General features: G+C 40.8%; 2 protein-coding genes across 7 annotated transcripts; one reads left to right on the forward strand and one right to left on the reverse strand.

The window, feature by feature from the left end:
• Positions 1-38,885: 38,885 nt before the first annotated feature.
• LOC120232541 (intraflagellar transport associated protein) lies at positions 38,886-104,550 on the reverse strand. 6 transcript variants are annotated; one of them, XM_039233322.1, is made up of 7 exons: positions 104,419-104,550; positions 86,714-86,869; positions 63,191-63,264; positions 61,636-61,707; positions 60,210-60,276; positions 48,073-48,212; positions 38,886-39,129 (listed from the first exon to the last, which is right to left on the reverse strand). In XM_039233322.1, exons 2-7 carry the CDS (start codon positions 86,844-86,846, stop codon positions 38,965-38,967), a joined length of 651 nt encoding a protein of 216 aa, XP_039089253.1. In that variant the 5' UTR covers positions 86,847-86,869; positions 104,419-104,550; the 3' UTR covers positions 38,886-38,964. The 6 variants fall into 6 exon arrangements, with proteins under 6 accessions (XP_039089253.1, XP_039089258.1, XP_039089255.1 ...); XM_039233327.1 differs by lacking the exon at positions 104,419-104,550 and adding an exon at positions 104,301-104,319; XM_039233324.1 differs by lacking the exon at positions 104,419-104,550 and adding an exon at positions 103,771-103,842.
• Positions 104,551-104,895: 345 nt separating this feature from the next.
• RAG2 (recombination activating 2) lies at positions 104,896-106,479 on the forward strand. Its single transcript, XM_039233329.1, has one exon. It carries the CDS (start codon positions 104,896-104,898, stop codon positions 106,477-106,479), a length of 1,584 nt encoding a protein of 527 aa, XP_039089260.1.
• Positions 106,480-116,865: the final 10,386 nt, after the last annotated feature.

Raw genomic sequence — 116,865 nt, forward strand, 5'->3', positions numbered from 1 at the left:
ACTGACCTCAGAACTCAAGTGCGATGGCAAGAATCTGCGAGGCCCTGTACTTCCTGCAAAGCAAATCACTTTGTCTTCACCTGAGTTTAAATAAATTGAAGAAACCATTCTCATTCGTTCCAATTAGTAAAAAAAAATAATCATTTTCCCATGTAAAATTAAAGCTTAGCAGGCACCTCTCTTTGGGAAGACATGAAGCTGAACACTTTTAATTTAAGCCAAACAAGAGCATTAAGAAGATGTATTTCTCTAGAGCTGTACTCCTTCAGGGTCCTTGAATGCCAGTTATTGGCTTACTTTTTAGCCAAAGTAAAAGAGCTTTTTGCTGCTGTCTTTAAGGATCACCATTAAGAAAAGCAGCAACAGTTAGCCCGGTATTGGGTTCTCTTTGCGGGAGGAAGAGGAAGCAGGAATTACAGTCTCACATCTTGGATTGTAGTTGTAGTAATTCCCTAGGGTGGTCCTAACACAGCAGCACAGATTGAGTGCCTTAAACAACAAAAGTTTATTTTCTCACAGTTCTGGAGGCTAGAAGTTCAAGACCAACATATCAGAAGATTTCATTTCTCTGGACACCCTCCTACACTGTTGGTGGGAATGTAAACTGGTGCAGCCCCTCTGGAAAACAGCGTGGAGGTTCCTCAGGAAACTAACAATAGAACTCCCCTAGGACCCAGCAATAGCACTGCTAGGAATTTACCCAAGGGATACAGAAATCCTGAAGCATAGGAGCACATGTACCCCAATGTTCATAGCAGCACTCTCCACAATAGCTAAAACATGGAAAGAGCCTAAGTGTCCATCAACAGATGAATGGATCAAGAAGATGTGGTTTATCTATACCATGGAATACTACATGGCAATGAGAAACAATGNGTGTAGCAACGTGGATGGACCTTGAGGGTGTTATGCTGAGCGAAATAAGTCAGGCAGAGAAGGACAAATATCATATGTTTGCACGTATAGGAGGATTAGGAGGAACTTAACGGAGGACCGTGGGGGAGAAGAAGGGGGAAATGGTGGGGGAAAGGGAGAGAGGCAAACCATGAGAGACTCTTGAATGCTGACAAAAACTGAGGACTGATGGATGTGGGGGAGAGGGGGGATGGGCATGGAGGAGGGCACTTGTGGGGATGAGCACTGGGTGTTATGTGGAACTAATTTGACAATAAACTATTTGTAAAATAAAGAAATAAATAAAATTTTAAAAATAAAAAATAAAGAAGATTTCGTTTCTCATGAGGGCTTTTCTCTTTGATTTGTAGACAGCTGCCTTTTTCCCTGGTCTTCACAGGGTTTTTCCTCTGTGACATCTGGGTCCTAATTCCTTCTACCTACAAGGACACCAGACATACTGGAGTAGCACTCACCCAAATGAATTCATTTTAACCTAATTATTTCTTTAAAGACCCTATATCCTGTCACACTGGGATACTGAGTATTAGGACTTTAACATATGAATTAGGGAATTCAGCCCACAGTGGTGATCTTGAGGATAACCTATGTGAGAGCAGATTATAAGTGTTTAGTGACAATCGAAACTGATTTCTGCCAGTAAGTGAAAAGCAGCCCCAGCAAAAGAAAGAAAGAAAAATTCAAAGGCAATAAAATAATCATGACTCAAAAAGGGACAGGGACAAAGAACTGAAAAACTCCCCAAACCTTCTCCCTGTCTACTGCTTATGCTAACAGGCTTCTTCTGTATCCACATGCTTCCTTTTTCTTCTCCTCATTCCACAGGAGAGAAAATGGTCCCTACGCTTCCAAGTCTATGCAGGACAGGTTTTACCATTTATCCACACAGATTGGCTGGGAAAACTTCAGCCCCAATCTCCAGGGGAGAGCATCTAATGGCATCAGGCTTGGGTCACGTGTTCACCATGGTCCAATTACAACCAGCCAATGTGGTTACCTGCTTCAAACATGGCTTCAAACAGAAAAGGGGAGGGAGAGATGCATGATGATGGGCCTGGGAATAGGCCAGATGCTCCAACACGTCTCCCCATGGGGGTAAGGATATTTTTCAGTATGTCCCACTCTTTTTTGTCAGACCCCAGTGCATATTTCTCTCCTGCTAACTAGCTTAGCTAGATATTTCTCCTCTTGAAGTGTAGACAATAGGTAACTATAGCAACTGGTTGTACAGGTAATTGCTATAAAACATTGCCCAGGGGTTAGAAAGCCATAGAGAGACTGAGCCCCACATTCGACCAGGGCATTAGTTCACAGCTAAGGTGAGTTTCTTGTCTCCAGAACAATCAATGTTTTCCCTTTTATAAATAAAGAAAAGCGTGTGTGCCACAATTCTGTCTGAAAGCTTGGGCATTGAAGTGGACCCGGGAGAGGCAATTTCAAACAAGACTCACCTTTTCATCTTCCAGGTCTGTGACTTGGTTAGGTCTCAGTTGCCTCTAATCTTCTTTGTTATGTTGGCTTCACTGCCCACCATTTCCAGAAGCAGGCTGACGGGAAATGACCCAGGTTTAATAACATCACTCTTGAATCTAAAAAGACAACATTCCTTCAAATGTGGTCAGTTTATCTCCCAAAGGACCAGCCAGCTAGTGAGGCATCCCAGAACCTGGGATAATGGCCTCTTCATTAATTGGCTATCACCTGGAATTCACAGACACAAGGACAATATCCTTCCCCGTCTTTCTCTATTCTAACCTAAATATAGAATTGGAAAAGCTCCCTTTGGAATCATTGAGATGAGGAAACAGACATAACCTAGGGTTTTTAAGAGCTCAGGTTCTCTCTTACCAATGGTTTGGGAGACAGCTAAGCCCAGCTCTACTACTTATTAGCCCAACCTTAGATGAGTCATTGACCTCTCTGAGCTTCCCTTTCCTCACAGAGTGGCTGTGGTCATTAAATGAGCTATTATACCTAAAATGTTTAGAGTTATGTAATTTATTGCCATCATTATTATTATTGTTATAATACGAAATCTGGCCTAAAGGGCTAACTAGGGTTGGTCTCTGACAAAACATAGAGCTGCTCATCTCCAGTCCCCATTCACGGTGCTCTTCTCTCCTGCCTCCTTTTTTTAATGTTGCATCGTCCCCAGCACCCAAGCATCTGGAAGCCTCCTGCAAATTTTCCCTCATCAGTACCCACCCAGAACTCACTCCAAGGTAGCTGCACTGTCTGAGAGTGCTACCTGAGAGGCCATTCCATTTTCTCTGAAGAGAGAAAAAAAAAAAAACTTCACTATCTTCTGTTTCCATTTTTTTATTTTTTAAATGTTTTTTCATTTATTTCTGAGAGAGAGAGAGACAGTGTGAGCAGGGGAGGGTCAGAGAGAGAGGGAGACACAGAATCCGAAGCAGGTTCCAGGCTCTGAGCTGGCTGTCAGCACAGAGCCTGATGCGGGGCTCAAACCCACGAACCGCGAGATCATGACCTGAGCCAAAGTCGGATGCTTAACCGACTGAGCAACCCAGGCACCCCCGTTTCTCCCATAGCATGCACAAATCTATAGCCAATGGAGTATGTCAGTTGTACTAAGGAGTAGTAAGATGCCAGTCTCCTAAAGCTGTCGCTGCCCTCTACACTCACTGCAATTGGACTCCCTCATCTCCCCCTGGACCATGACATCAGCCTTCCTCCTTGGTTACACAATCAGTACTTTATCCAATATCCAACCTCCTGCCCAGAGTGCTGATATAGGCTCTTTCTAAATATTTAATTTAATCACAAATTGAACATTTTTCCAGAAAAAAAAATATTTAGAGAATTCCTATTATGTAACAGGTGTATTCTAAAATTCTTGGCATGGCCCAGAAAACCCACTTCTAGCCCCTACCTACATTTTCAGTCTCATCTCCTACCATTCCGCTTACCCACCACCCTACACTCAAGCCACAGAATATCAGGAGCCATTGCCATTCTCTGTATTGTATGTTTCCTCCAACAGGAATGTTCCAACTTTCCATTCCTCCACCTTGCTAACTCTTACCCATTTTTCAAGCTCAGCAGACATGTCCTCTAAAAGCCTTCTAGGGGTCCTCCCAGAAATAGTCAATTACACCCTCCTCTCTATTCCCTTAACACAATATATATGACAAAGTGTTCTAAATATTATAGACTTTCTCCCACCTTTTAAAAAAAACCACTCTATTGAAATGACTGACATATAAAAATTGTAAAGAATTCCTACAACTCAATAGCAAAAACAAAAAAAACAAAAAAAAACACACAAAACAAAAAACAAAAACAAAAAAGTACAAAGAACCCATCTAAAAAAAAATCAGCAAAGGACCTGAATAGATGTTTCTTCAAGGAAGACATAAAAATGGCCAACAGGTACAAGAAAAGATACTCAGCATCACTAACCATCAGGAAAATGCACATCAAAACCACAATGAGCTACCACTTCACACCTATTAGGATGCTTGTTATGGGAAACAACCAGAGGTAACAGGTGTTGATGAGGATGTGGAAAAAAGGGAGGCCTGGTACTGCATTAGTGAAAATGAAAATTGGTACATCCATTATGGGAAACAGTATGGAGTTTCCTCCCTGACTTTACCGTAAGCTCTTTGAGGTCAGGAATCATGTTTTAACCATCTTTGCACTTCTCTCAGCATCAAGCCCAGAGGAAAATATGAACTGAAAGAAACATTTGATGAATGAGTGAATGAGGGAGAAAGAAGGTGTTCTTCTTTACATACAAAGATTACATCACTACAACCCTACCAACAGATTTCACTTTTGTATGCTTCCCAACATACAAAATCCATCTCCATATGGATTATATGGGAATATCCATATTCCCCCATCCTTGTTACCCTAGGCCCAATGATTACAGAATGGCTGAGTGAGAGCCCTCAGCAGTATTGGCTTCGAGACAAAGCCAACTGTCTCTACCCTTGAAGAAAATTCTGATTTTGGCCCCCTCATCAGCATCACTCCCTCCCCAGCTGAACCCAAGCTCCTTAGCCTACAGCAGAGTCTGGCAGTGGGGCTGAGAAATGTAAGGACAAGTCTTCCCCAACCTGCAATAAAATTACAAAAATGTGCTGTATGTCAATGGATGGAAGCCTCCCTCCCTGCATACCTTTCTGCCTTCCTTCCTTCAATACAGAATAGCAAATGTGCTGGTACAAACTTGAACATAACAATTCTGGTGGTTGATTAAACTCTTCATCTTCGCTCCCTTGCTAATCAACTACAAAAGCTCTTGATACACACACACCAACCTCAGAAAGGTTTTATCACTTAATTACTATAAAACAACCCCACAGGTTAATGCATGCTTGATCTGAAAGGAGTGGCAGTAACCATTATGTTATTAATATCAATGGCATAGTTAGAAATGAATACAGAGAATTCAGGCCTGGAAATACAGCACAAAGTTTGATTTAATGGGATGCTGCTTGCCTCACTACCGCTCCCCAAAACTCAACATACCATTTTGCTATGGTCTGAAATTCTAGAACCAGAAATGTATTCCTTTAGGGTTTTTTTTTCTGTTAAAATGCAAATACCATATAGATAGATGGCATATCAAACCATGGCCAATCATTTATGTCTTAGATAAATCTGAATAAATCTAGCCATTTTTCTAGGGCACCGGAAAGAATACATGAAGGCAGTAACCTGAGTAGTTGGGGCAAGTCCATCAGTACATGTCAAAAACAAGGCTAAAGAGGAATGAGGGTCCGAGAGAGCAAGCCTCACTTGTTTGATGTATGTACTTCCTGCTTGGCCTTGATAAAATTGTATGTAGACAAATGTATGGAAAAAAGAGATGGAGGAGTCGGACTATAGCTTGCATCCTATTCTGCAAGATTGAGTTACTGAAATCTTCTGCCTCTAATATTGCATCACTAGCATCCAAAGAATGAGGTGTATGGATTCCAGCTTAGTGTTTCACTTTTTACAGTGTGTATATTTCTAACAAGCTCTGGGTAAATAATTTCTCATAAGTCAAATCACAGTACAGGTACTCCAGGAGACCATTTGTGAGACCATCTTGAATAGTGAAAATGTCTTGACTATTTTGGATAAGTACATGCTTTTATACATGAGGTTTGCTTACTAAGAGTTACTCTTACAGTGTGGGCTGTATCGCTCTCTGGAAGGCAGAATGTTTAGAACTCTATGACAACTGTTGATTTAATTTACAAAATGCCTACTTGGATGGGCAAGGTTCTGCACTGAGTCCCGATGATCTCAGATCCCTGTATGGAATGCATAGGATAAATATGATCATCCCCAAACTGGTAAGAAATTTGCTCACCTAACAAGTCATAGAGGACCTAGCAGTCAGACTCTTAGGAAACACAGAGGATGCCAGGAACAAGATAAGAGACTTCTAATGGCTATAGGCTCTTCTCATAAGAATAACTGATAAAAAGGTTTTTGAACAAAAGCCCCAGGTTCATTGAAATAGTTAATGGAAACTCAAGAGTAATGATATTTATCATTGTGTTACATAAGGTTAGACACTCAAGTTTCTTCCAACACAAGTCAACAACCTAAAGAGTGCTGTGAATACAAAGCATACCTTATATCTTATCAGCTGAACTGGGTTTGCATATGATGATCCTTAAGAATACTTTCAATAACAAAAATAATCAGCAGGGCACCTGGGTGGCTCAGTTGGTTAAGCATCCTACTTCATCTCGGGTCATGATCTTATGGTGGTTCATGGGCTCAAGCCCAGCCTCAGGCTCTGTGCTGACAGCTCAGAGCCTGGAGCCTGCTTCAAATTCTGTGTCTTCCTCTCACTCTGTCCCTCCAACTCTCACACTCTAACTCTATCTCAAAAATAAACAAACATTAAAAAAAATTTATTAAATAATCAGCTTAAGGCAGTACCTGTGAGCAAGGGAATTATGCCCCCAATGAACCTGGAAACAAAATGTCTACTGACAGACAAACCAAATGAACTTATCACTGAATAGGAGGAGGCAAAATGTCTACCAGGCTTTTTCTGAAACATAATCAATGATGTTGGCACATTGGGACCTCAACCTGACCCCAAATAAATATTCCTTAAAAAGGAATCTGCATCCTCGTGCTTTGAATCTTTACTCAACCATCTACTGACTAATAATACAGCTCACTGCCTAGAACAGGGGCCACCCAGGCACATGCAGGGGTCCTCTACTATTGTAAACAATCCCATTGGCCTTCTAGTTTGTCCATTAATCTCATGTGAATTGACTAGCGAGTATTTACTGCTTTGAATGTGATCAATTCTAAGTACACGGATAAAGCCCAGTTTCTATAGTTCATGGACAGTGGTACATTTACAAAGCTGCTGCTGTATTTTACCAGGGAGACTTTCTATGACTCTATCCTTTCCTTTGCCATTGATCTTTTTCCATTCTCGCACTGTTGTTTAAAGGGCGAATTTCCTTTAATGGTGGGACTCACATGCAGTATCTCTACAACACCACAGAGCTAGTTGATCCCTTTTAATTGTGTGATTAAAAGCCCATTCAAAATGCTTATTTAAGCACAGTCAGAGATACAAGACTAGACTTCATGATTTGCAATAATACCAAAGCTTAAACTTTTTCGGTGCCATAGACTCCTTTGAGAATCTGAGAAAAGCTATGGGCCCTCTCTCCGCTCAATTGTGCAATCACAAGTTTTGGAGTTTGGGGTGGTCCACTCATCCCATCTATAGACGGCTACTTAAGAAGGCTGATCTCATACAAATCCCTCTTTTTGTAGATGGGGAAACTGAGGCCTGGTGAGGGGAAACGACCCACTCAAGGATTATACTTTTAGTTTAAGCAGAAACAGAATGAGGTCTTAACATCTTCAAATCAACGTTCCTATGACCAACTATTTTTTCACATTATAACAAGTCATGTTGACATCTAATAGACACATCTTTCTGCCAGCAGCAGAAACCAGTCAGCACATTCTGCTTGGGCACCAGCCTATCCTAGAACCCGGAAAAGGGATCTGGAAAAGTCTCTTCACCCAGCCAACCCCCATTCTCTAAGCCATGCTGCATTTAGTCATCTAATTCTTGAGTCTTCATTCTTAATTTTATTTTTGTAATGTTTATTTATTTTTGAGAGAGACAGTGTGTGAGCAGGGGAGAGGCAAAGAGAGGGAGACACAGAATCCGAAGCAGGCTCCAGGCTCTGAGCTGTCAGCACAGCTGATACAGGGTTCAAACCCACAAACTATGAGATCATGACCTGAGCTGAAGTCGGACACTTAACCATCTGAGCCACTCAGGTGCCCCTCATTCCTATTTTTAAAAATGGGAGCTGAAGGAGGGAAGCAGAGCTGCCCAACCCAATCTGGAGAAGAATCCAGGAATTATCAGGGCTTCCTCCTGCAACATGCAAACTTTTAGTTTGCTCTGCAGCTTCAGTCAAATAAATATGAGATTAGGGAAAGAAAATAGCAAACTCTTCTGAACTGACTAGTCTGGGCCATGAAAACTGACCATCTAAAGGACCCAGAAAGGCTTCTCTTAAAGTAAGATATTAACTAATGTGTCTATGAGGTTTTATATATCATAAAGAGCTTTCAGGTACACAAACCAACTGAGGAAGGAAAAATAGAAGGAAGGAGCAGCAAATCCTGAACATTAAATGTTTTATTTTGAAAATAACTCTGTATAACTCTTTTTAACCCATGAGGAATCAGACTCTGCGTAGTTAAGTAATCTGTACAAGGCCACAGAGTAATTAGCAGAGCCAGGATTCAAATCCTGGTATCTGAATAAAACCCTATTTGGCAGATGACAGATGGAAGTTCTAGAAAGTTAATTTACTGCCCTCATTCATCAGCTCCTGAATTATGGAGGCTATATTTGAACTCACATCTTTATATCCTACAGTAAGTGGTTACTTCCATGGAGTCCATGTTTCTCGACATAGCATGCAGAGCACCTACGTAAGACTCACCTAGCTGCCCATTAAGAAAAACAGTTCTTGAGTACGGATTCTCCAAGAGACCAACAGCATTCACTACACCTGGGAATTTGTTAGACACCAACGAAATCAGCAACCGTAGCTAGGGGTGTGGGATCCAGCACACTTTTAACAAGTCCACCAGGTTGACTTGAGAACCACTGATCTAGCACCATACTTTCCCTTCACACACCGCCCCCCCATAAAAGAAACTTATTTATACTTCATCATTTTCTAGAACAATTCCAACACCTGTAACCTCACCTCTGGAATCATCAGAAGGTGTTCAGCATTCACTCCAACTCCCTCAGTCTTTGCAGGATTCCAAACTCTGTGGCAGTTGATTTAGGCCCTCCTCCCCCTTCCCCTCCAAACATAGTCAGAAATCAGAGGACTCAAGACTTGCTCAAAGAACCCAGCCCCAGACATGTCCTGAGAGGTTGCTTCCCAGCAGAGAGGAGAAAGATTTCCAACAATATCATTTGCTTAGAAACATTTCACAACTCTGCACTTTTTTTTATGGAGAAGTTTATATTAGAAATTAGAGTTTTCTCCAAGAGAACCACAGGGCAGGTTGTAAGGCTTCGTTTCAGAGCTGAGCTTGGCAACATGATGCTGGTATGTGGGCCTTTCACCGCCTCCTTATCTCTTGGTGGGTGGTTTGTTTTATGACACTGAATGTTCTCAAACAGGTGTGGACTGGATAGAACAAAACTAATTAGTTTGATCTTGGGGGAAACGCAGCCTAGAAGCCTGGAATTCGGACTGTTGTCTGCCTTTCTTATTGGCTTGAATTACAGGACTGTTCTAACAAGGGGTGAAAATGTATTACTTTTCCCAGAATATGCTATATTTTGTCATGGAAAACACAATCATTGGTACCAAATACAAGCATAATGTTCGCTGGTTAAACCAACAGTGTCCTGCATCTCCCAATTTATTGCTTAGCAATGGAATTTACCTGGAGTCGGGCTGTGGGGTAAGGTTTCCCAAGGAATGATGCAACATTGCCACCATGTGGTCCCCAGCTAAAAATGGCTTAGGCAGAAATAATATCCACCCCCACTAAAACAGGCGCGCTGCTTTCCCAGGCCTCCCTACTCGCTTCACCTTTGCGTGTTCAGCTCAAAAATCAGCTAGGAGAGGAGAGACCTATTTCCAGATGGACACAAGGCATCGTCAGACAGCGCAACAATACTGGGTAATCAGCTTCCCCTTAGGAATTCCAGTTTTCACCTCTTGTTCAGTATAGTCTGCACTCTCCCTACCCTGTTCCTTTTCAGTTAGTAGCTATTCTAGGAATCCAGCTTAATGAACCTCCATGCCATTCCTGAATCTCCGCTGCTGGTTATTTAAGGTTCCCCTTCCCAACCTTAAATCATAAACCCCACAACCATTCTGATCTTCCAGTTTTCACAAGACTAAGTCCTGCCCAGTCATTAGGAGACAAATCTCACCCTGGTCTGTAAGAAGGAAAAGAGGAGGAGGAGGGGAAAGGCAGGGGAACTCGAAACTTTCACAGCGATTCCTCCAGCAGATGACCTGCCTGGTCTTTGATATTTCTTACCTCTTTATGACTCCTGTAGGACTTTTGATTTAGTATAAATATCAAAGAATCTCACCAGCCACCTATAACTTTAGGAGAACAAGAACTGTTTTTGCTAAATGAATCAAAGGCGTAGATCTGTAAGCTTATTTATCCGCAAAGGATAATCCTCCGAATTTGCATTAGTGTACCTTTAGGGCTCCAATATCCTATGATTACTTAGAGTCAGCCAGTGAAACTTGGGCACGTACTACGTGCCAAGCACATGTGTGTTCTAGTAAGCGAAACAGACATGGCCCCAGGTCTCACATTACTCACCATCCGGCAGGGAAGACAGATATTTAATTTTAAAAAAGTATCCATGAGGTCTGTTCTACAAAGGAGAAGCACAGAATATGACAGTCCAATCCCTCTGGGTGATTTTCTCCTCCCTCCCAAGAGGAGGCAGTATAGGATAGCAAAAGAGCATGTCTTTACATTCAGACTGAGATTTGAATTCAAACCTTCCCACCCATCAGCAGGAGATCTGGGCAGGTCATTTAAACTACTGAAGCCTGTTTTCTTATGAAGAGAATCAGTACCTAAATCTCTACTTCATGGTATTAAGAGGATTAAATGTGATATTGCATGAAAACATGCACAAACTCTTGGCCCAGGACAATAAATCGTAGCCCCTTCCCTTCAGCCAGCACCCTTCTGTGGGCCAGAGTCACTTGATAGCCCTCTCTCTTCCTTCGCCTTGCAGCTGGTGTGAACTTAAAGACTGAAGGCTAACTGAATATCCACTCAAGAAAATTCTGGTCACCTCATATTTTTATAGTTATCTCCGTATTATTAATTACCTCATTGCATGCCAAGGTCTGTCTAGTTCCAACAAGTCCATGCTGTGTCTAATTCTCAACACACTTGGCTTTTTTATGCCACTGTCACACACATGCACGCAAACATGCCCATCCACCCTAGTATCTGGAAAGATGCATTATTTGCAGCGGGAGGTGGAGAATCTCTCACTCCCATAGAGTGGCTGACAGCTGTATTGTTTCCTAGTTTAAAAAGTTAAATTCAAAGTGGTTTTTATCTTTATCCCTGGAGACAAGTTAGCACTGAATGGAAATTGAGACCTTTGGGCTCACCGGGAGAAGGGAGGGTAGAGGATTGCTCTAGGAGAATAACCATATTTGCTTGCTTGCTGGAATCTGCTTGCTAGAAGCTTGGGCCCACTTAGGTCAGTTGTCCCAGGCTCCCAGACCCTCGGAAGCAGCCGGGAAGCTTTTGTCCCATGTTCCCTCCACCTTGGAGGGAGGGACATCCTGCTGATGCCTTTATAAACAGAGACCTAGCTTGGGAGCTTACAGAGAAAGCTGGGAAATATTCATTCCTCCAGAATTTTAAGAAACATAAAACACACTGAAGCAGGATCAATATTCACTTACACCATACTCAGATGTACAAAAACAAATAGGCTTTTTATTCCTCTGTAATTGATCTGGTTTCCCTCACAGGCCTTCACCCAGTTGATGGCAGGAGGAAAAAATGAAATGTTTGTCCAGACTAGTAATTTAGTGTTGGTTGGTATCACGTCTCTGTTTGGATAACGCTCAGCGTTTCAGAGTCTGACCCGCTTTGCCTCCTAGGATGGCACCTTGGAGGACAGGAAGACCAATGTGACTTCTGTGACCTCGCAGGGACAGGGGGAGATGGCTGGGGTCCTTAGGATGTCAGCTGACCTCTGCTGCAGGGGTTGGGGCTGGGCTGACCCCTGAACTGGAGGCCACAGTGGCAGGAAGACCCTGTGCCCTGGACATTCTGCTGGTGTCTCTGAAGTCTCCTGTGGCCTCAAGCCAAGTCTAGAGACTAGCTTGCCTCAGTTCTTACGGGCACAAGGACACGCCTCTGAGGCGTGGCCAGGGACCGCCCCCCCCACCTGCTATCCTGGGCAACACCACCTCCCCCACCCCCTGAAGCAACCCCTTTCTGCCAAGCTCTCCAGTCAGGCTCTGCAATTGGGGGTCAACTCAGTGGCTGTCCCTGGGGTCATGAGGAACATCTTAGCCCCCTTTCAGTCCCTTGAGAATTCAGGCTGGGTTAGAAAAGCCCGGCCCCCCTCCACCTAAGCGGACTTTGCGGCGCAGCCTTCTCTAATGAAGATGCCCACAGGTTACTGCAAAGGCAGCCTGTGAAACAAATCCACACCCAGCATCCCAACTTATTGCGGGCATATCACACTCTCACACACACACACACACACATACACACACACACACACTCCCTGTCTCTACAAATTTATCCTCCTTCCGGAGATCAAGTCTTTGCCCTACCTATCCTAGGCACCGGAAGGAGCCTCTGCACATGGAAATCTTTGTGCATCAACCCACTAAGAACTTCTCTTCCCATGGTGGGGGGAAGGGCAGTAAGAGAGGCTCTGGAAATTTCATCCTCTCTTGACAAAGGCCTTAACTTACTGCAGAATCAAAAAACATAGCTTTAAATACCAAGCCCAGAATATTAACTTTGTCCCTTTGCATGCCTCTGGTAACCAGTCTACAAGGGAGGAAGATGCCTCAGTAATCTAGGGGGGAAATTATGCACAAAGGAATGCAAGATGCAGTGAAGACAAATTTCAGAGTATCATCCTGTTATGCTACCCCAGCTCTTCAGTTAAATTCTCCAGATCGTTCCTGAGTAACTTCCCCAACATTAAAAAAAAAAAGTACTACAGGGGGTACAGAAGAAACAGGGGACGTGGCCACAACCCCAAGGAAATTACTATCTAGTAGTAAGAAAGCCTCTTGAATAATGGAAGGGAAGACCTCACTTCTTTGAATGAGTGAAGTCAATAAAAGCTCCAACTGGCAGTTCAAAAGGCACTCTCCCAACCCCTGATTTCCCCTCCTTTTCTGCCATTGTGAAGTTCTTTATTTTTTTTTAGTCTCTCGGCTGCTTCAAAGCAAAGCATTGAAGCAAAGAGAAAGCGTGCAACTTTCTGCAGACAACACTATTGTCAGCAGCCAGCAACTCCCTGGGGTATTCGCAGAGTGGATGCGGACGCCTAAGGGGTCTCAATTTTGCGTATGCAGTTGGGGCCCGTAATTATTTTGATTACTTCAAGGGTCACAGGCTCTTCCAAGCACACAGCCACTAATTAAATACTATGCAAAATGTCTCATTCCTGTGCAGTCTCCTATATGTGGAATACAGTCCACTCAAAGTTGAGTCTTACATCAATTGATTTTTACCTGGCTGCTTTAATTTTAGCGAGACTCCTTACAAGAATGGTAGAGGTCGTTTTTTTTTTTTTTGTTTTGTTTTGTTTTTAAGTCAACTTTCATGGAGAGAAGACTTAAAAGGACAGAACTAAATATTGCCAGGAGTTACTCTGGATCGTGTGTGTTTTCTCCCCTTTGTGCCTTTTTTAAGATTAGCATCAACACGTGACAAGCCAAATAGAGCATGAAAAGTAACATTCACAAGTCAAATTATCTTATACTGAAATTTCTATAGCTTTTTTGAGAATCACTTAGATTTCCACCAGAAGAAAAAAAATGACAAGAACACTCCTGTCAGCTCACAGGGTCACATGGACAGATCGGAGAAAGAGAAGGTCACTAATCAGGGACTTCCACAGAAGGCTTTCTACCCCAGAACTCAGGTCATCAGAGAATCTCCTGGTTTTCTATATCCTTCTTGATGACCTTCTCCAGCAAGCAGATCCTGTAATGATCTGAATGTCTGTGTCCCTACCCATCATGTCATGGTTTTAGGAAGGAGGACATTTGGGAGGTGAGAGGATTAGATGTAGTCATGAAGTTGAGGTCCCTGGGGCCGGGGCCCTTGGTAAAAGTCACAGGAGACTTGCTTCCTCTTCCCGCCCCACACCAACCCCCACTCCCATGAGGCTACAATGGGAGGTGGGCAGTCTGCAACTGAGAAAGAGGGGTCTCTCCAGAACTGGGCCTTGCTGGTGCCCTGACCTCGGACTTCCGGTCTCCAGGACTGTGAGACATACATTTCTTTTGTTTACAAGCCCCCCACCCCCACCCCAGTCTGTGGTACTTTGTCCTAGCAGCCCAAACTGAGAGCTACAGCTGCTCCTTTACCAGGCTCACCTGGAAGGCCAAAGCCTCCATTCAGGCCTCCCTGGAGGCCTGAGTGATTGCCTTGCATGCTGTGAGCAGTTTGGAACGTCCTCACTCAAGATGGCTGCCCCTCTGGGAAGGCCTCAGGAGTCGGTGTCTCCTGATTCTTTTAGATTCCTTTTAGATTCTTAATATGTAACCCTCAACACACTGCTTTAATGATTCTTCGTCACGGGATTGTTTTTAATCACCTCATTTCTCAAATTCCTTTAAAAAAGATTCGAGACAGAGGAGCCTGGGTGGCTCAGTTGCTGAAGCACAGGACTTCGGCTCAGGTGGTGATATCATGGCTTCTGGGTTCGGGCCCCACATCGGGTTCTGTGCTTTCAGCTCAAAGCCTGGAGCCTGCTTGGGATTCTGTGTCTCCCTCCCTCTCTGCCCTAGCTCCACTCATGCTTTATCTCAAAAATAAAACTTTTTAAAATGTTCAAAGACAGATTAATCCCTGGAGTTCACATCTGTAGGAAGCGGACCTTTTTCTTTCAGAACCCCGGAATTTGCTTTGTCCAGCTCCCTCTGCTCTGCTGCCGCCTCCTGCACGTGGGTTAGGGTCCCTTCCAACCCCCCTGTGATTTCCCCCATCACCAGGTTTCTCCCAGCACCGCTCGCACTTGCCTTTATTCCAAGCCCTCCCTTTGCGGGGCTTTACCCTGAGCGTCCAGGTCCTCTGGCTGTCCGACACCCCGTCCTTGTGCGCGGGCCGCTGGCCAGAGCCGGACACCGGCCTGGGGGCTCACAGATCTGGTCCACCACAGGGGCAACTTCAGCTCCTCAGAAATCAAGTTACCAGCATCACCTCAAGCAGACCCCCAGTGGGAAGGCCCATTTGCGTCCTGAAGGTTATTTGTCTCAGTGGCCCCAGGAGTCAAGGTATTAGGGCTGTCTTTCAGGAACGGGGCAAATTTGAGGTATAAAATAGGTTTGCTCGGGGCACACTCTTTAAAACGAGACAGTTCCCAACTGCTCCAAACAACCCTCCTCCGTCCTGCACCTACAATGTCAACACATCTCCGAAGTTCTTGTCCTGGAGGTCCAAGAAGGCTCTGGCCCTTGCGGAGAGGTAAGGAGCACTCTCACTGCCCGCCCACCCCCCACGCACTGCTCTTCTGGCCTCTGCTGCTGTTATGGCTTTAAATATATTCTCAGGTGATTCTACTTTGCATCCAAAATTGTGAAGACTAATGAAGCCTAGATTTGGTCCCCAGGGGAGAGCCAGGTGACTTTAAGAAGGGGTGTATGTGAAGAAATTACACAGTTGTCTCATTTCTATTGAGTTTGGTTTTTATGGCTTTGCTTAATTTAAGTATTTTGTGATTTGCTAGAAAATCAGGCAACTCTTCAAATTAGAGAATGCACTCCACAGACAAAAGAACATAAGCATTGGTCATTGCTGTTTTTTAATAATGTTTTGCTTTTTGTCCTCCTCTATTACCCAAGTCATTAAGAGTTGGTGATCTTGATTGAAGTCCACCTAATATCTTTAAGTCAGATATCTTAAATTTTTGCCAATTGATTGAGGGTAACGTGCTAGACAAACAGATGACTGTCTAATGCCAAATCCAGCTACCTCTTAATTCAAGTAAAATACAGTCCTTCACCATGCCCACATCCTTTCCACATGACCTGCTGTCAGCACTTCTCAGGGAAGATTCTCAGGCTTCAGGGCACACCAGGAGCTTAAGGAAACAGATTTCTGGGCCCATCCCCAGAGTTCCTGGTTCAGTAGGTCTAGGTTGGGATCTGAGAATTTGCATCTCTAAAGTTCCCAGGTGATGCAGATGCTTTTGTTATAAGGCTCAATATGAATTAGAAATTAAAAAAATTAATTCTCCTTGAGAGAATTCTCCCCCACCGACTTGTTCTTTGAGATTTTACCTTTAAAAAGTTATCATTAGGGGCACCTGGGTGGCTCAGTCAGTTAAGTGTCTGATTTCGGCTCAGGGCATGATCTCAGAGTTCATGGGTTCAAGCCCCACGTTGGGCTCTGTGCTAACAGCTCAGAGCCTGGAGCCTGCTAAGGATTCTGTCTCCCTCTGTCTCTTAAAGATGAATAAATGTTAAAAAAAAAAATTTTTTTTTAAAGTAGTCATTATAGGCTCTTTGCCTCTTTGAAATATATGTAAATTTTTTTGGTAAGTTTTTAAATTTATTTTGAGAGAGAGCACCAGTGGCAGGGAGGGGGCAGAGAGAGATAGAGAGAAAAAAAGAGAAGAAGAGAGAGAGAGGGAGGGAGAGAATCGTAAGCAGGCTCCACACTCAGCACAGAGCTTGCCTCTGGGCTTGCACTCAGAAGCGTGGGATCATGACCTAAGCTGAGATTAAGAGTCAGATGCTTAACCAACAGAGCCACCCAGGCGCCCCTGTAAATCTTTTTAAAAGCTAAGTAAAGCTCTTGCCAATTTTACAATCTAGAAATGTTTCCTCAAGGACCAAGGAGTCATTTCTCTGAAATGTAATCATCAAGAAAGATGGGCTGCATCTCAGCTTCCTGGAAGGATAGGAGCCTCACTTCCTGAATCCATATTACAAACCTACCTCCTGTCATAAAGATATTAGAAACCATGCTCTTCCTTTGGATAAAGTCACCTTGCAAACACAGATGGCCATCCCAATTATCAGGTGAACTTGGGATGAACTATGTGTGGCAAATAGTGCTGTCATGTCCCCTAACTTGAGGACTAGTTATCATTTATCTTGAGAACATGTATGAAATGGGTTGTATCTGCTTGGCTACATTAAAGCGTGAAATTTCTTTCTGTCTTTGTAATCTATTGGCAGATTGTCTGTGATGCCCATCACATTCTAGTTTAATATTTATTAAAAAAAAACAAACCTGTTTTCTTTCTCGTCTACTTTTTTGGAGAGGTTTTCTGAGTTGCCAGGAAGTTTTGTTTTTCTTGGGGGGGGGCTGGGGGGGGGAGTTTTATGCTCCAAACTTTCTATATTAGATACTTATCCTGCCTGTGATTTTAAAAATATTTTAATATTATACCATGGAATTAACATAAAAATTAAACACATCTGAATGCTATTTGGTTGTCTTAGATTAACAAATAGGAATTAAATATCAGGAAGGAGGGATAATTCATGAGTATTCTGGATAATCTTCAACATGATTAACTATTATAGACCTTGGTCTCTCCATCAGAAAGATGAAGATTATGTAACTCACATTAATCAATTACAAGTTTTAATAATTTTTTCAATTTTATTGTTTATTTATTTTTGAGAGAGAGACAGAGATAGAGAGAGAGAGCACAAGCAGGGGAGGGGCAGAGAGAGAGGGAGACAGAATCTGAGGCAGGTTTCAGGCTCTGAGCTGTCAGCACAGAGCCTGATGCAGGGCTCAAACACACAAACCATGAGATCATGACCTAAGCTGAAGTTGTATACTTAACCAACTGAGCCACCCAGGTGCCCCTGTCAATTACAGGTTTTAGAAGATGTTTAAACATCTTCTCAATATGTCCCAAAGTACAGTAAACATCTGGCTTAATCACACACCAGCTATAAAGTTTTCTCCAATGGAAGACATTTTCTTTTGAAACTATGACTCTTCTGTTAAAGGGAAACAAACAAAAACCAAAAAAAAAAAAAAAGGCAAGAAATATCCAGTGATTAATAAATAGTCAGGATACAAAAAGTAAAGAAATGGGTCACTTTGACATTGGTATAAGATACACTCTATCTCATCACATTATCTATCCTATTTTTATCAGCAAAATATTCAGAGATATGCTCATTGGGAATATTCAGTATATTTTTTTGATTACACAATATACTTTAAATTCTAGAAATAAATACTTCTTATACTTTACTTATATTTAAGGAATGCCACAGCAATGAATAATGGCCTCGTAATAAGGATCAATAATACTTTCTATTACATTAAACCTTTTATCAACCCTAAATTCAAACACGGTCATGCTAAGATAACTGTGAGTAAAAGAAACAATAGGCTATCTGGTTTCTAAGTCCCTACATTGAAAGGCATGGATACATTACTTGACCTACCATCAGATACACTTTACAAGCTATATTTTGTTATTTATACCCGTTTAAATCGAGATTAATTTTAGCAATTTAGTATCTACCAGTAATCAGACAAGAAGCCCCCAGATTCCTAACATCCTAAGGCCTGAACAATTAAGACCATAAACTTGACCATAAGGTACAAAAAAAGAGAGGTAAACCAACAGACTCTTAACTGTAGAGAACAAACTGACGGTTCCTGGAAGGGGAAGGGGTGGGGAGATGAGTTAAACGCATGATGAGAATTCAGGAGTGCACTTGTGATGAGCACCGGGTGCTGTATGAAGTGCTGAATTACTATATTGTACACCTGAAACTAATAATACACTGTGCATTAATTAAATGGAATTTAAATAAAAACTTGAAAAATAATAAAATAATAAATAAGATTAAATAAATAAAATAAAAGACAATAGATTTGTAATCAAACATCCTATTTTAAAACCAGGGTTAACTATTGGCTAACAGTGGGAACTTGGCCAGGCTATTTAATCTTGCTTCGGAATATCCTCAGATAAAAGTGAGTTAAAATCAAACGAGATAATACCCTCAATAAAGAGTAGCCACTATGTACTTCATCTAATCACCCCACCAGCTCTGTCACTCAAACATATCAGAGTCCTTCGCTCTATAGTTGCTGGTGTCTCGGCTTATGACCTCAGTAATTTGTTGTTGTTTGAAAGAAAGAAAGCAGAAGTTGCCAAAACGCTCTCACAAGTTATCGTGCAACCAAAGCCAATAAAACTCAGCCTGGCTTCCAAATAAGAAACAGATCCTTTGCTTTTTCCCTTTAAGAAATCAGAACTCTGGATCTACCACTCAGCCAAAAATAAGATAAAAACTGCAGCTCATTCCTATCAGACAGACGTATTGCTTTCAACCCAATTTATCATTCTGCGGTACAAATCAGCATCACGATAGCGTGTTCCAAATTAATTAAAAGACATTCCATTCCAAGGTATAATCAAGGCAATTTCCTTCCAAACATAATCAAGAAATTATGTAAAGGAAGATTAACCCTCTGAAGAATTTTTTCATCTGTGAAGTTAATTGATTTTCGTATTTTTTTAATGTTTCAAATAAGGATTCTGAAAGACTGGGTTTTTTTAAATATCTCAGCTCAGCAGAGGTTTGAAATACTTCTTCAAAGGAGATCACCCTTTCCACCAAAAAAGAGCTCCCGGGCTGTGGGGGACCCAGGGACACTTGGTGAATCTGTCACACGCCTGCAGGAGCTGAATTCAGGGGTCCTGGAACTCTGGGTCAGAACGCCTTCTGAATACTTCGAAAGGGGCAGAAAGAATGACAAAAACATGTCCTTTCAGGAAAGTCTGAAGCTACTGATTTTAACAGTCCAGGTCGGGGCAAAACCATTAGCACCATTAGCAGCTTTAGGGAGAGTGGGGGGTGGGGGGGTGGGGGGAGGCACTGCTAGCCTAGCCGTGTTTGTTCATCTCTGATTCTCTGGGGGCAGAAACAAAACAAAACAAAACAAAAACAAACAAACCAAAGACTGTTTCCCTGTAATATTCATGCCCTCTGTTGAGAGCCTTATTTAGATAGTAGACACAGCCATCTCCACTGCAAATGGATGTGTATCTAAAACGTTTCCCTGGTCCCAAATCTCTATGCTAGCATTTCCACGGCCCCTTAAATGTACTCCTGAGTCACTCCAGCAAAACCCCCTCTGACACAGAAATGTTGCAGGAGGGCAGCATGATGGCCCCATGAGCAGTCATCATGCACGTTTGCCCAATATCTTCACCGTTAAGGATCGTTTTTATCATAGCCTTCTACCTTCCTCCACGGAGTCAATGTCTTGAAATATACTGCCAATCAAACTAATAGTATTGACTAACATTCCTTTGTTCCCCATGTTTTTAGTTAATGAAGGACAAAGAAAATAACCATGTAAGCTGTAGTCAGCACAGAGCTACCAACATCACTAAAGTGAGTTGACATAATCCTAACCGAAATCTAGTAAGAGTAGTTCAGAGCCAGAGCAACCCAGTTAGAATCCCAGCTCTGCTACCTGTCAGCTGTGTGACTTTGGGCAAGTTACACAACCTCTCTGTGCCTCAATTTCTCATCTGTAAGCTGCTAGTAATAATAGCACCAATCAACAGGGTTGTCAGAGAGACTAAATGTGTTAATGGAAAGAACTTATAATACTGAAAGATGATAAATGCTAATTTGTACAAGCTCTAATTTTTTTAATAACTTTGTTTCTAGAAATATCTCCAGGAAATAGTCCTAGAAACTTGAGTTCCTGGATGTTTGAACCTAAGTGAAGAACTTTACAGTAAGGCCTTTTAAAAATTAATATTGTTTTCATGTGACTCTCACCACTGTAATTAATCACAGCTTTAATACCATTGTTCTGCCCCAAGTGAGGTGAAAATAAATAAAAATTATCCATAACAGACTGTGTCGGTAACACTGTGAATCATTTAAATCCTAGATATTTTTAAAATAACTATTTCTTCTTTCATAAAGTGTTACTAGGATGTACCCATTCTTTGTATTTCCCCTGTTTTACTTGGAAATTCAAGGTGTCCAACATCAGCTCAGGTCATGATCTCGTGGGAAGTGGGTTCGAGCCCTGCATCAGGCTCTGTGCTCACAGCTCAGAGCCTGGAGCATGTTTCAGATTCTGTGTCTGCCTCACTCTCTACCCCTCCCCCACTCATGCTCTGTTTCTCTCTGTCTCAATAATAAATTTTAAAAAATCTTTAAAAAACCTCAAGTTATGAGCTTTTGTCTAGTAGAACACAACACAAGCAGTCAGAAGAGGGGGCAGTAAAAGGCAGGAAAAGTCAGTTGCTTCTATCAAATTTCTGGGAGAAATCGTCAAAATGCCCTAAATAATAAACTATGTTACTATGCCCAGATGAAATGAAGATACCAGTAACTTTGGCATAAAGAATAACTTTGAAAATGACAGTGGTTCCTTCTTTCCAAGCGCTGAAATGGATAGCTACCCAGAGGGTGAGACAGCTCGGCGATGCAGTCCCCGTAGCAGCCATACTCAGGGTCCCCCGCACGTGGGAACAGATTCTGTAGACAGACACCCCCTGCCCCCATCAGTTTCCAATGCTGGCTCTGTAATCTTAAGAAACCAATAGAGGTAATACCTGTACCTACCTTATAGAGGCCAGGATTGAACGAGTTAATGGATATAAAACCTCTAGAACAGCACCTGACACAGATTAAGTGTTACAGAAATCTAAACTGTTACATTTATTTTTTTATTTTTTTAAATACGGATTCCTAAACTTCTCCCCAGTTCTAGTGAATCTGAATCTGCAAATCTCCCCAGGTTGATTCTGATGTGCAGCAGCTTTGGGAACTACAGATGGGCAACTGTATTTTTTTTTTAATGTTTAATGTTTATTTAATTTTTGAGAAAGACAGAGACAGACACCGAGTGCAAGCAGGGGAGGGACAGAGAGAGAGAGGGAGACACAGAATCTGAAGCAGGCTCCAGGCTCTGAGTTGTCAGCACAGAGCCTGACACGGGGTTCAAACCCACAAACTGCGAGATCATGACCTGAGCCAAAGTCAGATGTTTAACAGGATGAACCACCAGGCACCCCATTTTAAATGAAATTATCATTTGGTTACGTCATCTCCAAATGGGTCGAAAGTTACAAACTTCGTAAGATAAATAAATCCTGGGGATGTCATGTATAGCATGGTGACTATAGTTAAATAATACTATGTTACATATTTGAAAGTTGTGGAGATCTTAATCACAAGAAAAAAAACTGTAACTCTGTATAGTGATGCATGTTAATTAGACTTACTGTGTTATTTCACAGTATATACAAATATCAAATCCTTATGTTGTACACCTGAAACTAATGATATATGTCAATTATACCTCAATTCAAACAAAAAAAAAATTAAGAAACAAGGCACTTCACAGGAAGAAGAAACAAATATCTCCAAATGGCCCAGAAACAGAAATATGAGACAGTTTGATGGATCTAGACCAGCAGTTCTCAACTGGGATTAAGTTTGCAACCACCCCTCCCCTGCCCCCCCCCCAAAAAGAAAAACTAGGGCAATCTTGTCAATTTCTGGAGGAATTTTGCTTGTCATAATTGGAAGGGTAGCACTATTGGCATCTAGTAGGTAGAAGCCAGAGATGCTGCTAGACATCCTACAATGTACAAGACAGCCCCAAAATGTCACTAGAGCTAAGATTTGAGAAGCCCTGATCTAGACCAATGCTTCTCAAACTTTTCTGTGCATATGAATTACCTGGAGATCTCATTAAAGTATATATTTTGACTCTGGAGATCTAGGGTACAGCCTGAGAGTCTGCTTTTCTAGCAAGCGTCACCAGAGAGCTTGTTAGAATAATCTCAAGTTCCACCTCAGATCTGCTGGATCAGCATCTGTATTGTGACAGTTTCTCTGGGGAACTTGGATGTACAAGAGAGTTTGAGAAACATTCCTCCAAAAAGTCCAATCAGTTTCATGGTAATCCACAAAAGAGAAAGTAATTTCTCAGGCATATTGGCAAAGAGTAAGATTGAACACTCTAGGCATTTTCTTTTTTTTCATCTAAATATGATGGAAAACTGTAGGGATTTCACTAGGTGAGTCCCTGTGTTGGGTTATTCAGACATTCATAGTAGGTCTTAGTCAAAGCTCCCCCAGATTGTAGGCGTGTCCTGGGAAATTGGGAGGGGAGGGAAGGAGAGAAAGAGGCAGGGAAGAGAAGAAGGGGAAAAAAGAAAGGGAGGAAAGAGAAAATAAAGGAAAGAAGGAGAGAGGACGAGGAGAAAAAGAAAGACAAAGAGAAAAGGTAGGCATAGAGAAAGGAAGAAAGAAAGGAGGAAGGAAAAAGAAAAAGAGACCTCAGTGTTCGGGAAATGCTCCACACAAGATTAAACAAAAAGAGTTTTCTTTATGGACTTCACTGTGCCTTTAATGTTCTAATGTGCAATTTGAAATTCAAATGAATACATTCTCAACATTTGACCATAGGAGCTTTTTATTATAGAGTATCTCAAGGCCAAGAGGAATTCACCTTTGGAAAATGCTGGTCTAAGCCACCCATTCTATTTACTGGAGCTTGGAAAGAACCACCACACCACGGACCACTCAACTCCTAGGGACTCTGTGCCCCTTAGGAACCAGAAGAGGCACTAGTAGCAGCTACCATTTTTATCAAGCACATACCTGACACTGTGCTAGGCACCTAATACACATTTTCTCTGGTCCTCACAGCAACCCAGCAAAGCAGAAATTAACTCCATTTACACCATAGGAAAAAGGAGACATGGAGACACTGAGAAAATTGCTCAGATCCACACGCCTTAGTGAAGCCTGATGTGCTCCCCTAGCTCCGTTTGCTAGAACATTCTGTTCTGTGGCATGGGGGTAAAAATCAAGAGCCGCCCACCAGATTCAAATCCTAGGTATAGACATCTGTTCTCCTTGAAGACCTGACTTCCTCTTTGCTAACAAATGGCCTGACCTCGGTCTGAATTTCTAACCCACATCTCCCTTACCCTTTCACAGGCTCGCCCGTCTCCCTCTTTCCCTCAGGTGAGTCCCTGGGATGGGGCTCAGGCTCACTCTCAGATTTCCCAGGTGGATTATGTCGCCACTTCAATGTTCTGTTTGGAAGGACAGCGACCTGGCAGAGGAAGGCATTGGCAGATGGACAGTTCCTGTCTGGCGTGTGTCCCCTCACCCCATTCAGTACCTAGTAAACTCTGGAGATTTGACCTCCGTTGTCCCATTTGAGTAACAGGTGGCCCTCACACTGGACTTAAGTGGGCAGCTTACCTTGTCACTCGATCCTCTGCATTCAGTACCCCTCCCCTCATCAGATACATCTGCCCACAACATCGCACTTCTGAGTGATTATTCTGTGCTAGGCAGCGTGCTAAGTGCTTACACCTACCATCCCTTTGAACCCTAACAGCCTTGTGAAGTAAATAACATTACCCCCTTCGAAGATGAGTAAATTAAGCCCATCATTGGTACATTATTCACACAATCATCTAACTAATATGTGCTGAATTCAGACTCTGCTATTCCTGATCCCAAAACTCATCCTCTTGAACCACTAAGCCCTGAAGACCCTCCATAAAACAGTTAAATGCTTGGAGAATCCTTCTGGAAGTGGACGAAAGAGGAGGGGCAGACAGATTGGGTGTGTCGCTTGCTTTCCTCGTGAAAGGCACCTCGTGAAGTTTTCTTGGCAAACATTTCCAACCACAGATGTGCAAACCGAAGAAGGCTGCTGTAGCACGCGATTGTGTTTTGCCAGCCCGAATGTACAACTAAACAAAACTTTGGTTTTTGTCAAAACAAGAAGCTAAATATGGGTGCACATGCTCCAATTTCACAGAGATGTGGACTTGTAAAGAAAGCTCATCAAATCACAACATTGAGAAATGAGGATGGTGAAAAACCATGCACAGCCTCCGCCCAGTTTGTGATGAAAAAGACCAGCAAGGGTCTTTCATCCCGGACTTCTGGACCCTACGGACCTTTTTCCTCTCAAAAGATAATCTTAGGCTATCAGTTACTTCATCTGTAAAATGAGAAAATGGAACTGAACAGTCCTCAAGTGCCTTCCAATTCCAGATTTTACATCTCTCTGAAATGGCAACGCCAATTTCAAATCACTCCCTGGGAGCAGCTGATAGAACCTTTCAGGAAAGGAGACATAGATAAAATCGGTCCAGTCCACAGATGGGTTCAAATTCAGTTTCATGCTTCCCTATAACGTGGACTCCTGGAATTCCCAGTCATTTCTTGTTTCTGCTTTTCAAGTACCCACAGGGGTGACACATGTCATAAGAATCGTAGACTCCCCACAACCCACGTGTGATTGGAGCAAGCAAGAACCACCTTGTTTCCCATGATGCCTTCCACCTGTCATGTCGCGTGGCCACCTGCCCTTTACTTTTCTCTCCTGGAGATACAATGATGCTATCTATTGGCCTCAACCAGTGCTTCTTAGACTATCGGGGGGGGGGGGGGGGAGACAGTTTTGTTTGTTTAATTTCCAATCCGTCTCAGATGGATATTTTATAAAATAGAATAAAAGTAAATTACTGAGGGAAAAAAAAAGCCGAAGTGTTGCTTGGATGTCACAGCAGCTTCAAATGGCAATAAAAGTTTCTAAATGTTCACTCTTCATTTCCGAGTCTGTCTTGCCACGGACCTGTAGCAAACTGCTCATAACAAACAGCTCACAGAACCACGCAGGATGGCAGACCGCACCGAGTGGGATTGCCCTAAATCCCTTTCCAATTCAATTCCAGACATTTAGTAGGCAATTTCTATGTCTGTGCTAGGTGCTGTGGGCACCAATGATGTTTAGACGGCTGGCTTAAAACCTCTTTCAGATGCCGAGATGAATCCGAATGAGGCCGGGCCAATTGAAAGTGAGAGTATTATTAAATAATCCATAGGTTTTAACTTGAAAAGAGGGAAGACTGCATGGGGCTGGGGATATAGCGCATCCAAGTCAGGAAAGATGATTTTTAATAGAGAATGAAACCTCCTATTTCATCATGCAGTGCTATGATCGGAAGTTCTACACAAACCTCAACCCCCTGTCAACATGTGTTTCTTGATCCTGGCTTTAACCCTCAGAGGTTGAGAAAGAAGCCTGTGAGGCAAAACTTAGGAGGCAGCCTCAGCCCCTCACCTCCGCTCAGCCTGTCCATACCTAACCCCTCACTAAGCTCTCATCAACTCTACCTGTGGAACAGGTCATGAATCCATCTACCTGGCCCCACCTCCACCATTAACACCCCTGTCACCATCATCTCCCACCTGAATTCCTACAACGCTAGCTGGTCTCTCTCCCTCTTCTCCCCACCCCACACGACCCCATTAAGCAGAACTGAGGTCTCAAACTGTAGAGCACATCAAAGGCTGAGCAAGCAAGCCAATGGCTTCACGTGGCACTCCCGCATGATCTATCGTCTCTGGGAGAGACTTGTCTGACCTCATCTCCCACAACCTCTGTTTTCCCTCATTACCCTCCAGCTGCACAGGCTTTCCTCATTCTCCTCTAGCCACCAAGTTTGTCCCCACTTTAGGGTTTTAGCTCAACTATTGGCTCAGCCAGGAAGCTGGCTCTTGCCAGGTCACTGTAAACTCCATCTTCCCATCCCACTCCCCGCTTACCTGAAACCTCTTTCATAAGGTTTCCCACCTAAATGCTCTCTAGCACGTCACCCAGACTGATGGGCATCCCGGCACTTGTCAGTAATGTGCGTTCCGTCTTGTTCCCCGCCTTAACTCCAGAGTGAAGTGCCTAGCATATAATGAGCATTCGATAAATATTTATTGTCTGAGTTGCTATTTAGTATGAGAAATAACTAATTCGCTTTTTTAAAAAAAGTGCAGTAAAAGAAGCTGAGGGATTTGTTTGCTGACTTACTTGAGATTTAATTACTTGGAGGATTTTGATGAAAAGAAGGAAAAATATTGTAGCACATTCTGGTGCTAATGCGTGGGAGTTTTCATTGTTTACCCCCCCGTCTCCTTCTTAGGGTTTTATTAATGAGCCACTATCTTGTATGTGATAATGTATTACAATGAGTTCCATTGGCTTGTGGGTCAAGATAAAATAGCACAGTGTAATTTAAACGAAATGATGTTTGCTTGGTGAATGGCAGACTCATTTAACATTTGCTTCCTTCCTAATGCATGTTAGCCGTGCACTCCCCAAGTCGAACAGACTGGCCTCTCTCCCATCTACTTACGGGAGGAGGTAGATGAGCCAGCGGTTTGAGCAAGCCAATTTGACCTCTGAAAAATGCAAGCATCAAGGTGGCCCCTCAAACAGCCACTTGTCAAAGTCTCACCACTCTGCCTGACAGCCTTTGAACGATAATGGGTCTGACAGCCACCTGTGCTTTTCTGAAAAGCCAGGCAGGTATTCACCACCTGGTTACTTCTCAGAAGCAGCTCCATGTGCCAAAGCAGGGCACCGATCCCCAAGACGTGGCATTCCTTTCAACAGACAACCTTCAAAAGACGGGCAGCACCTTACGCCCACCTGTGTTAACTGTCAGCCGCCCACAAGAGAGGGTGCAGTGGTGGGAATGCCCCCGCTATCTTGGGGTTTCATCACTGTGGTAGAGAGAAGCTGCTCTTGTGGGCTGAGAGGGATGGATTTCAAGGGTTCATTTGCCTTTGATGTCAACCCTGTGCTACCACAGGATCGGCATGTGCGAGCTGTGGTAGAGCGAAGTGTCAAACAGGGGAGCGAGACAGGCTAAGAAAATACAATCTCACAATTTCTGCACAATACATAACATAAATGGAATTTGCCTTTGATGCTACATGGTCTAAATGAGCCATCTCTGCCCAAAAGGACACTGAGCTCAACTTCTAGAAAGCTATAAAGAAAGTCAATTTACTTTTCCTCTTAACTACAAAAAGTCAATATTGGAAGCAATGAGTCTAGCTAGCATGGCACTGGCTCACCACTGGATTTCCTGGGATATTGCATGGACTTCTCTTTTCTGGGTCAAAATGTGCCACTCTGTCATGTTATAAAGCATACATTCACTCTTTTTTCCTTCTCCCACATCTCACCTAAGATGATGCTGGACGTGCGGTAGACACTCAACTGATACCGAGTGTGTTCTTAACATTTTCTCTTTTGATTAATTATTGTGTTAAATGTCATAACTGTCAAATTTGGAGGAAAAGAACATATAAGCACACTTTTGGCAAAATGTATTTCATTTCTCATTCTGAACTATTGTGATGGCATTGGACTGGTGATGTATTTGATAAATGGCATATTAGAGTTTAATTTCAGCACGATGAGAAGTGATCACTTCGGGTGCCCTCTGTGTGAAACTCTCTGTGATCCTTGTAAATTGAAGACAATGACTAAATAAGATATAATAGACTTGTTTAGGCTGACAAGTATGGAAGTCATTATGTAAGTGAACAAATGTTCCAGAAATACAATGACCAGTACTTTACACAGTCACTGACATGTAAGAAACTCACATGTCCTTAGTGTTTTTGAACACAGAAGCATCTCAAGTCCAATACCCCAGACCCCAGCTGCACCTTGCATATATTCTTCTGCTTGTTTGTCTTAAATTAAAACCCTTTCTCCAGAGTTCTGCACACCTGCACATAGGCAGCCAGGTGCTCAGCTGTTTAAATACAAAACAACAACCAACATGCATCTCTCTCTGTTATGCTTACACTTGATGCATTGGGGGAAGCAGATACAGATGCTATAGGCAAAGCCACAGGCCAAAACAATAAAAAGGAATAGAGTTGAATAAAGACAAATGCTGCTCATTTTTTCTTGAAAAAGGTTAATAAAATCAATTTCAGCAAAACAAAACAGCACGACAAATGAACTAATCTGCGGAATTTACTGGCATGTGGAAGTAAGTTGGATTCACTGTAAAATAATATTTTTTTACATGTACATATAAAATATATATCATATACATATAAAATGCATTAATTATAGGATGACACTATAGCCAAATCAGGAATCAGTTGACCTTTATTTTCCAAAGCTAAGTCCTCTGCAAGTCCAAGACACCAACCTTCTTAAACCCAAGGACTTTGAATTTTTTTTAATGTTTTCATTTATTTCTGAGAGAGAGAGAGAGAGAGAGACAGCGTGAGCAGGGGAGGGTCAGAGTGAGAGGGAGACACAGAATTTGAAACAGGCTCCAGGCTCTGAGCTGGCTGTCAGCACAGAGCCCCGCACGGGGCTTGAACCCATGAACCGTGAGATCATGACCTGAGCTGAAGTCAGACGCTTAACCGACTGAGCCACCCAGGTGCCCCATAAACCCAAGGAATTTGGAAATCATTTTTGCAAAGGCATCTGATATCATGGTTTAAAATAAAAGTGCCCCGGGGCGCCTGGGTGGCTTAGTCGGTTGAGCGTCTGACTTTCGCTTAGGTCATGATCTCGCGGTTCGTGGGTTTGAGCCCCGCATCGGGCTCTGTGCTGACTGCCAGCTCGGAGCCTGGAGCCTGTTTCGGAGTCTGTGACTCCCTCTCTCTCTGACCCTCCCCTGCTCACACTGTCTCTCTCTCTCTCTCTCCTAGAAAAAAATAAAATATTAAAAAAAAAAAAAATAAAATAAAATAAAAGTGCCCCAATCTGCATATGATTGAAATCCTTTCCAGGTTTCCTCATCCTTGTGGGGGTGGGGCTGGATGGGGAAGAAGAGGAGAATAATTAGTGGTTTTTTTCTGCCTGGTTGTTAAACACCCTAATTACTTCAAGCGTCATTACCGCCACTTGCACATAAGCCGTCCTCTGAAAATACTTTTCAATCTAAACTAAAATTGATGCTAATTTCTTCTGAGAATATAGCCAATATTAACACAATTTGGAGAGTTATTGGATTTACTTTTTTAATCTTAACAGGGATGTCAATATTCTAAGTGCATGAAATGAAGATAATCTACTGCCATCTGAAGTGGAACCAGCAACCACAAAACTCTTTGGAAAGAATGCACATTTTTATAGACATGAAAAATTATAATTGTATATCATGTGCCGTAACCATGATTACTGACTTGCCATTATTTTGATACCGAATTGTCCTCCTATATTCGTTCATGCAAAATTTACTTACATTGGAATCACATTGCTGCTTTTTTCCCCTTCCAACTTTTTCTAATTGTTATCTCAATACATCAACATTCTGGTATAATTTGTCTAGATATTTTGCATTACTTTCTTTACCATAAGTTCAATGAGTTAATAAATCAAAACATGATTTGTTTCTATAGCAAACTCTAACAAAGGAAGCAGACACTAGATAAGTATTAGTTGAATGAATAAATCTTAATTGATCCATTTTTATAGCACTCAACCTGGATTTTCTAAGTAAATGACACCAGTGATGAGGACCATGATGTTCACAAGACAGTGCTTATTCAAAATGCAAGAATGGATGAAGTTTGGTTCTTGCCCTTAGGACTGGGAGGAAAGCATGTGCACAGATAATACAAGGCAGAATGTGACAAGTATTAACAGAGTGACAAGTGATATCAAGGTTCTGGGCGAGATGGAATTAAACCTGGGTGGGAGAATGAGAAAGTCTTTGCGAAGGAGGTGACCTCTGGGGAACATCTCAAAGGCAGAGTAGAAATTCACTGGGCAGGAATGAAGGGTGACCACCCAGAAAGAAAGAACAATAAGAAGGAAAGCGTGAAGATGGAAGGAAACATCTGGAAGCTCCGGGTAATCCGTTTCATCCATATCACGGGAGACATAGGTATACGACCTTGAGTGCTAGATTGAGGCGCTCTGAATAAGTAGACAATGAGCAGCTAGTGGTAGTTTTGAAACAAGATAAGCGGCATGAAGATTAATATGAAGGCAATGTGGAAATAAGCCAGAATTGAGAGAACAGAGGCATTTAGAGTCTAATTGGGAAGTAGGAAGGCTTCTGGGAGAAGTAAAAAATGAAGGCTTGGGTAACAACAAGGGGGACACAGGAAAGGGAATGGAATCAAAAGGTAGTGTAGAGGCAAAAACTACGAACTCTGGCAACTGATGTGGTGTCACAAACAGGAACAGGAGCATCAGGAAGAGAAAAAGGAGCTGCTTTCGAGGCTGGGGTGCCTACCGCATGAATGCCTGGGTCACACTGAAGGTAAGCAGCTGAAGACCCACCACCCTAACGCATCTCTCCCCTCCATAGGCATCGAGGATCCTAGAACAGGGGTCCAGGCCGGCACATGCTCCCGCCTGAGGCTTTCTACCACGCGCGGGGATATCTGAGACCCTCTTGACGTCTGGCTCCATTTCCCATTGCTCAGTCATTCCAACAGAGCAAACACAAGTGCTTCCCATCAAGAGGCACCTTTCTCACCACGGCCGAGTACAAGACATCCTACCTTCACCTCCACAGCTCTGCCAGTCTCGTCCCGATGCTGCACTTGGCAGAGCAGAATGTGTGTTCTTGCTGTTTGTCTTTTGCTGTTCATGGAAATGGTTTTCCTGTTTTATGGATTTTAAAGTAATATAAAATTCAAAAAATAAAACAATACACATATTGCAATAAAAAATGTGGATGACAGAGGTGCCTGGGTGGCTCAGTTGGTTAAGCGTCCAACTTGGGTGCAGGCCATGATCTCACAGTTTGTGGGTTCGAACCCTGCATTGGGCTCTGCACTGACAGTGCGGGGGCTGCTTGGGATTCTCTCTCTTCCTCTCTCTCTCAAATAAACAAATAAACTTTTTTAAAAGTCCTTATTTGGGGCACCAAATTGGTGGTTCCAGTTGGTTGAGTGTCCAACTTCGGCTCAGGTCACAATCTCACGGCTCCTGAGTTTGAGCCCCACATCAGGCTCCGTGCTGACAGCTCAGAGCCTGGGGCCTGGTTTGGATTCTGTGTCTTGTTCTCTCTCTGCCCCTCCTATGATCATACTTTGCCTCTTAAAAGTGAATAAACGTTAAAACAAAAACTTTTAAGCCCTTATTTAAAACAAATGTGGATGATGAAGTTGAAAACAACCTCAGAAAATAGAGCAAAAAGAGAGGAAAACAGGAGAGAAGTTAGTACAAAATAGGAGAGAAGGGGCTAGCGATCAAAGAAGTCCAATATCTGAAAAGTAGACATTCTAGGAAGAAAGAAAAGAGGAAGAGAATTGAAGGAAGAGAATGATCAAAAAATAATTCAAGAACGTTTTTCAGAACTCTGGACATAGTTTTCCAAATTAAAAGGTTACTGAATTCTCCAGTATCAAAGGACAAAAATGGACCTGTGTCCACAGACATCAGCCTACATTTCCAGAATGCTGAGGAAGACAGGCTTGCATACACTTCATTCACAATCCAGTCCTGCATACCCACCCCCACCCCTCCAGGGTCACCTCTCCCCAGGAAAATCCAGCCCGGCCTCCTTCCCACCCATCTCCCCCCAAATGTAAGTCAGATCAGGTCCCTCCTCTGTTTAAAACCTTCCATGGCCTACCCTGCTCTCAGAGTTAGAAAAATATATATAAAGAAAAGAGGGGAATAGGACTTTAAGACTACCTCTAAAATTGGATGACTCTCATGAGCATTAACATTTTGAATGAATGGGTAAGGGATTCTGCTCTACAGCTACGAAAATGAAACTTTTGCTTCTTCCTACCTCTCTCTTCGAGGCTTGTGTTCTTTTCCCTTCTGGTTTGGCTTCAGTCTTCAATGCACAGCTTTGAATGCACATTGTTGGTCATATCAGGACTGTATTAATGGCTCTTGAATGGGATCTTTCATGGAAGAAGTCCTAACAAAATTTCAAAAGAGCAGTTGAGAAGTAGGTGAAGTTCCCATGTGAATCAAGAATCTCTCAACTCTCTATGGAGCTATGGTGAGAAAAAGAAGGCAACGTGGAATGTGGAACCCTTCTATTTGGTCAGGTTAGGTGTTCCAAATTTGCACTGGCCATCAGACTATATCATGAGTCTAGGAGGTAAGAACTTACATATTCCTATACAGAAGTTGATAAGGTAAATACAAAAAGTGCTCAATATATGTCTAACCAAACTGACTTGATGAAATGGACCTTCAGGTTATTCAAACGGATAAGCTTAGACTTTCAGGTTTGGTCTATTCAGTAAATACTGACTGAACACCTACTTTACTCGGACATTTTTCGTTAATAAAAAGCTAGAATAAGCCCATGCTCTCTTGCAGCTTATGTTCTCATGGGAGTGTCTGATAATAAATGAGGCAAGGTAGGGTAGGGATGCAGAGTGACAGGGTGAAGGTTGTGAGAAAGGAATTACTTTATTTAATGTTTATTTTTGAGAGAGAGATAGAAACAGAGCGTGAGTGGGGGAGGGGCAGAATCCGAAGCAGGCTCCAGGCTCTGAGCTGTCAGCACAGAGCCCCACGCAGGACTCTACCTCACCTCGTGAGATCATGACCTCAGCCAAAGTCAAACACTTAACCTACCGAACCACCCAGGCGCCCCAAGGGAATTACTTTAGATAGCGTGGTCATAGAGTCACTTTGGGGAGATAGATTCCATCTGAGACCTGAATAGTGAGAGGATCCAGCCATACAAAGACCAGGGAAGACCAGGCAGGAAAAAGAACAAGAGTAAAGGCTTGGAAGTGGAAACAAGGTAGTGTGTTAAAAAATAAAAAAGAGGGGCACCTGGGTGGCTTAGTCGGTGCCTGGGGGGCTCAGCCAATTGAGCATCTGACTTCAGCTCAGGTCATGATCTCACGGTTTGTGGGTTCAAGCCCCGCGTCAGGCTCTGTGCTGACAGCCAGCTTAGAGCCTGGAGCCTGTCTTTGAATTCTGTGTCTCCTTCCCCCTGACCCTCCCCTGCTCATGCTGTCTCTATCTCTCTCTCAAAAATAAATTAAAAGAACATTAAAATTTTTTTAATAAAAATAAATAAGTAAATAAATAAATAAGAACAAGAGGCGCCTGGGTGGCTCAGCCTGTTAAGCATCTGACTTTCGCTCAGGCCATGATCTTGTGGTTCATGAGTTCAAGCCCTGCATTGGGCTCTGTGCTGACAGCTCAGAGCCTGGAGCCTGCTTTGGATTCTGTGTCTTTCTCTCTTTCTCTCTTTCTCTCCCTCTCTCTCTCTCTCTCTCCCTCTCTCTCTCTCAAAAATAAATGTTTAAAAAAAAGAAAAAGGAATAGGAACTGGTTAGAACATAATAAAAAAATGAGGAAGACAGTTCAAGATGAGATTGGAGAGGTAAGCAAGGCCAAAAATATGTAAGGGCTGGGTAGGCCGTGGTCAAGGGTATGGATTTCTCTTCACATATGGAGAAATATTTTTCCAGAAAATTCTAAATAAGACTGCATATACTATTGTATTTACTCACCATCAACTGCCAAGAAACAAGAAATGAAATGAAATTTTTTTCAACTATTCTTTTATTTTAATTCAACTGTACAGTTGCTGAGCACATAAGGAAATTTTCTTTTATTTTTCTTGTTTAAAATATTTTTTTAATTTTTAAAAATTTATTTATACATTTATTTTTAAATTTATATCCAAGTTAGTTAGCATATGGTGCAATAATGATTTCAGGAGTAGAGCCCAGTGACTTATCCCGTACGTATAACACCCAGTACTCATCCCAACAAGTGTCCTCCCTAAACCCCTCACCCATTTAGCCCATCCCCCTACCCACAACCTCTCCAGCAACGCTCAGTTTGTTCTCTGTATTTAAGACTCTCTTATGTTTTGTCCCCCTCTCTGTTTTTATATTATTTTTGCTTCCCTTCCCTTATGTTCATCTGTTTTGTATCTTAAATTCCTTATATGAGTGTAGTCAGATGATATTTGCCTTTCTCTGACTGGCTAAGGAAATTTCTTTCCTTCCTTCCTTCCTTCCTCCCTCCCTCCCTCCCTCCGTCCCTTCCTTATTTTTAAATGAGGATACAGTTCCACCACGTTCATGGCAAAAGAAAAGAGAATTCTTGATGAAGGAAGCATCAGATGTGAAGATCTTTTTCTCCTCCTCGGGCTGATCCACGTGAGTTGGGTCCTGAAAGCACACGATCGCTCCGCGTGCCCCCACAGGGCACGGCCAGCAGGGGCGCTGCAGGCTTCAGGAGAAATCGGCTCTATTCAAGCCAGCTGGTGTTGCAACCCCTGCGTTATTTCAAGATGCTTTTAAATTGTTCATGTTCTATTTACCCAAGGGATACATAAATGCTGAGGCATAGGAGCACATGTACCCCAATGTTCATAGCAGCACTCTCCACAATAGCTAAAACATGGAAAGAGCCTAAGTGTCCATCAACAGACGAATGGCTCAAGAAGATGTGGTTTATCTATACCATGGAATACTACATGGCAATGAGAAACAATGAAATCTGGCCATGTGTAGCCACATGGATGGACCTTGAGGGTGTTATGCTGAGCGAAATAAGTCAGGCAGAGAAGGACAAATATCATATGTTTGCACGTATAGGAGGATTAGGAGGAACTTGACGGAGGAACAAGGGGGAGAAGAAGGGCGGAAATGGTGGGGGAAAGGGAGAGAGGCAAACCATGAGAGACTCTTGAATGCTGACAAAAACTGAGGACTGATGGATGTGGGGGGGAGGGGGGATGGGCATGGAGGAGGGCACTTTGGGGATGAGCACTGAGTGTTATGTGGAAACTAATTTGACAATAAACTATTTGTAAAAAATAAAAATAAAAAAAATAAAAATAAATTGTTCATGTTCTTCCCTCCCACTTTGGTATATATGCAGGTGCTTCTTTTTATCTTTTGCTCTTTATCAATCTTACCTCTGATGCCTCTACCTAATTGAGGTGAGTGTTATCCATCAATGTAAGTGCAGGCTTCTTGTAAAAGCACTTGGTTAGGGCTTTGCCAGCCGACGTAAACCAAACCATTTACATTGATTTAAGGGATACATAAAGCTCAAAGTCATGGAGGAGCGTTTGCTAGTTAGGGCAAGGGTAATGGTACAACTGAGACGCAACTATTTCACTCAGAGGCTTTAAGGAACCCATTTTCCAGTGTCCCTTTTGCTGTAATGCACAATTGCCCCACATAATGCAGGAATCAAAAATTGCCAAAAGGAATAAAGCCAAAACCGAGTATACTGGCTATCCAGATAGAATGCTCGGCGGTAATATCCACCTGCCATTTAGCCTGGCTGCTTAATAAAATACTCCACTAAAATGCAATTCTTCTTAAACACATACCAGTTAAGTCCATAAAATTGAGATGTCTTAAAAATGGTGAAGTCTTTTTTTTTAATTCACAATACCAAAATGCTGCATGTATTCTGAGTCAAGAGAGTCTCTGGTCTTGTGAACAATTCTATCACAATGTGTTTCCTCCTCAAGTCAGTGTGTAGACAGATCGTGTGCTAAAATCTTGTCTTAACCTCACAGTTGTTCTCTCTTTCCCACACTGGATCGATCAATAATCCGTGCTTGCTATTGCTTGTTCTACCTCCAAATCTCTAATCAAATCCATGCCTTCCACCTCCACCGCCTTAATTCGAGCCCTTATCTCCCATACAAACTATTCCAAGAGCCTCCAACCAAAAACTCCTCCTGATTGCCCTGAGCAAGTTCAAAAGTCACCTCCCCTAGGAAGATTCCCCAGCTCTCCATTCATGATTGAATACTCCACTTGCTTTGCCCCAATAACCTCTAGTACACGCCGCTCTTACCACACGGACTACCCCCTACTGCAGTGCCGTCAAAGATATGCACGCCACGGGTGTCGATTTAAATGTTCTAATAGCCTCATTAAAAAGGTAAAAAGAAATTGATGAATTTTCATAATACATTTTATTTAACCTGGTATATCCAAAATATTATCATTTCCACATGTAGTCCATATAAAACATACAATATTCTACAATTTTTCATTTTAATTCTTCAAAATCCAATGTGTATTTTACACTTAGAGCATTTTTAAATTAGGTACTAAGTTGTCATCAGAAATAACTGATCTGTATTTACCTGTCATAAAATTTACAGATGAAAAAATACAGCCCTATACCCACATTGTTCCAAACCTACTTGAAAGTTTTATCATAACTGCATCAAGCATCAGCTTTTTCAAAAAAGACTTGTGGGGTCCCTGGGTGGCTCAGTCGGTTAGGCATCCAATTCTTGATTTCAGCTCAGGTCAAAATTTGCAGTCGTGAGATCAAGACCCCGTCAGCGTCTGTGCTGAGCATGGAGTCTGCTTAAGATTCTCTCTCTCTGCCTCTCTCCTCTGCTTGCGTACTTTCTCTGTCTCAAATTTAAAAAAAAAAAAAAAAAAAAAAAAGACTTGTGCCCTTTTTTTTTTCTTTGTCCCTGGCATACAGTAGATTCATTTCCAGCGTACAAAATAAGGATGGGTATTCGTATACACGGTGAAATGATTACCACTGTGAGTCTAATTACCTATCATTTGTCACCTTACAAAGTTAATACAATGTTATTGACTATATGCCCCATGCTGTACCTGACATCAACTTTTTAATTTCAAGTAAAATTAACATTTCAAAGTCAGTTCCTCAGTCAATCGGTCCCCAGTAAATCGGACCGTGTCTAATTTACTACGTCATCCCCATTACCTAGTTTGAGGTTTGGCATGTAAATGGTGCTTTATGAAAGTTTGTTGACTAGATAAAGAAAAATACATGTGGGAATCACTTGACTCTATCACAATGTTAAATCAAGAACACTCTCTGTGAGGAATGGAAACAGCACACACAAGCACAGGCCTGCGCGAAAACTTATCAAGCCTTTGTATATTTGATTGGTCACTGATCCCTTTAATAGTAACGATTACTTCAGACCTACTAATCCCCCTTTTTGTGCACTCACTGTGCTTTCCTCCTTCCCTTGATACATGTACGGGTTTGCCTCACAATTAGCTGTTCATAAGACATTCTCCAGTTCCTTCTCTATCTGGGTCTTGCCTTCTGAAATGGTATCTTAAGCTTCCGGAGATAGACATCATTCCTTGTACTCTGTAACCATCATCACACGTGGCCTAATGGCAATAAGAAAGTACAAGAATTAAATAGATGACACATCATCGATTCTCAGATGCCTTCTTTTTCAGCGAAGCCTTTCCTGATCGATCCTAGAAGCCCAGCCTCTCTGCACTCACATTTGCACCACGGTCTCTACGTAGCTGGGACCAGGGACCTCCCGGCACCACCGGTTCCTCTCCGTGTGCCACACTGTGTTCTGCTCTCTGCACTCTGCACCTGTCCCCCGGCAGGGCGGCTGGGGCTGAGGTCGTGGGCAGGCCAGGGGGTCCCCGAGCGCCGGGAGCAGAGGGTGCCCACGTGGGACGGCTGAAACCCAAGCAGTTGCCAGAGGAGAGGGGCCAGAGGGATGGGAAAAATAGGTGAAGGAGGCTGGGAGATACAGGCTTCTGGTGACAGCAATGAGAGGCACAGCATAGGGAACACAGTCAGTGTAGACAGTGTAGTAGGATTGTACTGTGACACATGGTAACTACACTTGTCATGAGCGGAGCGTAATGTACAAACTCTCGAATCACTATGTTGTACACCTAAAACTAACATCACATTGTGTGCCAACTACACTCAAATTAAAAAAAAATTTTTTTTTAATTAAAAAAACAAAAAAATGGGCCCTTCTGTAGGTGTCACTTCCTGTCCCCCTCTGCCACCTCCATCTCTCCCACTTGCCACGGGATTCAGCACACTGTGACAGAAGAGAACACTGTAAGTGCAGAGATCTCTTTGGTCTTCTTGGTTACATCTCCCTACAGACCAACACCCTGATCGATCAACACACAAGTACATTTCCACAAAGGGAATTCTAGCAGGTCCACCTTTTATTCCAATGTTGTTTGAATAACAACACGATAAACAACAACACAAAGGTGTCTTGGTGACTCAGTCGTGGGGTTCCTCTAAGTCTGTGTTGGTGACCTGCCTCTGCTGCTTGGACAGCTGTGTGAGCACGTCTATCTCCGCAGGAGTGAACTTGGGGGTTAGCATCACAGCATCATAATCAAATTCTTCATCAAGTGAGAAGGGCTGAACTTCATCTCCAAGTACCTGTAAGAGGTCATAAAGGAGAAAAATCCTACAATCACTGGAAAAAGTTGAAAACATAAACTCCCTATTAATATTTAATTCAATTTTTTTTTAACTTCAGCACTCTCCGCTGATTAAGCTGTTTTTAAGTAAAGGAATAAATTCAATTATTCAATCTGACCTAATTTAAGTTTCTTAATATGCCCCATTTGTACCATCCTGCATCTGAATGCATATCATTAACTAATTCCGCCTATGGCAAGAATCAGAAAGCCTCTCTTGCACACAGTCATTACATTTTTACCACTTGTACTGTTAGGGCTAGAAGCACATGGAAAAACTAAGAGTTACACTAGAGAAGATATACCTTAAGATTTTGATCAACCTTAAATATACCTTTACCATTTACTAAAAAAAACATTTTTTTAAATTAAAAAAAAACTTGTATCAGTAAAATAATTTTCAAGTTTATTTATTTATTTTTGAGAGACACAGAGACAGCATGAGCAGAAGAGGAGCAGAGAGAGGGAGAATCCCAAGCAGGCTCCTCACTGTCAGTACAGAGCCTGACACGAGGCTTGAACTCACGAAACCATGAGATCCATGACCTGAGCCGAAACTGCAAGTCAGGTGCTTAACCAAATGAGCCACCCAGGCATCCCTCAAAAAAATTATTTTCAAAGATAAAAATATTCTACACTCAATAAACTTATTTCCTCAGAAAACACCTATAACTCTTGGGCCAATAACATTGGGAATTAAAGCACATATTATCGCTTAAAAAGTCCAGGATCCCTTTTTCCTACCAAAAATGTTTTTTAAATTGTTTTAATTTTTATTTATTTTCAAGAGAGAGAGTGAGAAGGAGGGAGGGAGGGAGAAACAGAATCCAAAGTAGGCTCTAGGCTCTAAGCTGTCAGCACAGAGCCCAATGTGGGACTCAAACCCACAAACCTCGAGATCATGACCTGAGCCGAAGTTGGGCACTTAATCAACTGAGTCACCCAGGCACCCAATTTCCTACCAAGAATTTTTAAGCTTTTACAGAATTTATCTACAAGTCAGAGTAGCTGGAAAGCAATGTAATAATTTTGTATCTATTTATGCATAATCTGTGAGTTTTAAAGACTTCCTAAAGGAAGGTAGATAAAGAAGCATATTCTCCAATAAACAAAAAGAGAATTAATATCTTAAATCACATTGTATCACCCCTTAAATAGACTCTCCCAAAGCAAATGGTGTGTGATACAATGAAATTATCCAGCACCTCTCTGTAGCTCTGTAATCCATATGGTGATGCTAAAATAATTGAAAACCATGGTTTATGGAAGAATGAGGGGGAAAAAATGCCCTGAAGCTATAATCAGCTTTAAATATTCTTGCATTCAAAATTATCTCATTGAGTGGATTTTGCAATGTTCTTGAAAATCAAGCGTGTAGCTTAGACACTATGTGTGCTGTTATTAAAGGTGGAACAACAAACACGAAAGGTGGGTATCTCCTATCTTTTTGGCAAGCTGCATCCTGCAGTGAGGAGCGCAGTGCCAGCAGCAATCACACAGCCATCCACCGTCCTTTCTCTGTAAAACCAGCAAGAGAACACATTTCAGAGACGTGCTCATTTCCTCTTTATGTGAAAGTGTCTGCATGCTTTCCTGACAAAAGTAATGATGGGAGCTGCTGCAGGCTGAGTTCCCACCGTGTGCCAGCCCCAGAACCAGGGACAGTGTGGGCATTAGCAGTCATCTTCAAATAGGCCATCTACTGAAGCTCTAAAAGACGAGGGCACTTGCCCAAGGCTACACAATTAGTAAGGGAGAGAAGCAAGATTTGAATCCAGGGCAATCTGCTTGAGAACAAACTTTACCTTTTCAACAAAAATACCAGTAGGAATCAACCTGGAGCTTTTCACTAAGCCAAGTCATGGCTCCTTGGAAGAAAAGACCTTTTCTAAACAAGCTACGCAATTCTCATAGCTTCTCATCAGAAACGCATTCCAGGCTCCATGTAATAGCATGATTGTCCTGAAGGAGCTGCTGTACACAGGATGTCCATCAGTCTGCAGGGTAACTGATCTGTCCATTTTGGTCTCTTTCTAAGATTAAATTTACCATCACAATTAACATGACAGAGGGATAATACTGTTAACAGCTCGAATGAGGAAACGTATCAACAATGACACAATATGTTCATTTCTGAACATCAGCAGCCTGGTCATTTCCACCTAGATCAGTAGTAAGCACCGGGGCTGGCGGGCCTGGCCACACCGTGTCCTGAGCTGATTCCAACAGATCCTGGGAGAGGATGAGGAGGAGCCCCATCTCTACCAATGCATCCAGCCTGATGGGATTCTTGCTGCCCTCTCATGCCCGGTTAAAGTCCTGGCATCTACTTGTCGACCAAGTTTCAGGCTGCAAGTACCCCTATGTGCCCGCTGCTCTAGGAATTTGAATGCCCCTGCCCTCCGCTGGTCTCTAAAGCCTACCTAAACCTTACAAGCCATTCTCACTACGTTAGCAGTCACTTTGCCTTCACCCGCCTCCCTGGAAGGCAGTTGCAAAGGAGACAAATCCCTTTGCTGTGCTAAAACCCCAGTAGTGTCAGACCACGCGTCTCACATTCCCCCTACATAACATGAACAACTCTCACGTTCCCATCCCCCCTTTAGTTGCTCCCTCCACGAACACTTACTGAATGTGTAATATGTATTAAAGATGGGGAATGCAAGGATGAAAACAGCAAAATCTGTGTCCACAAACACTGTGTCTTCCCAACTTCAGGGAGAAGACACAAGCGAATGATTTCAACATCATGTGCCATGCTCTCCAATAGAGAAATGCAAACCAGGTTACAGAAGCACAGAGGGGAAGCGCTGAAGCCCACCTTCCCTTCACTGAGTCTTGCCACTCTCCGGAAAATCCTACTTGCCTCCCCGCTCATCACTTCACTCATGACCCACCTTGTATTAGACAGAGGAAGGCTTGCATGGTGGGTTTCACTCCCATAGCTAACTTAGCTCTACATATGGCCCAACCCATCACTTCCTTATTCCCTAAGGTCCCAACATATCTTGCAGCCATAATATCCAACATTATGGTACTAGAGATGTAGAAGCTTATCCTTGAGTGGAAAAATCTTATTCTCCTTTAAGGTTTTTTTTTTTTAAATACACTTAAATTTTTCTCTGTTGTGGAGCATAATTCTCTTCATCAATCATTTGGTATTAACCAAAACAATAGCAAGGAATAACGTTTTTAGCTAGTCAATAAATTTGATGCCAACAGCAGAGTTATTCATTTATAATACACTTAAAGTTATAAAAGCATACTTAAAAACATAAATTTCTTCACCTAGAAACTAAGTTATTAATGGTAGCTGTTGTTGGATTAATTCCCCAGGCAATCAGTTAAATGCTGAAATATAAAGGCAAGAAACCAAGAATAGCAGTAACTGTTTTAAAAAAAGAATGGACTAATTTCATTTTGCAATGCCATAATGTGATGGTACTCAAGACATTTTAAACCATTTGAGGGTATCACTGTAATGTGGCCAGTACATCCCTGATTCAAAAATGTCAGAGGAAGAGCCTTCCATTCTTTCCACAAACACTATGTTCCTATTAAATTCTAGGGATTGTGCTTGGTGCTGAGGATGCAAAGATGAAGACTTGTATGAAATCACAGAAAAAGGAGATAGACATTTAAACAAGTTATATAGTAAAATACCGTAAGTACAAATCACACAGTTAGGGGGTACTGGGGACAAAGAAGTGATACCTAGCCCAGCCCAGACTGGAAGGCAACGGGGAGGAATCAGAGACGGCTTCCTGGCATAGGAGATATCTAAGCAGAATCTTAAAGGGTAACGTTAGTTAACAAGGTTGAGGGAAGAAGAACTTTGCAGATAAGGAGAGTTCTAGAGAGCAGGCCAAGGAAATAAGACACAAAGTTTCACATGTGAGGCTCTGCAAATAGTTCAGTGTCAAGGCAGAAGCAAGAGACAAAGATGGTGCCCGATCATGCTGGTGGAATATGTTGTTTATCCTAGAGATGATGAAGTCACTGAAGGAGTTTTTCTGAAAGCAAAGTAGATACTTGGCCATCGGTGCATGTCAGGTAAATTCCTTCATTCATTCACATTTTCACTGAGCACCTACAATGAGACAATGCTGGACAGACAGGTTTGCACAAGACAGAAAGATGCCCGGCCCTCTTGGGAGATTATGTCTAGATCGAGGATTACAGAGGGTAGATTTGGAGTCAGGGAGGCCAGGTAGGAGCCTGCTGTAACAGTCTAATGAGAACAGAAGGTGAGAACAGGAAGCTGAGGGCAGAGATGTGAAAATATCAGAAAGTAAAACTGGCAGCACTTGATGGCTGATACGGATATGGAAAGGGAAGGAGGGGATGAACGCTTGAAGGCGAGCAGGTAAAGAAAGATACGCTGTTTTTAGCATGCTGACTTGAAGGGACCGAAAGGAATCCAGACAGAGACAACAACCGGCGCCTGAAAACAGGAAGCTGAAGCTTGGGAGAAGGTCTGAGGCTGGAGATAGATTTGGAGACGCAAGCGCAGAAGGCAGCGGCCTAGAGATGAAAATGGATGCGTGTATGTAAGTGGGAAGAGGTCTGGCACAGAACCCTGAGCAACACGGACTCATCAGGGATGGACAGAGGGAACCCCCCAACGGAGGTGGGGAAAGAACACACAGAAACGCACAGAGAATCTGTGGGGAGCACTGAGGTGAGGCCGATAGGACCAGGACCCAGCACGGTGGGGAGAACAGGGTAGAGGGATCTGTTAAAATAAAGACCCAGAAGTGTCCATTGGGATCTGGCAGTTGGAGAGTAACCGGGACCTTGATTCTGTGTACATCCAGCCAGGGGACTGGAGCTGAGGACACTGTGCAGGGTACTGAATGAGGGAGGACGGGGAAGGAAGCAGCTAGTCTAATAGTTTCTAAGTCTAGTTGAGAACAGAAGGAGATTAGAGGCAAAGGCCTGAGGTAAGGAGAAGGCTGTTTTCCCTTTCCCTTTGTTTCATTTCATTCCATCAAGGATGCAAGAGACTTGAGCACATTTACACGTTGAGGAGAATGAACCACTAGAGAAGAAAAGGGAGAGGGGCCCTACCATGTTATTACACCAGAAAAAAACACTCTCAGGAGGTAATGAGGTGTTTTGTTTCTTTATTTGTAAATTCAATACTTACTGCGTGTCTACCATATGCATAGCACTGAACTCGGCACTACTTCCTACCTTTCTGCTCGTTCATGAAAAGTAAGCTTATGAAGACACACATCAGCGAGTTCAAAGTCCTCACGGACAAGTGGCTCATAGGTAATTCAAAGCAGATGTACACTGCAGTTCAGAAGACATCGCTGTGATCTTCTAAATGGAAGCTTTTAAACTACAGTAAAAGTTGCAATTCCACGCATTTCAGTGGCAAACACTGGAAATCTCTTCCTTCGGGTTAGGTTCATTTCAGGGGTCTAAGCTATACGACTCCAAGGTTTGGGGATTACAAACTGAAATTCTGATTTATTTCAAAGAGAAGAATTTGTGCAATGGAAAACCAAATCCCCTGCTACAAAAAAGAAAACAACTGTGAATTAAGTTATTAACTTGTTATTTTTGCCTAAGGAGCTGAGAGGAAATACGTGGATTTGAGGGGTCTCATTTCAAATCTAATTGAAATCTTTTCGTAGCCTCTCGGGGAATAGAATTTGCACACTGTTAGAAAACAGCCCGTTTCCTTAAAATTGCTCGTGTGACTTATTCTAAGAGAGACCCTGTTACAGGAGGAATCATTTTCATTCATAGTACCACACAGGCAAATTAAAGAAAACAGAACTAATGCTCAAATCAATAAGAGCAGCATTTAGCGGTAGGCTATCTTACAAACTAATATAGTAAATAAACCGTCTTTATAGGTGAAAAAATTTAGAGTCCCATTATGCATTAGAAAAACAGGAGACCTCCCGTGGAAATACTACAAAAGTTTCTTCTATGAGGAGCAACACACAATTTTTCGTCTTCCTAATATGGATTTTTTTTTCTCTATAAAGCTGTCTAAAATTCATCAAAACAGAATAACTAAGGCAAGAGGGTATTCACAAATAGAAAATGGAAGGTTCTTGGAAAACATTTGACTCTAAGGGGGAGAGGCGTATGTATAAAACCCAGCAATAAAATTCAGAAAAAATTAAATTGTTCTAATCTGTATCAGGAAGTTGTGGCCTCTTCTTAGGCAATTAAGAGGAAGTCAAGACATTTTCATCTTTTGACACTGAAGTCACAGAACTCAGCTATCATTTCGGGCCCCCAGAAGTCCCTTGGTAGATCCTTACAAGACATATTTGCTAGAAATTGATTACTGGATCTTTTCCTGGCAGTGGGTGCCTTAAATATGATTAAGGCTGTTAAACCAAGGCAGAGTTGGTGCACTATTATGATTCTAGACATTTCTGAAAAGTTTCTCTTACAGATAGTGGTTAGAAATAAAAATGCCAACCAAAATATTCTAGATATTCGAAAAAACAGCAAAAGTCCTTCATCTCTGTTTCAGAAGTTCGCCAACACAAAAATTGTTCACATCATTTTGATTCCAACATTTTAAAAGTGTTCACATTTTCTGGGAAGAAATCGATACCTTTTAAAGATACCATCATATACAAGGTTTTAACTTGCATTTTTACTGGCTATTTGATAGATTCTAAGAATCGTTCAGTTTCTGTAACAATTTTATAACAATTTTATAACAATCCCTATAGTGGCACTAGGTACCATGGCCACTGGCTGGTCCATCCATTTGTATGGTCACAACTGAAGTCAAGAGTGTGAACAAGTCTTTAAAGGAAACTGATTCCTGTGAGAAATAACACTGCAATTTTATTTCTTATTACTCAGAGAAAGCAATCTGTAATTCAAAAAGCACATTGAAAAGTGGTTGTCCCAACCAGTTTATCTGGTAACCAATTCGGGGGGCTAATATAAGCCTGCAAGCATCCTAGACCTACTTTTGTGCAGTCAGTAAACAAAAGTTCCATGAGAAAGAAGCAATTTAAAATCAAAATGTGTGGACTACCTTTGACTGAACGACTGCTTCCATAACAGAATATCTTCAAGTGACAACACTAGTAGTAATTGGATGATCAAATAATCATTCCCTGGGGGTTTTATTACGAAGCAATAATAAAGAGCCCTTCACAGCTTCTTGTGGCTGATACTCTTTGATGCTGGAGTAAACAGGGCGATAAAGGTCCTTACCCAACACCACCGGTAGCCTGGGCTATGCGTGTTTATAAAGTATATGTAGAAGAGTTGCAAAGGACTGCAAAAGGCAACTTTCTAGATGTGCAAGTGGGAGAGCTATGTGGCAGGGACGCCATTCTCCCTGATAGTGAAGCACACAACTGGATGACCCTTCCTAACACCCCCCTGTGCTCGATGGGAACATGCCAGTCTGTGGAGGCCAGGGGAATATAAGCAGAAATGAAGAGTCTTAGGGGAACAGCTGTTCCCATGCTCGCCTCCGCTGCCACTCCAGGTAGGGCACTCGCCTGATCTCGAACATACATGGGAGGACAATGTCCGAAGGCATAGTACGGATCCAGAGAGAAGGAATCTGGGCCTCTGATGACCCCAGAGAATGGTGCCAAATGCTCACTTTAAAGGTTTTCCATAAACAGTATGGAGGTTCCTCAAAAAATTAACAATAGAACTGCCCTATGACCCAGCAAGAGCACTGCTAGCAATTTACCCAAGGGATACAGCAGTGCTGATGCATAGGGGCACATGTACCCCAATGTTCATAGCAGCACTCTCAACAATAGCCAAAACATGGAAAGAGCCTAAGTGTCCATCAACTGATGAATGGATCAAGAAGATGTGGTTTATCTATATGATGGAATACTACATGGCAATGAGAGAGAATGAAATCTGGCCATTTGTAGCAACATAGATGGAACTTGAGGGTTTTATGCTAAGTGAAATAAGTCAGGCAGAGAAGGAGAGATACCATATGTTTTCCCTTATAAGTGGAATGGGAGAAAGTTAACAGAGAACCATGAGGGAGGGGAAGGGGAAAAAAATAGTTGGGGAGAAAGAGGGAGGCAAACCATGAGAGACTCTTGAATGCCGAGAAAAAACTGAGGGCTGACGGGCGGTGGGGAGGGGAAGGGGGGTGATGGGCATGGAGGAGGGCACTTGTTGGGATGAGCACTGGGTGTTATGTGGAAACCAACTTGACAATAAACTATAAAAGGAAAAAAAAAAAGGTTTCCCGTAGACTGTTGTATGAGAGACATAAAGTTCTATCTCTTTTCAGCCACTGAACTAATTGTTGGGATTCTCTGCAACAACAGCTTGGCCTTACCTTAATGACCACAAGATGTTTATAGGACCTTGGAAACAAGAGTAAAAAGAAAATGGCCAGTCCAGACCAAAAAAGAGAGAATCTATTGCATAAGACCCCAGGCAACACTGTCCTGTAACATGGCATATATCATGAATTAAAAATAGTTTCCACATAAAAACATAATAGCTCTCCGTATTTTTAAAATTTTTTTCTAATGTTTATTTTTGAGAGAGAGAGACAGAATGCAAGCTCGGGAGGGGCAGAGAGAGAGGAAGACAAAGAATCCGAAGCAGGCTCCAGGCTCTGAGCTGTCAGCACAGAGCCCAACACAGTACTTGAACCCAAGAACCTCGAGATCATGACCTCACCTGAAGTCAGGCACTCAACCGTCTGAGCCACCCAGGTGCCCTGCTCTCTATGTTTAAAAGGAAGTATACCCATTAGAGATAGATGGCAGTCAGAGTGATGCAATTAAGCAACCTGAATTTAAAATTTTCCCCAATCTAAGAAAAATTAAAAAGCACATGGATATAGTAGCATTTCTCTGAAAAGACGAGTTACAAAATCAAGGCAATTTCAAAACCAATTGAACTCCCCGTGGAGTACCTCTTCCATTTGTTTGTGTGCTCCTCTCCCAATGGGCGCCAGCTCGACCCCGGAGGTGATGGGCTGGGCTCCGGAAGGAATGTAAGAAGGAACATGCATGCAGATGTCTTCCTCCACTTCTCCTGGAAGCAGCAGCAAATCTGTCGGAAACAAAATATTTCACTTGATCCTTTCACCAAGTTCACAATTGACTAAATCACCTAGAAGCCTACAATAGCCAAAAGAATGAAGCAAAAATGCTCAAGTAAAGTAGGTTCCTTTCACAATGCTTGTCCTCATTTGGGGACTGGTCCAAGGGATTCCTTTTTATTAAATAGAAGTCATCGGTGCATTTATTTTTATCTTATTGTCCCAAGGTTACATTCCATCTAAAAGGTCTGGGAGAAGTATTGTTTAGGGAGTGACTTGCTCATGCCTCTCACCCCCAACCCAGTTTCTACCTCTGCAGGAAAGTAAGCCAAGAAGATGCCTACTTTTGCCTCATCTCCCCATATTTTCCTAAGGGATGGAGAGACAGGAAATGGGAGGGCTGATTTCATCCCATAACACTCTGGCAATATTTCAAAATCTGTGTGTATTAAAAAAATAATGATGCCAGAAGGAAAGGACTTTATCTTTCAGCAGAAAAAATGAAACGCTCTGTCACAGACAAGATCCATGGTCTGATTTTTGACATTGCAAACAATTTGTTTGTTTCCAGCTTGTTCAGTACCATGACAAGAATTCAATAACCAACCTGGGTTTTTTGATCTATCCACTGTAAGTAGATATGTTGCCTTATTTTTGCATGTGTGAAATAACATGGATGCATCACGGTCAGATCTTCCCCAACTTTATTTTTTTTAATGTTTATTCACCTTTGAGAGAGAGAGAGAGAGAAAGCAGGTAAGGAGGTAAGGGGCAGAGAGAGAGGGAGATACAGAATCTGAAGCAGGCTCCAGGCTCCGAGCTGTCAGCACAGAGCCGGATGCAGGGCTCCAACCCACTAACAGTGGGATCTTGACTTGAGCCGAAGTCGGATGCTTAACTGACTGAGCCATCACGGCGCCCCTTCCATAACTTTCTTTTAGGAGGATAAAACAAAAAAAGAAAGGAAGCACACCAGGCTTCCTCGTCAGTGTAAGCTTTCATAAGTCTAGACGGGCTGCTGGAGCCAGCCAATAACTTACAGCTGGCTCAGGATGACGCTGCCTGCCACTCCATGATGATCCTAATGAAGACACTAATTAAGCTCTCAGTGGAAGTGATTAATTAACAACAGGCACGACTTGGCTGTTGCCAATGGCAGCACGTAAAGGGAGATAATTAAGCAGGTATTAATATTCCAAAACCGAAACTTATTTGAAATACATCTCTCAGCACTGCAGATATCACCTTCACAGAACGTGTAATTACAAAGTTCTCAGGACTCCAGCAACAGAACACAGTCAGCCTAGAAACAGCATGTGCAGGTAGGGGTGTGGGGAAGAAGGTAGTTCTGCTATGATGAATTACTGGAACCTGAAAATGGGATCTAATTAATTAGCAGAAATAAAAATAATAATATCCAAAACTTATATGAATTGACATTTTAGATGCATTAATTGAGCTGATCTTCCCAACAGCACTATTATTTCCTGTTTCCCGGGCAATGAGCTCTAAGCACTGAGAGTAACCTCATTCAAGGTGCCACAGCTAGAAACTGTCAGGGCTGGGCTACATGGCAGCACAGCCCAGACTGTGAGCCCATGATGCCACATGATGAACTCCTTCTAGACAAGCATTTTCATTACATAAATCATTTAACTCTATCAGATTATACATCCGAACTCAGAGCCAAGAAATGTCACTACTATAGCACATTAGCATGGTTTCATTTAAACAAAACATTGAGTTTTAAACTCAGTAAGGTTGATGGGAAGATTGGCTTTCTAATATACCCGCTTATGAGCTCAAAGCCAGCTGTCCCATTGATCTCCCCAGTGGCACTGCCTAGGACTGATACAAGCCTGGTCAGGGGCCGGCCAACAACAAACCTAAGCAGAGAAAGGTCCGGGCCTCTTAGTGTGAAAACCAGTACCTACCAGACCCGCTGGCTGCCAGCACAAACATCAGTTCAAATGTGAATCAAAATCAATTCTGCTTTCGGAGCTATTTAAAATCTGATTGACAGTATTATGCACCGAGCAAGACAACTCTCTAATTCCTATGCTGAAACTCTTTGCCTTCCTAATATGTTTGCAGACGACGGAGGATTTTCAATAAAAATGGTTTCTTTCATAAAGATTCTACTGCCATGGAAATAATTCTCTCAAAACAATAAGATTCCGTTTCTTCCACACTTTAAATTCTTGTCATTTGTTTCTTCAATATAAAAGCAAAATGCACAAATGCATATTCACAGATGCCTAACACAGCACCTTACACATAGCAAATTCTCAACAAATACTTGAGATAGGAAATGAATTCCCTGCATCCCAACTTTTGTTTTTAATGTTTATTTATTTTTGAAAGAGAGACAGAGTGCAAGTGGGAGACAGGAAGAGAGACACAGAATCTCAAGCAGGCTCCAGGCTCTGAGCTGTCAGCACAGAGCCCGATGCGGGGCTCATACCCATGAACCGTGAGATCATGACCTGAGCCAAAGATGGATGCTTAACTGACTGAGCCACCCACACAGGTGCCCCCCTTCATCTCAACTTTTAAACTGAACCAAAAATATCAACAGTTTGCCTACCAATAGAACATTGTGGATGATGTAAACTATGTATAATCCTTATCCACTAAAACTAAATTTTGTCACAGGGATAAGATTTTCATATGTAAAATCAATCTGAGAATAATTGAGGACAAAACTGAAGAGCTTTACCCCTAAAGAGGACAGATTTATAGAAGAATGAAACTAATACATACAGGAATAGTCTGGTAAAGCATATTTTATGAAGAAGGCTATCTCATCTTTCAGCCATTTTAAAATCATATGTGAGTTACTCACATCCTCTGGCGGGGGGGGGGGGGAATGATTGTATTCATTGATGGGAGGAAACGCAATTTCTGAAGTTCTCGCTCTCTAAAACTGAAATGCTGCGTGAAACTTAATCTGATCTTATTAATGGTTGTTTCTGAAACAACCAAAGGCCTTTTTCTCATCTTAACTAAATACCACCAACGACGTGTTTCCAGCTGTCCCGCTTGGATCATGTGCACTGTGGAGTCAAGGCATCGCTCAAAAGTGAATCTCAACATTTCAAGGGCAAGACTGGTTGAAAACATTCCAATGTCTTCTTTCTCGACTAATGGTAAGAAGTTCAACATTTACAAACTATGTGTTGATGCCGTGTGTCCTCCATATTAAGTCAATAATCATAATTCAAAAACTATCATCACATAGTCGAATACACCACTAAAAAGTAAGCAATCTAGGGACACTTGGGTGGCTCAATTAGTTAAGCATCTGACTCTTGATTTCAGCTCAGATCATGATCTCACAGTTCGTGGGTTCAAGCCCCTCACTGAGCTCTGTGCTGTGTCAGCGCAGAGCCTGCTTAGAATTCTCTCTCCCTCTCTCTCTGCTCCTACCCCACTCATGCTCTTTCTCTCAAAATAAATAACCTTAAAAAAATTTTTAAGTAAGCAATTTACCTGATATCTGATCATTTAGATAATAATTTTTAATCTGCCTGGCATTTTTATAAGTTTATTTATTTATTTTCAGAGAGAAAGTTGGATCCTTAACTGACTCAGCCTTCCAGGCGCCCCTGCCTGGCATATTCATAAAAATTAATCAGTTTGTTCCTTTGTTGCTAGGTAAAATGGCCAAAATATTCTGAAAATTTGGGCAACACCCAGATCAAAGAGAATATAGATAAGAACTACTTTCGGCACATAGTTTTTCAGCTATGAGAGTCCATCTCACTGGTTCTTGTTCTTAAATATTTTTGAAGACCCCAAAGAGCTTTTTGTTTATGAGGTTATAGCTATCAATATTCACCATATTAGAAATTAAAACTGAGAAATTTATAAATACTTATTGAATTAGTAACAATAATACCATTATATAGTAAAATAAGTATTTTTATGAAAAATCTCTTTTCCAAAAACAAAGAAAATAGTGGGGCAGAAAGCACTGTTTTACATTTTTAAAATCTGTAAATGTCTTCCTTAAGAGGAAAAAAGCTAGATTTTATATTCGCTTCTGCATTCAATTTTGGAATATGCTGCTTCTGTTGAAGTAAATTAAGAAAATCTAGTCTCACGCAGATATGTAGTTGGGAAAGAGAGGAGCACTTTAATAGTCTTTTTATATAATTGTGGATATTCTTCTTTGATGCTATACCAGATCTTGACAAATGATAAAGTTTTAAAAAATAGTTTCAATGTGCAATCTGAAACCATTTCAGTGAATTTTTCATACTGCTACATTAAAATTCATTGGTCTATCTTACACATTGAATGGATCTTTCTCCTATGCATAATTTTGTAACATCATAAATTGGTCATTTGGAAAATATTGGTTCACTGTTTGATGTAGATATTCCAAATGTTGACACATTTCATTATACAGTATAAAAGTCACATTAGCTAGCATTACGAATTTTATCAGAAAAGCCTTTAGATATTGGGAAGCTGTCAAGCTCACAGTACTAGCTACAAGTTTTCCAAAAATGAATTTTCACTGGGTCCATTGCCAATTTTATCATTGGCCATGAACACTACTAGTTGTTTTTCTTGAAGAGATGGGCTCACTTCATTCATTTTTGAGAACTATAGTTTGTCTGTCAGTCATTCTTTCAAGTAAAAATGTTGTTCCACTCATATTGTTACATTAAAAAATGTTACATGTCCATGAAAGAAAAAAAAAACCTAGTTCAGAATACCATTCAATCACACAAGCATTTTTCCATGAGACAACCACTGTATTTCGGAATGTACCAGAAGTGCTTTATGCATACTTACTATTCTAGCACACAAGATGCTAAAAAAAAAAAAAAAGTGTACTCAAGAATCAAGATGTAGCAAAATGCATCATTTTTACCACTTCATCAAGAACATTTTCAATGGAAACTGGCATTTATTTGAAATACAGATCCATGACAGTGAAGATTACAATGACTACTAGTATAGTTTTGTGCCACTACCTTGACTTGCACTAAGCTACCAGCATCTTTACCTACATCAATGCAAACATCAACACATTTGACCTTCAATCCTTGGGGTTTCCATAGGAGTCTCTAGACCACATCCCAAGGGGTCTGCTGGTCTAGCTAATATCAGTCCAACCCCCCACCGATAACTCTAGAAAAGCTGGATAAGCTACCAAAAAAATCAACTACTTAAAGACATTCGTAAGCTACCAGGGCAGCCCGGGACTTGAGGTGCCAAGATCCCAAAGAGATGGAAAGTACTGAGAAATGAGTCCAAGAGTCTAAAATGCTTTTCAACTGATAACATTTACTGATTTGCAACCAGAAGCTGAGAAGCTGAAAAGCAAAGAGAGGGGCTAAGATGCTGAGAGGCTTAGCAGAATTACCAACAGAGTTATAGTGCTATGAAGATAAAAATTAGAGTTTAGGGCCTCCAAGAAGGAGGGACTACAATTTACCTTGAAGGGCTACACCCTGGGAATAAGCAAGAACTAGAAGTAAAGCAGCCCCCACAAGGCCTTCAACCCAATCCTAAATCAGTCTATCCCCAGACTGGATTAAGGTGATCTATTACCACTATAATTGCCAGCAAAATGTTGAGGAAAAGCTACACTAGAAAAAGATAACATCATCCAGATCCTACATCATATTTTATATACACTGTTCAGCATTCAAACAAAAATTGCCAGGTTTACAAAGACACCAGATCAAAAGGGAAAATGAATAAAATAAATACACTCACAGGAGGTCCCAGGCATTGGCATTATAAGACATGAACTTTAAAAGAACTGATTATGTTCCCCCAAATACATTACAAAAATGGCGAATTTCAGTACAAAACTGAAATCTATAAAAATAGATTATTCCAGATCTCTTTTAAAATCTAAAACAACCGAGGGGCACCTGGGAGGCTCAGTTGGTTAAACCTCTAACTCTTGGTTTTGGCTCAGGTCATGATCTCATGGTTCATGAGTTCAAGCCCTGCATCAGGCTCTGCACTGATGGTGTGGAGCTGGCTTGGGATTCTCTCTCTCCCCCCTCTCTCTGCCTTCCCCCATGCTCTCTCACTCCCTCTCTCTCTCTCTCAAAACAAATAAATTAAAAAAAATTTTTTAACTAAAATCACTGAAATATTGATGGCTTTAACAAAATATAGACACAATTTGTAAAAGAATTCATGAACTAGAATATATATAGTAGGAAATATTCTGACTGAAGCAAGAAAGAAAATTAAAAAGGCTAGAAAATGCAGAAAAAAACATATAAGATAGATATATGGGACACAGTGAAAAGGTCAAGGCATAAATAATATTTGAAGAGACAAGAGCTGAGAATTTCCCAGTACTTAACAAAAATCTCTAGAAATCCCAAGTAAGATAAATTCAACTAAAACAATGCCAAGTCATAGTGAAATTACTGAAAAACAAAAAGAAAGAATTACAAAAGCAGCTAAATGAGGGGAAAAACATAATCTTCCCAGGAACAACAGTAAGATTGGCATCTGGATTTCAACAATTTCAACGATTAACACCAGAAAAGAATAGAATATCTTCTGTAAAATAATGAAAGAAAAGAATTACAAACCTAGAATTCTCAACCCAGCCAAGTGAGCGGGCACTGAAATGTTACAGTAATAGTTGATTAATCCAAAATAGGCCAGAAATGAGAGGAGGAAGATGCATTAAACTGGCAGGACAAATAGAAAATAAAGTAGTAAGATACTAGATTTAAAGCCACACATATCAGCTACTACATTAAGTATAAACGAACTAAACACTCCAGTTAAAATACAGAATTATAATATGTATGTCGATGCATACATAAAAAGTATATGCTGCTTTCAGGAGACACATTAACACTTGCTTTGAGAAAAAAGAAAATCGCAGAATATATAAAATGGAAGTGCAAAAGGAGGAAGATGACTGACCATCCGAGGAGATGGTGGGGACAATGAAGGCTCATTTCATTGTGTGGAGTTGGGATTGGACAGAGATAATAAGTCATATCCCTCTATCTTTAAGTACAGAAACAAAAGAGAAATATGTACAGAAGTCAGAAGGATATGGATGAAAATACGAGCTTTCCAACCAATAAAACCAAATTTGAAAATAGAGCTTGTCCTGTAGTCACAGATTGGGCTTCTATGTATCAAGCTTCCCTACAAGTCTAGATGTTGGGCTATTCCACCTGACAGAAAGTCCACACGGGGAAACATATCTCTCCAGGTATAAGAAGTGCTTCACATCCCTAAAGCCCTTCAAGTAGAGCCTCAGAGAGCAGTGCTCCAGAGGTCTGTCTAGAGATGTACAGGAGAATCTCAATTGTGAGCCTCAGTTGCACAGGAGAATCACTGAGAAGCTTTAAAATGGACATACACCAGACCATGAAAAGGAATCTGCAAAGGTAGGAACCAGGCTTATTTATTTATTTATTTATTTATTTATTTATTTATTTATTTATTTTAAGCTATTCCATTGTGTCTCTAAGGTTGAAAATCACTGGAGAAGGTAGGCACGGGCCCCAACTAAATTAGTGTGTCTATTATAAGAAAGATGGCAAAGACACAGGTGAGAAGACATACATCTTCCAAATAGCATGAGCCCAAAAGACGAAACAAAGGGACTGAACCATATACACAGACTTTGTTTTCCCAATCTCGGTAAATAGAGACAGTTTTACATTTCCCTTGGGGAGAAAAAGGCATAGGATGTTAAATGGCAGAAACATCTGCCCAGTTTTGTTCTCTTCTTGGGAATGGAGTGGAAGTTTCTTCATATAATCATGAGGATAGGGTGGCAGGTCTGCCCTGTGGCTGATGTGGCTTTCAGTCTGGGCCTTCATAGATAGGTAAGTTTGCACATATAAAAATTGAAAGAACAGGAAAAAAAAACTGGAGGAACAGAGATGGGGGAACATTTTGAAGCAAGGATTTTTCTTTCTCAATATTTTTAGTAATCTTCTAGGCAATAAAAGAATGATTATTAACTGTTCCAAGTATAAATAAACAAAATGCGTAAGCTGTAAGTTGGCTGAAATATGTCTTTCTGAGCTCTGGACCTTTACAGGTGTTGTTCCTTATGCTGTTCCTGGACTCTTCCAGCCTCCCCTCATCCTGAGCCTCACCCCTCTCACCTACAAATCCTTAGATCTCAGGCTCTGGCAGAGCTTTCTCTGATCCCACATACAAATTTAAGTTCCCCTGCCATATGTTCTCATGAGATCTAAAACAACTTACAATCCTACATTTGTGAATATCTGGGTAATGTCAAGTTAATGAACTGCATGAGGACAGACCTCAACCTGCTTATTTGTCATTATATTCCAGGCTCCAGTCACAGATGCTACGTGTCTGTGAATAAGAGTCCCAGGCCATTCACAGGCTGTAAAAGCGCTTGAAGTTGCCAAGAAGGAAAGAATTTTTTTTTTAAGTTTATTTTGAGAGAGAGAGAGCAAGAGCAGGGGAGGGGCAGAGAGAGAGAGAGAGAGAGAGAGAGAGACAGGGAGAGAGAGAATCCCAAGCAGGCTCCACACTGTCAGCACAGAGCCCAAGGTAGGGCTGGACCCCACAAACTGTGAGATCATGACCTGAGCTGAGATCAAGAGTTGTCCCTTTAACCGGCTGAGCCACCTCGGCACCTCAATGAGAGAGTTTTTTTTTTTTAATGTTTTTTTTTTTAATGTTTTATTTATTTCTAGGAGAGAGAGAAAGAGAGAGAGAGAGAGAGAGAGAGACAGGGTGAGCAGGGGAGGGTCAGAGAGAGAGGGAGCCACGGACTCTGAAACAGGCTCCAGGCTCTGAGCTGGCAGTCAGCACAGAGCCCGACGCGGGGCTCGAACCCACGAACCGCGAGATCATGACCTAAGCGAAAGTCGGACGCTTAACCGACTAAGCCACCCAGGCGCCCCGAGAGAATTTTTTTAAAAAGAGGTGACAGATGCCTTCACTGGAATTGGGAGTACTGGAGAGCTTGAAAATGAAAAATCAGGGGCGCCTGGGTGGCTTAGTCGGTTAAGCGTCCGACTTTCGCTTAGGTCATGATCTCGCGGTTCGTGGGTTCGAGCCCCGCGTCGGNCCTGGGTGGCTTAGTCGGTTAAGCGTCCGACTTTCGCTTAGGTCATGATCTCGCGGTTCGTGGGTTCGAGCCCCGCGTCGGGCTCTGTGGAGAGGGCCAGCTCACGCTGTCTCTCTCTCTCTCTCTCTCTCTCTCTCTCTCTCCTAGAAATAAATAAAACATTAAAAAAAAAAAAAGAAAATGAAAATCAAATAAGGCTGCCAACACTTGAGCGAGAGTCAGTTGCCCTTTTTCACCCAGCACAACCACAGCACAAGAACAGCTACCGGTCGGGAGGCCCGTGAAAGACAGCTGATGCTGAGTAGGCCTCAAAGAACTCTCTTCAGTCACCCTGCACTCAGCCAGAGCACTGGCTGGACTGAATGGGGGGGGTGGGGGGGCAGTGGGAGGGGATGACTAAAGACCAAAAGATTCTTCCTGCTCTGAGGCTTCAGCACAGTAACTAAGACCTGTTCCAAGGAACAATTTTTCTGGATAAGAGTCGGCTGTGACAGTTAACCGTCAGGTTAAATTCAAAGGAGGCAAAAGTGGTTAATTTGATGTCCAAGAAACACAGGGCACCAAACTTGGTGGCACACGTTTCCCTCGGACAACAGCTCGAGAGCGCCGCCCCGAGCTGGCTCCTCGGAAAACCTGTCTCCTCCCGAGCTGCCAAAGTGATAAGCCGCATCCCAGGAGAGAACCGTGCTCCTGAATCTTGGAGACGATTTATGAAAGCAAATAAGGTGAACAAATAAAATCGATGATAGAAAAACAATACGCAACTCTTCCTTGTTGCCCTGGGCAAATCTGTTGCTTAAACAATAACAACAGAATCTAATCAGTAAACCTCTTAGCTGCCAGAATTATACAAGCAACTTGCCTATTTCAAATGTCACATTTCCCATCTGATATAAATATCCGCCTTCTGCTCACATTCCTGAAGTGTAATACAAATTGAGCCCAAACGAAAATTCACCTTGGCACAAACTAATTATTTTTTCCCTTTCAAATGACCCAGACTGTGCATTATGAAAATTGCAAAGCCCCGGTCTTTTCAGTAATTGGAGTAGATTGTGGAAGCCGGGAGTTGCTGCTCAGCCAGGCCTTTTTACCCTGCTGTCCACATGGCATGGGGGTGACTAGCTCCTTCAAGTCCACCGAGACCTGGTTCAGCCTCGGCAGCCTTTTATACACAAAGGCAACGCTGCGTGTTCTCTGATTTCTGGAAAAATCTGCCATAGCAGTAAGATGTGTGCATACTATTTTCTTAAACTAAAGAAATAGATCTGGTAGTAAAAAAAAAAAAAAAAACACCACTTGAAAAAATGTTTAAAGAAAACGATGTGAAAATAGTGGGAAAGGTAAAAAGGCTAATCTGAAAGACTGCTATAACCAAAATCATGTGTGTCACCTCTGTGAGTTTATGCCAGAATACACACTTTCTTGCTAATGGCAGGAAGCAAGAGATTTGAGCCATAGAGGAAATGCTCATCCCGTCTACTTTGGGGGCCTTCCTAGAATATTAAATGTATGTTGCAAATGTAGCACTTGCAGACTCAAACCATTTGTCTCCACAGACAACTGTATGGGCATCCCCTGGGGTAGTGGTTAAAAACGTTGAGCACTAGCTCTCACCAAAGATCTTCTGAGTCAGCCTCTGTCTCGGGAATAGAACCCAGGAATCTGCATTTTTAACATCTCCACTTCCCCAAAACAGTGTGTTTGCTCTACAAACTCGGCTTCCTGATCAGTCCTTAGCCACCCCTTCTGATCCTATCAGACCCCTTAAGTTGCTCATACAGAGAAATTCAGAGCTGCCTGGGGTATTAAAGTTAAAAGAGCCTCTCTCTGGAGCACGATTCCTTTAGATCTCTGATCTCACTTGAACCAAGTAAGTAAGGAAAAAATCTGCGAAGTTTATAGGTTAACAGAGTGCATGAGAAACAATCCCTTCAGTGCAGTAGTGTGATGTTTCTGAGCAGAGTAAAAGTGTTCATCGCTTCCAATTCCCAAAGCCTCTCAATTTCAGGCAACCAGAGAAGCCAGAGTAGGGACTTTCCTGCAAACAGTTTACAGAGTCACCCTCTGCGAACCAACGACACCCGCACTGGAACGTCCGTGTGATTATAAATAAACCACCCTCCCAACAATACTCATCGTCGTCCATGGTTATAATTACCTAAAGACTGTACACAATTCAACACCAGCAAACAAAGCCCCAGAGAAACTGCCCCTTCCCTATCATTCAACATTAACTTTGAGATATTCTTGCCTATTAAATTAGGAATGAGAATTTTCAAACCAAACAACTCTAATTTTGAACATATTTCGAAGGTGTTTTGAGCCACAAAGGAGGCCTATGTTTACACAGTAATGTTAAGCAGGAAAGGAAAAAGGTCTCATCTACATAAATATCAATGGACCAGCATTAAGCCTCTCCCAGCCCAGCCTAAGTAGGAAAATGCCCTAAAAGAAACATTATCGATATATCTTTAGTCTTAGGTGTTTGGCTTACATATTTGATAAATATTTATAAAAGTGCAGATTTTGATTTGATTTTATGTTTTTGTTTTACGATGAATTCTATTTTTGTGGTTTTTATGATCAATTGATATTTTATGGATCACTCGGAAATCATTCAATTTACACGATGCTTCTAAGAAATAAGATTTGAACTCAAATGGCTTAAGAAAATTATCCAAAATTCAACCACATGGGGTGGGGTCAGGAAGGGGCATCTTTATTTCATTTTAGACCAAAGACTTTACAACCTTCAATAGGCTTTGACCTTTCAGCTGAAATCTTTGTTATTGAAAAAGAAATTACAGGACTATAGTTCTCCCTACATCAGGGGAGGTGCAGGTAGGGATTGCCAAAAGAAAAAGAAAAAAGCTGTCTAAAGTGTTATTTGTAGTTTCTGGAAAGAGGTCAAGCAGCAGAGAGAGGAAACAAAGCATACCCTTGCTCATTTGGGGCTGAGTCTCCTCATCTTTGTCCAAATCTTCTAAATCAAGGAAATTGTCCACCTAAAAAGAGATGAACATCATTGTTATGTATATGAGGCCTACTGAAAAAATTTCAATTAACAATCAATGAACCCACTTCCACAGAATTCAAAGTGAGCCACTGAATCTACTTTTCTCATTAACTTGAGTCCCAGCTAACGGCCTTTGTGTTCACTGCTTTCCCAAAAACATCTGAAAGGAGCAGTCAATTTGGAAGCTGGCCTGGATTTTGTAGGCACCATAGTAAGATCTCTACACTGAGAGGAAAGGATGGTCTGAGGAGTTTTTGAAAAGAGACTTTGTTCCCAGATTCTCTGCCAGGATATACCTTATTCCCAAGACAGTCTGAAACAGTGACTCTGGTTTTTCTGTTGGTTGGTTTTTGTTTTATTGCTTTTGCCTCTCCACCAAATGATGGTGGTGGGTCTGGCTGTTACCATAATGGGCTTTTCACTCTAGGGTCAGAGAGAAGAAACTAAAGAAAGCAGAAGAGAAAGGTCCATTTGAAACAAAATCATCCTGCCCCAGGTAAATCACAAGAGAGGTGAGCAGGGCCGAAAATCAAGTGTTCTCTCTTCCGAGCAAATAAAACTGAAAATTACTTCAAAGGTAAAAAGCAGAGCAGATGACCTTTACAGGCACAATAGCAGCATTTCAATGAAAGACTAGTCCACGTGGAATCCTGCTCTCCGCAGCAAGCTGACAACGAGACATTTTAGATTAACAAAATGGTAACATTTCAGACACGAACTAATTCATCTCCGGTGAATATCAAAGAGTGTAAATAAGAAAATGATTTCACCACTGGCGTAAAGGAGACCTAGTCGAGTAAAGGCATAATGTCGAAATGCTCATCGTGACCTAAAACGTGCTCCTAACAAAGTATCATAAAGTTACAGATTCAGATCTCGTAAATGGAATTCAAAACAGAGCCTGGATTTTTCATCCCTCAGCTCTACTTCCCAGACCGTGGGCTCTGGCATATGAATTCAAAATGGAAGCTTCCATTGCTTGTAAGTACATCACTGTAGTTATTTCCTAGCATCCAAGTGACAGCAAAAATGGATCTTCACCATGACGGTCTCGGTCCTAACTCCGTTATTTTGCCATTTCTTTTAGCGGTGTATGTTCAGGGTGAGTAGAGTCATGTCTCTCTACTGAGGAACCCCTTCCATTTGCTAAGCTTTCAGGGAAAAAGACCTGGAACCCCACCGACCGACCAAGCATACTTTCAAGATATTTAAACACCAATAAAATCTGCTGAATTCTCCAATTTTGTATGAGAGATAGCAAATGAGTCCTGTGGGGGGAATTTGTTTTGATCTGACTTTTTTTTGTTTTTGTTTCTGTACCACAGAAGAAAATTGAATCATGCCTTACCTTCACCTGTCCTGCCCGATTCAGATCACCTTGAAAGGTACTGCCCACTTTTTGGCCTTCATCTATCACTATCTGAAACAGAAACAAAACAAAACAGTGAGGACACATTGATGGAAAAATGAAACAGCCAAAAATAAAGGAGCTGACATTGTAGCCCTTCAGGCCATAAAACTCCCCTTCCAACTTGTGTTAATTAGCTATGCATGATGGACCAGATCCACCAAGTCATAGTAGCGGTCAGGGAATAGTTTTCAGGAGGTCTGACTTCTACTTCTGCCTCTACACTCATCTACAGTATAACCTAGAGTAAATTACTTAACCTCAATTTTCTCATGTGTAAAATAGGAACACTCCCCACCTCATTACCCCACCTCCCATCCCATCCCATTGAACCTCTGAAGGACAAGGCAGAGAATGCTAATGCAACATTTTCAAGTTATTAGGAAACAATATCATTGAACAATTCTTTGCCTCTCACATGCTAGTTAAAGACTCAATAGGAAATATAATACCAATTGCCAGTGACTGCCAGTCGAAAGTGAATCCTTTACAGGAATAAAAAAGGTCAGGTCCCGTAATCATCTCATTTGGAAGCAAATTCTGGAATTAAAGAATTGTAGGCCTCCGCTATGTATAAACACTTTCCTAACACAGAGACCTTTGTTCCCTTGTATGAAACCACAATCTCATGTACACTTTTGTCCACAATATCACAAGGTAGACAGGATAAGCTAGAAGGTAGAAACTCAAATGATGTTAAAAGTAGAACATGAGCTTCCACTGGGATTCCTTGATAATTAAAAAACCATAGCTAAGGAGAACATGAATATAGTCTATTAAGTCTTTAAGATTAGGAACAGAGCATACAACATTTATTGACCAAATCTTGGAAAAACCAAGATAACAGATTTCACTTTAAGAGATAAACCCAGGGGCACCTGGGTGGCTCAGTCATTTAAGCAATCAACTTCGGCTCAGGTCATGATCTCATGGTTTGTGAGTTCGAGCTCCACTTTGGGCTCTGTGCTGACAGCTCAGAGCCTGGAGCCTGCTATGGATTCTGTGTCTCCCTCTCTCTCTGCCTGCCCCTGCTTGCCATCTGTCTCTGTCTCTGTCTCTCTGTCTCTCTCTCAAAAATAAATAAACATTAAAAAAATTAAAAATCAATAAAAAAGAGATGAATCCAGAGCAGGTAAAAAAATCTCCCATTTTACACAGAGAATTATACACAGAGAATTATAAAAATGAACTATTTTTTCCCAAATAGAGGACAAGCTAAAATACGGGAACAATTTCAAGAATTTTTAGATGGCAGTTTCTTAAGGAAACATAAAAATTTGGGGATAACCATGTTACCATCATAAACTTTGACTGCTGAAATCATGAAATATAATGATGATTTTCAATGAAGTATCCCAATGCTATGCCTAGAATCAAGAGTCTGAGTTACTGATCCAATACTGTCCAATGTTTCGTATGTTCTTACAGTCTCTCTCTTTTTTAATTCATAAAAAATGGGTTTTTTCCTGTTTCTATAAATGTGCTATGATATTACCTGTTCCTCTTCTGAAGGAAATATATTTTCTGAAGAATCAGCTCCAAATGCTCCTCTTTTGGTCATATTATTCTCTGAAATGATAAGTTACATATTATAAAACATCCACCACATGGAGTCTAGTTAACGTTACATTTACTGAGAATCTTTCTTCCAAACAACAACCAAAAAAATGCTTTTCAAAGAAATCTACAAGCTGAATGCTTGAGGCATTGAGCACTCTTAACTTTACAAAATTACTTCTGGGGTGCCTAGGTGGCTCGGTTGAGCATCTGACTCTTGATTTCAGCTTAAGTCATGATCTCATGGTCATGGGATCGAGTCCCACGTTGGGCTCCATGCTGAGTGTAAAGCCTGCTTGGGATTCTGTCTCTCTCCCTCTCTCTCTCCCTCACCCCAACTCAAAAATAAATAAGTAGGCTTTTTTAAAAAGAACTTACAAAATTGTTTCTAAATATGCATAGAAAGATAACACAATTTCACTCACTTTTCAATAATACTTAAGTGCTTACTATAAATCTAACACTGTTCTCAGCCACCATTACAAGGTGAGGAAAGTACAATACTTGCAAAACTCTTAGATATTATATTTCTCTTTTTTTTTCTAAAATCGAGGGTAGGTTTTCCTTATGTGGTAGCAATGTGTGGATGATTGTGGAAAACTTGCAAGAGAAAAAAATTAGAATTAGAAAATCAATCCTAATCCTACAAAACAGAAAAGCTGTAACAAATTTTCTTTTCCAATGGCTATGTTTCTCATATTTTATCTGTGTATCCACATATGTAAATTCTAAAGAGCAATGTTTGACTATTCTTGACTATTTATAAGTATAATACCTTTGCACTAAATCTGTTCACATTCATGATCATCTTCTTAGGATAAGGAAAGGGTCTAAGATTAATCCTAAATTAAGAGATTGAGAAGATTATGATAACATGATGCCATTAACAGAAATGTGGGAAATAAATTCAGATGCGTGGTAATGAGTTAAGCTGTAATCGTGCTCACTAGAGGTATCAGTAGAAATAGTGAGGGAAACAACCAAGAGGCTTCTGAAGATGTAGGCTATATCATAGCTACAGGTAAATATCTGGTAAAAATTACACTGGGATAAGGGTTTAAACCATCAAATTATTTTCAATATTAAAACTAATGATGAGGGTTAACATGGATTAAATGTCAGATCCTCTTTTACGAGGACCTCATACAGCTCATGTAAGACACACGGAAACCCTAGAGGTAGACACTGTTAGTATTCCCATTTTACAGATGAGGAAACCAAGACCTACTAGAGAGATCAAGTAACCTGTTCAAAGTCACACAGCTGGTAAGTCACAGCATGAGGATTTGAACCCAGGCCTTTTGACTCAGAATCCACACTCTCGATCACACTGCTATGCCCCTTAGAGTGAGAAAGCAAATGAAGCGAACGGGTATTTAGAGTACAGAAGAATGAAGCAAAACAAAACAAAACAAAAAAACAAATCCCAGAAAGGAGACAAAGAAGAAAAGTTTACAACAGCACAAGTACCAGGGGTGCACAGTAGAGCTACGAGAATTGTTTGATCTGAGTGCTTTGTAGGCAGGTATCTAACCAAAGGGATATGAGAGGGTCTAACCCAGCACAGTGGCCATGTTTGTTTCTCTTGAGCTGTTACTTGCATGGCATCAAAAGCAGTGAGAGTCTTGTTGTTTACAGCCTGGTGCAAGTTCAGTCAGAGTCCTTTGTTTGCTTCTGTCTACCCATCATTGGCAGAATTAAGACTTGTAGGGGTATCTACAGGACATTAATGCTGGAATAGTGTTAGGGTGCAGAGGTAAGGTAACCTAATCTGTAATACGTTATTAATACTCAATAAACAAGAGAGGGAGAATGCAAATACTGAATGCATCACTTTTTCCTTAAAAGGGTTGTATTAATAAAGAACACAAGCTCAGGCCAGTTCTCTCTCCTGACTCCCATACCAACATGCATGACTCCTAAATAGCTTCCACCGGGAGAGCAGAAACTCTGATGGAAAGCACAAGCCTTGGCAGTTGGCATGGAGCGGTGAGGGCCAGGGGGTGGGGGGCTGAGTAAGTAAGGCAATGGGAGCCTTGCCAAGAATACTGCTGGAATAACCAACCAGCGCTAGAAAAGATCAGATAAGTGAGGAAGTTGTGGTTTTAGGACTTATCTCCCTGACTTCTTCCCCTTTTACAGTCAGAGCTGTCCTAAATCAGTTCTGGGGAAAAGATAAGCAATGAAGACAGGAGAATTTACCGGAGGCATGGAAGGGTTTCTCAAATTTCCTCAGAGTTAGAGACAAGAAGACTTCCCGTGGCTACCTGTCATTCCTCCATGCACTGTTTTTTTTTATGTCTACTTATTTTTAAGAGAAAAACAGAGTACAAAAGAGGGAGGGGCAGAGAAAGTGGGAGACACAAAATCTGAAGCAGGCTCTAGGCTCTGAGCTGTCAGCACAGAGCCTGACATGGGACTCAAACCCACGGACTGTGAGATTATGACCTGAGCTGAAGTCGGACACTTAACTGACCAAGCCACCCAGGCAGTGCCCTCAGGGCCCTGTTCTAATAGGAGATGGAATAGTTTTCTGTTCCCCTGCTTATCCTTTAAATCCAGCAGAACCTAAATCTAGTATTTACTGAGAAAATACTACATCCCAGCACACTATTGTAATAGTCTACTGGCTTTAATACCTGAGAAACACAGTGATGTCTGAGAAGAACAGATACTCTGGAAGGACAAGTTCTGTTTGTTCTCAGAATCACTCAGTGCACTCCTCTGCCATTTCCAACGTGACGCTCAGGGTATTTGACAGATAACCAAATGAAACTCCTTCCAAATAAAGAGCAATATATAACAGAGTCCCAGCTTCTGACGCTGATGTTGAGCTATTGTTGGGATCTCAGATCTAACAAAAACATTCTAGTTCTTTTGTAAACATAAAGTTTTCGTGTAAAAGATACCAGGAGAGGAGCGCCTGGGTGGCTCGGTCGTTTAAGCATCGGCTCTTAATCTCAGCTCAGGTCATGATCTCACGGTTTGTGGTTTTGAGCCCTGCATCGGGCTCTGTGCTGATAGCACCAAGCCTGCTTGGGATTCTCTCTCTGCCTCCCTCTCTGTGCCCCACCCCCTGTTTAAATAAATAAACTTAAAGGAAAAGAAAAGAAAAAGAAAAAAGACCAGAAGATGCAGAAAAGAACTTGTTCTCTCTGTGACAGATCCCTCAGTTTAAGCCTCCTTCTGGGACCCTGAAAGTAGTTTCACAAGAATGTATATTCTCTCACTCCAAAGACCCAGAATGCTTCTTATAAAAGCTTTTTATCACTTTTTGAAAAAACAGCAAATAATAAATCTCTTGGCAGAATAAGATAGGAAAAAAGGGATTTTTTTTTCAATATGATAATGTCATAATGGCAGATGTTGGCACAGCCCAGAATCCAAAGTGGCCCTAAGCCTGATCAGAGGGCCAGCTGCTGCCTCCTAGAGTTCTGCTGGTGGCAGTCCAAACGCGCCACCCAAGCGTCCATCTCATCTTCTGCTTCTGTGCTCCATCAGAGTCCTCTTCCCCCCTTTCATCTTATGTCTAATGTTTCTTGCTTTGAAATAAGTGTCAGACAGAATACACTTTAGAAAGCTAGCATCTCTATTTCAGAGTGCAAGTAGGTTACTGAGATCCGAAAGACAGTTTCTTTGGGCATTTCTGAGTCAACACTTCAATATGAATGAAACAAAGGGTTTTCATGTTTGTTTGTTTGTTAGTTCCTAAAGGTTTTTAAAGGTTTCGTTATCTGAAGCAATGGAATTTCGATTTTCTTTTGATACCAAACAGACAAGCTTCTAATAGATGTCCCATACATGATCGCCAACTACACCTACCATGTCTAATTTCAGGCCAAGGAAAGAGATTCCGCTCCTCAAAAAGGTGGAAACCACAGATGCCTTGATAAGTTAAACACAAATCACATATTGATTATGTATCTTCCCGATGAAAGGGATCGCTTTCAGAGAGCTCAATTCTGGGGGGGAAAGAAAGCTTTTTAAAAATTCAAATTCTAGGGGCACCTGGGTGGCTCAGTTGGTTAAGTGTCCAACTTCGGCTCAGGTCATGATCTCACGGTTCATGGGTTTGAGCCCAGCATCGGGTTCTATGCTGACAGCTCAGAGCCTGGAGCCTGTCTTCGGACTCTGTGTTGCCCTCTCTCTCTGACCCTCCCCTATTCATGCTGTCTCTATCTCTCTCTCAAAAATAAATAAAACATTAAAAAATTTTTTAAAAATTCAAATTCTGTCCATACAAAAACCACACTAGACTAGACCCCATGTGCTGAGAACAGCATCACCTTGCTTGTGGGAGAGTTTTCACAGATCAACAGTCAGCATCAGAATTCACGACCGATTCCTGACAGCAACCTCAAGAGTCTGTTCTTCTGCACCATGGTCAACGGCAATATAAATCAAGAGCATGTGCTCAGTCGCAAAGAGATATTGGCTATGTTGCTAGAAGGAAAGAAAAATACATGGGGGGGGGGAGGGGATTCTGTGCAAAACTGGGTAGTTGCAAAAAGCCTTTTGCAAAGAGAATTGGGGATAAGCAATCATGCCTATAACAAGGCTGGGTACTTTGAAAGTCAGGGGGTGATTTTCACATTATATTCCTAGCCTAGAGCAATGTTTCTCTGGACAATAATATTTGCTCTTGATTTGTCCAGCCAGACGACTTCACTCCACTGCTTCTTGATCACATGCTCCTTCGTATCTGGCCTCCCCTGGAGCGATAGTCGTTAGGATTAAATAAGCAATTTAAAAACCAATCAATCATAAATCAGAATAAATCCAAAGAAGCTAAATTCAGCAGACAAATGTTTTGTCTAAATTCCCTTTGCAGTGCTCTGAATTCCAACTGTTTTATGTTCTTCATTTGAAAGGGCACAGGGAGGAGAGGATTACCTCAGCCGGGCCAGTCAGGAATAATTGTGCTTTCCCCGAGGCTGGATGATAATTGACTCATTATTCACAGTCAGCTCTCAAGCTGCCAAGACACAAATGTACAACCCTGGCCCGGAAAACGTGTGTCAGAAGTCCAAGACGAGGGACACAACAGCAGTAAGTTGAAATTTTTGAAATGTCCAGTATCAGGTACTTCCTGAGAGAAAAATGTGAAGGGAGGGGCACCTGGGTGGCTCAGTTGGTTGAATGTCCGACTTCGGCTCAGGTCATGATCTCACAGTTTGTGGGTTCAAGCCCCGCATCGGGCTCTGTGCTGACAGCTGAGTCTGGAGCCTGCTTCTGATTCTGCGTCTCCCTCTCTCTCTGCCCCTCCCCTGCTCATGCGCTGTCTCTCTCTCAAAAATGAATAAATATTTTTAAAAAATATGTGAAGGGAGCGTAAAGTAGCTGAAAGGTGATTTACAGGAAGGAAACCCAAGTGGAAGCTGGGCCGTGCAACTCATTCGATCTGAAAGTTATATTGTGGGCAGCAGCTAAATGCAGGGTGACAGAGATGGGCAAGACACCGTCCCCACCCTTACAGGGTTTCCAAGGAAGTTAAGCCAGATATGCCAGCGACCAAAATAGAACAGAACTATGGCGGACAATGTAAGGGAGTAGAAAGTGAGAGAATGGCGAAATTTACACCGGGTTTGGGAGAATCACAAAAGGCCTCACATAGGCATGGAGCATCTGAGCTGGGCTTTGAAAGACTATGGCTGCAATTTCAACAGGGGACCACTGCTGAGGTTATCCCACAGAAAGGGAAAACTGCGTGAGCAGAGCCCCCAAGGTGGGAAAGCAGAGGGCTTGAGGAAGAATCACAGAGGATTCCAGGAAGATGGGAGAGCACCTTCAGTGACGCGTGAAAGGCATCGGACAAACACTCTGTAGTTTAACCTAGGCCCTTGGACGTCACAATCAGAGCTGTGCTCTAAGGAGACGAAATGGATAGAATGGAGCAGAGGAGATCAGACACTGGAGCTAGAAGTAGTAAGTACAGGTAGTAATCCAGGTAAGAATGAAAGGGGCTCTCAGCAAAGGATTTAAGAAAGGAAAAAAGAGGGGTGCCTGGGTGGCTGGGTCAGTTAAGTGTTCGACTTTGGCTCAGGTCATGATCTCGCAGTTCATGAGTTCGAGCCCCATGTTAGGCTCTGTGCTGACAGCTCAGAACCTGGAGCCTGCTTTGGATTCTGTGTCTGTTTTTTAAACCATTTTTAAAACATTTTTTAAAAAAAGGAAAATAGAGCTCACAAAGGGAGGGTTTTTTTTGTTTTGTTTTGTTTTTTTGTCTCTAAAACAGAAATGAAGACACTATCTCCAAGTGGTTATATTTCCTCCCTCTAGATATCTCTGAATACTCACCTTATCTCTCCACTGCAACCTGGACTATTCTTTTAATTTCATCTGGTACACCCTAAGTAACTGCTTTTTTTCTTAACCAGCTCTGTGAAGATGGAAGTAGATAATACGGCATGCTTGCAACCTGTGAAATGATTACACTTTGGCCCAGAGAGGCCACACATATCATCCCATAAGATAAGCTCACCTTCCCAACTGATTTAGCCAAGGCCACAGAAGGGAGGTGGCCTGCCTTAGCAGCAGATACCTCATGTATGAGCACAGCCTCCCGTAGCTCCCAGAGTCCCTAACAGGGCAACAGTCACTGCTGACATTGTCTACACAAGCCAGGATCTTGCTGCATCCGAAAGTTCCTTTCTTTTTGTATCACACGTTTACCTACTTAGAACTTTCAAGTCTATGCACAAACAACTCATTTTCTTAATAGGAAATACAGACAAATGGGATGCTCCTCATTCTTGAGCCAAACCCAGAGTCACAAGGCCATACGGTCATCCAGTGAAGGACTCACAGTAAGGACCTAAGTACCCGGAAATAGTAGCTCCACCTCTCCATAGCTTTATTGAGGCATAATTTACAAAATTCACTTATTCTAAATGTAGAATTCAATGATTTTTGGTAAACACCGAGTTGTGCAACCATGACCCCAATTAAATTTTTATGTCATTTCCATCACCCCAAAAAGGACTCTGGTGCTCATCTGGAGTCCTTCTCTGTTCCTACTTCCAACGTCAGGCAACCACTAATCTGCTTTTTTATAACTATAGCTTTGCCTTTTTTAGACAATATAAATGTGATCAAACAATACGTAACCTTTGTGCCTGACTTCTCTACTCAGCGTATCTTTGAGGTTCATCCATGTTGTAGCATGTATTGGCTCTGTGCTCCTTTTCATCTATTGTGTGGATAGATCACATTTTGTTTTGTCCATTCACCAGTGAATGGACATTGGGGTAGTTCCCACATTTTGCTCCCCCTTGATTCCGATGTTGCATTTGATCCTAGGAACACCATCACTAACCCCAATTCCATGCAGTGCCACAACGTGAAGAAACCAAAACAGAAGACAAGCAGAGAGTTTCAACTTCCCTCCACACCCAGACAATGAGAGGAATGCACGTAGTCACTGGAGCTAAAACTCTCTGATCATCTTCCCTCCTCACATGGTCCAGCCTTAGCACTATTAATGTGTTCCTGTTTTCTTCAAATATATCTGAAATCATCTCAAATTACCTTTCTTAATTGTTCATGGTCTATCTCTTGCCACTAAACTGTAAGCCTAAAGAAAGCAGGGACCTCTCTGTCAGGAACTTACTTACAGTTCCCGAAAGGGAAAACATTCATTCTCCACTCCAAAGGACATGTAACATTTACGACTGAATGTAGATTGATACTCAACCCTTCAACCAGTGAGTTCACTGAGTGTTAAGCTAGAAGCCTGGAGAAGGAGTTAAGAAAGTTATTAAGACCTGGTCTCTGCCTGTGAGACACATATAATTTATTCTCTTAAAACATCTACTCACTCAAAGACATAACATTTTGCATATCTTTCAGCCAGCATTTCCATGTCTAAGAATTTATCCAAAAGAAATAATTAAGTTTGTGGGCAAAGATTTCACTACAAAGCCAAAAATGTCTAATCTATTCCCTTGAAAATTTTTACTTAGTCAAGGCCTTAAATTTCTGCATGTCTTTGAACCAGCATTTCCATGGGTAAAAATTTATCCAAAGGCCATGAACGAGAAGGGTGCAAAGATGGGACTACCAGAAAAATAAATAATGACCGAGGCATTACTAGGACGAAGAAGGCTATCCATGCCCACCACCTCCATACCCTCTGACCTCAGTGCCCTCGTTCACCTTTGCTCGTGCCATTCTGGCCACAGTGACCTCTTCATTGCTCCTCAACCAGGCAGGGGCGCTGCTCTCACCAGGCCTCCACACTGGTTGTTCCCTTGGGCTCAAATGCCTTTCCTTCAAGAATCCATAGGCTTTACTCCATCACCTCCTTCCAAACTTCATTCACAGATTACTTTCCCAAGGAGGCCTAACCAGACCGCTCTACACAAAAATGCAACCCTATACCCTCCACCAGCACTCATAATCCCATATCTTGCTCTGTATATTTTTTTCTTTACCAGAGCAGTTACTACCTTCTGACACAGATATTTTTCTTATTCATGATGTTTGCTATTCGTTGCTCTCTCTCCCTTCTAGGATGCAAATTCCCCGAAAGTAATGACCTTTGTCTCTTTTGGTCAGTTATGTGAGCAGTACTTGGCACACAGCAGGTGTTTAATACATATTTACTGAATGAACGAGGATGTGCAATGTGGCATCAGTTTTAATAGCCAAAAATTGGAAATCACTACATGTCCAACAAAAAAGAGAATGGTTAAATAAACTGTGGCACACAATTGAATACTGTGCAGTCTTTAAAAATTCTGTTAAATAATCATATTTAGTAATTGGGAAGTTTGTTATATGAAAAAGCAAGTTATAAAAAGTATATATAGTGTGATATTACTTTTGTAAATTATAATAAATTTGTTGGATATATAAATGAATGAAAAATATATATATGTATATATTGTATAATATAGTAAGGTTGAGCCCTTACTATAATTTAGGTATTCACAGGGGAGCCTGGGTAGCTCAGTTGGTAGCTCAGCTGTCTGACTTCAGCTCAGGTCATGAGCTCACAGTTTATGAGTTCGAGCCCTGCCTCAGCCTCTGTGCTGACAATCAGAGCCTGGGGCCTGCTTCAGATTCTGTCTGTCTATCTGTCTGTCTCTCTCTCTCAAAAATAATAAAATAATAAGATAAGCATTAAAAATTTTATTTAGGTATTTGTAAATAAACATAAATATGTTTGTGCAAGTTTTACATATATGATTATTTAATCCTAACAACATGTCTGTGAGGTAGAGGTTATAATATCCATTTTACAGATGGTGAAACTGAAGCTCAGAGAAGAGCACCTCATTAGGAAGCAGCAGAGCTCAGATTCAAATCCTAATTGTCTCCAAGTCCCATGTTCTTAACTAATAACTAATATATATATATATATTATATAGCAAGGAGGTATACATCCATGGTTTATCTCTAAGATACAGGATTATAGCTTCAAATTGGATATAGCTTTACCTATATGAAACAGACACCTCAAGTAACCCTGGTTTCAACAGAATGGAAGTTTATTTCTCTCATGCACTAATATAGACACAGATTATCCATAATAATATGGTTATTCTGCTTCCCAGAGTCATTCTACCCAGGCCCCATCCTTTCTGCTCTGCCATCCCTAGGGCACCACCGTTCTCCCCATAGCCCAGGATGGTGCACGACTACACCCTTGCTCTAGGTGTGGACATGGTTCGCCTCTGTTATTAGTGAAGGTATGGTTTAGGCTACTAGGTCAAGGAGGCACCAAACTAGATCAGCTCAAATAACAATTGTATTTCTCTCTCCTGTAACAGTTTAGGCCAGTGTGCAGGCTCTGCTCATGCAATGGTGCAGGGACCCGGGCTGGCAGGGCACTCTGCCTTCCTCAGCACATGGCTCCCGCCTCTGTGTCTAAAGATTGATCCAAAGATTGCCTATTTCCAGCCAGGGGGGAAGGATCAGAAGAGTCTAGGGCACATTTCTTAAGGCTATCACCCAGAAATTACACATATCAGTTCCTCTAACTTCTTATTGGCACAAACTTAGTCAAACAACCATTCCCAGTTGCAGGGAGACTGAGAAATGTCATTTTTATTCTGACAGTAGAGCAGCTAAAACTGTTATTGCTATAGAAAGAGTTTTCTGTTTTCCTGTGTGTGTGTGTGTGTGTGTGTGTGTTCATACCTCTGTATTTTCTAACTTTCCTACCATGAACAAAAAAATACAACCTATTTGTAGGTGAAAAGCATTTTATCTAACCAAATCTCTTCAATCTAGGGAGGATACCTCTACAGATTTCCTTCCTTCTTAAAAAGTTTTTCCTGGAGGGGTGCCTGGGTGGCTCAGTCAGTCGGGCACTCGACTTCAGCTTAGGTCATGGTCTCCAGGTTTGTGGGTTCGAGCCTTGCCTAGGACTCTGTGCTGACAGCTCAGGGCCTGGACCCTGCTTCTGATTCTGTATCTCCCTCTCTCTCTGCCCCTCCCCTGCTTGCCCTCTGTCTCTCTCAAAAAACAAAACAAAACAAAAAACAAACAAAAACATTAAAAAATATGTAGTATCTGATATCTTTGTCAAAGTATATAAGTATACCTTTGCCCGAGGATTATATATAAACATACTATTTAGTCTATCCACCAGAGGCCAGTGTAGGATTATCGCCTGACTTGTCTAGTCTTAAACTACACAATAGACACTGTACATAGACACTACACAATGTATACTACACAGAGTTCGTTCTGACTCCTTCAAGGAATAGGATGTGGAGCACTAACACTTTAAACAGCATTCTGTTTTCTACATTGCAGATTCAAGATTTCTTTAATATTTAACCTTGATGTTTCTCTTTGAAATCCCAAATAGTGCCCATAAATAAGCTACACTGGAATACATCTTTAAAACCTACCAAGTACCTTCATGTGTATTTCAGCAGATTCACATCATAACCATATGAGACACACTGAGAAGGCAGAATTACCCCTGATTTACAGACAGAGAGAGATTAAGTGGTAGGCCTGCAGTGCCAAAGAATTAATAAATGTCTAGACTGGGTCTTCTGAATCCTAAGCTCGAAAAGAATCCTTTCCATTACACTGGCCCTGCTCGCAACAAAATGGGAAATACAAGGACAGTATACCCACTCTTCATAAAACAAAATCCCATTAACCTAAAAAATTTTCCTTCACCCTGAGACCATGCCCTTCTGCCTACATGCACAAAGATGCATCAACTTAAAAATACCCTCTTTTATTCACACAGGTTGGAGAAAATTAGAGAAAGTAATTTGTTACCATCTCCTTTACAAATAAATGCTTTCTAGGAGCTTTTGAACTTTATGAAGTAGAATAATATCTTCTGCAAATATCTGTGATAATCCAAGACCTGTTCATCGGCATATAGCATTAGGGCAACACAATAATACATTTCAATTATACATGTCTCTCACATTCCCTCATTTTTCAGGGTAAATCCAGGTGTCCTTCATAAAAAAAAAAAAAGAATTAAAAAAAAAAGCTTGAAGTAAAAAATAGAGAAAAAGTCTGAAGAATCCACTGTTCTAATCATTCTGATTGCTCTTACTGAAACTCATATACTGTTTACTCAATCTAAAGCTGAGTCCCCCAGACAAAGCACAATATTCTGGATATTGTTTTATCAGCACTATGTACAGAACAGTTAGTATTCCCTTACCAGTCAGCCCCTAACCATGCCATCTGTGTGACTGTGAGTGTGCCTTTACACATCTACAGCATGTGGAGCACAGGGGCACACAGAAATAAGTAAGAATGACATATCAGAGTAGGAACTGTGTCTCATTCATCTTATATTCCCAGGTTTTAGCTCAATGCCTAACACATAGCAGGAATACAATCAATACGGAAATGAGCTCAACATTTGCAAGAACTGCATTGACACTTTAATGGGGGACTAAGCCTTATACCCCCAAATGAGATGACTGGCTACAAGTCACACAAAGAATAATTTATAGAGAAGGGGGGGGGGGGGAATGTGGTACTTGAGTCACAATCCCTTTTTTCTAATCAGCAACCCATACACTATAATAGCTAATGAAAAGGCAGACTAAGTCCAGAAAACGCATGAAATGGTATAATGATTCTTCTCTGTGCTAAAAAAAGCAATGGGCTCCAAGAACACTGAGCTAACTGGTGTCACGTAAATCCATCTCATCTGGAGGGAATCCAAGTGGAGAGGGAAAAAGACACTTAACAACCTCAAACTAGACGGACTGTGGTTTGATTTTGATACAAAGAAGATATGAGTTTGGTTACAATAAAGTTTCCTGTTTGTATCCCTTTGGGTTTAGCTGACCATTTCAAAGAAAATATTATTGTTCTACAGCTGAGAGATTCCAGATTTGAAAACCACTCACATTTGAATACGGGCCCATTCAGCTGAATCAAAGGACACAGTCTTAAAACCAACTTGGTTTGAAGTTAAGTAATTAACTCTTTCTCTTCCATTATAATAATACATTTAACAATGATGAGTAAAAATAATGTCTCAGGTTAATGACAAATGCACACAAAACAACTGTGCACTCACTTAATATTGTTTTAATTAGCCACTTAAAGACTGACCGTGACCATCTTAAAAGTTTATTTGGCCACTAGCAGTTTTCTGTTGTATTTTGTAAAACTTCAAGATCACATTTGCCCAAGAAAAGTCACCTCTCTCATTTAATTGCACACACAAAATATACATATAATATATATGCTGAAAACATAAGGAGAATCAAAGAAAATTATCCTTTATTTGTAAACAAATCAAATTAAAAAGCTCATAATATCTTACTTCACTGAGAAAACACACTAGAAATTTATTGCAACAAAATATTACGCATTACGAACACTGCCAAAAATAAGTTTAATGATTATAATTCAAAATGTTGTAAATACTCCAATACATTTTCTTTCCTCACCCAATTGCACCTGAGCTACAGCAGACACAGAAAACAAACAATTATCTATGGACCAAATATCCTTGTATAGAAAATGAATTGTAACAACCACAGCTGAAGATTTACGCTAATATATCTAAAACAAAATGGCTTAATCAGCTCAAAATGCATCATAATTTGGAGGGGGGAGATTTCCTTCCACCACTGAACCAGCCGTTTAATGGTGTTTCCTAATTTGTCAATTTGCTCCCTAAATGTAGTGATTTAGTGATGACAAAAGAAATAGAGAAACAAATGAAAATTGCTTAATTACAGTTTGCAGATGTTCCATCAAAGAGAAAAGAATAGGTTAATGCCGCTGGTGCTGTTTCATTCCATGGGGCTCTGCTACAAATGAGGTCCCTTTATTCAACACTTTCTTCCTCCATCAGGGTTTTATGTTTTTCTGTTTTGTTTTTTTCATGCCCAGCATGGAGCCCAATGCGGGCTTGAACTCAGAACTCACCACCTGAGATCAAGACCTGAGCTGAGATCAAGAGTCCCATGCTTAACTGATTGAGCTACCCGGGTGCACCCCCCTCCACTATGTTTTGATAAAGAGGTCACATACATAAAGCTAGTGATATAAAACTAATATAAGTCAATATAAAATCATAAACTTTATTTTTTTAAATTCATTCAGCAATACCAAAAAAAAAAAAATCAATAAAAAGCTTCAAAAATCACACGGCTTCCTTATTCTCTCCCTGGGGAATGCCAGACTAATTAGCAGGGTTTTTTAATTGCCTAGTGGCTTTTATTAGCAAGTCCTCACTATGCCTTCTACAACTTCCTCTTGAGGTTAACATCCAGCAGCCTATGTCTTAGGCCAAAGCAAGTTTACTGCCATTTGCTGTGCTGTTTTCCACCGTGCACTTCGCTGTTAAAACTCCCATTCGCAAGAGCTACCTCTTCTTCTCGGCGAAGCTAACGGAAAAAAAAAAAAAAAAAAAAAAAAAAAAAAAAAAAAAAAAAAGGAGAAACAGAAAGACACTGCAAATGGCCTGTGAACTAAAAACACCACTCAATATTCAGTAGGGAATTAAATGACTGGTAACAACAGCGCCTGCGAAGGTGCCACCTGGGAGCGCGGGGCTGGGCGGTTTGTTTCCAACTTCCTCCCTGTCTGCCCGTTGCAGAGGTATCAAAACGATGCTAAGCCCGCTGCCTAATATTGACAGGAAACAACTGCAAAAGGCTACACAGCAGGGATTATTTCTTGTTGTTGTGTTTTCTTTTATGAGAGAAAGCTGTTTTCATGCTCCACTGAAATTCCTTCCCTGCTCTGAAGTGGGTAAGAGGGCCAGCTGCTTTCTCTATTTTTCTCTGTGGTATTTTTCTATCGCACATTTTAAATTCATTTTTTGGGCTGGGAAGAGACTCTTTGGAACCCTATGGAAGTTGAAAGATGCGTTTCTAGCGTTCAAATTCAAAATAGCTTCGGGGACCAAAATGATGTGTCAACTTTGGAAACGTGTTGTTTTACGCGCTGTCACCACTTCCCTCTTTAATTACAGTTTTTAGAAGTTGTCAAGTATGAGTAGTGATATTCCTTTGGCTGAACTGACAACTCAAAACGTATCAGTCCGGACGTGTAAAGCAAATCCCAGCCCAAGATTCTAAGCTCCTGACAGAACAGACGCTTAATAAGGAGAGAAACAAAAGCCTCCTGAAATGAGAACTGTGTACCTTCGAACCTGTCACTCGGCCTCTGTGGGCCTCCGCCTCTCCAGGCAGGATACCTGTGCCTCCTCTTTGACTCTTCCTTCTCCCTAATCCTCTGTCACTCACCTTTTGCCAAGTGCTGTCAGGGTCTTGTAATAGACTTCTCTGCTTTCCGGGTCCCCACCACCACCAACACCACCCCTGCCCTAGTCCATACCTCCACAGACGTATTTCTGTTCAGGGTCCTTGCTGGTCTCCCTGACTCCAAGCGTTTCTCTCCTTCTTTGCTTCCGCCTTTCAAAATCACTTGCAATGTGTGTCTCTCTGTCTCTGTCTCTCTTTCCGTGTGTGTGTGTGTGTGTGTGTGTGTGTGTGTGTGTGTGAAGTCTACTATGGCTCCCAGTTCAAGCAGAGGGCAAATGACACAGTCTTCTTTATGGACTCTTCTTCTTGTACCTGTCCATGATATGTGGATGTTCTTTAGATCTCAGTCAAGGGCCCTTCTGTTTGACATTCTAAATTCTTTTATATTTTTTTATTTCATGTATTCAACAAATTTTTTTTCAAGTAGGCTTCACACCCAGCATAGAGCCCAATGCAAGGCTTGAACTCATGACCCTAAGATCAAGACCTGAGCTGAGATCAAGAATCAGATACTGAACTGACTGAGCCACCAAGGTGACTCTCCACAAATATTTATTAGGCATCTATCTATTCTACATTGCCAGGCATTGCTTTAGGCACTAAAATAACATTGGGGGACAAACTCCAGCCTTCATGAAGCTTACACTCTAAGAAACATTTAAAATCATTATCTTTTGAGGAAGTGCAACTATTCCTGTGCTCCACATTATCTGCATGCCAGTGACTCCCAGATCTTGGGAAGAACTGCTCAATGCTACAAGGAAGACAGATAAAGCAAAGTGGTTGATTATGGGCTTTGGAGCTACACCAACTAAGTCCATAATCCAATTCCACCAATAACTAGTTACAGAACCTTGGACAAGTGCGTTAGGGATGCCATAACAAAATATCACAGACTGGGTGGTGGCTTAAACAACACAAATTTATTTTCTCACAATTCGGGAGGCTAGAAGTCCAAGATCAAGGTGTTAGCAAGGTTCGGTTTCTCCCGAGCCTCTCTCTTGGCTTGCAGATGGCCACCTTCTTGCTGAGTCCCCTTGGGGACTTTTCTCTGAGTCCCCTTGGGGACTTTTCACCTCCCTGGGGTGTCTCTCTTTTAAGGACACACATCATATTGGGTTAGGACCCCACCGTTTACCTCTGTCTCCTCATTAAAGACCCAATCTCCAAACACACTCATGTTGGTGGTTCTGTTTTCAACATACAAGTTTTGGTGGGACACAATTCAGCCCACAATAGTAAGGCGCTTAACCTAAAGCCTTTGTGTTTTCATCTGTTTAAAAGCTGGCAATCATAAAAATCAAAACGAAGGAAAGAACTCACTAGGCTATTGTAAGAAATGCGATGACCCAGGTAAAATGCTTAGCACAATATATAGTACCAAGTAAACGTTAGCTGCTTATCAATAATAACATTAGACTAGTTTTCCTACATCTCACCATCCTAGATGTTTCTGTGGGAGAAGTAGTGTGATACAGAGGAGGGTCAGATGTCTGGGGTTTGACTGGTCTGCAGGCAAGGTGTTAATTTACAAGGGCTTTCAGTTCTCTGCACTATAAAAAGGATTAGTAACAGCTCCTTTGCCTCATTGTCACAATTAAATAAGTTACTCAAGACAAATGCTTGGTGAATACTTCAATGAATTAAGCTAAAAGTAAGAGCGCTGGAATATCTCTTCTAACTCTACAGTTTAAACAGAAACAAGGGGTGCCTGACTGGCTCAGTCATAAGAGCATGTGACTCTTGATCTTGGGATCATAAGTTCAAGTCTCTTGTTAAGTAGAGATTACTTAAATAAATATCGTTTAAAAAAATCTAGTATTTTAAAGGTAGTTAGATAGTCCTGCTTTTTAAGGGACTCCATTACTAGACTCGTTGTCTAAACCAGAAGATTCTCAAAACTAGTGGTACAGCTGAATTAGTTCAGAGCTTTATAAATGTAAAAATTCCTAGACCCCTCACTAGACAGCCTCTAATTTAATAGGCGCAAAACAGCGTCTGGAAATCTTTATTCTTTTTTTTTTAAGTTCACTTATTTATTTGCGAGATAGAGTGTGTGAGTGGGGTAGGGGCAGAGAGAGATGGAGAGAGAGAATCCCAAGCAGGCTCTGTGCTGGTACAGAGCCCGAGATGGGGCTTGATTTGCAAACCAGGAGATTATGACCTGAGCCAAAATGAAGAGTCAGAGACTTAACTGACTGAGCCACCCAGGTGGCCCTGGAAATCCTTATTCTCATACAAGTTTGACATTATAAAAGTTTTTCTGATAGTTAGCCAAGTTTGAGAACTACTAGTCTAGAGCAGGGCTGCTCAGTAGAAATATAATGTAAGCCACATACGTGGTTTAAAATTTTCAAGCAACCATATTTTTATAAAGTTTTAGAAAGTGAAGTTAATTTTAATAACATATCTTATTTAAGACAATTTCCCAAAATACTGTCATTTTATATGTAGTTAAAATGAAAATATTGAGATATTTTATATTTTATTTGTATACAAAGTCTTCAAACTCCTGTTCATATTTCACATTGATAACTTATCTCAATTCAGAGGAAAAAAATGTTTTTTAATTTTTTAAAAAAATTTTAATGCTTATTCATTTTTGAGAGACAGAGAGAGATAGAGCATGAGCAGGGGAGGGGCAGAGAGAGAGGGAGACACAGAATCTAAGGCAGACTCCAAGCTCTGAGCTCTCAGCACAGAGCCTGACGCGGGGCTCCAACTCACAAACCACGAGATCATGACCTGAGCCGAAGTCTGACGCTCAACCGACTGAGCCACCCAGGCGCCCCCAGATGAAAATTTTCCATCAGTAATACTTGATCTGTATTCATAGCAGTCCCCCGCTTTTCCATGAGGAATCTGTTCCAAGACCCCCAGAGGATGCCTGAAACCACTGTTAGTACCAAGCCCTATACAAACTGGTTTTTCCCAGTACATAATACCTTTGATAACATTTGACTTATAAATTAGGTACAGTAAGAGATTAACAACAACAATAATAAAATAGAATAATTATAACAATACACTATAGTAAAAGTTAATGCGAAGGGTCAGTCACTCTCCTTTTAAAATAGCTTACTGTACCATATTCACTTCTTGTGATGCTATGATGATAAAATGCCTATCTGATGAGATGAAACAATGTGAGCGAGGCAGGCACTATGATGCAGTATTAGGCTGCTATGACCTTCTGCTGATAATTCAGAAGGAGGACCATCTCGCAGATCCTGGTTGGCCACAGGTAACCGAAACCACAGAATGGGGGCTGGGGGACAGTGAAATACTTCATGAAATTTACATTTGAAAAAAATTAATTCACATACCCAAGTTGTCCCAAACACATTTAATAGTTTTCCAATAACTGAGCTGAATACAAGCATTCTTACTTAAACTTACACAAATCAAAATTAAGTGAAATGTAAAACTCAGTGGGCAGCACTAGCCACATTTCAAGTGCTCAACTGCCACATGTGACAGTGTCTCTCGTACTAGACAGTGCCGGCCTAATGGTCACAAATCTTATGGTAACGGTACATTCCTGGAATTTATAATGGTGATAGAGCACTGGCATAGCTCCTTAAAGAACTAAATGTGAATAAAGTAAAAAATACAGAATAAGCTCTCTTATGATTATATAAGATTACTAAAATCTAAGAAAACTTGAAACCTATTCAGAGGTTTTTAAACTCTGAGAGTTTGGAGCAATCAAAGGCCAGAACACCACCAGTTTATAAAGCTACCTGCATGGCCATTTGTCCTGAATGTTCTACCACAGGGAGAATTTAATTCAAATATTAACAAGTATGAAGGGAGAAGGGCAGTCGCATTGATGGGATTTTTTTCAAAGATATGTTGAAAGAATAATAAAATGCTGAAACCACAAAGTATTGCAAGTAAAATAACCATAAAGAAAACCAGAAACGAAATCACACATCAAAATCGGAAACAAAATCTTTGACCTGGACATAAGAAAACAGGCTAAAGTAGATAAATATAGCAGTGAATAGAAAGCTGCTATGTGGTAATCACAGAAACTGGTAAAATCACTTAGAAACTGGATCCTATGTGTTTTAAAATTGAAAGGAGAGAATGAAAATCAAAGACTTATTTACGAGTTAATCATAAAACACAGTATAGGGGCACCTGGGTGGCTCAGTCAGTTAAGTGCCCAGCTTTGACTCAAATCATGATCTTGTAGTTCGTGAGTTCAAGACGCCCATCAGACTTTGTGCTGGCACCTCAGAGCCTGGAGCCTGCTTCAGATTCTGTGACTCCCTTTCTCTCTGTCCCTCCCCCCACTCACACTCTGTCTCCATCTCTCAAAAAATAAATAAATGTTAAAAATATTTTTAAATAAAATCACAGTAATTCATTTCTTTTTAAAAAAAAATTTTTAATGTTTTCTTTATTTCTGAGAGAGAGAGACAGCATGAGCAGGGGACGATCAGAGAGAGAGGGAGACACAGAATCTGAAGCAGGCTCCAGGCTCTAAGTTGTCAGTACAGAGCCCGACGCAGGGCTCGAACCCTCGAACCGTGAGATCATGACCTGAGCCGAAGTCAGACTCTTAACCAACTGAACCACCCAGGCACCCCGAAATCACAGTAATTCATTTCAAGTTCCAAACTATTTAAGTTAAATAGTTGGTAAAATACATAACTTTAATCAAAACTAATCATGCGGCCTGAAGAACCAGAACAATAACGGGGTATGTGCATGATAGAGATTGAGAACTGAATGTAACCACTATAACCCTTTCCCCAACAAAGTTACTACCATATGTAACAAAATGGAGTTGAATGTCAATTTCTAAGTCACTGGCTTCTTAAATATATAATTTCTGTGTGGTCGCAATATGAGTAGTAACTAACACTTTAAAAAATGGGAGCAAATGCCTCATGTAATGATTGATCTTGGGGTGGAAGGAAATTGGAAACAACTCTCACCTTTACTGAAAGAAGGCTACATCTCTACCTTACAAACCTATTATTTAAAGAATATATATATTATGTACTAACACAAAGGGAAACATGATCCAAAGCACAACCACCAATGGAGGCATTTTTAACATCGTTCAATTTGGCTCTTACCTGTCCGAACCTATTGCACTCTATTTTATGTCTTAGGACAGGACGCAAGGCAAGTTTGGGTTCCGTGGTTACTGTGGACTCACTGTGGGCATCCTCTCCAAAGAGTACATTCTACTGCCCTCCCCACTAGGCAGGGCCTGGATGGCCTTCCTATGAGCTCTCACAGGGCTCCGTGCTTTTCTACATTATGGTACTTATCATGCAAGAGTGTAATTTATGTATCTCTCTTCCTGAACTATGCGTGCTTGAAAACACAAACTATATCTTAATTTATTTGGGGATCCTTAGCACCTAAAACAATGCCTCGACCATTAGGAGATGAATGAATAAATGAATAAATGCATTAACAGAAAATCAAAGATAAGTTTTCACATCTGTGTTTTCCTAACCTAAGCAAATTATAGAAATATGACACACAAGATGGAAAAGGCATTTTTCCCTTTATATAGATAAGTTAGAAAGACCTATAAATGAATTACACTCACAAAGAAATTGAGATGCCAAGGATTGAAACTTAGCCTCTTGTATTTACCCACAATAATATCAACAATATAATAACATCTCACCAATAATGAATAAAACCAAACTCTGCACACTGATTTTCTAATACAAATCTTACAATTTGGTATTACTCTCTTGAACTAATGATACTACTGAGAATTCAATTACAACTGTCTGTTTAAAACATAATTAATGTGTCTCTATAAACATTTTGATAAAACATTGAATTTATTATCGATGTACCATGGTTTAAAAAAAAGAGTTGCTTTAAAAAAGAAAACAAAACCCTTGCAAAGTATGATCAACATCAATGTACTGGAGGAGAATTTTGCTGCAATATTCACAGTTTCCAACCATTTTCCAACAGTCTGAAGCAGTGATGTGAATTTCTTCCAATCAGGCTATAGTTTAATTTTTTCCAGGGAAATATCTTTAATAGGATTACTGACCCTTTTAACACTCTTGGAAAGAGAAAGAATCCTATAAGCATTCTGGCATATAACTATTATAAAAATAAATAGAACAGTCAATCAGGGGAAATTGTAATAGACTTGAGAAACCAAACTTACTCAAGAAATATACATGAGAGTGTGTGGTGATTGCCACTTTCACAGAGAGAAGATTCTACACACCAGCAGAACAAGCAAGTACACCAAGACAAATGAAGGGCTAGAAAGGCCAGGAAAACTTTGAACAGCTTTCATCTCCTACTTAAAACAAAACTAATCACAATCAATCAATTCTGCAGACTCCTAGGCCTGTCCCTAAGTACTATTTGGCTTTTCAGAAGGTACTTAAATGTATCGGAGAGGAGGTGGGGGTGGGAAGGACGCTTACTGATTTAAGACACATTTTTGCACTCACAATTCTTTGTGCTTTAAGAGGAATTTTTTTCAGGTCATTAGTTTATAATGTGAACTGGTGCCTAGGGGTATTTTGAAAGGAAAAAAAAAAGCGTGCTTGGAGATGCAGTTAATGTGACTTACGTCATCATTTATTTCAGCTCAATTTGGGGCGCAAAACTGAACTCAGAATGAAGTCACCACATCCGCAACAGTTTCTTTCTCAGCATGCAATGATCATAACAAAAATTTGAAAATGGAATATACCCCTTACCTCAAAACAAAAAAAATCATAGCCCCTTTAAAACATTCAAGTCCTTGCAAGAAGTTCTTACTTTTCCAGAGTATGAAAATAAAGTCAGCTTTGCAAGTAACTTCCAAAAAATGTGGATTATGAAAATGCCATTGGCAGGGTGCCTGAGTGGCTCATTTGGTTAAGTATCTGACTCTTGGTTTCAGCTCAGGTCATGATGTCACCTTTGTGAGATCGAGCCCCTCATTGGGCTCCACGCTGGGCATGGATGGAGCCTGCTTAAGAGTCTCTCTCTCTCCCTCCAGCCCTCCTCCCTTACCCCTCCGCCCCCACTTGCATGCACACTCTCTCTCCAAAAAAAAAAAAAAAAAAAAAAATGGAGTTGGCACACAAAATATATTAATTCTGCTAGTTTTACCCTTGTTTCCACACCCCACCCCAACCATTTCTACTGCCTTGTTAGGTACAGAAAGCATGAAACTAAATCATTAGGCTCTGAGAAAGCACACATCTTCACAAACCCGAGTTTATAGAACAAAAGATGATTTGGCCATTAAGCAAGATTAATTTGATCGACAGATCATGTCAAAACAGATCATTCACAGCCTCAAAGTAAACTAGATATTTCCTAATTTCTCCATTAAGTGTAAACAAAATCATGGTCCACAGTTTGCAAGTGTAAACAAAATAAATATCAATATTCCAACTATCTTGCACAATGAAACCACTTAGAATCACTTTTCCTTTTCTTCATTGTAAATACCCTTTTACATTGTTAAGGACATTTGTTAAGGACACATGATCATGACTTGTATCTTGAAAGTGTGATCACTCTGGAGATTATGAAACTCCCTGTTCTCAATCAGGTACACATTAGAATCACCAGAGGAATTTTTACAAAATACCAATTCCTGGGCCCCAGCTAAGATTTAGAGTGGGCCCTGGTATCGCCATGCTCTAAAAAAAAAAAAAAAAAAAAAAAACCCTCAGGTGAGTCCACTGTGCAGGAAGGTGGGGGACCAATTGCCTCACAAATGTGGATCAGGGACCCAGAAAGGACCAAAGTTGAGAGCACACCAATGGCAGGCAATCTGAGGCGGAACCCAGAGCAAAGATCACAAACCAAATGCCTACGGGAGCCATTTAGGTGAATGAAGCAAGTAACGCATACACACTTCTTTACAACGTGTGACTGCCAGAGGGTGTGACAAACAGGGCGCTCACAGGACAAGGGCTCCCAAGCTCTAGCTGACCTTGCCATCAGGGACATAAGTGGTAACAGGGCTTCCCTCTTAATCAGAGAAGAAAACCACAAATCAAGATTTTTTTATGTAAAATTTCCTAACTTTTAAATGTTGACTCACTTGAAGAAAACACAACCCCACTGTATGAGGCGAGCAAGACGCATAATGAAACACACAACATGGGCTTGGACTTTAGGCTTCAGTTTGTCTATCCCAGTCTGAAGGGGTGTTTCCATTCTACAGTGGCCACAGCATCACTGTTATCAATGACAACAACCAAGAATGCCTCGCATTGAGTATGTCCATGTCAGCCACTATGCTAAGGGTTACTTGGATTCTTTTCAATTAACCTCCATAAACCTTTAAGGCACTATCATTACCCCTCCTTTCTCAATGGCCACTCCCAAGGTCACATACCCAGAAAGTAGCAATGCCAGGACCCAAATGGATACAGTGTAACTCCATAGCCTACATTTCGCTGTATTTCTTAAACATTTTAAACATGCTTTTAAAAACCTCTACCCTTTGCACTTGTATTTCTTCAAAAATAAATGAGTTACACAAAATGATTTCTCAGGTCCCTTTTAATTCTCAAATTCGGTGGCTCTGACTCCATAATACAACTCTTGGTTGTAGAAGTGTTGGAATCTGCATGCATCAGTCTCAAATCCCTGATATGCATTAGCTGATCAAAGGAATGAATGAATGCTTATTAAATAGTCTTTTTGAAAAAGGAGCAAAGACATAAAATTATAATAAAATTCTTTATCTCTACTGCTCTAGAAAGTTGACCTCTCCATTTTACCTTTTGAAAGATGAGTAAAAGTACTCAGAAATTCGTCATATGTTTGTTCATGGCAATTAACAAACTTATCCAAGACTTCTTCAATTAATCGATCTTCCTCCATGATCTCCAATTCTGATATTTGGGCAGGCATTCTTATTTATGAGGCCACTTTATCTATAAGACAAAGAAAGACACAAGCTAGAGAGAGTTGTAGGGCACTCGCCTCTCTTGAAAATGCTGTACAAATGTGCAGAAATGTAAAGTCTTTCAAGGTGAGATGTACTTCAAAGTCACCCATCCAATGACAACAATAATAGCTAATACTCATTAGCTACTTATTTAGTGCTTACTATGTACGGGGTGCAGTGCCAAGCCCTTCAGTATTAACTTCCTAACAATCCTAGCTCAGGTCACAGAGCGAGCAAGTAGAAGGACCAGTTCTGGGAGTGAGATCCTAGAACCCATGGCCTTAAGCACTTCGCTATGTTTCCCTCTATCCCTTACGTGACACCCTTGCCCCCTCCATGTGTTACTGTACTCCTGCCACCAAACAATTGCCTTGTCTGTGTTTTAACACATCCAGGGACTGGGAACTCTGAACATTGCAAAGAAGCCTTTGGACAGAGCGATCAAAGACTCCTTCGTAATCTCTCTGCCTATATAGTTCCCCAACTGGTCCCTGAGCCCCTGGGATCATATTGAATAATTTCAATCATTCTTATACATGACATACTTCCAAATATTTGAACAAGCCTATGCTGTCCTTTCTCAATTTTATCTCACTTACTTAAATTTTTTTCCCAAAACCAAGCTCAGAATTCAGTTTCCCAGGGCACCTGGGTAGCTCAGTCGTTTTGAGTATCCAACTCTTAGTTTCAACTCAGGTCACGATCCCAGGGTCGTGGGATTGAGCCCCATGTCAAGCCCCATGCTGAGCATGGAGCCTGCTTAAGGTTCTCTCTCTCTCTCTCTCTCTCTCTCTCACTCTCTCTCTCTCTCTCTCTCTCTCCTCTCTCCTTCTGTCTCAGGGCACATGAGTGGCTCAGTCAGTTAAGTGTCTGACTCTTGTTTTCAGCTCAGGTCATGATCTCATGGTTAGTGAGTTTGAGCCCCATGTCAGGCTCTATCCTGACAGCTCAGAGCCTGCTTGGGATTCTCTCTCTCCCTCTCTCTCTGGCCCTCCCCTGCTTGCACATGTTCTTTCTCTTTCAAAATAAACACTTAAAATTACAAAAAAGTTTCTCTCCCTCTCCCCTCCTCCATTTTCTATGAAAAAAATTCCATTTCTCTCTGAAGACTTTAGTCTTTCATCTCCCATCACCACAGAAAGCTAATCATAATTTCTCTGTGCTGCCTCATACAGTGTCTACAGTTACACTTAACATACTGTATTGGAAATAGTTGTATACATTTCTGTGTCCTATTAGACATGAAGCCCATGAAAGGCAGGGCCCATGTCTTTTCATCTTTGTAACCCAAGTGTTAAACAGCTCAGGACACGGCATACAGCTGGCACCCATCAATATGAAGCTAACATTACTCATTTGAGCAGGTACGGGAGTCAAATACTGCTAGAAGCTGGCAAAACTTTCAACTAAACTTGCCCAATTATTTCACCTGTGCCTTAACATGACCTAGCTTCGAGTGCTTCCACTCTCCTGCTCAGTCCATCTGAAAGAGATTTCACACTGCCTGCATCCCTTTAAAGTACACCAACCAGAAAGAAAGACAAGACTGCAGATACACTCTGGATCCAGTGAGGTTTGACTAGCTCCCACATTCTAACTACGGCACTCCTACTATACGCTGAAGTGCATTCACACTGCTGGTGGCCTCTTCGCATTGTCAGTTACTTAACATACTGCTAAATACCTGTCAGCTAGGACACGATGCCTCAGTCCTTGCAGTCTAACTGTTTTTACTTGTGGTATTTCACCTTGTTAAATTCCATTCATTCTGTGGGAAATATCAGAGCTTTGAGAAATTTACTATCTACAGAAAGCAGAAGAGATTACTGCCTAAGTGGCACAATTCGTGGGGGATAATAAAAAGGAGGTGGATCTTCGATAATGAATAGGAAGGAGAGAAAGCACCAAGCTTCTTCTATTTTTCAAAAACAAGAGCAAAGTTTTGTTATCTGTTATTAACTTTACTTAATTGGTAGACACAGAAATGTTTTCATAAGATGATGCCCAACCCCATTTGATGGCAAGACCTGATCTGAATTAACATGAAAGTATTTCATTAATTCTACTCAGTGGGACTATTCAGATGTTTCCCCGAAGAAATTCTAAGGGGATTGCTTTTGAGGTGCTTTCCCAGACATCACTGGAGATTTTGTGTAACACACGGTATTACCCCGACTACCTTTCTAAACTCCAAAAACCTCTGAATTCTGAAAAACATCTGATCCTAAGGGCTTTAAATAAGGAATCATGAGGCTACACACACTTCACAGGATTGCTGTGAGAATTAAGTGGGGATATACGACCCCTCAAGCAACGCTAGCCATTATGATCATTATAATGGATCAGCCTTAGTGTTCTGTCCCATGCCTACACAAAGACCTGCTTTGACTGAGTATGACTCCCTCTGACTTTGAAGGTGATGATGCCACCTCAAGAGAAATCAAGATAAGCCCTCATGCTTTACAACCTTAGACAAACTATGGTGTTATAGAAGCCTGCAAACCACAAAGAATAAAATAAAAATAAAAGGAAAATGTTAAATGAAGCTGTATATGAAAGAAACGGTTTCAAACTATTTGTATGTGAAAATTAAATATAGGAAAAAGCATCGGTTAGGGTTTATGCAAATTCACCTGTAACACTGTCAGGTTTCAGCAACTCCAAGTTTCATAAACTATGCTTCCAGGTGCCAGGTAACAAATAATAAATAAATTCAAAAGTGGCTGTTATTTCATTGTCAGTAGGACATGGAGTTAGTTACAAGAATGTTAACGTCCATCCACTTTTCCAGAATGGAACCCCAGCGAAATTCAGCTCTGTCTGACATCAATCTCGTCCTGAACCCATCTCAGGTAATCTACTTCAGGGAGCAAATACCAAACAGAGGCAGCCAGGTTGCGTCTTGCGTTGCTGTAAATGCCTCCTTGTGGATGCTTTAAGAGTGATAACAGGAAATCTTTTAAACTTCCTTTCCACTTCTCAAAGTGGTATATATTTTGAGGTTTTTTAGCCTTAACATATCTCAGTTTTACCAAAGGGAAATAATTAACAGGCTATGCACAGCACACATTCAAACTCCTTCAAGGCCTTTAATTTAATCCACCTGGTTATCCCTATACAGAAGAGGGAATGTTTTTACTGGCTTTATAAAGAGTTTTGGAAAATCCAGTTTGGTACACTGTCATCATTTGAAGAGTTAAACAAATACCCACCTTGAATTTAGAACTTTCCTTATCTCTAAAAATGCAAATAGCCTAATGTTAAAAGTCCCCAGGGACTGACAGAGCAGATAATCATTTACCAGACAGTCAAGTGGTTTATGCAAATCCTAGTGGTTTTCTAGAAGGAAGCAATGCTTTCTCAGTTGCTGTTCACATTTATGTGTGTTTTAATCGTGAAGTATTTTTTCTAAGAAAAAGGGGGGGGGAGAGAAACTTGCCCATAATAGGATTCTTTATCTTGGTATGGTTTTTATATTTTAAGGCTTAGAGCTCCTCATGAAAGACCCACAACATATTGTGACGAGAAGTAAATGTGTAGAAATATTGACTGGAAAATCACACACAACACTTTCACAATCACAGCCTCCAGGGGGAAACACAGGGAGAATGTTTGGCTCTGCTCGGACTACTAAATTTCACAGGAAGACCACAGGCTTGGCTCTCTTCCTAGCCAATCATTGAGAGACGAAGGGAAAAATCACAGAACCTTCCTGGGGTCCTATTTTCTACTACCAAATAATGAAACTAACAACCACCCAAGTCAGTTAGTGCTCTGTCATCTCTGAAAGGCATAATTATAAAACATGGCATATGGAATTATCACCATTGATTTAACACATATTTGATGTTTATCTGCAGATGTCTGCTTAATGCATCCTACCTAAACAAACTGCAACCTTCAGAGGCAAGAAGGGTAAGCCTTCGGAAACAAGTCGCCATGAGCCAGTCTCCTCTCAAAGTGTATAACCTGCTTTTTAACAGCATAGAGAACTGTACGGTGACAAAAATAGGGTTGTCTTTTTTAAACTGTGAGGTTTACTGCTGATATTTTAAAATAATAAATAACACACTTTTAAAAAGTTGTGCAGAGGCTGTCAAAATCCACTTTGTCAAATTTTCATAGTTCTGCTCAACAAGAATCTCCTGCTGTGCTGAATGGTAAGACAGAATATTATCAAAAGAATTCACCTTGCCCACGGAAATGAAACTATCAACCCGGGTAATTCACAGGATGGGTCTCCTTTTATTTTTTGGAAAATGGGCAAATTTCAAAAAGACCAAATTACATTGCAAGTGTATAGATTTATTTAGATGATGGAAGAGACCCGTTAGGAACTGCTTTTTTTCTTCCTTGACTGACCTACAGCTATTTTGCATCCTCTAATATTTTTTTATGTCTTTCAAATCATATTAAAGAGAGAAAGAAATTCAATGATTGAAATTGTCACAGATTCTCAGGGTTGAGAGAAACCTGAAGGTCATCATCGTCCAATGATAGAGAATAAATGAATAAATCTGGCAAAGAAATTTTAAGTAGGGATTTTGTCAAGTAAGGACTATTGATGAGGAAAAGTAGTGTGGTTCCCAAATCAAAAAAAGTAATGACAACATGCTTATGACTATGAATTTCAAGGTATACATGAAGTCAGCAGAAAATTAAGGAAAAGGCAGCAAGCTCATCAGGATGGTCATATCCATGCCCTCGACTACATTCTATACCTTAACAATATACAAAAAACTTGAGGCAAAGGCAAAGCATACGTATATGTGTGTGTACACAGTAACTCCTCTGCTGCGTTTTATCCGAATGAGATAAACACATACAATTCTGGCATCAAAGAATACACTGCACTTCAAGTTATAAGCTTCTTCCATTGAGCCTTTTCTAACACTTAAAGGCGCAGAATTCTTCATTATCACCAACATGTTGATGGCAGAAGCATCTACATGTGTTTATACAGGCTTCCCAAGGCACACTTGTGCACTGAACTTTAAAGGCAGCACTTCGAGGGAGGAGTAAAGCTTGGGGATTACTGTTGACTACAGAGCTTCAGAAGAGAGAAGTTGTACTGTTATCGATGCAAAGGTCTTAGTAATAGGCATGTCTCGGCTGTATTTTTTTTTTCCTTGACAAAATCTCACTGTGAGGAAGAGAGAAAAAAAGAGACACCCATATTAAAAATTGCATCTAATAAAACGTGTGAGCTAAGTACATGCTCACCATGAACACAGATACCACAAGAGATGCCTTAACAGAAACAGATCTAGTTCCATTCCTAAAGAGGATTAAAATCTATGCATTCTATACAAGACTCCATTTTTGTAACAAAAATGACTCTGATGGCCTGTATGTATGGTGATTTTTATTTTTTTATTTCTTTCTTTCTTGGTGATAATTTTTAAATTAGAACAATGTGGAATGGAGTGAAAGTATTTTTTAATGAAAGCTGTAATAGGAGTAAGGACAATAAAAACATATCAAGGCAAAACAGTGGATTTTATAAAAAGAAGCAGGAAAAAATATATAGACAATCTTTAGGACATAGGACTAGGCAAAGAGTTCTTAGAACTGACACCAAAAGCATGTCTCTAAGAAGAAAAGGTGATATACTCTACAACCTAGTAATTGCACTACTAGGTATTTACCCAAAGAATAGAAAAATATGGATTCAAAGGGGGCACATGCACCCTGATGTTTATAGCAGCAGCATCAACAATAGTCAAATTATAGATAGGGCTCAAATGTCCATGAACTAAGGAATGGATAAGGAAGATACACACACACACACACACACTGGAATATTACTCAGACATCAAAAAGAATGAAATCTTGCCATCTGCAATGACATGGATGCAGTTAGAGTATATTATGCTAAGCAAAATAAATCTGTCAGGGAAATACAAATATCGTATGATTTTACATTCATATGTGGAATTTAAGAAACAAAACAGATGAACATAGGAGAAGGGGGAGATAAAAGAGAGAATCAAACCATAAGAGATTCTTAACCATAGAAAACAAACTGAGGGATGATGGTGAAAGGGGGGGTGGAGTATGGGCTAAATGGGTGATACTTATTAAGGAGGGCACTTGTGTTGAGCACTGGGTTTTATATATAAGTGATAAATCACTAAATTCTACACCTGAAACCAATTTTATGATATATGTTAACTAACCAATTTTATGATCTATGTTAACTAACCAGAATTTAAATAAAAACTTGAAATTAAGAAAAAGGAAACATAATAAATTAAACCTCATCAAAATTCCAAACTTTGCTCTGTGAAAGATCCTGTTAAGAAGATGAAAAGAAAAATTAGAGGCTGGGAGAAAATATTTATAAACTATCCATTCAACATACGACTAGCACATAGAACATATAAAGAACTCTCAAAACCCAACATTAAAGAAAAATCCAATTAAAAAAAACCTAAATATGTGCACAGACATTTCACCAAGGAGGATATATAAATTACAAATAATCGAATGAAACGATATTTAATATCATTAGCCATTAAAGAAATTTAAATTCAAACTACAATGAGATCACTACACACTCATCAGAATGGGTGAGACAAATCATCAGAAAAATTGTGAGAACACCGATTTTGCGTCGTGGATGCAAGTGGGGTGACATTAGCCTTGTAGTGGTGGTAAAGCTGAGTATCTTGACTGCGGTAGCAGTTCTACAAGCCTACACCTGTGATGTGGCTGAACCACACACACAAATTTTGTGTATGTAACTGGTGAAATCTGAATATGTTCTATGGATTGTACCAGTGTCAATTTCTTCACTTCTATCTTGTACTATAGATACACAAGATGTTAACACTGCAAAAGGCTGGAACAAGGGTGTGTAAAACCTCCCTCCCTACACATTTTTTTTGCAACCTCATGTGAATCTATTCTGTGATCCTTAATTATTTCAAAGTTAAAAGTTTAAAAGACAGGAAGGGGAGCAAGAGAAGGCTAAGGCAATTAAGGTAGAAAAAGATTTAAGGAAAGAAAATGATCACTGAAGGTTTACCAAGAATGTTGGAACTCATGCATGTTGACTGTTTCTCCCCTGCAGAAAGCTCTGGGGGAATGGGAGTAACACTAATCTATAAAATTACATGTTTAAGCAGAAACTTTCCTGTTGAAAAATTTGCTTACCTTTCCTGCTCATTCATCCAAGCTACGGTAATGAGGTTTCTTGAGGCTATCATTCATTAAGTCTTGCTGTTCATCAGCAGATTGTATAAAATCAATTTTATGTCCCCAAAATATACTCTTCCTTCAAGCTGTTTAAGTCAATCCAGAAATGTCCGCATTGACTCACTGAGGCAGGTCAACTGAGTATTAGACTGTTTTCAATTACACAGTTATTAATCCCATTAAGCAAGGAAAAATACAAACAGTTAAGCATTCAAACTTCCTCTCCCCACTCACTCCCTATAGTCTTTTTTTAAAAAGCAGATTACCAGTGGATATGGAATCTGAAGGATTCTATAAGATAAATTTCAGGAAATCCCTTGTTTTGGAAATCAGAAAGACTACATTTTCACTACCACTTTTGATTATTCGCTTTGTAGAAAATTTTTGTTATGGGTAATCACAAGTAAATACCCTACCTTCACCCCCCCAATAAAACTCCAACAAGTACGTTAACTCTAGGCTAGTACATTTATCAAGAAAAAATGTGCAATACATGTATTTCAACCACTTTCAAAACTGATCTCCTATCTTCATAAATGTAATCCACTACATCAGTGCGTTATGAATGGTGACTGACTTTTCATTGAAAATTTTTTCGAGGCGCCTGATAAAGCTGTGAATCCAGTAGAGGCAGTAGAGTTCCTGAGTCAACTTTAGAGTCAACTTTATAGCTCTGTAACCATGCAATAATATTTCAATCATAATAAATGAAATTTTTTTTAGGTCGGGGCGCCTGGGTGGCTTAGTTGGTTAATCATCAGAGTTTCGCTTAGCTCATGATCTAGCGGTTCATGGGTTCGAGCCCCGCGTCGGGCTCTGTGCTGACTGCCAGCTCGGAGCCTGGAGCCTATTTCAGAGCCTGTATCTCCCTCTCTCTCTGACCCTCCCCTGCTCACGCTTTCTCTCTCTCTCTCCCTCTCTCCTAGAAATAAATAAAAATATTTTTTTTAAAAGAAGAAATTTTTTTAGGTCAGTTGTAATCCCACCTTCACATGGATGCAATGCCCCATTAATGCTTATGTTATCTGTGTTGCATAACAATTGTAGCACAAAGGTATCCACTCTTAATTAAAGCTATCCCCTTCTCTCCAGCATCCTGAGCCTGTTAGCCACCTGCACAGTGCACAGCACTTTTACAATACCAGAAATCCTGCGTTAACACAAAATCCACACAGCCAGTTAGAAGCAGGTGTAGACAAACTCAACTAAATCAACTCTGCTTGCAGAAATTCATTTCTAAGTGTTTCAAAATGCCAGATCTTGCAAATAAAATCGACCTTTTCATTTGACATTTCTTAAAAGAAATAAGATTTTGAAGATGTATTTCCCAACTGTTTTTTATTACAAATTCCTATGACTGTGGAATAATAAATGAGCTTTAAGAGGGAGTGCAGTACTTCCCCAGCTCCCAATAATCTCAGCATTTTATCTGCAATTTTACCTCAATGTACACAACATAACACACATACACAAACATGGTTTCCAAAGACAGTAACTAAGAAACACAAAATCCCTCCTTCTCTAAAAATAAAATTTTGAAGTGAATTTTTTTTTCTCGTACAACACTGTAAATCACCTCTGAAATTTTTCTCCATTTTTATAGCAGAGTCCACCCTATTTTTTTTTTAATGTTTTATTTATTTCTAGGAGACAGAGAGAGAGACAGCGTGAGCAGGGGAGGGTCAGAGAGAGAGGGAGCCACAGACCAAAACAGGCTCCAGGCTCTGAGCTGGCAGTCAGCACAGAGCCCGACGCGGGGCTCGAACCCACGAACCGCGAGATCATGACCCAAGCGAAAGTCGGACGCCCAACTGACTAAGCCACCCAGGCGCCCCAGCAGAGTCCACCTTAAATCACAGAACAATGGAACAGAGGAAAATACCAGTCATTCCAGACAGGTGGCCATATTTAATTAATTGTCCTAAATAAAGTGACAGGTCACTTGTCATGTTCTTCTTCTGACAATCCATCATACTAACTGTAGTTTCCTTCCTTCCATACATTTCCTTTTCCTACCTCTTTTCTCCTCTTTGCCAGTTCCAGTTGTGGCTCCCCTTATGGGATTCACTCTACAAAGAGTCAAATATCTCCTTTTCCTATGCTATATATATTATTCCCTTAAAAATCAGCCACTTCTTTAAAAAGTAAAAATTGTCTATTCCTATCCGAATGCTATGAAAAGTTGTCCTTGGCTCACTGAGCAGCAATGTAATTTTTTCTCCATTTATACAATGGGGATGGAAATGCTTGAGAGGCACTCTGTACTTCTTGAAACCCAGTCATGAGTTCACAGAAGACTCCCTGGTCTCCACCCAGCCCACCATGGATACTCACCCCTGCAGCTCTGTTAACCTTGTTCTGTTAACTTCTCTGGCCTAAAACCAGCTTGAATGTGAAAATAAAGGGACTGGACTTGAAGTTGTCTTCTGTCTCTGACATTCTATCTTTCTCCAACTATGCTTCCTAAGTGTCCAATTATTATGTCAGTATATCCTGTTACTTTTACCTCCTCACTGTGAAAGAAACTTTATTTTATTCTGTAATTGCATTGACTTGCATTCTTTAATTGTCCAATGTTTTTGGATTAAGGTAGGAGAAATTAACATATTTCAGTAGTCTTTTTTTTAATTTTTTAAAAATGTTTTTGTTTTTGAGAGAGACAGAGTGAGTGACGGAGGGGAAAAGAGAGAGGGAGACATAGAATCCAAAGCAGGCTCCAGGCTCCGAGCTGTCAGCACAGAGCCTCATGAGACTCGAACCCAAAAACCAGGAGATCATGACCTGAGCCAAAGTTGAATGTTTAACCAGCTGAGCCACCCAGATGCCCCTCAGTAGAAGTTTGAATCTGATTCTGCTGAACGGTTTAAGAATGGGCTGAGCAACCTATAATTATGATTTCTTGGTGAACTTCTAAGAACTTCTAAGGATGAGTGTAAGGCAGGATGTAAAGTTGCTTTGTCCTATTACCATGCATGTTCCTTAAAGACAAGATTTGTGTCTGTGATAATTTTTCTAATTCTCCACATGCTCCATACATAGTGGATGCACAATAAATACTGTTTACTATTTCACCCTTAGCTTCTGTGCTGTGCACTTCAATAGACTGGGATCTTGACTGAGATCAAGGCAAGTCTAATGCTCTCCTAATGGTGTGGCAAAAGTTAAAGGTTTCAAAATCCATTTCCAAATGTATTGCTAATTTCCAGCTGTTTCAGGAAACAACTAACCCATTCAGCAACAAACTGCCTGTTTTGACCTTAGTAACACACAAAGGCTAAAATATTTGCCTAAACCTACCCATGGTTTCTATGTTGCATTTCTTATTTTGTATTTACTGTGGAGATATCCATCCAGTATGTCAACTTTATGAGAGCTGTCACTGAGGCTGGAATTTCAAGTACTATAATCATCATATAACACCATAAACAGATTAGGGAAATAATCCAGTACTCTTTTGCAGACAAAGAAAAAAATCATCATGGAAGTAACTAGAAGATGGTGATGGACCAACACTTCAAATGATGAAAACCAGCCAAACAACTGAGCTGCTCACGTTTTTAAAAGTCAACCCTGAAAATACATATCCTAAAACTTTGCAAAGAATTAATCACTTGTACAAATATATATAAATAGATGGCATCATCATAGTCAGGCAAGATTTACTGAGTACACTTTTATATCACTTTGTATCCATTAATCCTTACAATAAGGCAGGTATCATCCCTGTTTTAAAAGGTGAAAGATTTATTCGATCTGAAGAGAAGCCAGAGTATCATCCCTGTTTTAAAGATAAGGAAACTGAAGCTCAAAAGGATAATTTAACTAGTAAGTGGCAAAAACTGAGACTCAAATCCAGATCTGCCTACTTCTAACCATGCATTCCATCATCTAAGCCACAGGGAAACTGATTAAATAACCAACAATGGCAGTTAGTCAGATAAATTATGCATTTACTTCATGGAATTTTAGGAAGTTATTAAAAATTATAAAGATGGAAATAAAATATACATTTCATAGTGTATATGAAATAATGCTATATTAAAAAGATAAAATGAAATTCAAGTGCATCCTTATTATAACCAGGTAAGATGTATATACATCTGGATAAACATTGTAATAGAGCACAAATAAATAAAAAATTCTATGATTAGGCAATAAGCTAATGAGCGGTATATATTTTTGCTGATGTAACTGATTTAGTGAGTTGCCTTAAAATTAAGTCAGCTATGGTAATCAAGACAGTGTGGTATTGGTGAAAGAATAGCAAACAGATCAATGGAACAGAGCAGACAGCACTGAAATAGACCCACATAAACACAATCAACTGATCTTTAACAAGGAGCAACGGCAATAGAGTAGATCATACACAGTCTTTTCAACAAAGATTCTAGAACTGGATCTCCACATGTAAAAAATGAATCTAGCCACAGACCTTACACCCTTCACAAGAATTAACCCAAATGGAACACAGACCTAAACAAAAAAATATACAAAACCATAAAGTCCATAGCTCATGGGCATGGCATCAACTTTTTAGATACACCATCAAAGGTACAATCTATGAAAGAAATAACTGATAAGACAGGCTTATTAAAGTTAAAAACTTCTGCTCTGCAAAAGACACTGACAAGAGAATAGAAAGAAAAGCCACAGACTGGGAGAAGATATTTGCCAGAGACACATCTGACAAAGGACTGTTATCCAAAATATACAAAGAACTCTTAAAATTCAACAATAAGAAAACAAACAACCTGGCTTAAAAAATGAGCTAGCAGGGGTGCCTGGGTGGCTTAGTCGGTTAAGCGTCCGACTTTCGCTTAGGTCATGATCTAGAGGTTCGTGGGTTCAAGCCCCGCGTCGGGCTCTGTGCTGACTGCCAGCTCAGAGCCTGGAGCCTATTTCGGAGTCTGTATCTCCCTCTCTCTCTGACCCTCCCCTGCTCACACTGTCTCTCTCTCTCTCCTAGAAATAAATAAAATTTTTTTAAAAAATGAGCTAACAAAGATATACAGATGACAAAAACAAAACAAAAAAACCCTGAAGAGATGCTGCACATCATATGTGATCAGGGAAATACAAATTAAAACAACAATGAAATACCACTACACAGCTATTAGAATGACCAGAATCCAGAACACTGACAACACCAAATGCTGGTGAGGACATGCAGCAACAGGAACTCTCATTCATTGCTACTGGGCATTGAGCACTTTAAAGATATTATCTGAGGGGCACCTGGGTGGCTCAGTCAGTTATGTATCCAACTTTGGCTCAGCTCATGATCTCCTGGTTCATGAGTTGAAGCCCCACATCAGGCTCTGTGCTGACACCTCAGAGCCTGGGACCTGCTTTGAGTTCTGTATCTCTTTACCCCTCCCCTGCTTGTGCTCTGCCTTTCTCCCTCTCTCAAAATAATAAACATTTAAAATTTTTTAAATTAAAAAAATAAAATAAAGACATTAACTGCTTTAATCTTTTTGCAACAATCTTTTGGGGTGACTATTTCTATTATTCCCATTTCAGAGCAGAGAAAACAGAGGCTTAGAAATTAAGATGACTCCAGTGGAAAACGGCAGAGCTGGTAAAGAAAACCAGGTCCGTTTGACTCAAAAGCCCATTTGCTTAATCATTTGGCTATGCCATATTATACAGCAGCTCCTGATGTATGATATGAAGCTGGTAATAGGCCTCCAATAATTAGAATGACTTCTGAGCTTTGCATTAAAGAACATGAGACTACTGAAGAGCAGTTCAAGATCCAATTGACTGACATTGGTGTTAGTGGTCTCTGCTGTAGGAAATAATAATTTATCATTTGACTCTTAACAGTATTATTTAAATCGTAGCAATTATATTCATTTTCTTCTATATTTTTCTAAAACGTTTTTAATAAAAATATAAATCAGGTTTCAGCCACGTTTTGTTTTGTTTTCTTCTTTACAAATAGTGGATTGTGTTTCCATTGTTCACCAGTAAGGAAATAGTTAAACCTTGAGCATATACCCTGGTGGATATCTCCCTCAACCATCTAAAGAAAAGAAAAAAGGTCACAGTCAGTTACTCCCGTTAGATCAGTGCGCTGGAACATCTGTAGGCACACACACATCCTCTACTGGGAGTCGCCTTCTTGCCACGGTCAGAGTGGGCAGTCAGTGAATCTTCCCCAAGGGCTGACATATAATACCTGGTTTAGCAGCAAAGATCAGAGAGGGGTGAGCAGCCTCTCTGGCCTTCAGGTAGGTCCGATATCTTCATTTCTACCAAAGCTGAAAGACAGGCACCTACGTCTGTCAACTTGAAGGGAAAGATGATGCTCCACTTTAGCAGCGGGTAAGTTACAGATGGATTGGGTGTCCAGATGGGGAAGGGATGCTGTAAAATTAGGAAACTGTGGGGCTTTCTGCTGTCAGGCTGCTGCAAGGATTTAATTCCTGTGGCATCAGAGCCCATGTGTTCATCTGAGTACATAAGTGCTTATCTGGCATAAGTGTCAGAAAAAAAAAAGACCTAATTGTGGCTTCAGTGGCAGCAAAAAAAAAAAAAGCAAATTCATGTATGCCTCAGACCTGATTAGCTGTGCAAGATAGTGTTAATTCATGCCCGCAATGACCTCCGTTACATGAGCTTCCCTACACTCTTGGAGCAATCAGGAAAACACGGGCAGCACTGATCAGTAGGATTCAATGCCTCCCAGTACAGTCCCTTTCTCTGGAAGGAAAAAAAAAGAGTCAGTTCAGACACAGGAAACTACAAACCCAGACCTCACACCATTAGTCCTCTTTTGAGTCTCACCCGTGCCCTAGCTTCACAGTGAATAAATGAAAACCTCCCTGCTGAGCAATGTTAGCATGGGGTTGGGGGAAATTGTATAAATTTATTGGTCCTCTATTTCTGTCTGTTAAAAAGAATCTTTAATGTGTGGACTTTGAAACTTCTTTCAGTTGAAGAACAGTATCCCCTTTTTCAAAACCTGCCATTTTTTTCATCTAGCTTATTTAAAGAAAGCAGATTATTTTAGTTCTACTATCACCTTTTAAAAACTCTTAAAAAAACAAAATGTGACTCATATAGTCATGTTAAAGCTATGGAAGAGGGACAACAGTGCACTCCAGTGAAGATATATTTAAGTTAATAAAGCAAATTTCAAAAACTAAAAAAAATATGGCAAATTAACGTGAAAACCCTGTCAATGTTCCTGTTTATTCTTTAAATATGTATGTTATCTGGTCATGGCTTTAAATGGGTAATCTAAAAATTATATAGACAGATACTTGAACTGCGTTACAAGAGGAGGTAATTCACCATAACAGTAATAAACCTCCCTGTTCTTAGGGGCCTGAAATTGAGGTGTACCAAGAACAGGGCATCAAAGGGAGAACGGGTCAGAAGTCATTAAGGACCCAAATTAAGCTGTAAGAAATGGGTATTCCCTGTGTCTTGCCCAAGAAAATGTGTCTGTTTCATCTACAGTAATCATGTTTTCACTTATGAGAAGCCAAATTCCCTGTGACAACCTTTAAATGAAGCCAACGGGCCACAATGAGAACTTATTTTTCTAAAAAAAGGTTGCTGTTTAAAAGTCAGTGTTCTTGGTATATGTTCACCCCTTGGGATCTGGACTCCATGACCCCTGTATAGCTTGCTTTCTATCCCAGTAACGGTCTTCAGAGATATTTAAAACAAACAGGCTTTGGCTTCAGTGCTTCAATGCTCCCCCCACCCCCAGAAGTGGACAGCTGTCTGACAAGCACGTATCATGCTGAGTGTAGTCACTTACGGGTTTCATTTACTGAACTGAGGATCAACAATATTTCCTTTTTTTTTTTTTAATTTTTTATGTTTTTTTTTTATTTATTTCTGAGAGAGAGAGAGAGAGACAGCATGAGCAGAGGAGGGTCAGAGAGAGAGGGTGATACAGAATCTGAAGCAGGCTCCAAGCTCTGAGCTAGCTGTCAGCACAGAGCCCGATGCAGGGCTCGAACCCACAAACTTTGAGATCATGCACCGAGCCGAAGTTGGACGCCTAACCAACTGAGACACTCAGGTGCCCCAACAATATTTCCTCTTAATTCCTATGGAGAACATGTTCTTAGTTGCACAGAGGCCTTCTCTCATGCATACTTGGATGGGCCACAAATAAAGACGACACCCATGTTATTTCATAAGCAGGCCAAGTTGCTGAACCTTCAAACTATCATGAAGAAGAGGCGGGCTTGCTTCCATGACTTTAGTAATAACCCTTCTCATTCACCACGTCCTCACTTGGTTTAATAATCTGCAAGATGTGATTCTTAAAATATCACACCTTGAGGACTCTCTCAAGTAAACTAAAACTAAGTAGAAGAGAACATTTAGCGCTTAATTACATCTGATCTATAGAAGTGTTTGAAGGCAAAAAGCCTAACCAAAATCTCATTAGACTGACCAAGGAATCTTTGCAGGCAAAATTAAAACTATGGTATCAACTAACATTTATTAAATGCTTATTATGTGCCAGCCACTGTGCTATGTGATTTACATGTGTTATCCCATTTATCCTTCAAAACAACCCAATGAATCTGTACTAATACTATTCCCATTTTACAGAAAAGAAAGAACAGAGAAAAACTAACTTGACCAAGATAGTTACATAGCAACTAAATTTCAGGGCCCAGATCTGGACTCAGACTGCAAAGTCTGCTTTTTTTTTTTAATTTTTAACATTTATTTATTTTTGAGAGACAGAGAGACAGAGTGTGAGCAGAGGAGGAGCAGAGAGAGAGGAAGACAGAATCCAAAGCAGGCTCCAGGCTTTGAGCTGTCAGCACAGGGGCCCACACAGGGCTCGAACCCACTAACCGTGAGATCATGACCTGAGCTGAAGTCAGACGCTTAACTGGCTGAGCCACCCAGGCACCCCCAAAGTCTGCATTTTTAAGGAGATGTTAGAGAAAGGGTAACAGAAGAATCAATGAATTATTTCCTGTTATTTAAGTTGAAGTCACCACCAGCACCTCCATTGTAGATGCTTATCCAATTCTCATTAGTCTAAAAAATTCATCAATCTATACCCACTGACCAGATCCCAGATCCTCAATCCCTTCTAACCATTCCCAACATTACTGAGTTTCATCCACCATGACTGGCAGGTAATTGTGTTCTAACGACCCTATTTTAAATAAGTTCAAGCATAATTATAACTATCACAGTTTGCAAAGCCTTATTGTAAGTGCTTTACACGTAGTAATTTACTAATCATAACTTATATCAACTAAGGAGGAAGGTAAATTATCTCATTTTACAGATGATGAAACTGAGACAGAGTGATGTTAAATTACTTGCCCAAGTTCATATAGTTGGTATGTGACAGAGACAGGATTTGATTACAGCCAGCAGCCTTCAGAGTCCATACTCTGAGAGCCATATTCAGAGTCACTGTTTCATACTGTTCTTGAAGCATAATAATAATTTACTCTGAACGGTCAGAAATCTGTACCCTTTTGTCTCCTTTAGCCTTTCGTTCCTAGGACCTTATTCTGCAAACAGAATATATTTCTTATTAAGGCTCCTGGCATCTCCCTAAGGTAAGTGATAATGATAATAAAGTCAAAATGTATCCATTTGACTTCGTCTAATAAATACCTTTTTAAAAATATTATAATACTAATATTAAATCCTGAATAATTCTGACACCTCTTTGCTTAGTACCTGCTTACTACAGCGTTACTAAAGAATTATGTCAAATGTCTTGAGCAGGAAAGAGCGATCTGAAATAACAGTCACTAACTGTAATTTCCTAGAGGGAGGGCGTAGAGAGAACGGAGGGAGAGGGGTATTTGGGAACGTTCTCTGCTTCCTTGAAAGAACCCTAAAAGCAAGACTGCAAGAGTGATTGAGGAAAAACAAGGGGCTTTTTTGACAAGGCCCTCACTAAAATCTAATTACAGTGTTTCCACTAGGAAATCGTTATCAGGTAATTTCTCCCCCGCGCTCCAGGTATTGAAAGACTGGTCTTTGGCTTCCGTAAAACAGTCACAGCTTTGGTGACCTCGGTGTCCCTTTCACCCCCCGACTCGGACCCAGCAACCTAAGGACGTTCAGGGGTGCAAGTGAGCCTAGTCCCCGAAAGCATCCAGGCGGGAGTCGGCAAGGACGCCTCGGCCGGGCCGTCCCTCCAGGCTGCGGTTTCCAGGCAACCCCGCTAGGACCAGAAGCAGCTGTGCTTCCTACGGGGTCACCTGTTTAAGAGGCCCCGGAGACGCACCGGCGACACCGGGCAGCAGTCGGCCTGACGCCCCTCATAGTGCTGCAGCTTTCCCGTAACCCGGATGTTGGGTCTGCGCTAGCCACGCTCACCTCCCATTCCCTAGCTTTCCGCCTTGGCTCCCTTCTAGTCACTTCGCACTTTGGGCGTCTTTATTCAGAGAGGCGTCCCCGGAGTCGCTTCTCCTGGAGCAATAAAAACTGTCGTGGCCACACATCCCATAGAGAACGGATTGCTGGGAAATGTAGTTCTTTAGGCCGACAAGCGGTGAATCGGCCAGGGAGGAAAAAGGACTACAATTCCCAGAAATCTAAGGGAGGGTGGTCCAAGTAGAAAACATGTCCGGACTGCTTGGATCCTATTAGGAAGGAAGAAGGTTCTGTGTCTCTTTGCTTACCTAGCTGCCTGGATTTTGCTCATTCAGTCCCTCCACAGGCTTGTGGAAGAACTTTTTTTAAACAAGCTTTTTACATGTGAGGTGATCCAAACATAGTGATTTATATGAAGACATATGGTAATTTTTTGTGTGTAATTCTTTCAGATAAAAGATCCACCCACGATCAGAAAATATGTCACTTCAGATGATAACAGTCAGTAATAACATAGCCTTAATACAACCAGGCTTCTCACTGATGAATTTTGATGGGCAAGTTTTCTTCTTTGGCCAAAAAGGCTGGCCCAAGAGATCGTGTCCCACCGGAGTTTTCCACTTTGATGTAAAGCATAACCATCTCAAACTGAAGCCTGCAGTTTTCTCTAAGGATTCCTGCTACCTTCCTCCTCTTCGTTACCCAGCCACTTGCATCTTCAGAGGCAGCTTAGAGTCTGAAAAGCATCAATACATCATTCATGGAGGGAAAACACCAAACAATGAGCTTTCAGATAAGATTTATATCATGTCTGTTGTTGGCAAGAACAACAAAAAAGTTACTTTTCGCTGCACGGAGAAAGATTTGGTAGGAGATGTTCCCGAAGCCAGATATGGTCATTCCATTGATGTGGTGTACAGTCGAGGTAAAAGTATGGGTGTTCTCTTTGGAGGACGGTCATACATTCCTTCTACCCAAAGAACCACAGAAAAATGGAATAGTGTAGCTGACTGTCTGCCCCATGTTTTCTTGGTGGATTTTGAATTTGGGTGCTCTACATCATACATTCTTCCAGAACTTCAGGATGGGTTATCTTTTCATGTATCCATTGCCAGAAATGACACCATTTATATTTTAGGAGGACATTCACTTGCCAATAACATCCGCCCTGCCAACCTATACAGCATTAAGGTTGATCTTCCACTGGGTAGCCCAGCTGTGAATTGCACAGTCTTGCCAGGAGGAATCTCTGTCTCCAGTGCAATCCTGACTCAAACAAACAGTGATGAATTTGTAATTGTTGGTGGCTATCAGCTTGAAAATCAAAAGAGAATGGTCTGCAACATTGTCTCTTTTGTGGACAACAAGATAGAAATACATGAGATGGAGACCCCAGATTGGACCCCAGATATTAAGCACAGCAAGATCTGGTTTGGGAGCAACATGGGAAATGGAAATGTTTTCCTTGGCATACCAGGAGACAATAAACAGGCTGCTTCAGAAGCATTCTACTTTTATATGCTGAAATGTGCTGAAGATGACGTGAATGAAGATCAGAAAACACTCACAAATAGTCAGACATCGACAGAAGACCCAGGGGACTCCACTCCCTTTGAAGACTCAGAAGAATTTTGTTTCAGTGCAGAAGCAAATAGTTTTGATGGTGATGATGAATTTGACACCTATAACGAAGACGATGAAGAGGATGAGTCTGAGACAGGCTACTGGATTACGTGCTGTGCTACTTGTGATGTGGATATCAACACTTGGGTACCATTTTACTCAACTGAGCTCAACAAACCTGCCATGATCTACTGCTCTCATGGAGATGGACACTGGGTCCATGCCCAGTGCATGGATCTGGCAGAACGCACACTCATCCATCTGTCAGAAGGAAGCAACAAATATTACTGCAATGAGCATGTGAAGATAGCAAGAGCACTACAAACCCCTAAAAGAGTCCTACCCTTAAAAAAGCCTCCACTGAAATCCCTCCACAAAAAAGGTTCTGGGAAAATTTTTACTCCTGCCAAGAAATCTTTTCTAAGGAGGTTGTTTGATTAGTTTCACAAAAGCCTTTCAGGTTCAAGTGCATCAAATTTTTAAGCCCACTTTAAAGAAGCATCACAATGATGAAAATTATATCATTGAAAATGCCTGTGTTTTCTTTTAGTCTTATGAATTAAGTGCCAGGGAAAAGTGCTCATAATACAATACTAAATACTTGAAAAATTTTTAATCAAAGTTATGAGAATTTCTGACCTGAATTTTTTCACTCAAGGAATCTTCAATACAGAAGCAGTAATAGTAATCAAGATATGTTTATATCCTTTATATAATTTTTGGCAATAAATAAGCTATAGAGTAGTTAAGACAAAATTAAACTAGTAAAGAAACTAACATCCAAAGGAATTGAATGAATTATTTTGCACAATATAACAATTTGGTAGTTGGCCAAAAATTTAAACCAAGATCACCTGTATCCCATGCTAGTGGTCTTTATACATCTCTAACTCTAAACTGATCTCTTGATTATGCCTATGAACAGGAAAAGTTCCATATAGCTTATTTAAGCTGTAAGATAGACAATCCCTGTTGACAAGAAGGAAGAGAAAAGGACTCTACATCGTTTGTTGTATTTTATCAAGTAATCTGCATGAGCTTTCTTCAGAGGACTCCACATCAAGTTTGCTATATTTTATCAAGTTACCTACATGAATTTTCTTCAGAGGATGTCCCCCTCCCCGCATCTGGTGCACAGATGATGGACCAATATCAATTGCTTGAACCAATTCTTTGAGAGATTTAGTGAAAACTGAAGTCCACAGCTACTCAGCAGTCTACGAAAAGGGAATAAGTCGGTGCACGCTAGGAAAGAGCCACCAGTTAAATCTCATAAAGAACAGTAGTAGTATTTCCCCCAAATACAAGAAGTTTAAAGAATGTCCTAAAGTTAATAGGTAGAAGATTATAAATGGGGAAAAATAAATGTGTGTGTGTGTACGTGTCTAGTTGACATGTGGAGTTGGATGCCAATGAAAACTGTAAAATCAATGAGCTTGCTATGGTTCAATTAGATACTTTCTAGAAAGAGAGTTAAAAAGACTGTTTTGAGGCTTTAAGACATCAACTAATAAAAAAAAAAAAAGACATCAACTAATAATTAGATGACCTTAGAAATAAATGTTTTTCCTTTTGGAGTATTTTTCTGGAAAAGCATCTTACTTTAAGAGTTTAAGCCATAGCTTCTTACTCATCAGTATTCATTGAAAGTCTACAGTGTGTGAAGTTCTATTGCCAGATTTAGGGCACACATGACCATACAGGAGATAAATCCCTGGAACACAAGTTCATCTGCTACCAGTTCCATGTCTTAGATACTAAAACTAACTTGGATGAAGTAAATCATGTTCAGTTTGTTTCAGTAATGTTGCCTAATGAATATTCCTTTTGAACCATTTGCTATGCCATTGCTATGATTTTTTTGTTGTTTTTGTCATCTATGTAAAACTAATAAAACATTAAAATGTCTTCTGTTTATATTGATTTCTTCTGATTATTACTATGCATAGTTACCCAATTAGGGACAAAAATATTCCATTTAATTTTCTCAGGATCACTCTACTTTGATTTCTTTCTTTTTTTTTTTTCCCTGCTCACAGGAAGTGGCATAAGTTAGAACTGAAATATCCTTTACAGAGTTCAAAAGGTTTATTTCCTCAAGAGGCATTCCCTTAGCTTAACTTGTCTATAGTGACTTAGTAGCTGAAGAATTATTACCATATTTATTTTGTAGTCAATGAGATTAAGATATGATAACCTAAGTGATTCTGAATTCACTGGGTTTTCTATAGTTAAACTCAGAGTGCCACAAGCATAGCAACTTTTAGTGTGTGTGTATGTGTGTGTGTGTGTGAGTGTGTGTGTGTTATGATTATGTGTTACAAAGGTAAGTACTTTGGTTTCACGACCATATATTTGAGTAGAAATAGGTCTTTTTAAGTCCTAAGTAAATTTGTCAGCTGACATTAAAGATAATGAGGTTTCTGTTCTGATAAGCACACGCAAACATTCAAATGGGCCACATTAGAAGAGTATTCATTTATTCCAATGATATACTGCCTTTGCTTAAAATAGTTCTAGAATTCACATTTCAATCACCTTCAGGTCCTATGGTTCATTCCTTTGAAGATACTTAACAACTGTCTCTCTTCCACCATTAGAGATGGAGTTGGTTTCTGGAAACAGACAAATGTCATCCACAGCCTTAGTAGGATATAACTCTCACTTTAAGCTAAAATAAAAATAAAAAGTTTGAGTACAAATGGGCTTTCTGATGTGGCTCACAAATAGGTTCTAAAGATAAGTCTGGAAACTGCTGACACAGAATAATTTCAATAAATAAGTATTTGGCTTTCCAAGGTGACCATGTTAAGGGGCTTAATGTGTTAGGAGGAAGGGTGCATAAGGAAAAGGAATAGTTAGTCTGAAGGCCCGGGGGTGAGATGAAGCTTATCACGTTTGAGGAACTGAAATGTCAGCCTGGTTAAAACATAGTAAACAAAGGGAGTATGGAGTGACGTGACCCTAAAGCAGGGGCTGGCTCCCTGAGGTTTTCATCAGTAAAATAAAGTCACGTACAGTTTCATTCATACCATTTGCCCTGTCCCCTCCCCATCCTGTTTCACCACTCCTTTTGCATTTTGTGTTCAATCTCCAAAAATGCTAAACTGATAATATTTCCAGTGAAAACTAGCTTTCTTAGTACTCAGAGCTTTTCAGTAACCGATCCCTTCCACTGGGCATACCTTCCCTCTGGTGCTTTATAACACCTGCTAACATCCACGGCTATCTGGCCAATTCCTATCCACTCTACATCTCAGTTCAGATACGTGCTCCCTCAGAAAGACTGCTCTGAACCCCATCAGCCCCTTGATGGCCATAGCACTTACAAATCTATACTTATATTCTCAGAAGTACAATAAACAAAACCATCTGTTTTTTTCTATAACTCACATTGTATTATGCATCCTTTTTTACGTGTGTTGGAAATTTAATTTCTATACATTTAGGGTCTTCCCTCTTTACCTAACTTTCTACCCAAGTTCCAGGGAGAGACATAATACTGGGTTTCCAGAAGTGGGAGTGAGCAGAGGTGAAGCATTTGGTTCTTAAGGGTCGTCATCCCTTCTCATTGGCTTCTGCTACAATATCCACACTCCCACAGGGCCTGAAGTTATCAGCTTAATGATGATTCCTGAGTCATATCCCAGCCTTAAGTACCAAACATCATTAGATCTAGCTCTCTCTCACCTGCTTCATGGGTCCATGATGGGCTCACATGATAAGGAGGAGATCATTCTGCCTTTTGTCTCTCAGCATGGCCACGGGTCTCTCTGTGAGCCCACCTAGGATTTGTCTATTTCTGTACCACTCTTGGGCATTTCATGGTAAACTTAGATGGAAGAGGAAGTCATTCTAACCCACAGTGACAAGAATTCCAAATGATTTATATGCCACCAAATTCCAGTCTAGCGTAGAATATTGCCTTTTGACTTGGAATTTACCATAAATGATATCACATTTTCCCAAACCTGGTTCTGTCAAGAAACATCTAATGCAGCATATTTATTACTAAGAGAACTAAAACATCATTCTGTCTCTAGATATCAGTCCAGTAAATGTATATTCATTTAAATTATAATTTTTAGAATAGGAAGGAAAAGTTATCAATAATGCCCCCTATAAAAGGCTGACAATGAAGCACCTGAGTGGCTCAGTCAGTTAAGTGTCCGGCTTCAGCTCAGCTCATGATCTCACAGTCCATGGGTTCAAGCCCTGCATCGGGCTCTGTGCTGACAGCTTAGAGCCTAGAGCCTACTTTGGATTCTGTGTCTCTATCTCTCTGCCCCTACCCCGCCTGTGCTCTCTTTCTCTCAAAAATAAAAAAATTATAATAAACATCAAATAATAATAATTTAAAAAAATAAAAGGCTGATGAGTAGGGGGCCCCTTGGTAGCTCAGTAGGTTGAGCATCTGACTTGAGCTCAAGTCATGATCTCAGGGATCATGAGTTTGAGCCCCACATGAGGCTGGTGCTGCCAGCAGAGTTGGCTTCAGATCCTCTGTCCCCCTCTCTCATTGCCCCTCCCCCCTCTCAAAAATAAACAAACATTTTTTTTTAAAGGCTGGTGAGTATGTAGAGGATCTCTTGAAGATCCTTAAAGACCCCTTGAATCTCTGGCTTGATTCCCCTATGAGTAGGCCTCTTCAGGGAATGCACTAGGAAGCATTTATTGAAAATCTAAGGTCCTTGGCAGTCCCTGGGTGGTTCAGTTGGTTGAGTGTTTGACTCTTGATTTTGGCTCAGGTCATGATCCCAGCATTGTAGGATAGAGCCTCACATTGTGCTCCACGCTCAGCGTGCAACCAACTTGGGATTCTCTCTCTCTCTCTCTCTCTCTCTCTCTCCCCCTCCCCACCCAAATGCACTTTCTCTCTCAAATTAAGAAACAAAAAAGAAAATAAAATCCAAGGTCCACAATAAATATTATGGGACCTGAAAAAGAACAAAAGAAGAGCCCCAGAGCCCCATCTTTAGGGAAATTATTGTCCTACTGTAGAATGGGGCAAGGGGCAGGGCAGGAGAGTTACAGAAAGTGAAATCATATACTTGAAGCTGTTGGTGACAAATTTGAAATTGTGTAGTGCAAGGTATCCCCAATAACAGTTTTCTTTTTTTAACCTGGAATATGGTGGTAAAATTTAAAAATTGGACTAAATTATCTCTAAGTCTCCTTTGTTATATTGACCTTAGCTGAAGAGGTGCTGTGTCCAAGACAACTGCAAAATGTGGAAAAGACTGCTTGAAGTGCCATCCAAAATGTGTAGTGACAACTCAAAAGAAGAGGGATTTGGGTGTATATATGAAAGATGAACAAACCATCCATTTTGAACCATTAAAAAATATGAATGTGGCGTCATAGAAAGATATTTAGTCTTTGTCTTGGTTCTGGCATAGAGCTCCTAAAACTTGTCATTTCTTAAGTGACAAGGGTGCCAGAAGAATCTTTTGTTCTAATGAGGTCATGCTTGACAGCCCTGGATGGCTTCAGGATGGGGGGCTGGTTGCCACAAAGACCAAGCCTTGATTAGAAGCTTCAAACTTAAGGGGCACCTGGGTGGCTCAGTCAGTTAAGCATCTGACTTCGGCTCAGGTCACGATCTCATGGTTCATGGGCTCAAGCCCCACATAGGGGGAGTTCAGTGCAGAGCCCACTTGGGATTCTCTCTCTCCCTCTCTCTCTGCCCCTCCCCTCCTTGTGCTCTCAAATAAATAATAAATAAATAAACTTTAAAAACTACACACACTTGGCCTACAGGTAACTCAGTGTGTATTTTGTGAAGGCAGAGATACATTGTCACCATCAAGAGAGGAAAAACAATCATACAGAAGCCAAGGAGGAAATGGGACTTTCCATGAGAAAGAAGGAAAACTGTCATGGGAAGAAGTGCTAACTTCATGAGAAGGTGATGCTACTGCAGAACCTCCTTCATATCCCCTGCCTAGGGTTGGACACAGTTGTCTGAGGTAGCGAGACATGTGAACTAGCAGGCCATGTATAATTGACATAAAAAAGTGTTTGAAATTGTTACTCCATCATTTAAATATATATGTGTGGCTCTTCTTAATCTTGGACCAATCCCCTCACACATATACCTTCTGAAAACATTTCGCTCATGTCTCACTCCTGGCTTGGCTTGGATGGCATCCGTTGTCTGTCCAAAACTCTTCAAAAGTTTCCATTGGCAGCGAATAGTGCTCAAAGTCTTGACCCAGCCCACCATGTCCTGCGTAAAAAGGCTCTACCTGATTCTCCAAACACTCACAACCCCTTCCTCACCTTCACTCAATCTGTTCCTGTCAGAAAGACCTTTCTTCTGTTCCTAGACTCCACCAATTGCTCTCCACCTCAGAGTCTTCCCACAGGTGAAGTCTGCTCCTGGTCTAACCCCCCATACGTGTCCTCACCTCACTCATTCTACCCATATCTCTTTAAAGATTCCTTCTTCCTAGATGCTTTCTCTGATACCCTAGTTTAAATTCCATTGTCCTACTATACTCAGACTGCACTTAGTACTTTTTCTTCCTAACGTTCTACTAGAGTGCATGGTGATGAATTTATTAGGCTCACTGTTGTTTTAATGTCTACTTCCACCTAGCACTTTGTGAGCAGAAATTGTGTTGTTCATCACTGTGTCTCCAGTGCCAGGCACATGCTGCATGTCCTTATAAGGTGTTCTATACATATTTCTGTAAAATATAGACTGAAGTAGTTAAAAAGGTTATCAGGAACAATACAGAACTTAGCTGGGCCTTAAAGGGTAACGAGATGCTTCCTTCTCAAATGTGGGAGTAATATTCAAATACATGGTCAAAAGGTACAAACTTTTAGTTATATGATGAGTTAGTTCTGAGGATCTGCTGAGCAGCGTGGTGATTACAGTTAATGACACTGTATTGTACACTTGAAATTTAAGAGATTAGATCTTAAGTACCCCTACCACACCAAAATAAAAGGTAATGATGTGAAATGATAGAGGCATTAATTAGTTTGATTATGGTAAATATTTTATAATGTACATCAAATTATTATGTTGTACACTTGATACACAATTTTGTTTGTCAATTATATTTATTTCTTTTTTAAATTTTTTTAATGTTTTATTTATTTCTGAGAGAGAGAGAGAGAGAGAGAGACAGCGTTAGCAGGGGAGAGTCAGAGAGAGAGGGAGGCACAGAATCCAAAACAGGCTCCAGGCTCAGAGCTAGCTGTCAGCCCAGATCCCGACATGGGGCTCAAACCCACGAACCGTGAGATCATGACCTGAGCCGAAGTCAGACGCTTAACCCACTGATGCCCCTATCAATTATATTTCAATAAAACTGGAAAAATAAAGCAAGGCAGGGATAGCAGAATTAAAAAAAAAAATCAGTCTAAGAAAATGGCGCTGGAGCAGTTCTTAAAGCTCCCTGGTGTGCTGGTATTAACCTGTTGCTTGCTGAATCATGGATTCCTGGAGGATGAGGCAGGGCTGCCAGAATTGGAAGGGTACTGGGGTCTTCAGGACACAGGCTATTTGCCTACAAGTACAAACACATTTCAATGTTTTAAAAACTAGTACAGGACACCTGGATGGATCAGTTGGTTAATCGCCCAACCTTTGATTTAGGCTCAGGTCATGATCTCATTCATTGTTTGTGAGATCAAGCCCTGCATTGGGCTCTATGCTGAACTGTGGAGTCTGCTTGGGGTTCTCTCTCTGTCTGTCTCTCTCTCTCTCTGTCTGTCTCTCTCTCTGTTTCTCTCTCTCTCCTCCACACACACTCATTCTCACTCTGTCTCTAAAATAAATAAATATACTTTTAAAAATATTTTAAAAACTGGCACAGTCGCATAGAAGCAGCCAGGCTGAATCTCTGTTCTGAGCAGAAGGGAGCTTGGAGGTCCCTATCAAAGATGGTGCCAAAATGCTGGAAAATCCATAGATGAGGAGGAGATGACTGAATAGTGTAAAGGTAAAATGGACAGAACTGGAGGGGAAATTGTGGAGCTGCAGGTCTGCCCTTTACTGCTTGAGCTAAGCTTCAATGACCTGGTGTGCAACATGGAGATAACAGTATCCACTCTGAAAGAATACAGTGAAAAGACCATGTGCCATTTCTTACCACCCTGTTTGCTAAGTGGCAGATGTTGTTGTTGTTTGTAGTACTATTATTATGACCGTCATCATCATCTTCATCATCCTCATCACAATCAGCATCACCATTAGGAAAAGAGTGAACAAAAGAACCTGGGATCCAGCTTAGTCCCGCCATTATCTGTGTGGCTCTGGACAAGTCAACCATCTTACCAAAATTTTCAATGTATAAAAATGCAAATTTTCTGAGAAATAGGTCCATATTTTTATTTTATTCTCGAAAAGAGTCAAAAACCACCAATTTTCAAATTCTGTGTTTTCACTATTAACTTCAAATACACAGAAACAAATGGCCTCAGCCTATATTTAGAATAAATTATACTCATTATCACTATTCTGTTTATTCTAAAGTTCACCAAATTTATTTTGTATTTTCCTCAAAAAAAGTGTTGACTTCATTTTTTCAAAGGTTGTACTTAATATTATTATTTGAATATAAATCACAATACACTCTATTTCCAAATTTTAAACTTTTATTTCAAATACTTAAACATAAAGTTGTTCACAAAAACAATATTCATATTAATAAGGAGTAAAAATATTAAAATATAAAAGTAAGTATTGCAACACATCCTTTGTTTAATTTGAAAACATTTGATACAGAAACATAGGTAAGCTACATCAAATAAATTCCATTGCATCCTGGCACCTGAACTTTCCTTAAAACACAACAAAGAAAGCTCTTGGAAGCCATGAAGCAGACTTTATGATTATTTGTCAAGAAAATAAAGTGAAGTGCCATTCCACACAAAAATCTTACCAAAAATTATTTCTGAGGTATATTCATGTAGATTTCTATAGTTAAAAAGAAAAAATGAAATAGAACAAAAATATCCACCTTACTTAAAATCTCAGGGCGCCCAGGTGTCTCAGTCGGTTGGGAGTCTGACTGCAGGTAGGGTCATGAACCCACAGTCCGTGGGTTCGAGCCCCAGGTCAGGCTCTGTGCTGACAGTTCAGAGCCTGGAGCCTGCTTCAAATTCTGCCCCTCCCCCGCTCATGCTGTCTGTCTGTCTGTCTGTCTGTCTCTCTCTCTCTCAAAGGTAAATAAAACACTAAAAATTTTTGGGGGCGCCTGGGTGGCTTAGTCGGTTAAGCGTCCGACTTTCACTTAGGTCATGATCTCGCGGTTCGTGGGTTCGAGCCCCGCGTCGGGCTCTGTGCTGACTGTCAGCTCGGAGCCTGGAGCCTGTTTCAGTCTGTGACTCCCTCTCTGACCCTCCCCTGCTCACGCTCGCTCTCTCTCTCTCTCTCCTAGAAATAAAAATATTTAAGAAAAAAAACACTAAAAATTTTTTTTAAAAAATCTCTTAACAGTCTCTTAACAGTAAAAGAATTGACCATCTCCCGTACAGCAACTGAAGACACATACACATCTGCAATGAAAAATCATTTGCATCCAAATGGCGATTTGTTCCTCGCAAACACCACGAGCTTACAAATCCTGCCTCCAAGTCTGTGGAATTTGAATTGTTTGATGTAATGCGAGACCTACATACTCAGCCAACAAAATTTTTATCTTCATCTCTATTTTGTGAAAACAAATTGAGGCAAAACGAAATTCCAGCTCACCTGGAAGGAAAAGACATTTTTCTCCTGCTCTTGCTACTCAACGCATGTTTATTAATCCTAAAGCACGTTTTGACCTCACCCCAACCACTCGTCAGTTTTCATCAGCCATTATTACTGGTCCCTGCAGTGCGCTTCCATGGTTTGGCAGGAAAACTTGTAGAATCAGGTTTTACTGGAAAAAAACGCATTCACTTCTGAAGTCCCAGTCTATACTCCAAAAAAAAAAAAAAAAAAAGAAAGAAAAAAAAAACTCCATTCAGCATGGTGAATTTCCTGGAGTATGTGACTTCATTTACAATGGGCATTGTCAAAAATAAAACCCCAGTATAAAGGCAGGTCTTGGATATTGCAGTCTCAACGATGAGGGCTCAAACAACCACCGGCAGCATTTCTACATATTGAAATTCCTGTGGCCAGATGTTCCTGGGGTTTATCAAAATGTGATCTGATTAAGAGATTATTGGGAAGGTTGTGCTATAAATCATGCTGTTAATCACATGCATTCAAAATAGATCCCACAATGCTAGAAAGGAGAATTTAATATTGGAAAGTATTTACAGTGACACCAATCAAGTAACAGAGTGGAAATGGGGGAAAACAATCTACAAATAACCAACACCAGCATGCCTCAGGAAATGAACGATTACATAAATTTAGCTGTTTAGTAGTGCAGAGACACACTGTAAGGATTAAATGGGATGAAGGGAAGGGGTGGCTCAGAATCCCATTCGTTTAACAAAGTACAAAACTCAACATTTTCCAGAAAAAAAAACAATTAAAATCTGTATATATTTTTGACAACTAAATTACGAATATCTTTGCAATGTATATATATGCTATGTATAAAAAGCAAGGGAAAAACTGCTCTATTTTTTAATGAAAAATTCGGGGCTCAAACCCTGCAAGAGCACTCAATGCGTGTCATTTACGAGAATGTCACTGACACATGTTTGACAACTAAATTACACAGCTCTTTGATATACTGTGTATGAACAGTGGCAATTATGGCCAATAAAATCAAAGAAAGAAAAAAACCAATTAACACTAACATATCATTATGACTCACTAGCATATAAAATCCCATGCCTGCTCTAAATTGCCAGTAATTGGCAATT

Source organism: Hyaena hyaena, unplaced genomic scaffold (genome assembly GCF_003009895.1).
Source record: "Hyaena hyaena isolate Hyena2069 unplaced genomic scaffold, ASM300989v1 scaffold_74, whole genome shotgun sequence".
Classification (NCBI taxonomy): Eukaryota; Metazoa; Chordata; class Mammalia; order Carnivora; family Hyaenidae; genus Hyaena; species Hyaena hyaena.

Excerpts from the sequence above, each read along its gene's own strand:
- RAG2 (XM_039233329.1), top strand. The coding sequence starts at position 104,896 with ATGTCACTTCAGATGATAACAGTCAGTAATAACATAGCCTTAATACAA.
- LOC120232541 (XM_039233322.1), bottom strand. The coding sequence starts at position 86,846 with ATGCCTGCCCAAATATCAGAATTGGAGATCATGGAGGAAGATCGATTA. Across the intron at positions 48,213-60,209 it reads TCAGCCCCAAATGAGCAAGG|ATTTGCTGCTGCTTCCAGGA; the intron begins GTATGCTTTGTT and ends TGTTTCCGACAG. Across the intron at positions 39,130-48,072 it reads CACACAAACAAATGGAAGAG|GTACTTGGAGATGAAGTTCA; the intron begins GTACTCCACGGG and ends GACCTCTTACAG.